The sequence below is a fragment of the Musca vetustissima genome, unplaced genomic scaffold (assembly GCF_032173495.1).
Source record: "Musca vetustissima isolate MV318-11 ecotype Yass unplaced genomic scaffold, APGP_CSIRO_Mvet_v1 utg39857, whole genome shotgun sequence".
Lineage (NCBI taxonomy): Eukaryota > Metazoa > Arthropoda > Insecta > Diptera > Muscidae > Musca > Musca vetustissima.
The window spans coordinates 106,302-250,480 of NW_026880846.1; the positions used below are offsets into that span (position 1 = coordinate 106,302).

At 35.1% G+C, this 144,179-nt stretch overlaps 5 protein-coding genes and 1 non-coding gene across 7 annotated transcripts; 3 read left to right on the plus strand and 3 right to left on the minus strand.

The window, feature by feature from the left end:
• The first annotated feature begins 21,242 nt into the window (after positions 1 to 21,242).
• On the plus strand, positions 21,243 to 22,592 carry LOC133326720 (E3 ubiquitin-protein ligase RING1). Its single transcript, XM_061535336.1, has one exon. It carries the CDS (start codon positions 21,252 to 21,254, stop codon positions 22,536 to 22,538), a length of 1,287 nt encoding a protein of 428 aa, XP_061391320.1. The 5' UTR covers positions 21,243 to 21,251; the 3' UTR covers positions 22,539 to 22,592.
• Positions 22,593 to 26,189: 3,597 nt separating this feature from the next.
• LOC133326723 (uncharacterized) lies at positions 26,190 to 30,143 on the minus strand. Its single transcript, XM_061535338.1, has 2 exons — positions 30,120 to 30,143; positions 26,190 to 26,630 (listed from the first exon to the last, which is right to left on the minus strand). The coding sequence occupies exons 1-2, from the start codon at positions 30,132 to 30,134 to the stop codon at positions 26,190 to 26,192; spliced, it is 456 nt and encodes a 151-aa protein (XP_061391322.1). The 5' UTR covers positions 30,135 to 30,143.
• Positions 30,144 to 32,282: 2,139 nt separating this feature from the next.
• LOC133326724 (vacuolar protein sorting-associated protein 72 homolog) lies at positions 32,283 to 35,462 on the plus strand. The gene is made up of 5 exons (XM_061535339.1): positions 32,283 to 32,422; positions 32,483 to 32,615; positions 32,676 to 32,967; positions 34,886 to 35,159; positions 35,225 to 35,462. Exons 1-5 carry the CDS (start codon positions 32,289 to 32,291, stop codon positions 35,424 to 35,426), a joined length of 1,035 nt encoding a protein of 344 aa, XP_061391323.1. The 5' UTR covers positions 32,283 to 32,288; the 3' UTR covers positions 35,427 to 35,462.
• Positions 35,463 to 36,080: 618 nt separating this feature from the next.
• On the minus strand, positions 36,081 to 88,496 carry LOC133326725 (protein unc-80 homolog). Its single transcript, XM_061535340.1, has 32 exons — positions 88,311 to 88,496; positions 87,557 to 87,583; positions 74,647 to 74,667; positions 74,244 to 74,579; positions 73,969 to 74,179; positions 73,233 to 73,324; positions 72,877 to 73,011; positions 72,479 to 72,789; positions 71,321 to 71,514; positions 71,086 to 71,258; positions 69,629 to 69,741; positions 68,917 to 68,934; positions 64,097 to 64,238; positions 63,585 to 64,029; positions 61,810 to 62,007; positions 60,571 to 60,925; positions 58,231 to 58,336; positions 57,539 to 58,156; positions 57,262 to 57,486; positions 56,684 to 57,194; positions 56,060 to 56,197; positions 55,674 to 55,993; positions 46,844 to 47,388; positions 46,562 to 46,785; positions 45,952 to 46,496; positions 45,585 to 45,888; positions 39,186 to 39,916; positions 38,908 to 39,126; positions 37,378 to 38,844; positions 37,148 to 37,316; positions 36,398 to 37,083; positions 36,081 to 36,337 (listed from the first exon to the last, which is right to left on the minus strand). Exons 1-32 carry the CDS (start codon positions 88,494 to 88,496, stop codon positions 36,113 to 36,115), a joined length of 9,990 nt encoding a protein of 3,329 aa, XP_061391324.1. The 3' UTR covers positions 36,081 to 36,112.
• On the plus strand, positions 52,004 to 52,075 carry Trnat-cgu (transfer RNA threonine (anticodon CGU)). Its single transcript has one exon. It is a non-coding gene; the product is annotated as a tRNA-Thr (tRNA).
• Positions 88,497 to 122,895: 34,399 nt separating the features above from the next.
• On the minus strand, positions 122,896 to 130,593 carry LOC133326719 (myosin light chain alkali). 2 transcript variants are annotated; one of them, XM_061535334.1, is made up of 6 exons: positions 130,465 to 130,593; positions 130,173 to 130,200; positions 125,447 to 125,749; positions 125,301 to 125,387; positions 124,873 to 124,919; positions 122,896 to 123,005 (listed from the first exon to the last, which is right to left on the minus strand). In XM_061535334.1, the coding sequence occupies exons 1-5, from the start codon at positions 130,465 to 130,467 to the stop codon at positions 124,876 to 124,878; spliced, it is 465 nt and encodes a 154-aa protein (XP_061391318.1). In that variant the 5' UTR covers positions 130,468 to 130,593; the 3' UTR covers positions 122,896 to 123,005; positions 124,873 to 124,875. The 2 variants fall into 2 exon arrangements, with proteins under 2 accessions (XP_061391318.1, XP_061391319.1); XM_061535335.1 differs by lacking the exon at positions 124,873 to 124,919.
• Positions 130,594 to 144,179: the final 13,586 nt, after the last annotated feature.

A 144,179-nucleotide genomic window follows, 5' to 3' on the forward strand; every position in this document is an offset into this window, starting at 1 on the left:
CAGTAGACTCGGACCAACTGTGGAACTTGAGAACTACAGCTTCGAGGTAGTCAACAATTTTATATACATTGGTACCGCCATAATAAAACACATGACATAAGTTTTGAAATTCGGAGAAGGATAGTGATGGCCAATCGATGCTACTATGGTCTGAGCAAACAACTCAAAAGCAAGGCCACCTCCCGCCAGACCAAACTCTGAAGCATGGCTACTTACGCAAGCAGATGAGGCAGCTCTTGGAGTGTTTGAGAGAAAAATTCTCCGAAAGATCTATGGGCCTATCTGCGTTGACGGTGAATATCGCCGTCGAATGAACCATGAGTTGTACCACCTATTCTCGGACATCGACATTGTTAGACGTATTGAGATGCAGCGACTACGTTGGCTAGGTCATGTTGTGAGAATGGGTGAAGATGTCCCAGCCCAGAAGGAATATAAAAGCTAACCAGCTGATGGTTCACGCAGAAGGGGAAGGCCAAGAATACGTTGGAAAGATCGAGACGAAGACAACATCACCGACGCGCCTGAAAATCTTCTCTAAGCTCTGTTTATGAAAAGAAAGCTCTGTCACAAGCCACCTAAGAAAAATAAAAAAGAAGAAGACTTAGAAAAAATTCTTAAAAAACATCCACGCTTTGGATGGCTTAGAAAAAATATTCTTTAAAAAATCCACACCTTCTATGGCTATTTTTTAAATCCAAGCAATAAATCAAACCATTATTTTCCACTTTCGTCAGTGTAGCTACTTATGTGATTATATCCTTGATCCCCATTCTTCTTCTGTCAGGACAAACGATAATTTGTTGTAAAAGTTGTTGCTATTATCGTCAACGTTACATGTTTTGCTCCATGTGAACTTACTATTTTGTTCTTGGCAAAGGGCGGAACCAGCAAAAAAGTAAAAGTTTTTACAAAACTTAGACAAAAATTCCCCAAAAAAAATAATTGAATGACAGCTTAACAATAGAGTTTATTTATTTTAAGCAGACATGAGGTTATGTCTGCAGGTCGTGTAGATACCGACGAGAGCGGTATGAGATTTTTTCTGGGACAAAAGGACAGGAAATTAGTGGTAATAAAACAGACACTTTCCCAAAAAATGGAGGGACGACGACATTTGTGATTGATGTGTCGAAGGAAGGTGTTTAAAAGGACTCACCGAAAGGATTTCATAGTTGGTCTAGTAGATATGTAATTAAACTAGCACGTGAGCAGTTGTATAAAATTTGAAACTCAGACATTGTTTATTTTTTTCCTTTGTGAATTGTCAGACTAGAATAATTAGTATAATCAAAAATAAATAGAGACAAAATGAGCATGGATTTTAAATATATTTTTAAGGACCAATATATGCCAAGATTTGAAAAAAAAATCATTGAGCAAAGGTGTGGATTTTTTTAAGAATGTATTTTCTAACCCATCCAAAGGCGTGGATTTTTAAAGAACATTTTTTCTGGCCCATCCAAAGGCTGGATTTTTTAAATAATATATGCCAAGATTTGAAAAAAAAAAAATCAATGAGCAAAGGAGTGGATTTTTTAAAGAATGCATTTTCTAACCCATCCAAAGGCGTGGATTTTTTAAATAATATTTTTAAGGCATGTCTAAAGACGTGGATTTTTTAAATAATATTTTTTCTAGGCCTAAACAAGGCGTTGATTTTTTAAAGAATATTTTTTCTAAGGACAACAAAATAGGCGTGGATGTTCAAAGAATATTTTTTCTAAGCGTAGATTTTTTAAAGAATTTTTTCTAAGCGTGGATTTTTTAAAGCATTTTTTTCTAAGCGTGGATTTTTTAAAGAATTTTTTCTAAGCGTGGATTTTTTAAAGAATTTTTTCTAAGCGTGGATTTTTTAAAGAATTTTTTTCTAAGCGTGGATTTTTTAAAGAATTTTTTTTCTAAAGCGTGGATTTTTTAAAGAATATTTTTCAAGGACCAAAAACCTAAGACGTGGATTTTTTAAAAAATATTTTTTAGGCGTGGTTTTTTAAAGAATATTTTCAGGCCTCAACAGAACACCTTAGTCGTGGATTTTTGAAGAATATTTTCAGGCCTCAACAGAACACCTTAGTCGTGGATTTTTGAAGAATATTTTTTTCTAAGCGTGGATTTTTTAAAGAATATTTTTTCTAAGCGTGGATGTTTTAAAGAATATTTATTCTAAGCGTGAATTTTTTAAAGAATTTTTTCTAAGCGTTGATTTTTTTAAGAATTTTTTCTAAGCGTGGATTTTTTAAAGAATTTTTTCTAAGCGTGGATTTTTTAAAGAATATTTTTTCTAAGCCATCGAAGGCGTGGATTTTTTAAAGAATATTTTTTCTAAGCGTGGATTTTTTAAAGAATATTTTTACTAAGCGTGGATTTTTTAAAGAATATTATTTCTAAGCGTGGATTTTTTAAAGAATATTTTTTCTAAGCGTGGATTTTTTAAAGAATATTTTTTCTAAGCGTGGATTTTTTAAAGAATATTTTTTCTAAGCGTGGATTTTTTAAAGAATATTTTTTCTAAGCGTGGATGTTTTAAAGAATATTTTTTCTAAGCGTGGATGTTTTAAAGAATATTTTTTCTAAGCGTGGATGTTTTAAAGAATATTTTTTCTAAGCGTGGATGTTTTAAAGAATATTTTTTCTAAGCGTGGATGTTTTAAAGAATATTTTTTCTAAGCCATCAAAAGCGTGGATTTTTTAAAGAATATTTTTTCTAAGCGTGGATTTTTTAAAAAATATTTTTTCTAAGCGTGAATTTCTTAAAGAATATTTTTTTCTAAGCGTGAATTTTTTAAAGAATATTTTTTCTAAGCTTGGATTTTTTAAAGAATATTTTTTTCTAAGCCGTCAAAAGCGTGGATTTTTTAAAGAATATTTTTTCTAAGCCGTCAAAAGCGTGGAAAAGAATATTTTTTCTAAGCCTATTAAGGGGTAGATTTTTTAAAGAATATTTTTTCTAAGCCTATGCACGGCGAGGATTTTTTAAAGAATATTTTTTCTAAGCCATAAAAGCGTGGATTTTTTAAAGAATATTTTTTCTAAGCCATCAAATATTTTTTCTAAGCTATCTAAGCGTGGATTTTTTAAAGAATATTTTTTCTAAGCGTGGATTTTTTAAAGAATATTTTTTCTAAGCGTGGATTTTTTAAAGAATATTTTTTCTAAGCGTGGATTTTTTAAAGAATATTTTTTCTAAGCGTGGATTTTTTAAAGAATATTTTTTCTAAGCGTGGATTTTTTAAAGAATATTTTTTCTAAGCGTGGATTTTTTAAAGAATATTTTTTCTAAGCGTGGATTTTTTAAAGAATATTTTTTCTAAGCGTGGATTTTTTAAAGAATATTTTTTCTAAGCGTGGATTTTTTAAAGAATATTTTTTCTAAGCGTGGATTTTTTAAAGAATATTTTTTCTAAGCGTGGATTTTTTAAAGAATATTTTTTCTAAGCGTGGATTTTTTAAAGAATATTTTTTCTAAGCGTGGATTTTTTAAAGAATATTTTTTCTAAGCGTGGATTTTTTAAAGAATATTTTTTCTAGGCGTGGATTTTTTAAAGTATTTTTTCTAAGCGTGGATTTTTTAAAGAATTTTTTTCTAAGGGTGGATTTTTTAAAGAATATTTTTTCTAAGCGTGGATTTTTTAAAGAATATTTTTTCTAAGCGTGGATTTTTTAAAGAATATTTTTTCTAAGCGTGGATTTTTTAAAGAATATTTTTTCTAAGCGTGGATTTTTTAAAGAATATTTTTTCTAAGCGTGGATTTTTTAAAGAATATTTTTTCTAAGCGTGGATTTTTTAAAGAATATTTTTTCTAAGCGTGGATTTTTTAAAGAATATTTTTTCTAAGCGTGGATTTTTTAAAGAATATTTTTTCTAAGCGTGGATTTTTTAAAGAATATTTTTTCTAAGCCATCTAAGCGTGGATTTTTTAAAGAATATTTTTTCTAAGCCATCTAAGCGTGGATTTTTTAAAGAATATTTTTTCTAAGCCATCTAAGCGTGGATTTTTTAAAGAATATTTTTTCTAAGCGTGGATTTTTTAAAGAATATTTTTTCTAAGCCATCTAAGCCTGGATTTTTAAAGAATATTTTTTCTAAGCCTGGATTTTTTAAAGAAAGCGTGGATTATTTAAAGAATATTTTTTCTAAGCGTGGATTTTTTAAAGAATATTTTTTCTAAGCGTGGATTTTTTAAAGAATATTTTTTCTAAGCGTGGATTTTTTAAAGAATATTTTTTCTAAGCGTGGATTTTTTAAAGAATATTTTTTCTAAGCGTTGATTTTTTAAAGAAATTAATTAAATTAAAAAAAAATTAAAAATTTTTAAAGAATATTTTTTCTAAGCGTGGAATTTTAAAGATTATTTTTTCTAAGCCATCAAAAGCGTGGATTTTTTAAAGAATATTTTTCTAACACTGATCAATGTGTGGATTTTTTAAATAAAATATTTTTTTCTAACACTGATCAAGGTGTGGATTTTTTAAAAAATATTTTTTTCTAACACTGATCAAGGCTTGGATTTTTATACCCTACACAACTATGTTGTCAGGGTATTATAGCTTTGTGCAGCCCCAAGTGTTTGTAACGCCGCGAAATATTGGTCCTAGACCCACCTTTAATTATAACGATCGTCATATCTCGACTAGCTGAGTCGATCTAGACATGTGTGTCCGTCGGGCTGTCCATTATAATTATTAAACACGATACACGCCACAGTTACGGACCAATCTTCACGAAATTTTGCATGTTGGATGGGTTCTGGCCAATGAAGACCCCTATTGTTTTTGGTAAATATCGGTTAATATTTAGGGGATGAAATGGACCAAAAACTTTATGTTTGTCTGATTTTCTGGTCGGTCCAGAGGCCGCAATTATGGCCCAAACATCGCGAATTTTTACATGGAGATGGGGATCGGGCCAAAGAATAAGCATGCCTGTTTTGATAAAGATCGGTCAATATTTAGACCCTTACTTTTGTGCGAAAATGGCAAAATTTGTATTCTATAGCGTATATATTTACCCCTGAATGACATAGGCCCAAGAAGTTGACAATATATCCAAGAGGCGTGGTTGGCCTTCAAATTGATACCAATTAAATTGTCGTATGTACTCGGATGTGAGAGTTACACTTAAATATTTACAGGTGCTTACGTATTCAAATATTATTTTGTAACTCATTACCACCCTAGAGGGCGAAAATATAGCACTGATCGCTTTGAAATGTTCCATGAGGATCCAGGTATAGTCAAGGACAACGCCTATAATTTTCGCCGATGATTTTCGATCTATAGGCCACAATTGAAACCCGAACATAACAACACAACCCACGGTGATGGTCAAGAGAGCGTAAATATTTCCCAAGATCACACATCCTTAGATCACGTGGATTCTCGTTATAAATCTCCAAAGGCAATTGATAACATCCTTGCGTTTATTGAATTCCATAAAATAAAACTTAAGTTGTATGGTCATCTTTTATCATCTTCTTCTCTTTATAAAATATCCCACAATATATCATTAAAAGTATTTACAAAGATATATTTTGTTAAGAACTCATATTTTATATGAGTAAAACTTTCAAAAATTTCTCCAAGGCAAAGAGCCTAACAAAAAAAAAAACAAGGAAATGCATTCGACTCAGGAAGGCAGCCCAAACATCCTTAAACCAACAATCAATGAACAATGATGATGATGTTGACGAAGCCACAACTTTCCTTTAACCTCCAATCAATGGAAAATGATAATGATGGTGAAGACACAACTTTCCTTGGGCATTAGAAAATTTTTCATTTCAATAGTTTTTTTTTTCTTTCACAAATGATTACAATCATGAAATCACCACCCAAAAATCTTCAATTCTTTGCAAAGAAGATGAAAATTTGTTATTAAAGTTTTCTAACAAACCATAAATCCAAGTGGACAAACAAAAAATCCCTCCAGTCATTTGTAGCCGAACAAGACAAATCAATGGCATTTCTTTCGCTCTGAAACTCAAACAGGAATGAATGGATGGTTTGAAGAATGGGAACCTCAATTGATGGAATAAATGTCATGAGAATTTTCCTCGAAAACAAAATGAGGACGTTTTACCAATTGGGAATAGAGATGAATTGTGTTGGTGGTCATACATGATTGCAACATGATCAAATTTATTTGAAAAAAAAAAATCTTATTTCATGGTTATGTTATTAGATTGAAGGTGTATATGGGTGAGTACATCCATGATTTTTCAAATTATTTAGAAACTCAGTTTTGACATCTAGCCGTTTTCACTACCAGTGTGTCCATTAAAATATACCTTATTGCCAAACTTATGTCAGATAAGGCCAGTTATATTAATATCTAAAAACGAATGAGTTAGAAGAAACATCTCGAAATAGGTCTCCCCATACTTCTAGGACTTGAGTTTATACTCCCTCACATCATTTGGATCATTGGGGGCATAATAAAATTGAGAGTAAGTGTAGGTGAGCATAACTGAGAATTCATCATCAAAAATTACTGAAGAAAGAGGCTATATGTATGCAATATCCCATATTTAAACACTTGCATCGACCAGGAACCAAATGTCTGTGGTCTAAAAACAAACAAAAAATACGCCGCAAGAAAATCACAACTAACCTAAGGTCCTATATGTGCCAGTCAATCGTCGTTGTCTTATATTCCCATTCTCTTCGAAATATCAAAAGTTCATATATAGAGTTCAAATAATAATAATGGTCAAGTGGAGATTCAACAACAACAACAGACATACATTCTGTAAAAATCTACAACCACTTGGACAATGATAATGCCAACATTAGCAAACGATGTAATGTGTTCTGCAAATCAAATTGCACACTTCTAACATTGTAGCCACTTGTCGGTCTTTCTCAAATGGCAGAAATTTCTTCATCGCAAAAAAAGTGATGATTGTGGAAAAATATTGCATTTCATTTCGATTGATTTCCTTATTCTATTTTTAGAAATTCCGTTTGGGGAAGACGACAAAAGAATGCCATTAGAAACAAAATTTAGTAGGGAACTGATAATTAGAATTTAATATCTTAATATGTGGGTATGGTGATATTAAAAAAAAAATAATTTAAGAACCCACATGAACCGACAATAATATGGAAACCATAAAAACATTTTTTTTTATGGACAAGCAATGGAAGAGATATTCGAACTTTAGAAGATTGCAACTATAGAAACCGGTATTACAGATTTCTAACAAAATAGTTGCCCCTAAAACTATCAGCTTTATAAGATGAATTTTTAATGCATATTTTTGGATCCATGCTGCCACAATTAGAATAAGAATATTTTTGGGATCTATATCTCTTATCGAGAGTGTGTTGTTCGGTGGTGGTGGCGAGTTTCTGTGGCACAGAAATTCGTTGATGTTTTGAGTTTTCTATTTTGATTTTATGTTTTGTTCATCGTTATGTTTTTTTTTTCGTATCAACACTTGTTTGATATATTGCATATATCATTTATATCGAAATAATTTGGAAAATACATATGCGAATTTTGTAATGCAGAGGTCGGCAAGAGTTTCTGAAATAAAGAAACAATGGAAGGAATAACTTGTCACAATCGAATTAGTAGCCAGATAAACCGTTGTAAAAATAACAAACACCAAATAATGTTGGTATTACATTAGGAACTTTTTTTTGCGGCAATTGTCAGTTTATGGGCGAGAGAGGTGGTGGGTTGCTATTCCCCTCAACCAACAAACTACAGAAATAAGAAATGCCTAATGAAGGTCATCAACACCAGCATCATCTTCTATGATGTTTAGCATTGGAAATCTAAAATTGCCACTACCCACAATTGATTTGAAGCTTGCTTTTCCTCCAAGTTCCTCTTCCATCACTTTGCTTTGGAGGAGTCATTTTTGCTTTCAGAAGGGAGGGATTACAAAGGCCTCCATAGAAGTTTGTTTGAGTGAGGATTATTTTGTGATGTTTGCAAGGATAGTCACTGTGCGACAAGATTTTCCGTTAGTAGTGGATTTATAATTTCTAGAATTGGAATAATCCGGTGACATTTTCAAATATAAGGAATCACCAAATGTGAAATAGATAATTTGAGGAACTTTTATGCATTTTTTGGCATCTGAATGCTGAACTTCATTGAAGAGAAATAGGAGAAGTTTAAAGTAAATATAATAGAGTAAACAATTCCGTAATCTTATAAATATGTTTTCGTTATTTATTTTTAACTTGACTTAAGTTGTTTCCCCGTTTTTTTTTTCAAATAAATAAATAAATCAGCCTTTATGTCGATGAAGTCATTTCTTTACATTAGATCCTCTCTGCTTTCCTTTGATCATACAATAAAGGTTAGATACCAGAGTGCGTATACGTGTTGACACTAATCATACGCACCACATTATACTTGTAATAATTGTCTCTGTGTCATTTTCTGATTTTATTTAATTATTGGTTATGTAATGTCTCTGGTCCGTATTTACTCCCATAGTGATATAAAGAAACTGTGCTCTGATAAGAACTTTTTTTTCTATAGATTTACCAAGTACTCTTCTGAATTATGACCCTCAGAAAATGATTACTCAAAAATGTTAAAAATGCCAATATTTGTGTTGGTCCCTTTGAATACTTCGCGATTTCCTATAAAAATGAAGGAAAATTTGTTATTATTTCATACCATTACGAAGTTACGAGTCTGTTGTACAGAAATGATGACCCCAAAAGTGGTTATCCAAAAATAGGAAAATTTCTACAATATTATATTTTAAAAAAATCAGCTTTTTAGTTTTTGTGGCACATCAACGATTTTTGGTACACGTATAGAGAAAAATCTTCTGACTCCGAAACCGTTCGCGATCAAATTTTTGGTTGATGCGCTCAAAAGTTATCGAAGTTTTAATTTTGGACATAAGAGAAAATCTTAAAATTGCGCCGTTTATTATATTGACCAAAAACGTTGATATATATCTTCCTCCGTAAAATAAGAATATGAATATATTATAATGATCGCGAAAAAGTTGCTCATCTTCGCGAAATGTGAGAAAAATAATAAAATATTGGAGATTACGTCAATATTTTCATTATATTAATGACATACACACACCTAAAAAATAATTTAAAAATATCTACATAATCTAAACACCATGATGAATCAAATGATATCAAAATCACACAAGTCCGTGTAGCGGTTTGTATATTACACCGACAACAAAACAAGATATTGAGGAAAAATATTTGTTTTTGGTTCGAAGAAATAATGTCATCATATTTATTTTTTTATTTTATACAAGAAATTTCAGAAGAAAATGTTGGGGTTATTCTTCTATTTTACCCGAATTTCGCCGAAAAATTATTACTTATTTTCATATATGGCAGAACCCCGATAAATCTTGGGGTTCTGTAAGTAGAAATAAATCTCAAAATAAAACTATATTATGAAATATACATTTTAAATTGCGTCTAAATCGCGTAATTCTCAAAATCATTTGATGCGCATGCGGTTTCCACGAAGTACTGAAGTTTATCTTCCAATCCATATATATATTTTGCGAAATTTCATTTGACGGCTAAGATGTGCCGCACGTTACATTGAAGTACCAAAAAAATCGTAAAACGCGAATAATTTCCGAAAACTCCATATGCCATTAACGCGCATCCGATTTCGGTGTGCACCCTAAAAAAATACATCGATCTATACCATTTCAATGTGGTCCATTAAGAAACATGGATGTGCCAGCACAATCTATTTTTGAGAAAAATTGCGTACATCTCTCTTTCGGTTGAAGTTTTAAAATTCTCTTTTCGAAAAAGATCAAAATCCGTATGAGGTCATTTATTGAAGCGGAAATGATACACAGAAAACGCAAATAAATCCGCGATATTTTCAAAAACTTTTTTTTGCCAAATTTCGTGTTTTTGGAAGGTCAGTTCCCGCCGTTCTAGTAGATGGATTTTCACGAAGAAGATTTTATATCATTCGAAACGTAAAAAACCTTATTGATCGCGGGTACCCATATCATTCAGTTGACAGATCTAAAAATTTGGCCCAAAAAATAGGTTTTTTAGAAATTTGATCGCACAAAATTCTCAACTTCGGATGAGTATTACTCTGAAGCTGTGCGTACTACATACACAAAATACATGTCAAATTACGCAGATTCACGACTACAATAATCTTATAATCGATTTTTATAAATTCCTCAAAATCGAGCTTCAAAATGTCAGCATCATTTAAAGGTAGATGCAGTTAAAATTTTGAAAAATGATACATAAGGGGCGTAGTCCCCATTTTGTTGGCTTCTAGTTTTATTTTGACACGAAGACCATGCAATGAGTGGCTTAGTCACAAATCGATACAGAACATAAAAAAACTGGTTCGCCTCAACCTGCTTTTACACATTTTTATCCCCTTCACCACACTGTGGTACAGGGTATTATGTCTTTGTGCATATGTTTGTAACAGGCAAAAGGAAACGAGATAGACACATGGTTCCTTTTGAGAATGTGCATAGAATCACTTTTAAGTCGATTTATGCAAGTCCGTCCGTCCGTCTGTCCGTCTGTCTGTCCATGTTAAATTGTAAACAAAGTGCAGGTCGCATTTATGATCCGAATTGGATAAAATTTGGCATAGGTCACTTATTCGGTCCAAGGACGAACCCTATTGAAATTGGGAAAAATTGTTCAGATTTAGATATAGCTCCCATATATATATTTAACCGATTTAATGTAATGTAACGGCCCCTATATATCTTTCGATTTGCACGAAATTTGGTACAGCCTAATCATTTAGGCCTAGAATGATGCCTGCAAAGTTTCGTAAAAATCGGTCCAGATTTAGATATAGCTCCCATATATAGTTTTTTCCGATTTCATGTAAAAGGTGCTCCAAATTCCCTATATATCTTTTGATTTGCACGAAATTTGGCATAACGTACTGAATTAAGCCAAGAGTGATGTCTGCTAAATTTTGAGAAAGTCGGCCTAGATTTAGATATAGCTCCCATATATAGTTTCGTCCGATTTCATGTAAATGGTGTACCAAAGTCCCTAAAATCGGTCCAGATTTAGATATAGCTCCCATATATAGTTTCGTCCGATTTCATGTAAATTGTGCCCAAAGTCCTTATATATCTTTCGATTTACACGAAATTTGGCACAACGTACTGAATTGAGCCTAGAGTGATGTCTGCAAGGTTTCGAGAACATCGGTCCAGATTTCTATATAGCTCCCACATATAGTTTCGTCCGATTTCATGTAAATGGTGCACCAAAGTCCCTATATATCTTTCGATTTGCACGAAATTTGGCAGAACGTACTGAATTGAGCCTAGAGTGATGTCTGCCTTGTTTCGTGAAAATCGGTCCAGATTTAGATATAGCTCCCTTTTATTATAGATTTATAGATATATAGATTTATTTAAGTAATTGACGCACCAAGGAACCAATAGGAACAAAACGTTCTGAAATTAGTATAACCTAACCTGTGACAAGTTTGTTTGAAATCGCTTAATATTTGGATAGAGCTTCCATATATATTTTCGCCCGATTGATGTCAGATTGACATCAAATTTTGCACAACGTACAAAATTGAGCATAGAATTACGTAGTTGCGTTTTCTAGAAGTACAGACATAGCCCAACGGATGACCTATTTATATTAGTTTGAAGTCGATTTACATACTTTATGGATAGATCTAGGTGGATTCACATTTAGATAAATATCACATATTTTATATCATCCAATTTCATATTAATAGCCCTGTTTAATATACCCATAGTGGTGAAGGGTATCATATAGTCGGCCCCGTCCGACTTTACTACTTTCCTTACTGGTTTTACATTAAAGTAGACACAGCTTCCACCAAAAATAAAGTTTGGAGGTCAATATCATGAACAGTTTGCAACGACAGATCAATTAACCCAAAACTATTCACTTATTTTCATATACTTAGAACCTCCGCTTCAGCTATGTTAAAAAATTGGCAATATTGCCCATATATATATATATATATTTTTTTTTTTGGAACCAGTTAGACTCTTAAGTGTAAATCATAGCTGCTTAGAACTTTTGTAGTAGTGGTTGAGGTGTTAAAAACATTTAGAGCGTCTATGTCCAAACACTAAAGCATCAATTTCTCCGCTTAGCTGTGAGATCAATAGTTGGACTCATCAATTTTGTGAAGCCGTGTTAGTTATTTTTATTTTAATTCGTCAATGTACGCAGGATTTCTCTAATGTGGAAGGGATGGGATAATGCTCTGAATTTAAAGGAACCTTAGTTTTTCAGGAAAAGTATGAAAGGAACGATGAAGTTACTATGGTAATATCCGGATAACTCGAGCACCAAACTGTGACTCTGGTATAGTAATCCTCGGTAATTTAAGCGAAGTTGGATTCTTCTATATAGTTCACTATTAGAATACCGCGTGGATCGTTGGGAAGTTGAGAAAACCATATTTCATGATGAGCATCTAAATCGCCAACAAAAATATTGTTATCTCTTTGCAGCAGATGGGTTAAACTTGGATGATAACTGGCCCAATGCTGTTGACGGGGGGATGTAAGGAGTGGAAATTTCAGTATTTTCGAAATGAACAGAAATGCTCTTCAACTCTAGAATGCTAAGGAGTTGGAGGCATTTTGACAGGGTCAGGGTATATCTGACAACCTGCTAGATGATGAAGGCGAGTCTACCAATATAGTATCACCGAATGATGTTATTTCCGGAGGATTTTGTTTTTATGCATAAAGCTTGAGATCTCAATTACCTCACTCCTTTGGTCATTACAATTAAATTGCATGATTAGGAAAGAGGCATTTATATCACTACGCTGAAAACCTGCCTGATACCCTGTAGTCCATATGGGATGTTAGAATTGGTGGACTAGAAGTAGTGCTATTTGGAACACTAGTTTCAATTCTACTAGCATGAACACTAGTAGTACATAATACTTTTGATGGATAACTAATGCTAGCCGTAGTACTGGGAAAACTAGTAGAATAACTATCCGGTCTATCAGAATTCTAGCGGATACTATGGATTATTAACGCAGCCGGAATTCCAATTCTTGTGTGGACGAAGGGTGCTACATCTCATGTGACACCAGCTTGGCAGCCATTGCACTTTAGAGATGTTAAATTCCTCGGGACGATTTCCCCGCAAACTGCAAAGTTCCACTTGGAGTTCGGGCATGTCACTGGGAATGGATGGAATTTCTCGGGGGTGCTGGAGACTATGTGCTGAATTTTTTAGGCTTTAGTAAACCTTAAAAACATAATCTCCCAAGAACACAAACTATCAACTGAAACTATTAAAACAACGACCGGACTAAAACGATAGCTGAGTAAAGGATCCTAATTGCGAACGATTGAACTACTGAACAAGAAGACCGACCTTGTTCACACAAAGGAGCTGAACTAAAACGAGCGAAAAGATAGCTAAAGTGGATAGAACAACTCTAGCACTTCCTCAGGTGACACCATTGTGGCAAACATTGCATAGTACTGAACGGAAATTTGCAGCGATGCGTAGATGACACACAGAGCTTTGCTGGTAGCAGGGACACCTATTTAGGATTCCGAGAAAAATGCGTTCTCGATACGAATTAAGAACATTACTATACCCAGACCATACTTGTGCCAGAATCGAACGGGTTTGCGTAGGAAGAAGCCTCTCACTGTCCGATATTGCAGGAGATTTTTAAGTAGAACTTTGTTGCATTTGTAGACATTTATGGCGTGAGGGCTTTTCTGGCAAGACGGACACCTATTTAGGATTCCGGTGACAGTGCGTTCTCGATACAAATTGAGAATAATTAAGCTGTACTTTTGCCAGAATGGAATGAGTTTGCCGAGGAAGAAGCCTCTCACTGTCTGAAATTGCAGGAGGGTGTTGGAGTAGGACTTTGTTGCATCTGTAGCGATTTTAGGCTTCGGAGGCCACTAGTTGAAGCACGGATTAAATCGCATTCGCTATCGAAAATCTGTTGACGTCTTGGATGCCTTCAAGATAACGCCTGAAGTCCTGAAGGATGTGTCGCGTAGTTGGATTTGCCATCACTGTGTGATTTTTGGAATGACACGGCAGATAGCATTCCAGCGGGTCAACAACACATTATGTTGATTGATTGATCCTGGTCTCCTCATAGAGGTGATCGACGCACGTCATCTGGACACGGCCGGTTGCAATTCGGAGTGCATTATTTTGTGCTGTTTGTAAGGATCTCCATTGTGTGTCGCTAAGGAATGAAGTCTAGAATGAGGCAGCCTAATTAAGGATAGAGCGACCGACCTATGACCTTATATGTCGTTACCAACGTTGTTCCTGTTGCTGGTTCTTCTAATAACTTTATCAGATCCAATTGTTGGCTTCAATCATATGCATTATCATGAAATGTAATGCTTAGATACTTCATCCTGTCCGATATTGCGAATTTAATCATTACCAAATTTAGTGGTCGAAATATACCTTCTGAATGATTTAGGTGAAAATTTATGAGGAAAATGTTTTCCTAAGGTCAAAACTACTATCATGATTTGTTCGCAATGTTAAATGTTACAAAAATGCCAACACCATTTTGTGCTTCAATACAAAATATCACAATTCCGTTGTTGCCACCACCTCTATGCCAATCAATGTATGTATCTAGAAATATCCTGAAATTAAGTGCAACAATTAATTCCTATTCGGAGCTACTTTTCGTGTCAGCATTCTGAAAATGGCATGATAATATTATGGACATAACATGTAAATTCCCACTTTCCAGAATAAACAAACAGGTGTCCATAGCAAGCAATGGATTTTGTTAAAGGCAATCACCACACTCGCAGCATTAGAATCTTAAATGGCCGACAAATGAAGTGTTCCGTCAGTTGCAGATGCAAGACAAACATTTTCTAACCATAAATGAAAGTCAGGCTAATCCAAAAACAAAAAAAAACTCTTTCAAGTATTTAGCACTTTTGCAGATGTTACACCTGAAAACTGTAAATACAAAAAACAGCAACAAAATCAAACCATCAGGGATGGAATGAATGCCCGGATGCATGACACTGCCGCTGCTGCTGTTGCACGGTTAGCCATCACAATTTGACAAAATGTCAACACCTCAATTAGAAGCTGTCAATCACAGCACTGCAATTGGAATCGATTTGTTCGGGATTGAAAAATTGCCAGAACAAACATAACCTCAAATACCCAAAGTCCAATTTGGTTGCGACTACAAAAGTTAAATGCTGAAATGTCAGACATTTCCATCAATGCTGCTGCAATGGACATGCAACAAAGAGTGTTCGAAACAAATTTGGGCCTATTAAAGCAAAATGTTGTCATGGTTGCTGTTGCTGCTGTTATTGTTGCAAATTTTTATGGAGCCTAATAGAATGTAAAACTTCGTTAAATGCCAGCGGATGTGCCGTTGGCTTTTCTCTACGAATGTTCTCGTCACTGTCATGCGGACATGGTTTCATGGTAAAGGATTTAAACAACAACATCGACAATTTATTGTTTGATTCGCTAACTGTAATCAGCGAACAATTGAACGGACAGTGGCTTCTTCTCCACCCACTTTGGTGGCAAAAAACTAGGTTATGTGAAACGATACATAAATACATAGTTATTAGGTTATTGGCCAATTACATGTGGGAATTTTCTCAGCTGGATTATTGGTGGCCCACATATCCATGAAATTGTCTATTTAAAATGTTGAACGATTCCACAATGTATGAACTGTTTATAATTACTATCAATTATTCATGAGTTGGTGGTGGATTCCAATAATTAAGGCAACGTTTCTAAAAAATACCACGGATAGATCTGTGTTCAAGGACCACAGGAGAAGAGCAACCTCTACCTTACCTTCTGAGGCAGGAGTGGACACTATGGAGGCCATAAGGAGGTGACGATCATCTATAATATCATGGAGAACATGCTGCATGGGTCAGATCCAATTGATCTGGACACCTGCGACCATCTAATGCTAGAGTTTGAGTCATCTAAGAACATAGAAGCCGTGAGAAAACTAGTGGCACATATTGGACCAATAAATGGTCTACTTAACAGGACACTGCTGTAAAGAACTGGAAATTCTTCCACAGGGAGGAGAAAGCAGGTGGAACTCTACTTGGTGGGTCCAGCCTAAGGATACGTAGTCGAGGGTTAAAGTCGACTTTTAGACCCAGTGACGAGTATAACAAAACTGAGAGTAAGTGTGGGTGTATGTAACTGAATTGATCATTAAAAACGACGGAAAAAAGAAGAAAAAGTGAATGCGTGCTTAACCATCGAAGCTCAGTTACGGTTGTCCACACTCGGAAAGCCCCTCTTACTATGAAATACCCCTCTTACTATTTAATGCAAAAATCGGAAGGGAAAATATTTTTGGTCCCACCGTCGGAAAAATCAGCCTCCACGAAGAAACATCCGAAAACGGCATGTAGTTGATTGACTTTACGGCAGAAAAACATGGTAGTTAGCAGCACAGATTCAAGCATATTGATATACACAAGGCCACCTGGGTTTCTCCTGATCAAGCAACGAGAAATCAAATTGACCATGTTGTGATAGACGGAAAGCATTCGTCCAGTGTTTAACGATAATGTAGCAGCAAAGATGCGATCTAATGTAATATGGAAACTCGTCGTCGAAAAGCTGCAAACACAACAGGTAGCAGAGACCTATACCGCTCAATTTACCCACCAGCTTGACGAAAGCACTTCTTATCCCGATAATAGTATAGAAGCACAATTGCAAAGAATTGCCCACTCCCTACAAAGTGCAGCAAAAACAACGCTTGGATACCAAAAATCACCATCAAGAAACCCATGTTACGATCAGATGTGTCATAATGCTACTGATGTGAAAAACGCAGCGTATAGGGCAACCCTGCAGAGAGTAGCAACACGTAATGCGATGGAGAATTATCGGGAGAAAAGGGGAGAAGAAAAAGCTAGTTTCAAAAAGAAAAAATAACAGGAAAAACGTGAGCGTGAGCAAATCAAAATTACAGGATTCAAGATTAACGTCCGAAAAGTTTACCCACGAATAAAACACCAAAACTAAGGCTTTGGTGCAGGCACATCCTCCTGTAGAGATGAAGAAGGAAACATGGTGATAGATTTAAATAGGGAAACACATACGAGGATTCATACCTGGCATGTTATGTTGGCTTTGTATGAAAATGTCAATTTATAAAGGAATATCAGAGTCCAACTTGAATTTGGACGCTGTTCACCTTTAGTCTTTTACAACAAAAGAATTCAACTTAACATGCCAATCCTGAAGTCCTCATATGTGTTTCTTCATTTAGATAGCGTGTTGAGAATCTGGAAGATGCATTTTTCAAAGCTTCTGGTATCAAATAGTAGCGGTGAAGAGATAACCCGAAACCAATAAAATATGACGATTATATATTGTATACCACCTAGCCAACATGAGGTCATAGCAATTAATCGGTTGAAGAATAATAAAACAGAAGGTGGCTATGAATTACCAGACAAACTATTCAAGACCGGTGGTCAAAAGCTGATCAGGATCATGCACCGGCTGATTAGTACAATTTGGTTAGTGGAATGCATGCTCAATGATCGGAACCTCAGCATCCTGTGTGTGTGCACAAAAAAGGAGACAAGACGATATGTGGCAACTATAGATGAATTAGTCTCCTTCCCATCGCATATAAAGTGTTATCCAGCGTGCTGTGTGAACGACTGAAGGGTCAATGATATTATCGGACCTTACCAATGCAGCTTCAGACCTGGCAAATGCGCCATTGTCCAGAATTTCACTCTGCGCCAGATCCTGCAAAAGAGCCACGAAAAACACATCGACACATTCCACCTATTCGTCGACTATAAAGCTGCCTTCCACAGACCAATCCGCTCGAAGGTGTTTAAAATCATGTCAGCGTTCGGCATCACTCCAAAATTAAAACGGCTATGCAGGATAACTTTAACTGACACAAGGTCAGCAGTTAAAGTCGGAAAGGAACTCATGGAGCCCTTCAATAGCGAACGAGGATTCAAGCAGGTTCGATGCAGTTTGTCGTGCAACCTTTTTAACATCCTGTTGGAAAAGGTCATACGAGATGCAAAGGTGAACAGAAATGGCACTCTGTACATCGAACAGCACATGTTACTCGCCTACGCCGATGATATCGACATAATGGGTCGAACATTGCGAGCGGTAACAGACACCTTTGAACAAATTGAGAAGGAGTCTGCCAAAGTGGGGCTGAAAGTAAATGGCGAGAAGACCAAGCTGATGGTGTCAATGCGCAAGACGTCCAGTAAACTCGGACCAAATGTGGAGCTTCATTAATAAAACTAATGACATCAGATTTGAAATTCGGAGAAGGAGAGGTGCTACTGAGTAAGCAATTTAGGAACAAGGCCACCTCTCACCAGACCAAACTAGCTGATACTACTACATGTGCAAGCTGATGAGGCAGCTCTTTGAGTATTTGAGAGACAAATTTTCCGAAAGATCTACCGGCAGATATGCGTCTATGGTGAACATCGCCGTCGAATGAACCACGAGTGATACCATCTATACACGAACATCGAAGTATCAAGCTGCAGCGACAGCGGTGGCTAGGTCATGTTGTGCAAATGAATGAGAATCCCCCAGTTCAAAAGTCACCAGCCAACTGACGCGGAAGGGAAAGGCCACGATTTCGATGGAAAGATAACATATCAAAACATGGCGCACAAGGGAAACTGCACACATGACCGACGCGCCTGGAAAATTTTTTAAGATCGGCTTATGGAACAAATGTTCTGTCACAAGCCAGCTATGTAAGTACAATTGAAGGCCTTAAAAACTTAGAAGTCCGGAGATAGCTGGTGGTTAACTTTATCTTCATAAATAAAAATAGTCAAACTTAAGCAGATTATGAAAAGAAACGTTTCTCAACTACAAAATGCAACATTCTTCGTCGAAGGTTGGGACAGCAAGTTTAAGACGCATGCTCGGAACAAAATATAGCTTGGTCTTTCAAGAGGAGGATGTCGAAGAAGATTTGGACAGATCTACATTGGCAAGTCTAGCCAAGACTATGGCGCACTATGTGTCCAACGTTGTCTACTTCAAGATTAGAAAGGCAAGGATTTGAGAGGAAGCAGCAAAAGCCGAAGAGAAGATGACCAACTCCCAAGAAGATAGTTTATTGGAGTGGAATTTATTGAATCCAATGGCTCACACATCGGGTTAATCCAGGAACCGTTGATCGATGATGATGCCAAAAATGTACTGGGATATATAATGGTGCATCATCTAGCAACATAACAACTATCGTAGTACTTCGGGATTTATTTCAATCCTCGTACGGACTAAAGGTTTTCGAAACAGGCATTCTGGAATGCCTGTTTGCAGTATCGAAATTCATGCTTGACATTAATCAGATTGATCCGATAATTCTAAAAATTGAATCTATGTTTTTCTTAAGCTGGCCATCGGCAGCATGTCGTCCCTGAAATGATCCTTGTGTAATTCCGACCCTGACCGGTCCCTTTTCCGTCATTGTATTTCCAACATTTTTTCGGAAGTTATTCTTCTAGGAAAATTTTGCCCCCACTGCATCTTGTAGAATATGCCATATTTCCAGACATAGTCAAAGGCCTTGGCCTTTGTTACAAAGAAAACCTGTTCAAGATGGCTGTTAAATAAAACTTTCAATTCACGAACAGAGTTGATGGCCAAATCAATTAACATATTGTATTTGTTTTTTCTTCTTCGTTGTTGTTGGAAGAGAAGTGCTAATCCATTTCGTCTCCACGACGTTTGCAGATTTACGGACAGTACCATTTTCTGGCTATCACTAGTTGTTATACCTGATTCCTTCGAAAAATTGCACATCAGTAAATTCAATTGTGATTGAAAATTCGCGTGTCGGCAGTTGAAATATTTTCACCAATTAGCGAACCGACAAATGCGAATCTATGCTAAACGTATTTTGATGTTTGTGATGGATGTTAAGATGATGAATTTACGAATGGTACAGATATAATAACCTCCTGGCATATATTTGGAATGTTTATTTAGAATAAATAGATAAATTGAATACCCTATATTATTTTAATTGGTATGTGGAAATTTTGTTTTGTTTGTAAGAATAGAGAATCATGTGAAATACTGCGAAGGAATCGTAGATGAAGATACAATTTGAGTGTTTTGTAGAAGTAATTTTAAGCAGAATGGATATCCAAGACCAACGATTTATGCAATGGTCTTCACAAAATCTCCATCCGAATGAAAATTTTAATACAATTAGCAATTTGTTCGGATCCATTGATCCGAGGCGAAAAGATGAAATTTATTTTGCACGTGTTGTGATAGAAAGAAATCCGGCATAGGTTCTGTAGTGTTTGTCAGAACTGAACCAGCACAACACACAGTGTATCCTTGTCGTCGTTGAATTATGACATAACGCAGTCTCTTCAACAGAAAAAAAAAACTTAAATTTGTCCGATGACTACGACATTTGGTATGTTCCCTTACTGCAAGAATCTAATAATTTTTACTATTTTCTTCGATATCATAAAGGAAAATTTGTTATCGTAGTAAAAAATTGTACATTCTTGCTGGAACAGACCAATTATTGGTATGTTCCCGTACTCCAAGAATCTACTATATTTTACTATTTTCTTCGATATCATAGGAAGAAAAACATACCATATGTGGGAGGATAGTAGGGGACTTAAATTCTTACTCCACCACTCTGTACAGACCCCCAAACATGAACAATGATTTACTTCATGAAATATCCGTATTAAATTCATTATAAATACTGGTTTTATTTCAAAAAGAAAATATATACCAAATGGTTTGTGACCCCGCTAGAATCGACTGTATATTGAACACACCTCCCGTCCACATCTCAATCCTTTGATTTAATAATTAGTATGTTCTTGTAAACCAATGGTAAAACATTAAGACTCTTGCAGATTCTATAACAGAGAAAAATAAACCAGAATCAACTTTAATATTCTAAACCAAAAATTCTTATATATAAAATTTTCTTCACTATGACTGAGCTACACATTTATCCCATCGCCGTTACTATAAACACACACCGCCTTTGCCTTCACTTACTCTAAATAATCGTTTATCGATAAATCAAAAGTCGAGCTGTAGATCCCTTAGCGCAAGCGAGCAATTGTTAATATTTTCTCCATTAAAAAACGAAAATAATAGAAATTTCTAAATATTTAAACAAATTATTCACAAATAAACCAAAATATTGGAGTGAACACTAAATTACGAACACATACAAACAACAACTGAGTGCAATGGCTTCATTGGAACCAGCTCAAAATAAAACCTGGGATTTGTCGTTGTATGAACTACAACGCAAACCTCAGGAAATAATTACAGACAACACTGAAATTGCCGTATCCCCAAGGAGTTTACACAGCGAGCTAATGTGTCCCATCTGTTTAGATATGCTGAAGAAGACAATGACCACCAAAGAGTGTTTACATCGTTTCTGTCAAGATTGTATTATTACTGCATTGCGTTCGGGTAACAAAGAGTGTCCAACATGCCGTAAGAAATTGGTGTCAAAACGTTCTTTGCGGCCAGATCCTAATTTTGATTTGTTGATATCGAAAATCTATCCCAGTCGCGAGGAATATGAGGCTATACAGGAGAAGGTTATGGCTAAATTCAATCAAACTCAATCACAACAGGCATTGGTCAATTCCATTAACGAAGGCATTAAATTACAAAGTCAAAATCGACCACAGCGTTTCCGCACCAAAGGCAGTGGTGGTGGCCGTGGTTCCCAAGCAAATGGCACAAATCACAATTCATCACATGCACACAATGTTTCTAACGAGAGCAATACAAATGGCAACGAAAGCGATAGTAATCGAGAAAATTCCACTGGACCGGCAAATGTTGCAGCACGGGCAGCTACTCCACCACCACCCACACATTCTACAACGCCATCCACAGTCGCCAACAACATTGTGGCAACATCATCAACAGGCATGGCAAATCAAGGGGCCAGCACCTCCACAACACGCATGGATGATGGTGGCTCCAATCCACCCTCAGTACGTTCTACACCCTCCCCAGTTCCCTCGAATTCAAGCAGTTCAAAACCCAAACGGGCAATGTCAGTTTTGACCTCCGAACGTTCTGAAGAATCTGAATCCGATTCACAAATGGATTGTCGTACCGAAGGAGATTCCAATATCGATACCGAAGGTGAGGGTAATGGGGAATTGGGTATAAACGATGAAATAGAATTGGTCTTTAAACCCCATCCCACAGAAATGGCTGCCGATAATCAGCTGATGAAGGCCCTTAAAGAGAATTGTATACGTTACATTAAGACCACAGCAAATGCCACGGTCGATCATTTAAGCAAGTACTTGGCATTACGTATGACCCTCGATTTGGATTCCGAATTACCCGAAGCAAATCGTATGCTTAATTTATGTATTTACATTGCACCACAGCCCTCGCAATTGGTCATATTGAATGGCAATCAAACGCTGCATCAGGTCAATGAGAAATTCTGGAAGGTAAACAAACCCATGGAAATGTTCTATTCATGGAAGAAATCTTAAAAATGGCTGTTACCTTCTGGAAGGCCATTCCAGAAAATGACAACTAATAGACAGTAGCAGCAGTAGGAGAAGCAGAAGGAGAATTGCTTTGCTGCTTACAAACTGATCTGTATAGATGATATATAGTTGTGTGGCCCTCTCCGTTTATTTTAGATATACTTTTAGCCTATTTAATTTTTAGTTTTAATCAAGTAAAAATATAAATGTATTTATGAAACAAAAAGGAAAATATTACGTACTCACACAGAAAGATATATAATATATATAATTGCTTTTAATGTTTATTATCATTACGATCCATCACTTAATAATATATACAGACATATATAAACAAATAAAGTAAAACAGATATTGTAGAATTAAAAAGATGTTGTAATAGATTTTTAATAATTTTGAGGGGTTTCCTAAAAATCCACATTTATATTTGATTGACCTTGAAAAATATTCTTTAACAAATCAACATTTTTAATCTCCAAACAAATAAAAAAGTTCGTTAAGCTCGGCCGTGTCGAACATTTTTACGTGCTCTGGGGCACTTAAATACCAAGTTACAGACAGGTTAAGAGAGAGTTGGTGACTATTTAAAACTAGGACCTATATCGAAAATGTTATTCTAATATGTTTTTCACCCTTCAAGAACCCTGAGTGCTATACTAAAGACATTTCGATAGAAGAATTCGCCTAAAACATTGTGTAAAAATATGGACCCATATCGAAAATGTCCTGTTTTACACTCTGTAAGAAACTGGGATGCCGAATCATAATTACAGACATAGTCCTATATCGAAATCATAATTACAGACATAGTCCTATATCGAAATCATAATTACATAGTCCTATATCGAAAATGTTCGGTAAATATATTTTGTACCCTTCAAAAAAACAGCGGCAAAAATATTGAAAATGGGTCGGGACCTTGTCAAAACATGGACCCATATCGAAAATTTCCAACTTCAAGACCAGACTGCAAAAATATAACAACTTCGATGAGATAATATGGACCTATATCAATTTTTTTACAAAGGTATTTTACGTACCTCAAGAACTCGCGATGAAAAATATTACCCACTTCGATGGCAAAATGAGGCGGAAACCTTCGAAATATAAATACAACACAGGATGCCGAATGTCAGCCGCTTCATGGAAAAATCGCTTCAAATGTGCCGGGACCTTTATGTAAACACATGAACCCATATCGAAATTGTTTTATTTTGTCACCTTCTTCTATGAACCCGGCATACCGACAGTCACATCGGTAGGAAAATGCGACAGAAATCTTTCAAAACCAAAAAAGTTCGGGACATAGTCCTATATCGAAAATATTCTGCAAATATATTTTCAACCTCCAAAAACCACTTCTGAAACCTTCAAATACCTTTAAAACTCCAAGAACCCATAATGAGAAAATATAACCACTTCGATGGGGTAATTCGAAAATACTGAAAATTGGTACTATGTAAAAATAGGGTCCTATGTTGAATTTTTGAAAAGGGTTTTTTGAAAATTGCGGCGGAACCTTTCAAAACCAAAAAAGGTCAGGACTTAAAATGGGGACTACATCAAAACATAGTGCTATATCGAATATATTTTCACCCTCCAAAACCCACTTCTGAAACCTTCAACTTTTCAATAGATGGTTTAAAACTCCAAGAATCCAGAATGCGAAAATATAACCACTTCGATGGGAAAATTCGAAAATACCGAAAATTGGTAGAGGCCTTCATATGAGGCCTATGTCAAAATATGGTCCTATATAGAATGTTTGCAAAGGTGTTTTTTGCACTTCAAGAAATGTTACACACTTCGATGGCAAAATGAGGCGGAAACCTTAAATACAAAAATAAGAACCCGGCATACCAACTCAAAGTCACTTCGGAAAAAAATGCTTCGGGAACCTTTTAAACCCAAAAAGGTTGGGACTTTAAATGGGGTCTACGTCATAAGATAGTCCTATATCGAAAATGTTCTGCAAATATATTTCTGCCCTCCCAAAAACCCAGAATGCCAAAACCTTAAAAATACAAATCGGTGGGACGAAAAAAATGGAATTATATCAAAATTATTTGCAAATACAGCCACCTTGCTGGGAAAATACAGCCACCTTGTTGGGGAAAGGCGGATAAAACCTTAAAATAAACCAAAATAGGCCGGGGTCTTAATATGAGGCCTATGTCTAAACATTAGACGCTTTGAGCATCCAAGAACACAGGATGCCGAATGACAGCCGCAACAATAGGAAATGGCGGATAATCCCTTCAAATCGGTCGGGACCTTTATATGGAGGCTGTGTAAAAATATAGGCCTATATCGACAATTTTTTGAAAATATCCGCAGTGCCATATTGCAGACACTTCGTCGAGAAAACGCGACAAAAATCCACCAAAATACCGAAAATGGTGCGAGACTTTTATATGGAGACTTTGTCGAATATTTTTTGCAAAGTTTTTACCCTCTGATAACGTGGAATGGAAAATTGCAGGCTCTACGATGGTAGAATGCGGCAAAAACCTTCAAAATATCGAATATAGGGCGGAACTCTTTTATATAAAGGATATGTCGAACATTTTGCAAAGAGGTTTTCCACCCTTCTAAGAACTCGGAATGCCAAACAACAGTCATTTCGATGGAAAAAACTCAAAATTCAACCTTCAAAATACAAAAACTGGGGACTAGATCTATATATGGGTGCCAGATCAAAACATGAACCTATATTAAAGATTTTCTGCAATGATTTTTTACCCTCCAAAGAATCCAGAATGCAGCCCTTTTTGTTTGGAGATGGGAGGTATAAAAATGCACGCTTATAACTGTGCTAGTCTGTGAAATTTATTTTGTAAAATGCCACCGCTTTAAGTTCTTGAAATCCTTTTAAAAAATATTTTTTAAAAATCTACTCTTGTAGCTCGAAAAGCTTTTCAAAAAATATTATTTAAATAATCGAGAGGATTTTTGAAAAGTAGTGGAAATGTATAAAATGCACTCTTTGTCTTGAATTTATGTACATCCTTCCGAAAAAATCTACAATATTAATTAATTTTTGGTACACAAATATATATTTTTTTCAATTATTTTATTTATTAAAATTGTTCCTTATATTAAATTGAAAATAAAAATAAACTACTTAACAACTGATAAAGCTAAATAAAAGTACAAAGGGTGTATTATCATATAATCATGTTGTTCTTACCGGAAGAACGTGAAAATAATAATAAAAAGCTGTCTAATTAAGTAACTACAGTTTCAATTTCTAAGGAATTCACAACTCTCCTTGATATGGTCAAATATCAAGAAAGTATTTGTTTTTGTAAATATACAATAAAAAATAATAATGATAATAAATTATGTTATAAACATAATAAAATAAATTTAATTGGAGGGATATATAAAAAGTATAAATATGTATATTTAATAATGAAATGTAAAAAAAGCTCTTTTATGTTTGTGATGGTATTTATCGGTATTTGGTGCATTAATCGCTCACGTAGTTTCGATGGTGAATTGAAAAAAAAACGGGGGCAGTTTTATTTATCCGCATATATAAAAAAATGTTTCATTGTCATTTGGTGTTGAAAGCACTTATGGTAAAAAAACGTCAGTTCCTCCTGAGTAGCACCCAGAATTTGTGAAAATCTCTACTCTTCATTTCACTTTTCATAGTAAATTTAATTTCTCGGCCAAAGCATCTCGATATCCTTTGTATTCTTCACTCTCTTCGATGGCATTTCGTAGTGTCCCCTGTACTCGCAATAGGCATCGTGTTATTTTATGACCATCACCAGTTTTTATTTGTTCTGTTAATTCTTTTTCTAAATCACGCGGCAATCCAAGATCAACTAATTCATCCAATTCATCGAGGGTAATGACGCCAACATGTGGTTTCATATATTCCCCGCACAATTCATAGACTTCAATATATTGTTCGGCCAGTGATTTATCACCACGACGATTTCTTTCTAAGTAACTTTTAAATAATTTCAAAGCTGGTCGATCGATCAACGTTGCCTGGAGGGTGAGATAATATATTCGTTGAACTTCTTCGACGGTCATATCTTGACAGCCACAAAAGCATTTTAATAGACGCACTGCTGTACCCTGGAAAAAAATTAATAGAAAAAATATTAGAAGAAAATTTTAAATTTACAAGGAGGTGTTACTTTTCTAGTTTTAACTCATTGTCATATTGCCCATTAATGGGGATTGATTCCTTAGAATTTTGGGATATTGGTGGGTCACTACTGAAACATGAATTATACCGGCAGTGGTGTTACTTAAATTTATAAATAAAGGTAGTTTGGGTCCGGCAATGACCTGCCATACAACTTTACACAAATGTTCCGAAAATGTTTTCATATCGGAGACCCTATAAAGTATAAAATGCCGATTTATGCATATCCATCCGTCTGACTGTTGACATCACGATAGAGCTCCCACTACATAAGATATAGGTTTGAAATTTTGCACATACATTGCTATTATTCCTATTAATATTCGGTATTTTTGGCACGTTTTTATGCCGAAATGGCTGTAACTTGGTTTTTTGGGTTATCTGTGAATAAAACATCATCCTACCAACATCAATATTGGTTCACAACTTACCATAGCCCCCATATAGCAATACCTCCGCATTTTGGGGAGTAAAGTCATGTTTTCCTACCGAATTAACTGTTAATTGGTACGTTAGATTCTCTGCTTGAAAAACGCTATAATTATTATTTAGATTGTATTAGTTTTTATTTGAAAGTTATTCACAGAAAACTCGACACCTGTATCTTCTTCCATTTTTGAACCGTATGTTTATATTGACTGCCGCCAAGAGGAGGAAGCTCACTCGCAAAGGACTCTCTGCTTGGAATTGTTATTTTAAATTCCTCAATATTAAGTTATGGGGACATATAGACACTTGAATTTCTAATGTCAGTTCATAATCTCCTGTCAAGTTTAGGGCATTTGCGTGTCCATAGTGAGAAGTTCGCCATATCCCTATGTCATTCATCCTAAATGTGGTTGTGGTTGCCGAGTTATAAATCAAGTGGCTGAATATTTATTATCGCATTCAAAGCAGTATAAGGATTGCTGCCGATCTTTGCACACTACTAATTCTTAGTGCCTTCCACTACACAAGACATCCATAAGTAAGAATGTGAAGGAAAACTGCATCGTAAATCCAGTGTACGCTGAGCGATGACAGTCCCCAGCTCTTCCCTATTGAGCTAATGCAAGAGTACATTGCTATTAAACCCTTTTTTGTACGCTCCTCTACCTACCTTTTCCATGATAAACGGTGGTCTAGGATGGTGCCGATGTATTTCATATTGGTCAAAGTTTACAAGAATCTCGTTTATCACAAGAAGGTAAAGCAAGGGTGATAGCACCCTGTCTTGTGGAGTGTCTCTGTTGACAAACCTACTTATGGAACTATCTCCAATATTTGCATTGATTATTCTGCTTTGGAGCATAACATTAATCCCATCCAACATGGTAGAGGATATTCCCGTTGTAATGAGAACTGAGTGGATAGATGGCCCCCACTACTTTATGTAAAGCAACAGTCTACAGACTTGCCTTTGATGAATGCGTGCTGATATTTGCTGATTTTATTTAGGTCCGGTGCTTTCCTGATCTCCAGGTCTAATAAATTTTCCATTGTTTTCATGAGAAAAGAAGAAGGGCTATTTGGTTTGTAGTATTTCGGTAAAGTGGGACTAGGTTTCAACGCTTTGGGAATTGAGGTAAACTTCTCTCCATGAATGATAACCTTAGACAGACCCTGAAAATCTCCCTCAGTGTTATTAGAGTCCTCTCATATAACAGTATCTCCAATATTTGGGGATATTAGGCATGCATATTTTTCGGCTATCAAATCTTCTAATTAAAAATTATCGATATTGGTCCAAGAAATTGGACACATTTTTTTTGGTTCTCATTGAGTAGAAAATTTCACTTACAAAAATTTACCAACGTTTCAGTGTAAATTATTACGCTAATTCCGTAAATTGGGAATGTGTATCAAACGAATTGTCTATGATTTAATAGTTAGGGATCTCAGTGGGCTACCTTCAAAGCCCACCTTTAACATTAAATCCCCAATATTGTTTTTTTTTTAAGAAATTGGACACGGTGACAAAAACTTCTTAAACAGTTAACAATATTGGTCTACGTTTTGGTGTAGCTTCCATATAACGCCACTCCCAATTTTCGGTAGTTTGAGGGCTGAGGTTGATTAAGTGTCAAAATCTGTTATTATTCATTCTTATAAATCTACAGGAATATGTTCTTATTCAAAAAGTATCATTAATGATAGAATACTATTTATTCAACATTTTCATTCAAGAAGTATATCGTAACTCCCAAGAGACATATTCCGCATGAATATGGAATGGAATATCTGACCTATATCTAGATGCCAAAAAACGTGGATTTATATTTCTATATAGCAATGTTCGTACCATTACCAACATTTTGCAAATATTGCAAAAGTATAGTACAATTACCGCAATATTTTGCGCAGACTCGTCTTCAAGTAGGCCAAATATTATTGTTTAACATTACGATGACGCAATTACTTAGGGGTTCAAAATTATCTTGTGAGAGAAGCATACAGCATCTTCCAAAACGAACGAATTCATATGAAGTAATTCCAACCCCCATTTTATGAAAAAACATAAACTTTTTATTGTTTAAAAACAAGTCGGAATCACTGACTGGGGAAGTCAAAATCACTATTTAGTGAACAATTTTTTTTTTATTTTCAACACTCTGAGAGTCTTTGGGGGATTTATGAGGAGAAGTCGCCCTTTAGACCCCATCTTCGTATTAAAAAGATCAGAACGAGTTGTCCGTACACTTCCCATGAAGTTTACAAGCTTCTAAAATGTAAACCTTTGTGGGGTCATATGGATTCAACCTTCGGACTTTAGTTTCGGTAAACATATTACAATGTGGACAACATGAATCAATTCGATTAATCAATTTTCAAAATTTTGGGTGGACGTACAAATAGAGGTGAAACGGTTGATCGCACTCTTTTTAGGTTTGGTAAAATTTTGAATGAACTTGGATGTACCGTTCGATTCTTATATAAGGTATAATTTATGAAAATTTTGAACATTTCTGGGTGGTGTGTTATAAGGAGTGATCCGAAAGGATCAAAATGCCGGGGTTCGATATAATTTCACAATGAATAAAATTTCGTTTTTGTGAATAAACTGAATGGGTATTTCCCGTAAAATTTCAAATCTTAAGAATGAAATGTATTAGAAACTTCTAAAGCTTCCCAATAACAAAACAACCTGTATGCTTAAATTTCTTTCTGCAAATTATAAAAGATAGCAAAAAGAAATTCTTCATTGTAGATATTATACATATTTATAAAGCCAAAAGGCATAAATTCCCTATGGTATGAGGTAAGCAGCAACAGCGGAAGAAAGACCGGTCTAAATAATCTACAGAATCAATAATAGAACTGTGTCTTCTTTTCGTCTTCTGTGTGATATAGTTAACATATGGATCATATTTTTTGATTCATTCATTGATTAACATACACACATACATATATTATGTACACAATAATTCCCTTCTTACCTTGTATGAGCTCATTTTTGTTGTTTGTGTAATTTGGTTGGTTGGTGGTTTGTTATGCCTCGTCGCTTTTCCTTCCTCCTTCCTTACAACCAGAGAATTGTGTGAAAATAGTGTTTAGCAGCCACGGGAAATATCTACGTCTTTGAATATTTATTTTAGCATTTGTCACGTCAACAGATTTTCATTGGAAATCTTATTTGCACAATTTGTTTTACTTTTATCAGTCAACAAACAAAGAAATAAATAATTTATTGCCAAAAATTCAACCGGATATTTTTGTATGCGCCTCTTATTATCATTGTTGTTATCACAAGTGGTTTAATTTGTTGTTATCGACAGCTGCAAGAATTTTTTTCGTTGTATTAATCACACCAATATTGCAAATTTATCAGTTCGTTTATGTTTTCTTTCAATTTTTGTTACAATACGAAGAAATTATTGCCAAAAAATACTGCGATTTGCTAATAAAATTCACATGCCTGTTCTTGTATTGTTTGGGTACACAAGACTATTTGTTAACGTCAGCTGGACTGTCAAATATGATTAGTGTTGCCAATCACAAATATGCCACAGGGTAGTGCCCCCCTATCAGCTGTTTTGTTGTGCTATGTTTATATGTTGTATTTGAATAAGGAATGTTTTTGGAGAAACTTCAAAATTCTAGAAATATCGTGCTTCAAAATAATAGAGCTTATTTGTTTTAGTTCATCTGACCCCGTAAATATTATTTGCAACTATAGGTGTCATCCTTGAACTTCATCCAGAACTTCACCTTTGTCAGTTGGCGTAGAATCGGTCTTAGAGACAGAGCCCTTCACACGTCGATCATGTTTCGGGAGGGAGATTTCCTCCATCTCGAGCTCACAATGAAGAGCGTGCGGGAAAGTTCATTCGAATCTCGTCTTGCCCTTGATGAGATGGACCTCCCTGTCCGAACTTGCGAAGATACGATACGGCACGTTTGTAGTGCTTCGCATCGCATCGTGCCTTTCCGACGTTTGAATCGTTTTCCGTTGCTGGGGTATCGATAGATTTCCCATCGTCTGACAGCGCTTCAGTCACAGTCTGCCTTTGAAGCTTATTGTCGCCATTTGCCGACACAGGACCTGTTGGAGTTAGACTTGAATTCGGTCGGTCAACAGGGTCTACACTTCCTTCGTTAATTCTAAAGCAATCCTCCTGTGTAGACTTGACCGGAATCACCGTAGTTTCGGAAGCATCGTAGCAGATACAGGTGTAGGTGCCACACCTAGAACAGCCAGATCACAATCACTTAATCTCGACGACACGTGGCTTGTGGTCTTACCAACGATTGCGGGGTTGTTAGCTACCTGCACCGTAGCTTTATTTCTTCTACTCTTTTGATTATTTTAAGGGCACTACCCCGATCCATTTTGGTCCACGGGGGATCCGAAGATCCCCAAGGTTTCCTCGAAGTGCAGATCCGGCCTAGTTTGACCCAGGTCAACTCCATCCTGTACAGGATATTGCAACTCCCCTAGGTTAGGTTAGGATATTGGTAGGATATTGGCAACTCCCCTAGGTTAGGTTACAGTATGCGCGCCTGTAAAAAAGCAACCGCTCCACTCGGAGAAGTATCGTCCATTGTGACCATCCTAAAAATCGTAGTCGCATAGACTGTAATAATGACATATAAGTTTGACATGACAATAAGTTTAAGCTCTTCCTTCCACATTGACAAGAATGGTGAAAATCTACGTCGTTAAATGTCTAGTCAGGGCGATTTTTAGGTTCTACTTCTCAAATCATATAATACTTTTATTCTCGTAGCAGATCTTCCGGATTTTGCCAATATAACAGCCATTGGATTTTCTAACAATCATGCTGTCACAATAATTATGTTCATTGAGCTGAATTTACCTTAAAAAAATTAAATCCCCTCAATATCTTGATTTTGTCGAAATTTTTATAAACACGCTTTTTTTGTCCAAATTACTGTAAGAAAAGTTGCATAATGTCAATCAAACTCTTTCTTGTCAAGTTGAACAAACGAACGAACGTATTTTCTACTAGTTCACACAATTCCATTCAGTGAATAGTTCAATTGCACAAATTTGGCCCCAAACAACACAAATCGAGTTGAAAAAACTTATTTTGCAAACAAAATAGTAATATATAAAATATATTTAAACAATTAAATTGTAAATAATGGCTGCAACGCGTTCACGAAGATCCAATGCCGGTAATAGAATAGCAAAACTGTTGAATGAAGAAGAAGAGGATGAATTCTATAAGACATCATATGGTGGTTTCCAAGAGGAGGAAGAGGACAAGGAATATGTGTAAGTTGGATTACTGAGGAAAGGAGAAGTCGAATGTAATCACCAAGTATTCCATTTCAGGCAAAAAGATGAAGAGGAAGATGTCGTTGATTCCGATTTTAGTATTGATGAAAACGATGAACCCGTTTCCGATCACGACGAGGAAGAGGGAAAGAAACGTAAACGTACCGGTATTAACACTAAAGCTTATAAGGTATGTCCTTATGATACACACTCTGAATTGTATTATTGAAGTGGTTTTTATTTGTTCCAGGAACCTGCCAAACCCACAAAGAAAGAGGAGAAATCAGCAGCTGTAAAGAAGAAACTCACAAAAGTTGTTAAACGTAAAACCCGCGCCAAATTCACAGTTCTTGACTCGGGCAGAAAATCCATACGTATGTCAACGGCCATAAAAACACAGGCCACCAAAATACGTCTAAAGGAAATGGATGATGCCCGTAAGAAAAAGAAGAAGGTTGTACGTGTGGAGGAGTATATGCCTACGCAGGAGGAGTTGTTAGAGGAGGCTAAAATAACCGAAGAAGAAAATCTCAAATCGTTGGGTAAGTGTAATTCGAGGACAATATGAGGGTTTGGTTGTCAATAAGTTTGAGTTTTTTACAACAGATAGTCTAAGGGCTTCATTACAACGATGTATTTTAAATTTTTACTTGTGGAAATCCATACTTCAAAGATTTAGGTCTCAAAATTTTCGCTGGGACCCTTGCATTTCTCTAATGCAATATGGGTATCAATTTAAAAAAAATTCTTATAAATTGATAGACCATAAATGTAAAACCAGTCTTTACATTGTTTAATGCTAATAACTCTGTTTATCCACAAAAAGTATACAATAATTGATCTAAGCAACGCTTATAATTCTGAATGAGAAAATACTCGCATCCTTGATGATGCGATGATCCTTGAAAAAATATTCTTTAAGGGGACCCCCCAATTCTCGGTGTCAAAGATTTTTTGATTTACTTCGAATCTACACTAATTCAAGAATGTACCTACAAAATTTCAAGTGAAAATCTGAAGAACTCTTGAAGATATAGCAGATTTATTGTGTCAGCATAAAGTGACGGCTAAAGGGCTTTCAAACTTTAAACGCGTTTTTGTCCAAACATTGGTTTTACGATTGGCGGGCACGATAACTCAAAAACTAATAACCCAATCAATTCCTAATTTTTACACGTTTCTCTGTGAATGTATAGCTATCGTATGAACTAAGATAAAACCATTCGTTGAAGATCTTCCTTATTTTTATACCCTTCACCATACTGTGGTACAGGGTATTATGTCTTTGTGCATATGTTTGTAACAGGCAAAAGGAAACGAGATAGACATATGGTTCCTTTTAAGAATATGCATAGAATCACTTTTTAAGTCGATTTATGCATGTCCGTCTGTCCGTCCGTCCATGTATTTTTGTTAACAAATTACAGGTCGCATTTGTGATCCGATTTGGATGAAATTTGGCACAGTTCACTTATTTGGCCCAAGGACGAACCCTATTGAAATTGGGAAAAATCGGTTCAGATTTAGATATAGCTCCCATATATATTTTCGTCCGATTTTAGTTAACTAGTGCACTAAAGTCCCTATATATCCTTCGATTTGCACGAAATTTTTCTTTAAAAAATCCACGCTTATAATTTTGATGATCCTTGAAAAAATATTTTTTAAAAAAATCCACGCTTATAATTTTGATGATCCTTGAAAAAATATTCTTTAAAAAATCCACGCTTATAATTTTGATGATCCTTGAAAAAATATTTTTTAAAAAAATCCACGCTTACTGTTCTAAACATTTTTCAATAGTCTTGAAAAATATTCTTTAAAAAATCCACGCTTATAATTTTGATGATCCTTGAAAAAATATTTTTTAAAAAAATCCACGCTTATAATTTTGATGATCCTTGAAAAAATATTTTTTAAAAAAATCCACGCTTATAATTTTGATGATCCTTGAGAAAATGTTCGCTTTTTATTCTGATGATCCTTGAAAAAATATTCTTTAAAAAATCCACGCTTATAATTCTGATGATCCTTGAAAAAATATTCTTAAAAAAATCCACGCTTATAATTTTGATGATCCTTGAAAAAATATTCTTAAAAAAATCCACGCTTATAATTTTGATGATCCTTGAAAAAATATTCTTTAAAAAATCCACGCTTATAATTCTGATGATCCTTTGAAAAATATTCTTTAAAAAATCCACGCCTATAACTCTGATGATCCTTGAAAAAATATTCTTTAAAAAATCCACGCCTATAATTCTGATGATCCTTGAAAAAATATTCTTTAAAAAATCCACGCCTATAATTTTGATGATCCTTGAAAAAATATTATTTAAAAAATCCACTACAAGCTCAAATGATCTTTATCGTATCATTTCTCTGACAATATTTGAGAGCCCTTCAATCAAAATATTCTTCACCATGACATTAAATTTTGTATTTTCCTATTATTTACAGAAAAATTCCATAAAATGGAACTGGAGAAAAAGAAGACACGTCCCACCAAACGCATTTTTACTGGACCTATGATCCGTTATCATTCTGTAACAATGCCGGTTGTGCGAAAACAAACTCGTGGCTCCGTTGCGCCACACGACCCAAATGATCCAAAAAGTAAATGTGAGAGAACTTTTATATCCCTAGAAAATGACTTGGACGAGAAAGTTTTCCACACTATATTCAAGAGTAAAAAATTACAAAGAAATACACCATATTTGTGTCCAATAACAAAGTATGTACAGCAAATTAATATCATATACTTTATTTAATAAATTTTTTTTTATAATTTTCCTTCAGATTACCTGCACGTTACTTTGATCCAGTTACCCAACAACCTTATTATAGTATACAAGCATTTAAGATACTGCGAGAAGCCTATTATATGCAATTGGAGGAAAGAGGCAATACAGACAATCCCGAAATGCAAAAATGGTTAGAGTGGCGTAAAATGGTCAAGGAAAATCGCCTTAAAGCTCTCGCCAGTAAAATTAATTCTTAATCGTAACCTTACATATCCTTCTTTTACTATTTAATTAGAACAAATTAAGTTAGTTTTTTAAATATTTTTTTATTTGGAATTACTTTATTATAGACATGTTTCTATATCACTGATTTCCTAGTGTTGGAACAACATTTAACATTGATTTCTTTTACGAACTATACAAAAAATATTTCTAAAAAAATATTAAATCAAATATTTTAATTTGACACTTTTCGATTATATTTTTTGGCCACTTAGTCATTAGAAATATGTATTTCAATTGATAACATACATATATAAAACTTTATTATTTGGTTGTATAGTAAAAATTTAATTTTGAGTAAAAAGATATTTTTGCAACATTAAATGCCAATGTATTTTAAATTGAATACTTGAATTTTGTCCATATCTCTTATGGATTTTATGTATTTTAAATTTTAATGTTTGATATTTTATATTTAATATGGATAGACATTTATTTTATGCAGAAGACTTTATTTCAGATTATCTGTGTGTGTAAAAAATCTCTTTTGTCCTGAAAAAACGTACAGGACTTAGAGCCACGGGATATTATTATCCAAATACAAAACCAATCAATTTTTGTTCTCAATAAATATGCTACGCTAAAACAATCTCATCCAACAATAACAACTCTAAACATTATGACGCCCCTCAGCTCCATCCGTACCATCAAACTGTGATTGTTATATAAGTGTATCCTCATCTTGTCCCTCATAGACCATTAAAAGGGAATGCTGTGATGGAGAGCGTCCCAATGTCAAGCCACCCAATGAGCCGTCGGGTGAAAGCAAACCCGTTTGTAAACTATTCGTATCACGATAACCAGATGTGGAAGAGGTCTGTGACACCGAATCCCAAGATATTTCTCCAATTGGTTTGGGATGTTCTTCTTGCGATAAAGCAGTAACCTAGTATAGAAATCCATTAGCTTGATTTATTTATTACGATTGGTGTGTGTTTTTACTTACAATACTCGGTGGTTCCATGGGTGTTAGGCGGCTACGTTTTAAACGAAAAGTTTTACGACTAGCTGCCTTTGTTCTTTGCAATCTTGAACGTGTATGATCTCCCGAACTATCTTCAGCTGGACTTTCCGGTGACAAAGGTGTGGTTGAGGTTTCACCCGAAGAATGACGAAATTCCACAGATGATACAAAACGTAATTTCGGTGGTTGGGCCTTAAACGGTGCCTGTTGTAGGCTTTGTGAATGAGACAGCTGTGAGGTGACACCCGATGGCAGAGCTGTGGCAATTGTGGCCGAACTTGTGCCTTGACTAGATGCAGCTCCTGAACCGGATGCACCACCGCCAGCACCAATTAGTGTTGGGGCTGAACCAACTGCTGGATCAGCACCGCCACCACTATGACTTTCGCTGGTTGTGTGATGTTCTTTGCCCGTTGAACTGCTCGATAATGATTCTCGTGGTGGATGCAGAGTTTGTTGCGACAACGTATCACTGGGTGTACAAATGCCACCCGAACCGCTGCGAGAATCGATTGGTGCTGCCGAGACATGTGAGTGTGTTGCTTGCCCTGTAGTGGTACCAGTGAAAATTGAAATTAAAGAAGGTCGTTGTTGGGATTTATTATGTGCATCTGTACCGCTTGTGGCTGCTGGGGTATCGCTCTTCTTTTGATCGGAACTCTCACGATCTGTAATTCGAAATTAAAATTTATATAAAAAAGGGATACATTGTGGAGAAATCTGACTTCTTACCATAACGTTTATCTTCCAATTCATCTCTTAGCTCCCGCATATCTCTGGCCAATTCTAAGAGTAAGGCCCCCTTTGATTTTATGCCACCCTGGGGAGGTGTGCCTCTTAATCTTTCTCGTATAATAAACTGCATATGTCGTTCATGGTCACCAATTGGAGGCTGGGAAATCTGTAACCACGAAGATCATCATAAAAATAATACTCCTTGTTTTGAAATCTATCGAACTCACCTTATGCAAAATAAACGGCAACAGGACAATATAAAGTGGTGTCCGATGGGTAACAACAAATTCCAAAAAACTCCATAAATCTGGAGCAGCCTCATTTCGCCGACCCAAATCCCGCATAACTCTGACAATCCTTGGCCATTCCGTGGACAAACGACTCTCAAAGCAAATACAAACAATTCTCAGGGCCAAAAATGCTGCCTGATACAAAGAACCGGCAATTCTTGCCGGCCTTTTGGCATCCCGACTGCCAGTAAATGTTAAAGATCCCGTTCTCAAATCGCCTCCCACTCGATTGATTTGTGACACCGCCTGGCCAGTGCGGCCCGCTGGTGGACTCATGGCATTGAGCACGGCAGTTAACAGATAACTAACATCGGTCATTTTCAACTCGCCCACATCGGAAACCCCCCGTCCGGAACAGACTTTCAAGCACAGGGGCATTATCAAATGCATTAGATATCCTTCGGCCTTCTCCTGGGTGGCAAATTCTGCACTACCGCCACATATTTGCACAAGCGAAAAACAATCGACAGGACTTACCACCTGTAGGGCCACCAAACGTACTACTGTCGAGCAGAACAAGGCCGGTGGATTCTGAGACATAAGAGCTGCCCCGGCACTTGATACACCTTCCGGAGCCGAGGAACCGGGTTCATTAACAATGAGATTTTGTACGGTGCTTATTAAGGTTTTCATTTGTTGCCAATGCAGGACATATGGATGGCGTACAATGGTCTCGTGTATGCCCTTGAGTAGACCAGCGGCAGCCTCCCAATCGGTATTGCGTCGGATCGAAGGTTTCTTGGAGATTTTCAAAAATATCTTATCAATTCTCCTTAGGATTGTCACCAAAGCATTACGCAGTGTATCATTGGACCATTCTGCCCGTGGCAGTACAGCTTGCATATAACGTTGCAACCCGCGACAGGCCATCGATTCGGGATCATAGGGTGATACCTTGAGCAATGAATGAGCAATGTCGGCTAAACGTATATGGCACTTGGCGTCCAACACTTCACTGGATTTATTATCATCCTTGGGCATTTTCTTGGAGAGTTCCTGCAGGCGTGTTGTGGCCTTACTAAGGAAATCACCCACCACTGAGAGCAGGACATCCCTGGGTCGCCGATATTCGGTTCTTATCATTTCCGAATCTTCTCCAGAATCGATTATGTTTTTGGTTCGAGGATCATTAATGTATTTCGAATGTGATTCTTCTTCAAAATCAAGGCCTGGCGAGCAGGGTGGACCTCGGCTGCAGTTACGTTGTGAAGAGCCTTTGTGTTCAGGGCTATTACGATATGGGCCATTATAGCTCTTGGCCAATCCTTCACAGTTATGGACCATGGTTCGAATGGCCACTGCCAATTGTAGAATGATGTCACGTTCGGATTTTCCCTGCAGCGGAATATAACTGGGCGATTGGATTTGTTGCAGATAACAGGGTAAAATGGCTTCCAGAATTATCTGTAGAGAAGAAATTATGGGATAATAAAAGCAGATTTAACGTAATTTGCTGGAAATACTTACCAACATCTGATATCCCCGGGTGCTTTCTGCAGAATAGGAAACCACCATTACACACAATGTAATACAATCCAACACGGTAACATCACCATCTTCATCGTGATAACAAAAATCAATGGCTTTCAAAGGTTTAGGTTCCTTAACCAATTCGGCAATATTCAAGGGATCTGGGGAGGGATCCTCCAAACTTAATAATAGGTTAAACAAACAACTGGATTGAACCTATAAAATAAAAAACTCATTCTATTATTCTGTTAGGATTTAGATGAGCCCATTCTTACCTTATGAGCATCCCCGTAGGAACCATCCTCGTCAGTATCCAAAATAGCCGACACAGAACCAAACATTTGCAATATGAATGGTTTACGATTCAGCAAATAAAACTGTTTGACAGCATATTCAATCGTTGTGGTAATAAGTTTATTTGTCTGATGCAGCGAATAGATCTGCAGCAATGTCGGCATTATCATAAAATAACCATTTGTCGAAAAGATGTTCTTGAAATTAAAGGCCGCATTGATATACGTTGCCATAACATAACGCATAATACACGAATCCTCAGCATGTAGGAATGCTGCGCCCGACAGCACATTCAAAAATAATTGAATATCCGCTGAATAGGCAAAATTACCAGCCATAGCCTCAAACATACGAGCAATCAGTCGTACCCACATAAACTTATGAAGGACATCTAAACCCAGCAGCACTTTGCCATATTCACCACTTTGATGTAAATCCAAATCAACTTCGAGAGCTTTACGTGGGAAGGAGGGCAACTTCATAAGTTCTTCGTGTAGGAAGACGACCCGCTGAACGACCATATCGACATTTTTCAAAATTGCCCAGGTTAAATGGACTTTACCAATTTCTACAAATTTCTTGGTCAGTTCTTGTTTTTGCAGTGCCAAAAATGATTCATCGGGTTTCAGTAAGACTAGACGAACTTCTGGATATTGGGAGCGCTTGAAGAAGTATAAATCACGTATATACCAATTTGGATTGAGTATTTTATCTGGAAAAGGTGAGAGTGAGAGAAAATTTGAAATATTATTACCATATAAAGAAATTATATAGGGAAATTGTAGCCTACAGTTTTGGATGGTTATAACGTTGTTAAAAAGAATCGCACTGGAAGTGGTGGAGTGGCCCTACTTAATACAGACATATCATCCTTAAACTAGACTCATGTCATCTATATATGAAATTTATAGATGTAGCAGTTATGTGTGTATAAATAGATAAAAATAACTAGGGAACTTGAATTCTTGTTACAGCATGTTGTCGAGTACAGACCTATCCAGCTTGAACTAGGTTATAATGACCCATACATACATCGAATGTGTAGGGGTAGCTGTCAAATGTGGAACTACCGAGTTAGACGTGCTACATCTTTATATACCACCAATGAACAGCTGTATTCCGCATTATTTACCGGATATCAGTCCGCGTTTAGACTTTAATAACCACCTAGGGTATTTCAATGTCCACCATGAGTGGCATTCCGTCTTAGATAAAGACCAGAAGGGTACAGCGCTGGCTGAGCAAATTTATATCTCAACATTTTGGTCCCATGGGGATAAGAGGAGATTACACCGGTTCGCCAGACATCGCCATAGTGGCATCGGGTCTGATAAATGACGTAACCTGTCAATTAATCGCCTCCGTCAATAGATCATTCGACTTTATTACCTCTGAACGCCGAAAGCTGATTGGCCTGGCCAGAGAGCTGTACAATATCTCAGATCCTCGGGTAACTGAGAGATGTTTCCGTAGAATCATCACTACTGCTGCCGCTCACTTCAGTAGAGACGACTGTACTGGCCAATGAACGTGATGAGCCCCGTTGTGCGATCCCTGAACATACCCTTGATGCCAACCTCTAGTATGTGAGTACAAAAAGAAAAATTTGGTCGAATAACCGAACTTTCCAGTAGAGGCGACGGTACTGGCCAATGAACGTGATGAGCTCCGTCGTACGACTCCTGAACTTATCTTTGAAGCCTAGTATGCGAGCTCAAAAGGAAAATGTGGCAAAACCATCTAAACTAATGCAACATTGTCATCGGGACAAGTAAATTGTGGGCAACGGTTAAGTCTCTTTCGAATTCTGGAAGAAGGGATCACAGAATGCTGCCACATTTAATAACGTAACTTTGGTAGACCCGAAAGGGTGCGGGTGTTATTTATACTGGCAGTTCATTGAGCACCCGCGAGTGAAAGGGCGAAAAGGAGTGTACTACGTACTATGCATAAGGGCACTGCGAGTCGATGAGGTACGACCACAATTTACAATGAAGGACGTTCGAGAGCCGAGTCATCCAAAGTGTTGGAATCCAGACGGAACATCCATGGTATTGCTTAAGCAGCTGGATCAACCCGGAGTTAAGTATTTAAGATCAACCCTCAACTTATCGTTAACCACACACATACATAATTCATGAAGTCTTTGAAAATGGGCAGGCGAGGATGCCAGCAAAGTTTAATCATACTTTCGCGGCATTGATACTCCCTGGCATTCGTGAATGCTTCTCAGTTGCTGATCATCAACACGGATTCCGGAAGCAGCACCACAACAACTTTCCACGCCATTTCCACACATGCAACAGGCGCTGGACCTATTAAAGGCATTTGATATCGTCAGTCACGGACGTCGAACGAACAACCCTTCAGCTATGTTTGACACGTTGGATATCGTAAATTATTTGGTTGGGCGCCAGTCGTACGTGAAATTCAAAAATAGGAACAGAGAGTTCTCCAAGGAGGGGAGATATCTCCGGAACTAACATCAACCTTTCTCCAAACCTACCGCATTTATTTACGATCATGCTGATGATTGTACGATCATGGCGTTAAGACAGAAAATTGATGACATTTACGAGAGGCTGAACGGCTATCTAGGATATAGCTAAGCCAGGAATATGGAAGTATCCGCCACTAAGTAAACGGTCACACTGTTTACCACATGGACAGCGAATATGCGGGTATCTTTGAATGTGCAGGTCGACGGGTTCACAATTCCGACCACCAATTACTTTAAGCTTCTAGGGGTCACATTTGATAGCCTTTATAAGTCGTACGCACATGCCATAGCAATTTGCGAAAACATCAGAAGCAGGAACAATATTCTCAAGTCGATAGTCGGTCTGGAGCCGGAACAAGATTCTCAAGTCGATAGTCGGCAGCACTTGGGAAGCTGACAAAGAAACCTTCTTAAAATATACACAGCATTAGGCCGGTCTGTGATAAACTATGCGGCTCCAGTGGAGTTAGTGGAGAGTTAATGGAGAAGTCTGCAATCCTGCCAGAATGCCGCTCTGAGGACTGCAGAAGGTTGTCTCCTCATGACTCCAATAAACCAACGACATGAGGTGACGAAGATCCATCATGTGAGTTAACACAACCAGATGTTGTCGATCCAATATCTACATGTTACCTATACCATGCAGATATTGGATCAACAACCCACCACTTACACATCTCAGGGAGGATCTTCATGCTCTGGAGAGGGAGGTCTAAAGGTACGAAAGGGAACCTATCACGCAGGATTCAATTGTAATCAGACGGGTGCAGTTAGAATGGTCTTGGCAGAACTACGATCTGGATGGTGTAGTCACCTCAATTCATACTGGGCAGGAATTGATGGTACGGTGCCTTGCCACTTGTCTAACCCCATCAACCAGTGAAAAAACCTTAAGTTCGGTCGGGCCGAACTCACACTATACAAGACGCTGATACTACCCGTGCTGTTATATGGATCTGAAGCATTGGAATGGAGAAGGAAACGTGGTGCAGATATCGATAGTGGGTTGAGGATCTCGAAGGAACATTTTGCAAAGCTTCTGGTATCAAATAGTGACGGTGAAGAAAATACCCCAGAACCAATAACCATGATGAGGTCAGAATAGCAGAATAATAAAACAGCTGGTGCAGATGGCTTACCAGCCGAACTATTCAAGACCGGTGGTCAGATGCTGATCAGGAGCATGCACCAGCTGATTAGTACACTTTGGCTACAGGAATGCATGCTCAATAATTGGAACCTCAGGATGGTATAAACGCGCAAAACGTCCAGTAGGCTCGGACCTTTCTAACTTGAAAACTAAAGCTTTAGGTAGAGATTTCAGCTACCTCAGTACAGCCATAAATAAAAGAAATGACGTCTATTTTAGGTGGCTATGGCAATGTTGTGCAAATGGATGAGGATGCCCCAGCTCAAAAGGTATATAAACGTAAGCCTACTGTTAGTTCAAGATTGAGGGGAAGGTTACGAGAAGGAGTCTGCCAAAGTGGGTCTGGTAGTAAATGGCGAGGAGGGTATCAACGCGCAAGACGTCCAGTAGACTCGGACCAATTATGGAACTTGAAAACTACAGCTTTGAGGTAGTCAGGGATTTCATCTACACCGGTACAGCTATAAATAAAACAAATTACATCAGTTTGGAGATTCAGATTATATATGGGTCAGAAGCAGATGAGGCAGCTCTTGAAGTGTTTGACCGACAAATTCTTTGAAAGATCTACGGAGCGATCTGCGAAGACGCTGAATATCGAAGGAATACCATCTATACACGGACATTGACGTACCGAGCTGCAGCGACTACGGTGGCTAGGCCAGGCTAGGTTTCGAGCCAGCTAAGTAAGTAGGTCCACGTTTTAGTTTATTCTCCATCTAGCTGTATTTTTATACCCTTCACCACACTGTGGTACAGGGTATTATGTCTTTGTGCATATGTTTGTAACAGGAAAAAGGAAACGAGATAGACACATGGTTCCTTTCGGGAATATGCATAGTGTCACTTTCTAAGTCGATTTATGCATGTCCGTCCGTCCGTCCGTCTGTCCATGTATTTTTGTGAGCAAAGTACAGGTCGCATTTATGATCCGAATTGGATGAAATTTGGCACAACTCATTTGTTTGGCCCTAGGACGAACCCTATTGAAATTGGGAAAAATCGGTTCAGATTTAGATATAGCTCCCATATATATATTTAACCGATTTAATGTAAACGGTCCCTATATATCTTTCGATTTGCACGAAATTTGGTACAGCCTAATCATTTAGGACTAGAGTGATGTCTGCCAAGTTTCAAGAATATCGGTCCAGATTTAGATATAGCTCCCATATATAGTTTCGCCCGATTTCATGTAAATGGTGCACCAAAATCCCTTATATATCTTTCGATTTGCACGAAATTCGGCATAACGTACTGACTTGAGCCTAGATTGATGTCTGCCAAGTTTCGAGAAAATCGGTCCAGATTTAGATATAGGTCCCATATATAGTTTCGTCCGATTTTATGTAAATGGTGCACCAAAGTCCCTATATATCCATAGATTTGCAGTAAATTTGGCATAACGTACTGAATTGAGCCTAGAGTGATGTCTGCCAAGTTTCCAGAAAATCGGTCCTGATTTAGATATAGCTCCCATATATAGTTTCGTCCGATTTTATGTAAATGGTGCACCAACGTCCCTATACATCCTTCGATTTTCAGGAAATTTGGCATTACGTACTGAATTCAGCCTAGAGTGATGTCTGCCAAGTTTTGAGAAAATCGGTCCTGATTAGATAAAGCTCCCATATATAGTTTCGTTCGATTTTATGTAAATGGTGCACCAAAGTCCCTATATATCCTTCGATTTGCAGGAAATTTGGCATAACGTACTGAATTCAGCCTAGAGTGATGTCTGCCAAGTTTTGAGAAAATCGGTCCTGATTTAGATAAAGCTCCCATATATAGTTTCGTCCGATTTCATGTAAATGGTGCACCAAAGTCCCTATATATCCTTCGATTTGCACGAAATTTGGCATAACATACTGAATTGAGCCTAGAGTGATGTCTGCCTTGTTTCGTGAAAATCGGCCTATATTTAGATATAGCTCCCTTTTATTATAGATTGATTTTAAGTAATTGACGCACCAAGGAACCAATAGGAACAAAACGTTCTGAAATTAGTATAACCTAACCTGTGACAAGTTTGTTTGAAATCGCTTAATATTTGTATAAAGCTCACATATATATTTTCGTCCGATTTCAAGTAAATTGGGCATCAAACTGCTCATGTTAGTCAGATTGACATCAAATTATGCACAACTTACAAAATTGAGCATAGAATTGCGTAGTTGCGTTTTCTAGAAGTACAGATATAGCCCAACGGATGACCTATTTATATTTGTTTGAAGTCGATTTACATACTTTTGTCCCATTGTAACAAACGAATGACATGTTTATGGATAGATCTAGGTAGACTCAATTCCTGATTCAATAGTCCTGTTTAATATACCCATAGTGGTAAAGGGTATCATATAGTCGGCCCCGTCCGACCTTACTACTTTCCTTACTGGTTAATATTGGGAATTTAGCATTTTATTTTTATACCAAATGTCTTGGTATATGCCCTATATTAGATTAACCGTAATATACGGTATTTCGAGGATTTCAAACATCTTTTTCAATCGCCACCCATCATTTTCGATATATTCTAGAAAGTCCGGATCGAGGTTAGTTATTTTGAATGGCCACCTCATGGTGGAGGATGTAAAAAGTTCGACCCGGTCGAACTTACCTACGTTTTTAGATGTTTTTGAAGGTTTTAGCCATAGTTTGCAATCCGATGGTTCTACAACTTGGCATTCTAGGTCCATAGAGGGTAAATAATATTTCCGAAATAATACTTACTACTCTTATAGTCCACTAAACAATAATTGTTCAAATTCTTTTCATCCACTGTATAATAGTCCAAAGCTTCTTTTAGCAATTGACAGAAGAGTGTATCCTCCTGCACGGGGAACTGGGAGGGTATATTGCAATCATCATCCGTTGGGCCGTGGACAACGATTTTCTTAGCAGCCGGTACATTGGCAGTTAAGAGAATCGATGCATCACATTGTTCCTTACGGAGAATCTGTTTCAAATCCTTGAACATAATGCCGTGGACACTGTGGACAACCATCCATAAAATGGATAAAGCCGAACCAACAAGCTGGAAGAAAGGAACAACTTCTAAATTATCTTTACATTAATTATGGTTCTCTGGGAAACCTACCTCTTGTTTGAGATCATTGGATGACCTAACATAGAACATAATGTAACCAATAATGGAGTTATATAAAGCAAATGCAGCCTGCTGAGGAAGACGTGGTACAAAACGTATCAGGTGTCTCAGTAGTTTAAACATTTGATCCTGACGATCACGTGTTAGACGCTCAAATACATAACGCAAAAAGAGCGCCGATTCTTCAACCAAGCATACCCATATAACCTGATAGGCTACTTCATAGACGGCATTACCATCGGAACCAATTGCAGCATCATCTAAGCAGCCAACAATTTGCATTACAGACGAACAGAGAACCGATGGAAACAGCGAATGGGAATGATGTAAATGTGAAGACATTCGGGTGCCATCGATTTCCTCTTCACCTTCGTGATCTTCATGTTCCATACCCGGTTCATGGGATGCTTGTTGGCTAACGGGTATGGTGGTAATTAAAAAGCTGTGGCGTTCGGCCCGTTGTTTATCACGCTGCTGACGCAAGGCGTTGCGTATGGCTTCGGTTTGTTGCATTTTGCGACTTTTCGTGGCGGTCACTGGAGAGGAGGTAAGTTAAGGAAATTATTGAAGAAGCCTGTATGTGTAAATATATCATTTCTACCTTTATATCCCACATGTCTATCCTGATTCAGAGTCACATCCATATCTTTGGTTTGTTGTACCGGCATCCATGGAGGATCCACCACCGGTAAACTTTCAATACCAATTTTCGGTGAAGGTAATGTAAACTCGATGCCACCGGGAGGTACCTTAAAGGTAACATCATGGGCATTTTCCTCCATGCGAGGCCACACATGGAAACGATTCTTCCACAAAATTAAATATCTGAAAATAATTAATAACAGATCAAAATCACATAACCTCTCTCTCCCATTCTACCCACCTCTGTATGGCACCAATTCTTATATCCGGATCCTTGTTCTTCAGCGCCCTCTGCATAATGTCAAAGGCATAGTTTTGAGCCTTAACCGAACCCATTAGGAAAACTGCAGCACTTGCCGATGCGGTATCTTGATTTGTCTCCAGCAGCAGTTCCCATGCTGCAGGCATTGCTTCAATTACCATTTCTTCGGTTAAGACAACTGCACCTTTGAGCATCGTGGCAAAGGGATAATGGAACAGACTTCGTATATGGAAGCGTATAAATTTCAATATCGGTGGTTCTTCTTGTTCTTTTTTCTCGCGTTCTTGCCGGAAAGCTTTAGCTAGCTTTTCAGCCATTTCTAAATCAGGATCATCACTAATACGATCTTTACGCGATAGACTATCTTTACGTTTCGACGGTGAGGTTTGTGTTGAACTTTGTTCGGATACTTTACGTGCTGATCGGGGACGTTGCGGCTGGTGTACTTTTGATGATGAAATAACGGTGGGTTCCAAGTTGGGATGATCCGAATCGAATGTAAAACCAAATTCTTCACCATAAACCTGTAAAAAAAAATTGAAAAAAGGATAGTGGCATTTTAGCGTATTTTAAAATATATTTTTAGCGGATTAATTGGGGTAAAATTATATACTTTATGCCAACATTTCCAGAACATATTAAATGGACAACAGTTCCATTTAATATGTTCTGGACACTTTCCTTTCCTAAAGAAAATACGTCGAAACCTTTACATTAAGTTATGTCAAAACGTGGAGAAGGTATGTCCATGTCCTGCCAAGAAGAGTGTTTCTATATTACTCTGAGAAAACGAAATTTATAGACCCATAAATTGGAAAATTCCAAGTTACCCAAAATTTCGGCCATGCCAAAAAAATAGACCTATATTGAAAATTTTCTGCGAAGAATTGTTTTCTACAGAATGCTAAATTACAGCCATTGTGGTTCGAGATTGCACCCAGCATCATCAAAATACCTAAAATGGCAGGATATACATATAGAAGTTTGATCAAAACATGGACCTATATTTCAAAATATATATTTTTATAAGGTTAGAACTAAGTAAAAATCAGGTGAATTTGTTTCAGTTAAACCCAGCTATCAGTTGGCGTTGGAATGATACTGATAGCGATTGTAGGATGGGAACATCGAAAGGGACTCGACCCTTGAGGAAGTCTGGTTTCAAAGAAAAAATATATCCCAACACATTCAAACAATCATGTTTTTTGATGAGCTTTTGACCTCCAGTTTGAGGTGCAAAATGTTGAGTGATCCAGTAAAAAATGCTGTGCATGTGTTGGGCATCGAGTCTATTTAGAATTTGAAGCAGTTGCACATTCCTGATATTAGCAGAGTTAAGATTACTCGTATTGGTCTGGGTATTGTTCTATTGTCTGGGCGACTGAATCTATATGAATACTATTCAGGCCTTACTGATCCTCTACATCTAATTTTTAGATACTTTTTCATGGGACTGACCGAATGAAGTATATTACAAGCCAGGAGAGAGGACAATGAAGACTGGCGCAGATCATGTAGGGAAGATAAACAATTTGTAAAAGGTCATTTTTTAAAGGTATCTAGACCATTGCCTCTAGTCTTTTGGGCCCTCAAAAAACCAACAGTTCTTCTTCATAAGACTGGGGTGTAATTGAGATCTTTAATATTGTTGATAGGGTCCATCAGTCACAGAAATCTGCCACTGGACGTGCTAAAGAAAATTTATTTGATGGTTGAAATAAATGGACTTTCGGTCCATCAACAAAAAATCTCCTTGAAAAGGGCTGCCTTTGGAGAGAAGACAAATGTCGAACACTGATAAATTAGAATTTGATTCGCAGATAACTGCACCATATGACCTTTTAGAGCCACATAGTCCAATATGCCTGATGGTGGGTAGGTTTTATGTCTGTCTGTATGTAAGGGCTATATCGAAATATGAATCTTAATAGAAAACATTCTGCCAGAGACCTCGAAGGATGTACCGAAAATGGCGAAGATTGTTCTTATTCTTCGAAAACACGAAAATATAGAAAACATGAACATGTCAAAACATGGACTTATACTGAATTTTTTTGTCTGTAACTTCTGAGTACTTTCATAGGCTAATAATGACCCATTGGTCGGAAAATGTTGACAATTTCCTGTCGGAGATATTTCATCGTCGGAGACCTGCTAATTTGAGACAATTAAAATCACTTCGGAGTGAGCGGTAGTATAGTTGGAATTGGCCGACCATATAATACCCTACACAAATTTCACGAAAATCTAACTTTCTGTGGTACTACATTCTGAGCTTGTACAATATTTCGCAATATTTGCACCCTCTTAAGGTCATCAAATATTACCAATATTCTGTACAGCTCTTCCAATTACTTGTCCAGATTCCCTTCACCGTTGGTTGTTGTGATGTTCGGCTTTCAATTGTGGCCTATAGATCGGATCGAAAAAACACAAACAATTAAGATTTCGGTCCACTTCATCCCAATATTATTATCTGATCATCACCGAAAATTATAGGCGTTGTCCTTGCCCATACATGGAAAATGGAAAATTTCAAAGCGATCAGCTCTATATTTCCGTCCTCTTGTGTGGTAATGAGTTACTAAATAATATATGAATATGTAAGAACCTGTAAATATTTAAGTGTATCTTCCACATCCGAGTGCATACGACAATAAAATTGGTATCAACTTAAAGCTCAACCACTCCTCTTGGATATATTATCAACTTCTCGGGTCTATGTCCTTCAGGTGTACGATTTCCGCAATGTTTGGACCATAATTGCTGCCTCTGGAGCGACCAGAAAAACCAACAAAAATTAAAAATTTGGTGCATTTCAACCCCTAAATATTAACCGATTTTACTAAAAACAATAGGGATCTTCATTGGACAGAACCCATTCTACATGCAATTTCGTGAAGATTGATCCATAACTGTGGTCTGTATCGAGTTTACAAATTATAATGGACTGACAGACAGACGGACGGACACACATGTCTAGATGAGTCTAGGACCAATATTTCGAGGCGTTAAAAACTCTTGGGGCTGCACAAAGCTATAATACCCTGACAACATAGTTGTGTAGGGTATAAAAATTAGCTAGGACCTGTAAAATAGCTAAAAGGAAGCGGGACCGATATATGGGTGCTATGTCGAGACATTGGATTTTCAACCAGAATGCTTTTTATCCTCTAAAAACCGAGACGCACAATTCACGCTACTTTTGATCGATAATGAGCATATCACCATCAAAATACCTAATATACTTCGGACCATAACAAGTAAAAACGTCGTTAACTTTTATACCATCCACCATGAGGTGGATATTCAAAATATTTAAAATCGATCAAGGCTTTAAAGAGAAAACGAAATAACCACCTCTCTATCATTCAGGTTGGGCCAGGATCCGGCATATATCACTCATCGGGTTGGCAGTTGAAAAATATGTGCGAAATCCACAAAATACTGAAAAGTGAGATTATACCAAAATTGAGAATCCAAAATATAAAATTACATTAATTTTTGATTGAATCACATGTCCTATGTACCCAAAATACAGAAATTCGGGTGGTATCGTTATAGCTAAATTACAGCCAATTCGGCTGAAAACATACCCAATATCCCTAAAATACTGAATAAAAAGTGGAACAATATTTATAATTTTTAATAGGAACATTGGGCTGAAAAATGTCCCCAAAAGCATCAAAATACCGAATGGTGCGGGGTATCGTTACATGGTTGCTACCACAAAATGTAGATCAATGTTAATTTTTATGATTTTTAGTAGGAACTTTGAAAGCTTCATAATACCGTGTAATGGGGTACCGTTATATGGGGGTTGCGCGAAACATGGGTCAATATTGGTAATTTTTGGTAAGGGATTTTCCCTCAATGAGAATCTAAATATCCAATTATAGCCAATTAGATTGGTAAACATTACCAAAACTCAATATTGTAGTGTATGGGTCACCATAAAAAAGGACCGATATACCCCCATTTGTAATACCGAAAATTTTTACAAAATTTCAAACCTCTATCTTAAATATTGCGATCTCTATCGAGATTTCAACAGGCAGGCCGATAGACATCGCGATATCGATATAGAATTGTATTCTGATCAATTCAATAGGGTCTACGACGAATCTTTCGAGGTTTTGCAAACGGAATGAAATGTACAATCTACCTCATGATGGAGGATATAAATAACAATGGGCAGGCATTTGTATGAGGGTAGGATTTTTTTACCTATTTATTTTTTTAACAGTCACTCTATTTTTATAAATACCGTGTGATATTTTGTGTTGAAGCAGCCACCCGGACCTTGTTTGTAATCCACCTTGAAAACATCAGATTTTAGGTATATTGAAATATTTGGCTACGTTTACTTAACGGAACGTGTATGTTTTGATATTTCCGGATATTTAAATAATTTTGAAGAACCAAATGTCATTTACAGTAGATATCGGATATAAGAAACTGAAAAAGCCGGAAATTTCTTTCTTATATGCGTTTTTTCTTATATGGAATTATCGGATATAAGAAAGTATAAGCTCGGTGTTTTTAATAATCTTGCGATTTTTTCTTATATGAGATGTGCTTATATCCGATATCAACTGTACAAGAATATAGGCACTAAATGACTCTTGTAGTTGTAAATAGTTTTTATGGCCATCTAAAAATACCTTTCGGTACAGGAATTCCGGAATTTTTGGTATAATCTACATATTTGTATACTCGCAAACAAATATCAGATTCGTTACACTCTAATGAAGGGAGAAACCCCCAACAAAATAAAATTTTGCATAGTCTAGTAATAGTGGCTGACTATTATGACGATAACAAAAAACTAAACACTTCCCCACCGGTATCACTAGATCAGCAGCAACAACAACACTAGTCATAACAATGTTATCAGTGGCATTGTTGTTGTTATTGCCGCTAGTATTTGAGTCATCGTCATCATTTTGCCATTTCTTGTAACAATAAAACAAAACGATCGCTCTATGTGCCCTTAACCAAAAATATCAAAAGAAACGAAAATTAATTTGAAGTTCGTAGAAAACAAAACACTTTGAAGTATAACTTTTCGCTAATGTGACGTGACTAACACCTACACGATTTACTTTTCTAACCTTTTACGCGACAGCTTGCCATTCCGCCTCTTTAGCTCAGTGGTAGAGCACTGGTCTCGTAAACCAGGGGTCGTGAGTTCAATCCTCACAGGAGGCAGAACTTGAACAAATGTTTTTATGGAATTTTTATTTGTTTAATTAAGAATCAGGGAAATATAATAATACTCGATACTCGTATTCTTTAGAACTTGAATACTACTGGTGTTTTTAGGGCATAGTGGATTTATAATGGCATCAGGGAAATATAATAATAACACTGTGCGACACGAAAATTTTTCAGGGGTTCTAATGTACCAATTCTGTTTAGTTGAAGTCCCTGGACCACGAAAATACCTTTGGTTTTTCTGGGTCACTTCGAAAATTAATTTTATAACGGTAAATATAGAGAAAAATGCGGTTTCATGGATTTTCCATTTGAAACTTAAATAACTTATTTACTTTATAACGGATTTATACTATTCTTTTTTTCTATCGAAGAGTACAATTTTTCCTTTCAAACAAGATATATATTTGGTAAATCGGTTGAGGATTGGCTGAGTTACAGCGGTTGAAATGTGAAAAAATACGCATAAAGTGACAAAATTTATTTTTCTTCGGACTGTACGATGAAATTATGATATCAAGCCATATAGGTTTTATTATATTACGGGGAAGAAAATTAAATTAGCTTTCGAAAATGATAAAAATCAAAAAAATCGGTTAAAAAATGAATGACTTATACACATTTTTGTATTGATTCTATGCATATTCTCTAAAGGAAATATGGGTCTGTATCGTTTCCTGTTACAAACCGTTATGTTTGCAACAGGCAAAGGGAAACGAGATAGACCCATATTTCCTTTAGAGAATATGCATAGAATCAATACAAAAATGTGTATAAGTCATCCATTTTTTAACAGATTTTTTTGATTTTTAACATTTTCGAAAGCTAATTTAATTTTCTTCCCGTAATATAATAAAACTTATATGACTTGATATCATAATTTCATCGTACAGTCCGAAGAAAAATAAATTTTGTCATTTTATGCGTATTTTTCCACATTTCAACCGCTGTAACTCAGCCAATCCTCAACCGATTTACCAAATATATATCTTGTTTAAAAGGAAATATTGTAGTATTCGAAAGAAAAAAAGAATAATATAAATCCGTTATAAAGTAAATAAGTTATTCAATTTTCAAATGGAAAATCCATGAAACTACGTTTTTCTCCATATTTACCGTTATAAAATTAATTTTCGAAGTGACCCAGAAAAACCAAAGGTATTTTCGTGATCCAGTGACTCCAACTAAACTGAATTGGTACAATAGAACCCCTGAAAAAATTTTTTTTGTTATTTTGTAGCACAGTGTAATCTATACTCGTATTCTTAAGAACTTGAATACTACTGGTGTTTTTAGGGCATAGTGGTTTTATAATGGCATGTTTAAGGGGCTTTCCTAAGTCTTGTCTTTTTTCTATTAATTAAAGAAAATCAATCCAAGTTTACCACAGATTGGAGTAGTTAAAGTTGGGGGATCGTGTGGAAACGATATTTTTAGCTCATTCTAAAAAAACAGTAAGGAAAGTTGTTAAGTCGGACTGGGCCGACTATATGATACCCTTCACCAATTTGGGTATATTTTACATATGTATCCTAACAGACGACGCGTTTTGTTATAAATCTATATTACGAAGCTTAGCAATATCATTCTACACTTAATTCAGTATCCTATACAAAAATTCGTGCAAATCGAAAGATATATAGGGTCTTTGGTGCACCAATTACCTTAAATCGGATGAAAATACATATGGGAGCTGTATCTAAATCTGAACCGATTTTCACGAAATTTGGCAAACATCATTCTCGATCATATTCATAACTCTGTGCCAAATTTCGTGCACATCAAAATATTTCCAGGGACTTTAGTGGACTATTTACCTAAAATCGGTCACGAAACTGCACGCATCATTCTATACTTAATTTAGTACGCTGTGCCAAATTTCGTGCAAATCGAACGATATATAGGGACTTTGGTACACAATTAACTTTAAATCGGACGAAGATATATATGGGAGCTATATCTAAATCTGAACCGATTTTAACGAAACTTGGCAAACATCATTCTAGACCTTATTCATTTCTCTGTGCCAAATTTCGTGGAAGTCATAAGATTTCCAAGGACTTTAGTGGACTATTTACCTAAAATCGGGTGAAGCTATATATGGGAGCTATATCTAAATCTGAACCGATTTTCTCAAAACTTTTCACACATCATTCTAGACTTAATTCAGTACACTCTTCCAAAATTCGTGCAAATCAAAAGATTTCCAGAGACTTTAGTGGACTATTTACCTAAAATCGGGCGAAGCTATATATGGGGGCTATATCTAAATCTGAGCCGATTTTCACAGAACTTTGAACATATCATTCTAGACTTAATTTAGTACGTTTTGCCAAATTTCGTTCAAATCGAAAGATATATAGAGACTTTGGTGCACCATTTACCATCATTCGTGACCTTATTCATTACGCTGTGCCAAATTTCGTGGAAATCGAAAGATATATAGGGACTTTGGTGCACCATTTACCTTAAATTGGACGAAAATATATACAGGAGCTATATCTAAATCTGAACCGATTTTTCCCAATTTCAATAGGGTTCGTCCTTGGGCCAAACTAATGAGCTGTGCCAAATTTCATCCGATTCGGATCATAAATGCGACCTGTACTTTTTTTTACAATTTAACATGGACAGACAGACAGACGGACGGACATGAATAAATCGACTTAGAAAGTGATTCTATGCATATTCTCAAAAGGAACCATGTGTCTATCTCGTTTCCTTTTGCCTGTTACACACATATGCACAAAGACATAATACCCTGTACCACAGTCTGGTGAAGGAACTTGAAATTTCAATTTACTGATAAGTCGGTGGGGAAATGTGGGTACAACTTTTAAAATATTGAAAATGGGGCCAGACCATTATATATGGGACGGAATGTGTTGTTTTCAAGATACTGAAAACGAATCGGATATATAATGGACCGGGCTGATTTTTTTACAGTATGTGAAACCATGATCAATATCAAAAACATCCTGCAACTGTGGTTCTTACCCTCCAAGAGACCGTATTGCCTAATTACAAGCATTTCGGTGGTGCACTTCCCCACCACCGCTATAACCTTCAAATTACAAACATTTCGGATGAATATTAGAAGAAGAAACTTCAAAATATTTGGAACTTTCTTTTAATTTGACATCTATGCGGAGGTTCACACCTATAGTTATCCTAAATGTAGGGTTAATATTAAGGTCTATCATGCCACACATGACTCAATATTCGCTTTAAATTATGTTTTAATCAAAGAGTTGGTCATCAGTTGCTAGGTACCACCTTTGGGTTTTATGTAGGTCTGCGTACTCAATAGACCAAATGGCATATGCAATTTACAACTTTTCAAAATTATGACTCTTTGGGGCACTACAAGGATTACACACATTTTCGGACTTGATCAATGTTTGGTACAAATAAAGTGATGTGCATGCTTCGGATTAAATCGCTAATTCCCTTCGGTAGACAGACGGACATTTCTAAATCGGCTACCAATTGTCTGAAATGATTATGGTCCAAGAAACGATATTTCGATGAGGCATATTTTTGTCGGTATACAAATATATTTTCTTTTAAAAACTAAAATCTTTAAACTTACCTTCCTTGTTGCCTTGACCAATCGCGTACAGGCCCTCATGTGCCGCTTATAACAATACGGATGACAATAGCCCTTGTGTTGACAATAGAAATTATAGCTACTAATCAAATCGATGACAGCCTTTAGCCATGGCATATTCTTCGCTGTTTCATCTGTCTCATTTGAATCGGTTGGTGATTCCGGCTGCTGATCATCACTTAAAATGCCCGGTGAACCATGGTCATCCTCTCCGCCGCTGGCAATACCCTGTTCCGAGGTATCACTGCGATCAGATAGTGAGGATACTTTACGTTTGGCCTGAATCGAATCGACACGCTTGACTGTACGAACGAAAAATGTATTTTTATAAAATTTGGTTCTCTGTGATGTCAAGTGGTCATACGTACAATCTGTTTCCATATCTTTGCCATCCTTGGTGTTGCGTCGTAGTTTTAGTGAGCGCCGTTTAAATGATCCACCAGTTGTGGTGGCGGTACCACGCCGTAACAGGAAGGGTCTCACTGCAGAGGCTGGTGGGCGTCGAGCTGGAAAATATGCGAAAGTAGATATAGACGGGATTTTTTTTTATATTTTAATAGGGTTCGGACTTCAAGGTCTAATATAGGCGTGGATTTTTTAAAGAATATTTTTTCAAGTGCCAAAATAGGCTGGATGTTTAAACAATATTTTTTAAGGTCCAAAATAGGCGTAGATATTTAAAATATTTTTTAAGGGCCAAAAAAGGCGTAGATTTTTAAAATATTTTTTAATGACCTATAGAGGCGTAGATTTTTAAAATATTTTTTAAGGACCTATAGAGGCGTAGATTTTTAAAATATTTTTTAAGGACCTATAGAGGCGTAGATTTTTAAAATATTTTTTAAGGACCTATAGAGGCGTAGATTTTTAAAATATTTTCTTAAGGGCCTGTAGAGGCGTGGATTTTTTAGAGGAGGACCTTTAAACGCATGTTTTTTTAATGAGTAAAGATGAATTTTAAAATCCTTTTAGCTCTGTTTTTTAATCCTCACCTTCCTCTCCCTCCTTGGTCAACGTTGTATTACTGCTATTCTCCGATTCATTGTCCGGTTCATGGAGTACAAATGATATTTTCCTTTCAGTCTGGCCACCCGCTGCATCATTGCCGGCCGCAATCGATTGTAGACTCTGTGCCGATGTCTGCGAATGACCCATAGAACTTAAAGCCATTGACCAACGACGATTTGCTTCACGGTATACCTTTTCCCAGGGTGCTGGTTTATCTTTGTGCAGCAATTTCGATGCCTTCGGCAGCGTAACATAAATATCCCGCAAAAAGGCGGTGATTTCAAAGAGCAGTACACAGGCGATCAACTTCAAGGCGTGTGGACAATCATTGCCGTGGGGATTGACGGAAGCCTCATCTAGGAAATCCTCTTCTTCGTCTTGTTGCAAAAGTTCTCGCTGTTTTTCGGGATCTGTAAGGCTGGCATTGACATTCTCATACTGCAGGCGTTCGGTGAAGAGTATTTCCTCCAGACGGGCGCCCAACATTTCAGCCCACTAAAGAAATTTTGTGAAAAAAGAGATTTGAAGAATCTGTTTCGGGACTTATAATTGTAGAACCTACCTGATGGAACATTTTGCCAGCAGCTCTCTGCAGAATATGGGTACGCCGAGAACTTGTGGTACCCATTTGTTGTTTTATTTGACTGGCATTGATGTTGGCTCCTGAGGGTCTATATCCAGCCACATTTTGTTTCATCCAGGTGGGCCATTGACCCTTGTTGCACAAATGCACAAAATGAGCACATTCCAATAGGAAGGTGGCTCGGGTAACCAAGGGAGCTTGGGGCTAAAAAGACAGCAATTAGAAAATGCTCCTAGGAGATTTATTTACACCCTACCAAATCCAAAACCGCCGCCACCAATTGAGGATCCGGAAATGATCCGGGAGCACAGGTCTCCAGCAGAAAAGACAGGCGTAACATACCAATCCTAACCGGTTCCAATGGTATTAGCTTACGTTCCTTCAGTACCACCACTTCTGATTCTCTGGGACCATCACACATATCCGATGAGCTACGTCTACTATAATCTGCCGTCTCTTCAATGCCACCCTGTTTCTTTTTACCCTTAACAATGCCACCGAAACGATTTAGCCGACGTTCAACTCTTCTCTTGGCTCTCTGTATGGAACGGCCAATGCCATCACTAGACCTCCCCCTTTGGATTTTCAATGAGGGATGTCTAACAAATGTCGTTGACATTTCAGGATTCAGGGAACCGATTTCTAAATCAATGGATGAAGCTTCTTTTGGGGTACCCTTGAACCAACGTACCAAACCACTCAAGCGTCCAAGAGAATTTCTCTCCGAACTTGAGGTTGAGTCTGAGAGTAGTTGTCGTTCACTGTGGCGTGGCGTCAGGGTGGGTCGTATGCCAGTTGTGCGTCGTCGGAAGTTGCTCAACGGCGATTGACTGGTTTTGTAGTGTTCGTCACAGGGTTCGGTTTCGAGAAGGCTCTGTCGAGGTAAGGAGAGGGAGAATGAATATAATTGAAATGTTCTTTCAAGACATTTCTAAGAGGGAGACTTACCACGGCACAAGCGGATGATGTGCTTCTCTTTTTCAGTAAGAGACGCCTCTGAGAGCGGTTGTCATCATTTTGGACACTTTGAGCAACCTCTGCCTGGGGTATGTGCCTGGAATAAAGTAGGGATTGGTGTAAGATAATGGATTCGCAAAAGGAAATGTTACCCGGATAAGTTATTCGGATAAGGTTTCCGTATAGGAAATATTATGGGGTTTCCGTACAGGAAAGGGTATCCGTATAAGAAATGTTATCCGGATAAGATTTCCGTATAGGAAATGTTATCCAGATAGAGTTTCCTTATAGGAAATGTTATCCGGATAAGGTTTCCATATAGAAAAATGTTGTCCGGATAAGGTTTCCGTATAGGAAATGTTATCCGGATAAGGTTTCCGTATAGGAAATGTTATCCGGATAAGGTTTCCGTATAGGAAATGTTATCCGGATAAGGTTTCCGTATAGGAAATGTTATCCGGATAAGGTTTCCGTATAGGAAATGTTATCCGGATAAGGTTTCCGTATAGGAAATGTTATCCGGATAAGGTTTCCGTATAGGAAATGTTATCCGGGTAAGGTTTCCGTATAGGAAATGTTATCCGGATAGGGTTTCCGTATAGGAAATGTTATCCGGATAGGGTTTCCGTATAGGAAATGTTATCCGGATAGGGTTTCCGTATAGGAAATGCTATCCGGATAGGGTTTCCGTATAGGAAATGTTATCCGGATAGGGTTTCCGTATAGGAAATGTTATCCGGATAGGGTTTCCGTATAGGAAATGTTATCCGGATAAGGTTTCCGTATAGGAAATGTTATCCGGATAAGGTTTCCGTATAGGAAATGTTATCCGGATAAGGTTTCCGTATAGGAAATGTTATCCGGATAAGGTTTCCGTATAGGAAATGTTATCCGGATAAGGTTTCCGTATAGGAAATGTTATCCGGATAAGGTTTCCGTATAGGAAATGTTATCCGGATAAGGTTTCCGTATAGGAAATGTTATCCGGATAAGGTTTCCGTATAGGAAATGTTATCCGGATAAGGTTTCCGTATAGGAAATGTTATCCGGATAAGGTTTCCGTATAGGAAATGTTATCCGGATAAGGTTTCCGTATAGGAAATGTTATCCGGATAAGGTTTCCCTATAGGAAATGTTATCCGGATAAGGTTTCCCTATAGGAAATGTTATCCGGATAAGGTTTCCCTATAGGAAATGTTATCCGGATAAGGTTTCCCTATAGGAAATGTTATCCGGATAAGGTTTCCCTATAGGAAATGTTATCCGGATAAGGTATCCCTATAGGAAATGTTATCCGGATAAGGTTTCCCTATAGGAAATATTATCCGGATAAGGTTTCCCTATAGGAAATGTTATCCGAATAGGGTTTCCGTGTAGGAAATGTTATCCGGATAAGGTTTCCGTGTAGGAAATGTTATCCGGATAAGGTTTCCGTATAGGAAATGTTATCCAGATAAGGTTTCCGTATAGGAAATGTTATCCGGATAAGGTTTCCGTATAGGAAATGTTATCCGGATAAGGTTTCCGTATAGGAAATGTTATCCGGATAAGGTTTCCGTATAGGAAATGTTATCCGGATAAGGTTTCCGTATAGGAAATGTTATCCGGATAAGGTTTCCGTATAGGAAATGTTATCCGGATAAGGTTTCCGTATAGGAAATGTTATCCGGATAAGGTTTCCGTATAGGAAATGTTATCCGGATAAGGTTTCCGTATAGGAAATGTTATCCGGATAAGGTTTCCGTATAGGAAATGTTATCCGGATAAGGTTTCCGTATAGGAAATGTTACCCGGATAAGGTTTCCGTATAGAAAATGTTATCCGGATAAGGTTTCCGTATAGGAAATGTTATCCAGATAAGGTTTCCGTATAGGAAATGTTATCCAGATAAGGTTTCCGTATAGGAAATGTTATCCAGATAAGGTTTCCGTATAGGAAATGTTATCCAGATAAGGTTTCCGTATAGAAAATGTTATCCGGATAAGGTTTCCGTATAGGAAATGTTATCCGGTTAAGGTTTCCGTATAGGAAATGTTATCCGGATAAGGTTTCCGTATAGGAAATGTTATCCGGATAAGGTTTCCGTATAGGAAATGTTATCCGAATAGAGTTTTCTTATGGGAAATGTTATCCGGGTAGGGTTTCCGTATGGAAAGTGTTATCCTGATTGGGTTTCTCTTTAGGAAATGTTATCCCGATATGGTTTCCGTATAGAAAATGTTATCCTGATGGTGTTCGCATAGAAAATTTGACCTGATTCCGGTTTCCGTATAGGAAATCTTATCAGGATAACGGTTTCTTCATGAAAATGTTTATCCGAATTGAACTCACCTTATAACTCGGGTAGTCTGTGATGCTGGCCCCTTCTTGTGTGGCCTTGGCGTTACCGCCAATATACCACTAAGAGCCACCAAACGGAATGGTCCACCATGGGCTCCCTTGACATAGGTTATAAACTGGCGAACATCACTATAGAGACTGGTATTTTCCACCGACTTCAACTCCTTCGAGGCATTCACAAATCGTGTTACCAATGGTTTAAACACCGCAGCAATAACTTGAGCCTCCGGGCCACCACTTAGGCCGCCACTGAAATTTGTCGAATATCCGCCTTGACCGCCTGATGAGGATACACCATTGCCAAGATCGGTGTTAAGATTTTTAAAGGCACTCGTGCGTTTATGAGCTATTTTGGTGTGTTCGATATTCGATATTTTTGTTGTTGTTGGTGTTTTGATGTTATTTTGTACAGTAATGTGTGTGGGTGTGTGTGAGTGTTTTTTAGTTACAGACAGTTGTTGCATAGCGTTATATTGAAAGAAATATAAGATATATAGAAGAAAGAGACAGATAGACAGAAATAAAGAGAGAAAGAAAGAAAGTGTGTGTTTGTGTGGGTGTTATCAAAACAAACAAACAAATAGATGCGTTATCGGACGGTGTTGTTGTAAGAGATAGAGAGCGAGAGACAAGGATGGATGGGAGATTTTTAAAGGGGGGAACAAAACGATTAACGAAATTAATTTTAAGGCATTTTTTTTTATTAAAAGCTATAATATGCTACAAGTAAAAGAAGCCAATAATCTGAGGAAAACATGCAATCAACAATTTTTGTAACCGTTATCCGGATAAGACTTTCAGTAGAAAATTAATCCAATATTTTTTCTTTCACAAAATTTTGATTTACTCGTAGCAAAATAAGATTTAAATTCCATGCATAATATTTAATTATTTGACTATGTTTAATTTAATTTCGAAAATTTATCCAAAAAAGCATTTTCCAAGCAACTGAAAGCTCAATTAAAGCAATTTTATCAAAACATGCAATAATTTTTATTTTTTGAAAATATTTTTTTGTAACAGTTTTGCTAGTGTAATGTATGAAAGTTAAGAGATTATTGGCTAGGGCAGAAACTACATACGTATTTATTTTTTTGTTTTTGTTGCCCATTGTAATTACGCGCAGTCGAATGTATGTATGCAACTAATCTCAATGAATCACATTTGAAATTAATTCATTACTAATATCTAACGGGTTTCTTTCCGATCTAACGATTATATCGAACTTACTTAGCGGTGATAATAGGGAACTTGGATCCACACAAAACGCACAGAAAGCATGGAAAAAGTCAACCAACTCTTGTAGGCCGGAATTTTTTACCATTTCCTGTAGATATTTTTTGGTTCGTTGGCTTGCATGGCGCAGCAGACGTGAGAGGATCTTTTGACACTGACTGCGCAGAAAATCGGCAGGAGGTCCACGAACACCTGAAAGGAAAGAAAATACATCATTATTTATAATATTTCCCAAAGAGATTTCGATGCGAAAAACATTATCCGGATAACATTTCCTATACGGAAACCATATCCAGAAAACATTTTCTATAAGCAAATCGTATCCGGATAACATTCCCCATACGGAAACCCTATCCGAATAACATTTTTATATATAGAACTATACGGATATCATTTCCTATACGGAAACCCTATCCGGATAACATTTCCTATACGGAAACCATATCCGGATAACATTTCCTATATGGAAACCCTATCCGGATAACATTTCCTATACGGAAACCCTATCCGGATAATATTTCCTATACGGAAACCCTATCCGGATAATATTTCCTATACGGAAACCCTACCCGGATAATATTTCCTATACGGAAACCCTATCCGGATAATATTTCCTATACGGAAACCCTACCCGGATAACATTTCCTATACGGAAACCCTATCCGGATAACATTTCCTATACGGAAACCGTATCCGGATAACATTTCCTATACGGAAACCTTATCCGGATAACATTTCCTATACGGAAACACTATCCGGATAATATTTTCTATACTGAAACCCTATCCGGATAACATATCCTATACGGAAACCCTATCCGGATAACATTTCCTATACGGAAACCCTATCCGGATAACATTTCCTATACGGAAACCCTATCCGGATAACATTTCCTATACGGAAACCCTATCCGGATAGCATTTCCTATACGGAAACCCTATCCGGATAACATTTCCTATACGGAAACCCTATCCGGATAACATTTCCTATACGGAAACCCTATCCGGATAACATTTCCTATACGGAAACCCTATCCGGATAACATTTCCTATACGGAAACCCTATTCGGATAACATTTCCTATACGGAAACCCTATCCGGATAACATTTCCTATACGGAAACCCTATCCGGATAACATTTCCTATACGGAAACCCTATCCGGATAACATTTCCTATACGGAAACCCTATCCGGATAACATTTCCTATACGGAAACCCTATCCGGATAACATTTCCTATACGGAAACCCTATCCGGATAACATTTCCTATACGGAAACCCTATCCGGATAACATTTCCTATACGGAAACCCTATCCGGATAACATTTCCTATACGGAAACCCTATCCGGATAACATTTCCTATACGGAAACCCTATCCGGATAACATTTCCTATACGGAAACCCTATCCGGATAACATTTCCTATACGGAAACCCTATCCGGATAACATTTCCTATACGGAAACCCTATCCGGATAACATTTCCTATCCGGATAACATTTCCTATACGGAAACCCTATCCGGATAACATTTCCTATACGGAAACCCTATCCGGATAACATTTCCTATACGGAAACCCTATCCGGATAACATTTCCTATACGGAAACCCTATCCGGATAACATTTCCTATACGGAAACCCTATCCGGATAACATTTCCTATACGGAAACCCCATCCGGATAACATTTCCTATACGGAAACCTTATCCGGACAACATTTCCCATACAAAAACCTCCGTTATCCCAATAATATTTTCTCTTTGATCCACTTACCATCATTACAACCATTTGGACAACCCAGAACTTGCAAGGCTCTCCTTATGATTCCCATAGATATTTCATGGGCATGTTCGCCCAACTTGAGGACACCCATTTCCAATAGAAGTTCACATATATTAAGACCTGATTCCAGCACCCTCAACGATACTACAGTCAAATCGCGCTTAAAGACATTCAATACGGCCAGTAATACAATTTCATAATCTATGCCTCCATCACGGGTAATATAGAACGAAGATCCGGGTGCCTCCGATTCATCCACTCCAGTATAATCAATATGAGAATCGGTATTCGATCGCAACATATGGCCACGAAAACGAGAGCCCACATTGCTGGTAGACAATCCAGCCATGCTGCCATTGTAGCCATTGGCACCCTGCATACCGCCACCAATGCTACCACCACTGCTCATGGCATCCAATTGGGAGTCAATGGAGCCCTGCAGGAAGATAAATGGTGTTACATATTTGGGGTATAAACTTTTTCTGATGAGGTTGCCTTCCTACCTGTCTCTTCATATAATCCGGAGATGGTGTTGGTGTATGTTCCGTCACCGTGATAATGGGATTTCGTGGATAAAATGTCGTCCTCTGGCTCGATGATTGTGATGATCTCATAACCTTGGGCGGTTCAACATATCTGTAAAATCTTCAATATTTCAATATTCCATTGTGGGGGGAATATATGAATCGACAAAAAAACAAACCGAACATTAGTTAACAAAGATGACATGATGGTGCAGGATGAGTTTTCAATATTATTGTTGTAAATACTGTAAGAAAAAAGCTCATATATACAAAATATAATTTTTTGTTTAATTTTAAGTAACGCAGCAACAAAGCTCTACTTGGAACGAAACTCGTTAAACAATTACTTGGATTCGGGGTGGGTGTTTTGGGGGAGTTATAAAGGGGGTATTTTTAGTCATAAAGTGGTGCAACAAACATGAGAAGCAAGAAATATGCATAAAACACAATTTGAACTCAATAACAGTTTAATAGAATAATGTAGTTGTTGGTGTTTTTTCAAATTTTAATAGAAAGGGACAAAAGCGGTTGGCGTTTCTCTAACTCGAAAGTAATTTTTTTAATTACCAGCAAGTGGCAAATTAATAAGGCCAAGAACTGCGAGAGTAGTTTATTATTGGATGACCATTTGGTAGACAATAGAGTTGGTAAATCTCATTCCTAAAGCGGATTGATCCTTTTCGATTCCCTCCACAACATGAACTAGGTTCCATAGCTTTTAGTTAATTTTAGTTCAATCTTTCTTTGGCAACGGTAAGATCTAGATGAACGATTGGAGCACAAAGAACTAGGTGAACGAGAGCAAATAGGAACGACTAGATTAAAATGAACTAGCTGAACGAAAGTCTGCAACTAGTACCGATCGTTCCTTTCGCAGAATAGTTTCTTTGAACTAGTTTCGGTCGGAACGATCCAACTGTAGCAGACAGTGTGGGCGAAAATTCGTGGCAGATATTTTCACATCCCTCGAGTGGACGTTCAACTAATCCTATACAAAACAAAACTTCTGATCTTCCAATCATCAGCACACGTAATGATTTTCTCGATGAATGGAGGAAGAGCTCCGGGGTTTAAGCTTTATATTTCGTAACTCCACTTATCACTAAACCCACATATAATTGCTTATTCTACGTTTAAATCTTGCACAGAAGAAATGGTTCTAGCAGTCCCCAAATGGTGTGTCACGAATGCCAGGATCAAAGATTTTTCATAGGTCAAATCCAACCTCATAGATTGTTTGGCTTTGTCTTCGACTTAAGATGAAACCACTGGATAGTTATCCCAGATACTAGGAAGGAATATTGCCTCAAGAGTAGAGTTGTGTAGTCGAGTTCTTTTCTAGAAAGGAACTAGTTCCATAATATAGTTCCTTCGATCCATATAGTTCCGACTCCTAGATAGTGCATTCAAATAACTTTCTTTCTCCCTCCCTTCCATCGTTCTTTTCGTTTTGCCCTTCACATAGTTCCATATAGTTTGAAATGTTTTCGAAAAATGATGTGTCATGATATAAAAAAACCACTACCGTTCTATAGCTTGTTCATGTTTTCATATCCACGGGGCGAATTTCTTTTCCAGAAATGAACTAAATCCTTCTCGACATGTAATTCCGACTCCTAGATAGTTTATTGAATCTCTCTTTCTCTCTTTGTTTTTCTTTCTAATTCCGGGTTGATTCGTTGGACGGTGAAAAATGTTTTAGGAATGAAAGTTGTTTCAATAGTGGCGTTGGGTTTACGGAGCGATGTGATCTTTCTTGTTCTTTTTATATAAATGATGTTTGTCACTTCCTTTCTAGAAAGGAATTAGTTTCATATTAAAAATCCTTCCCTCCATATAGCTCCGACTACAAGATAGTCCATTCGAATCTCTCTCCTTCATCGTTCTTTTCGTTCACATTGTTCCATATAAATTGAAGTGTTTTCGAAGACGATGATAACATCAAAGACTTTTAATAGGACAAATCGAACAAACCGTTACCGTTCTATAGCTTGTTCTGATTTTCCGCTTATTCACGGATCCGAACAATAAGTTATTTTTCAAAAAGGAACTAGTTCCATAACTTCATATAGTTCTATTAAATAGTTCATTTTAATTTCTCTCTGTTTGTTTTTAATTTTTCACATAGTTCCGGGTTGATTCGTTGGTCGTTGAAAAAGGTTTTTGAAAGGAATGTTGACTCAATAGTAGAGTTTGGTTTATGGAGCGGATTTATCTTTCTTGTTCCTTTTCTAGGAATGATTTTTCTCGTTTCCTTTCCAGAAAGGATCTAGTTCCATAATAAAAATCCTTCCCTCCATATAATTCCTTCTTTCGTCGTTCTGTTCGCTTTTTTGTTCACATTGGTCCATATTACTTCATTTCATTAGTTGAACTATCTAGGTTCAATTAAATTTCTCTCTTTTTTACTCTAGTAGTTCCGGGTCGTTGGCTTGTAAAAAGGTTTTTGGAAGGATTGTTGACTCAATAGTAGAGTTGAGTTTATAGAGCGGATTGATCTTTCTCGTTCCTTTTCTAGAAAGGAACTAGTTTCTTATTCCATTTACTTCGAACTCCTAAATAGTTACATAGCATTTTATCCTTGGCTGAAGATGAGTTGGACAATCTAGTTCACAGAGTTGGAAAATCTAGTTCACGGAGAAATTTTTTTTCTCTATTTATTCCTATAAAGGAAATAAATGCTTCCCTACATATATTTCAGACTTCTAGATAGTTCTTTTGTTTTGTCGTTCACATAGTTCCACTTTGAAAAAAATTCATGGAGCGGACCGACATTGCTTGCTCCTTTTCTAGAAAGGAACTACTATATTTTTCCATTCACTTCGAACTTCTAGATAGTTTTATAACATTTTATTCTTGACTGACAACATTAAAAAATTTTAATAGGTCTAACCCAACTAACGCCTACCGTTCTACAGCTTGTTTTGATTTTCCGCTTATTCACGGAGCGGAGTCCTAGATAATTCATTTGAATCTCTCGTTTATCGCTCATTTTGCATTATCGTTAGATCTGTGTTGCTTCGTTGGTGGATAAAAAAGATAGATTGTAAAATGCATTGACGAGCGTACGTTTTGCATGGAAGAGAAAGTTCGAAGAATACAGGAATGAGATCAGAAAAAGGAACGAAATCAGATGAAATAATAATGCCAAATAAAGAAACGAGATAAACAAATGGAACTACATGAACGAGAGAGTCGCAACTAGTTCCGATTATTCCTCTCTCGGATTAGTTTCAATGAACTACTTCGCTACGGAACAACCCTAGAACACTGGTGCACAAAATAGTACGATAGGTTTGATGGTTAAATACTTATTCTCTCTACTCCCGGTTACGCTCTAATTTAGTTCTGTTCTCAATTTCTGTTCAACACCGCCTTAGAGTCTTCCGTGAAAGTACCTTCTGGACGGAACAGATTTTGTTCGACATGTCATCTTTTTGCATAATCTCTCTCGAGATGTTCGGCAATCTTTATTTCAATTGACGGGCGTAGCGTCCTGACAGACGCTACCGTAACTGTCAGATTCGACACAATAGAAAGAGAAGGTTGCAGATACAATCATCCATGGTCCTTTGGAGAATTCGTGTGACATGCTTAAGGGTAAACTTATTAGTAGTTTCACGGATTCAGATGCGAATCGTATCGAAAAGCTATTGACGAACTTTGAGCTAGTGGACATCTCTGTCTACCAGAGGTAAGTATTTTTTGCCCTAATTATGAGGATATATTTTTTTTCGTGGACGTACCCGGTTACCCTTTTATTTGACCCGAATGTTCGGATACGGGTACCCGGAAGGGGTTATCTCAACACCCAACAAAGGTTACGCGACCGAATTTCCTTGTTTTTGTGGGGTTCTGAGGCCATATATTTTCATTCACAACAGATATCATTTAAGTCAGGTGAGGGATTATGATTGGGGTCCAAACCCCAGTTTTGTGACTCTACTTTCCAAACGGTTTGAGATAACCTCAATGGAAAGGTATTTTCATAAGCATTCAATTGAAACCCGGATGTTGATTTCCATTTTAATTCCCTTGTTGTGATATCAGTCGAGTAGAACGCTGGTTTCTGCGGATTCTGACCTATGACCTATGTTCTTTCTTCGGGTATTCACTAACAAGAATATATCTGGGGCTGTACTAACGTCTCGTAATTTACTTTATGCTACCCGAACGCCAGAAGGGATGGATAAATCTCAGAACTTTCTGAATTCTTATTAATTGAGTTTCTTATATTTGAGTCGTTTTTTGGAAGTGGTTTAAGTCCATATTTTGAAATATTTAAATTTTTGTGGATTTGTGCCCTTAAACATGTCTAGAAACCCATGATGTGTAACAGAACCTAAAATGGACTTAAACCGCTTTCAAAATAAACGACTCATTTAAGGGAAGTGTGGCGATTAGAAGTGACGAATGACAATTATAAGGTGATGGTCTGAGGCATGAGGAGCCTCGGTATTTCTATACCTTCATGCGTTGTGTTGTTCTCTCAGTCGATGTATATAGAGGAGATACTAGTATTTAATAAAACACTAACCATTGCAAAGCCTAATAGAAACTTGGATTTATTTACTTTTCGTTTTCGAGTTAGAGAAACCTTTTTATTTTCAAAAATTTTCCGTTCTTGTCCCAACATCTTGTTTTTGTTGCCAATTAAGTGAAATCGTATCGAATGAAATGATGTTATGGTGCTGATGTTTTTATAATAATATATATTTTTGCTTTGCAACAAAATAAAAGTGTGTGTGTTTTTCTTTATTTCGAACATGATTTTCATTTTGGTAAACAGCACAACTCACCCGCTATCGAGAAGACAGCTGGTTTTTTATTGTAATGAAATAATCGGATAGGATACAAATAAAAGAAAAATGTGAAAGAAATGGAAAGCTTAGCTTTAGCAAAGGAAAGCATTTGATTTGTTTTGAGTTTTTAGAGAAATAAATTAGTGCAAGATTTTGTGCAGATAGTGAGGTTGGATTTTAATGTGGTGTGGATTCATCATGTTTTTTCTTAGAATTTTTGTAAAAGTATGACCTCCTAATTAAAATGTTATGTAGCCCTATGTTCCTTGTTTTATTTTCTATAGAAATAAATTAGCTGACCCTTGGGTCCAAGTTTTTTCTAAAGAAAAAAATTCACAGACCCCTCGGTCTAAGTTTTTTTATTCACCAAAGAATTTACAGACCCTAGGGTCTATGTTTTTCTGCGGCTTGTTTCAAAGTTTTTGTTGATAAAAACCAATTCACAGACCCTTGGCTCTTAGTTTTTTCTATAGAACAAAATTCACAGACCCTTGGGTCCAATTTTTTTCTATAGAAAAAATTCACAGACCCTTGGGTTTGAGTAGAATTTTAGGTTTCAAATTAAAAGAAATTCTGCCCGCCCCCAATTGACATCTGTTCTTACGTGTTATTTGTTTTGAAAAAGTTTTTTTTAATAGGTGTTCCAAGTTCTAAGTGTACCACATCAATTCTGGGGAAATTGTTGTTCTATAATTTTAGTAATTCTTACCTTAAACTAGGCATTGATTTGCCCTTGATCAAATTACTAGCCGGTTCTCTGGAAATCATTGATGCCGAACGTGACAGCTTCTTTTCACCAGTATCCAAACTCCGGTGGTATTCCTTGGAAAAAAAATAGAAGATGCTATGAATATGGCGAACAACTGGGGAAAATACATTTAACATTGAAAAGGGAACACTGAACAAGAAACATATGCAACGTGGGTGAAATGCAAGTAAAATAGGTTATATATTCTGGAACAATTTTGCGTTATATAAATATTTCGAATGGGTGTAGGAAACAACATTTAAGGGGATTGTGGTGGTACGGACTTAAATGCAATGCAGGGCTCAGAGGTTGTATATATTTTCTATAGAAATATGTTTTCAACACCCAAGGACCCAAGGTTCTGGAATTTAAAAAAAAAATAATGGATCCAAGAATCTATAGAAAAAAAACTTTGGCCCAAGGTTCTGCGAATTTTTTTCCATACAAAAAAAGTTAGACCCAAGGGTCTGCGATTTTTTCCATACAAAAAAAAAATTAGACCCAAGGATCTGCGAATTTTTTCTATAGAAAAAAAAGTAGGGCCCAAGGGTATGGGAATTTATTTTTATATAAAAAAATCAGACCCAAGGGTCTGTGGATTTTTTATAGAAAAATCATGGACCCAGTGGTCTGTGATTTTTTTCTACGCCAAAAACTTGGACCAAAGGATCTGTTTATTGTTTTCTATATAAAAACCACTACCCAAGGGTCTACGAATATTTGCCGTATAGAAAAATTTGAACCCCAATGGGCTGCGAACTTTTTCAATAGAAATGACTTGAACACAAAGGTCTGCGAATTTTTTCTATAGAAAAAACTTAGATCCAAGTGTCTGTGAATTTTTTTTCTATACAAAAACTTACATCCCAGGTTCTGAGAATTTTCTTCTATAGAAAAAACTTGGACCAAAGGTTCTGCAAATTTTTTTCTGTAGAAAAAACTTGGACCAAAGGTTCTGCGAATTTTTTTCTATAGAAGAAACTTGGACCAAAGTTCTGCGAATTTTTTTCTATAGAAAAAAATTGGAGCTAAGGTTCTGCAATTTTTTTTTCTATAGAAAAAAATTGGACCCAAAAGTCTGCCAATTTTTTTCTATAAAAAATGTACCCAACGGTCTATGAATTTTTTTTCTATAGACTCTGAGAATTTTTGCTGTGAGTACGACTCCGGAACACAGCCTATGAATGCATTAAGCCAGTACCAAAATGAGGGAAGTGGGATTGTGATGGATGGTAATATGAAGTAGTAGGTGTAGCTTTAAAGGTCTCATGCCACACAAAACAGACACAGTTAAATGGGGGAATACAAGTAAATGCAGGATTGATTAGCCATCGGGTTTGAAAGGGGTTCGTGGTTTTAAACACACAAATATTTAAACGCTTTGTTGTTGTTGCTGTTGTAATAAATATTTATCTTACTGCATGTTGCAGTGGTCTCTTGCCATTGGCTGAACCTGTATCAAGGCCTACTTTTTCCAAATTCTTTTCCGATTTTGAAAACATTTTCGTTTCGACAAATGCTCGCAGATCGGACATTTTGACACGTTTCTTTTTTTCGCTGCCACGTCGTTCCGCAGTGGGTGAGGCTTCTTCTGTAAGGAAAGAGAATGGTGTTAGGAATAATTTTTAATTGGAAGTTTTAATCAGAACTCACCCGCTAAACATGCTGTGATGGATGGTTCGGGTATTTCAATATAATCTTTATTTACGGAACTTCCAGGGCTATCACGATTATTACTATTCGGTCCCTGATAGAGGGAAATTTCGATGTGTGGTATGGGCAAGGAATTGGAACGTTTTCGTGGTTGATTTATGGAAATGGCAGCTTCTTCACCAATTTCACTTAGTCTGGATAAATAAATAAATAATTAATTAACTAATAATTAAAGTCTTTTGGAACCAAGGACTAAGGATTTTTTATAGAAAAATACTTGGACCCAAGGGTCTGTTAATTTTTTTCTATGGACAAAACAATGGACCCAAGGGTCTGTGAATTTGTTCTATAGAAAATACTTAGACCCAAGGGGCTGTAAATGTTTTCTATAGAAAAAGATTAGACCCAAGTGTCCGCGAATATTTTTTCTATAGAAAAACATTAGATCCAAGGTTCGGTGAATTGTTTTCCATAGAAAAACATTCGACCCAAGGGTCTGTGAATTTTTTTCTATAGAAAAACATTTGACCCAAGGGTCTGTGAATTTTTTTCTAAAGAAAAACATTTGACCCAAGGGTCTGTGAATTTTTTTCTATAGAAAAACATTCGACCCAAGGGTCTGTGAATTTTTTTCTATAGAAAAACATTCGACCCAAGGGTCTGTGAATTTTTTTCTATAGAAAAACATTAGATCCAAGGGCCTGTGAAATTTTCTATAGAAAAACATTAGACCCAAGGGTCTGTGATTTTTTTTCTATAGAAAAACATTAGTCCCAAGGGTCTGTGAATTTTTTTCTATAAAAAAAATAAGACCCTGTGGTCTGTGAATTATTTTCTATAGAAAAAAAGTTCGCAGAGGTCGGAATTTTTTCCTATAGAAAAAATAAGACCCTGTGGTCTGTGAATTTTTTTCTATAGAAAAAAAACTAAGACCCTGTGATCTGTGAATTTTTTTCTATAGAAAAACATTGGAACCAATGGTCTGTGATTTTTTTATATAGAAAAATACTGTATCCAAGGGACTGTGAATTTTATTCTATAGAAAAACATTGTACCCAAGGGTATGTGAATTTTTTTCTATCGAAAAACATTGGATCCAAGTCTCTATGATTCTTTTACTGTAAAAACATTTCCACCTTAAAGGGTTCTCACACTCACCTATTATACAAATACTGAAGACTCCAAAAGATACCCTCCTCCTGCCAATGTGATATGAACAGGCAACGCATAACACCCACATCCAAAAATGTGGCCGCTGAGACATCAGCATTTACACTTTCCGATTTATCTGATTCCGTCTCCCTCTCCACAGAGGCACTACGTTTCTCCTTCATGGAAGCTCCACGCATCAACTCCTGCTGATCGAATTCAAATTTCGTCGACGGCTTATCCTTATCCCTTGAATGTATGGACTGGCGACTGCCGCGACGACTTTGTGGTTGTTGTTGGGTCAGCAGGCTAGCATCGGCCTATCGATCGGTGTCATGTAAAACAAAAAATATTGAAAATTAGAAAACCAATTCGGATCGTAAACGATAAAGCATTTCAACAATTACAGTAAAAAACGAATTGTCCATTAAATGGGAAGCAGAAGGTAAACGAAAAATAACAACACGTTCATCTTCAACACTGGATGCTTCTTCGGGTATGGTTTCGGGGAAAAATTCCTTGGGCGATGACACCCAAGAGCTCTAAAAACATTTAATATTCCAAACATAATATATGTATGTATGTGGGTGGTTATCAAAAGAAAGAAAACGAAAACGAAAAAAAAATACAAACATTCATATTGAAAAATTACACACATATATAGAAAAAGATATTTTTTGTTTTTGTTGTTGTTTTGTTTTGCATAGAACAAAGCTGTTGAGGCTTTAGCTATGGCGGAAAATGTTATTTATGCGGTACATACCTCCTCATCCTGACGCGTTGTGTGATCGGATCCCACACTTTGTGGTGAGTCGACTTTGGGGGACATGGCATCTACGCTGAGGGATTGTTTTCCTGAAAGGATATATTTTTTTAATTTTTATATTCAGATCGGAACCAGGAAATTCTGATGATTTTTTATAGAAAAATATTTTGTAAAGACACAAGGGTCTCTGATTTTCCAATAGGAGGGACTCTATAGAAAAAAATTGGACCAAGGGTTTGTACATTTTTTTCTATAGAAAAAACTAAGACTCGTGGGTTTGTGAATTTTTTCTATAGAAACAACTTGTGCCCAAGGGACTGTGATTTTTTTTCTATAGAAAAAACTAAGACACAAGGGCTTGTGATTTTTTTCTATAGAAAAAATCAAGACCCAAGGAGACCCAAGGGTCTGCGAATTTTTTGATATAGAAAAAAAACTAAAACCCAAGGGTCTGTGAATTTTTTCTATAGAAAAAACTAGGAACCAAGGTTCTGTGAATTTTTCTTGTAAGGCCCATGGGTCTCCGAGTTTTTTTCTATAGAAAAAAGCTAAGACCAAAGGCCTTTGAATTTTTTCATTGGAAAAAAAGATCCAAGGGTCTGAACATTTTTTTAGAAAAGGCTAACCCCTATGGGTCTGCGAATTTTTTCTATAGAAAAAACTAGGACCCAAGGGTATGCGATTTTTTTTCTTTAGAAAAAATTTTGATCCAACTTGGAATTTTCATACTTACGTCCTGTAAAAACATCTGTTGATCCTTTTGGTGTGGGAGCACACAATAGATTACGTGCCTTAGGCTTTACAGGAGCTGTAAAACAGGGAGCTCCCGGGGCACGATTATCCCACATGCCCTGCCATAACTTAATGCCATTTTCTAAACGACAATTTTGGAAATCGGATTCCTTTAAATGATGGATAATGGGAGCAAATAAATAGACAAAGAGCTGCAAAGGAAATCAACCGAAAATTAAAAATTTCCTTCAATAATTTAACCTGCAAAAATCTTACCGTAATTGTGGGCACCGAAAATAAATATTGTTCCATTGATTTTCCCTTCGTGTCACCATCCGTGACCATACCACCACCTCCTAGACCACCTTCGTCTCCAGCACATTCCTCCGCCGCATAGAGTAATATCCACTGCATTGCATACAACAATGTTGTTTCAATTTGTCCTATTGCCTGCATATCCTTGACGCGATTGTGCAGCAAAGCCGATACACAATGCATAACATGGGGCAGGGCGGCTTGCAGCAGACGCCATCGTGGTATGGCAGCCAGGCCATCCGTCAGAGAAGGTGATAAACCAAATTGTATATTCAGAACCACGACCTTTTCAAAGGACTAAGGAATTGAAAAATGAATATATATTTAGAAAATATTCAATATTTTGAAGAAAATAAAAACTCACCTTACACGCTCCCTTCGATTCCTATTGGTTCCAAATATTTTCAGCAAAATAATTAATAATTTTTATTAATATTAGTATTGTTATTATTTATATATAATTGCAATGTATGTGAGGGGGGAGTTTCGAGTAACTTTTTTTTTGTAACACAAATATAAGAGAACATTTAAACATCAAACATAAAATGGTATGAAAAAAGATTTAACTTTACACAAGAACATAGAAGAAAGTACGTGTAAAACATAATAAAAGATATATACAAAAGTTCAAGTTGTTCGGAGATAAGCTGTGTGACATATAATGTAACATAAATATTAAAAATTGTATTGACAAAATATCAACGAATGATTTCGGTTCCATTCATCATTCCAGGTGTTGCGTATAATTCGAGAAACCCATATGCCAAAAATACTGAAACGTAGGTAAATGTAAAATACTGCAAAGTCCTTAAAATACATAAAATGTGATTAACATTTTCCACCATGAGATGTTTTAACTGTTGAGAACTCTCAATGTCAAATTGCTGTCACTTCGTATCGGAAAGACGTAAAAGATCCTTATAATACATAAAATGAAGCGGGCATTGTTTTGAACATTTTTCGCTTATGGTATTTTACCTAAGAAAATCTGAAATGGTTATTTTGGACTAGGACTTTTAAACCAGTTAGGAAAGTAGTAAAGTAGGACGGGGCCGACTATATGATACCCTTCACCACTATGGGTATATTAAAGACCATAATTAACATGAAATTGGATGAAATAAAATTTGTGATATTTATCTAAATGTGAATCGGACTAGATTTATCCATAAACATGTCATTCGTTTGGGACAAAAGTATGAAAATCGACTTCAAACAAATCGACTTCTAGAAAACGCAACTACGTAATTCTATGCTCAATTTTGTACGGTGTGCAAAATTTGATGTCAATCTGACAAACATGAGGAGTTTGATGTACAATTTACTTAAAATCGGACGAAAATATATATGGAAGCTATATCCAAATATGAAACGATTTCAACGAAACTTGTCACAGGTTAAGTTATACTAATTTCGGTACGTTTAGTTCCTATCAGCCATATATTGGTTTCTTGGTGCGTCAATTACTTCATATCAGCTATATCTAAATCTCAACCGATTTTTACGAAACTTGGCACACAAAATTCTGGACTAAATTCAGTACGTTATGCAACATAAGAACTTTGGCACATTATTTAAATTAAAACGGACGAAAAAATATATATCTAGATCTGAACCGATTTTCACGAAACTTGGCAGACATCGCTCTAGGCTCAATTCAATACGTCATGCCAAATTTCGTGCAAATGGGAAGATATATAGGGACTTTGGTAAACCATTTACCTTAAATCGGACGAAACTATATATGGGAGCTATATGTAAATCTGAACTGATTTTCTCGAAACTTGGCACACAACATTCTGGACCTAATTCAGTACTCTGTTCCACATTTCATGCAAATCGAAAGATACAGAGGGACTTTGGTGCCCCATTTACCTTAAATCGGACGAAAGTATATATGGGAGCTATATCTAAATCTGAACCGATTTTCTCGAAACTTGACACACATCATTCTGGACACAATTCAGTACGCTATGCCAAAATTCGTGCAAATCGAAAGATTTTCAGGGTCTTTGGTGAACCATTTACCAAAAATCGGACAAAAATATATATGGGAGCTATATCTAAATCTGAACCGACGTTTTTTCCCAATTTCAATAGGGTTCGTCCTTGGGCCAAATAAATGAGCTGCACCAAATTTCAGCCAAATCGGATTAAAAATGCAACCTGTACTTTGTTTACAATTTAACATCAACAGACAGACGGTCGGACGGACATGCATAAATCGACTTAGAAAGTGATTCTATGCATATTCTCAAAAGGAACCATGTGTCTATATCGTTTATTTTTGCCTGTTACAAACATATGCACAAAGACATAATACCCTGTACCACAGTGTGGTGAAGGGTATAAATATATAAAATGAGGAGGGACCTGCGTTAGAGCATATGTCAAAACATGGACGTTTAGTAAAATTGGGTGGGTTTCTGTCCTCGTAGAATCCGGATTATCAGGCTAGAAATAAAATGGATATATACGAGGAAAGGTTTGCGTATTAAAGTGTGTGCTTATAATTTTGGCTATGTGGGTATATATCCATTATCAAAGTAAATCCGTAAATATCCGCCTTTTCGTCTGTTGTAATCACGCTAGCCTCTAGACAAAAATTTGCATGGAGTTGCAAATACGATCCATGTTTAGGCATATTCATATAATGATTTCCACAATTTTTGGTATTTTTTGATTTTGATCATGTTAGATATTTATATTGTAGATATTTTTTTCTTTTGAATTCAAACTATTAGCATCCGAAAAGTTCTAAAATGTACTAAATTTTTTACAATTTCGTAGCATGTAAACGGATAGAGCTAAAAAATTTAAATTTGGGATGCGAATCAAGATTGAGAGGTAAGGTCGATATGAGGAGGTGGTTTTGAAAGTGTGTACTCATGTGTACGAAATGCATTATATGGTACTATATTTAGTACAATTTCAATTTAGAGGTACGGATGGAGCTTGTAACGTGACCGCTACATTTCACACCACCTTATTATATACCCCTCGTTAATATAATAATAGGATACCTACATTTAAGCAACTCACTTCAACATCAATGAACAATCATGAAACTATTGTCGAGGTATAGGAAAGTAATTCTCATTCACTTTGTGTTGTCGTACAGATAAGAGCAAGGTAGATATATAAGGTAGCCGAATTGGGAATATGATATGTCAAAATTGTTATCAAGGCGAATAAAAACGTATTCGCCTTATATTTTTCCACCAATCAGAACAAAGCATTTTTGAAGTTTTATAAAATATTTTTTTTTTAATTTGTGTGCTTTTTTGCAAATATTAAATTTATGAATTAAAAATAGCATAAACGATAAAAATGATTCGGCGATCTTAAGGAATTGATGACAAGGAATACATTTTTGGAGATACGAAGACGTGGAACCATTTTGTTTTCTGCGGTAGTAACACCTCAGCATACCAAACACAACATAAGTGAAAATCTAGATGCTAAATTACAACCAAATGAATGAAATCGGGACGTATCATTATATGGAAGCGAATAAAGAGAGTTTTGCAATAAGAATCCAAAATGGGAAATTAATCCAACTGAATTCTAGCAATATTCAGTACAAAAACTCCAGACTGGTTTCCTGGTTCAGTATTCTTATCATATGTAAAAGTTTGCAAAATTGTCTATTCTGAAGGTCTCATTCGAAGATGAATCATTTTCCTTTCGATTATTGGTATTGTTTAACGTGAAAAACGGCACCAAATAGTTATAGAAAGTCACAAGACTTCTTCCTATAGAAGTTTTGTGAAGGCATCCTGGACATGGCCGATATTTATTTGGTTCTTTGCTTCTTCAGAAATTTGCTTTTTCATTATTATTTATTTTTTTCATTATATTTTATTTTCACTGCGATGTCAAGAACAACAAATTTACATATAATGTTACCTTCAGCTGGCTTGATACGGTTACATTATGAATATACCTTGGATAAGTGTTCCAGTTTTCATTGGCAGAGATGGTCGAGAGCTGGAGTTAGACCAAGTACGAGAGAAACCGACTTGTGGCAGTGTCCGCAGTCGCAGGACCTTGTACCGAACATAGCCGAAGCCTTCGACCTGCGATTCGTTCGCTACCGCCACTCGTTCGCTTCCTGCGACTCGTACACTTCCGCGAATTGTTCGCTTCCGCGACTCGTACGCTTCCGCGAATTGTTCGTTTCCGCGAGTTGTTCGCTTCTATATAACTCTTCTCGTTTCAGAAGGAGTTTGAACGAAGGGCCCCACCGATTACTACTACCCGAGCCGACTACTACAAGCCGAGTCGACTACACAATCCGAGCCGACTACTTCAACCCGAGCCGAATACTTCAACCCGAGCCGACTACTTCAACTCGAGCCGACTACTTCAAGCCGAGCCGACTACTTCAACCCGAGCCGACTACCTAAACCTATACAACCGAGGCCGACTATACAAATACAGCTGAGTGCCACAATCGGCAGTCAACCCATCAGCCCGACGGAACGAGTCCCAACACACCGAAACGACAACCAACGAATTAATAACTCCATCGTATTGAAGATCCCGCATGTTATTCTCTATCTAAACACAGAAGTATTTTTTAACTTTAACTTTTAATAATTTAACTTTTACCACTCGTGTTTTCTAATTTAAGGTTTGTGGGTCCTTGAGTTGACCCTGGCTGCGATTAAGCTTACTTCAGCCTTATACAAAACCACTCGTTATAAGCTGGAACTGTGAAATTTGAAATAAACATTACCGTCGGAGTGTAAGAATAGGAAATGCAAGTAGTTTTGGAAATTTTTTACTTATGTGTACGAAGAGTACAAAATCGTTCAATAATTGATACAATTTGGATTTGGGTGAATTATGGGTACTCAATGATATTATACTTGGCACAATTTGAATTTTGGGTTAACCGATAGAGCTGAAATCCTAAAATTTGGAGTTAGGATCACTGTTGGTGTGTAGGATTGGGGTATGTTGGAAGTTTTGGAAATTCTTACTAATGTGCACTAAATTTGGTACAATTTGAATTTTAGGTGAACCGATAGAACAGGAATATTAAAATTTGGAGTTCGGATCACTGTTGGAGTGTTGGATTGGGTTATGGATGTAGGTTAGGAAATTTGGACTTACGGGTACTAAATGGTACTACATTTGGTACACTATGAATATTGGATGAACCGATATGTTAAGATAATCAAATGGTTTGAAAATTCAAACTGTAAGTATATAAAAAGTGATTTAATGGGTATCGAGGTTTGTGTAGAGTTATGGTTACGCGTTGGTTTTAGCACTTTTATTATAAATGATATTGGGAAACTAATGTATTTATGGCCGCATTTATTTATAAAGCTTTAAGTCCCAATATTCCACACAAGCAACAACATTTTTAGTGGTTCATATCCGCTCACTGAAAATGTGTATATATTTGATATACACTGGTGGCCAAAACTAAATCAACTAGAACTACAAGGTTAAAAAATGCCGCATATCTTTTTAAAAAATAAAGATTTCGTATTAAGTTTTTCAATTTTAAATCTGGTTCTTTATTCACTTAAAAAAATTTGTAATGTAAATCTCATTTATCTCAATTTTTGCTTTGACAAAACCAAAGCAACTCTACAGTACAAATATATTAGCTCTAAAAGTTAAGTTATTTTTACCTTAATAACTGGATGGATTTTAAATGAATTTTATTACAATAACATGTGCCTGGTTATAAATTGTGACGTACTACCAAATATATATGGGCAATATTGTCAATTTTGTAATATTCCATTTTCAAAAAATCAGCATTTTTGTTTTTGTGGCACATCTATGATTTTTGGTACACATATAGAGAAAAATGTTCTGACTCCGAAGCCGTTCGCGATCAAAATTTTGGTTGATGCGCGCAAAAGTTATCGAGGTTTTAATTTTGGGCATAAGAAAAAAATCTTAAAATTACGCCGTTTATTATATTGACCAAAAACGTTGATATAAATATGAGAAAAATAAAAAATATATAGCAGATTACATCAATATTTTCATTATATTAATGACATACACACACCTAAAAATTAATTTAAAAATATCTACACAATCTAAACATGGTGAATCAAATGATATCAAAATCACACAAGTCCGTGTAGCGGTTTCTAAATCAAAGCGACATCAAAACAAGATATTGAGGAAAAATATTTGTTTTTGGTTCGAAAAAACAATGTCATCATATTTATTTTTTTAATTGTATACAAGAAATTTCGGAAAAAAATGTTGGGGTTATTCTGATATTTTACCAGAATTTCGCCGAAAAATTGACATATATAATAATAATCACTTTTTGTGTATAAGTATACGCCTTGCGGATTATATCAAGACCCTTCCGATAAATCTTAGAGTTCTATAAATAGAAATAAATCTTAAAAAAATAATATTATGAAATATACATTTTAAATTGCGTGTAAATCGCGCAATTCTCAAAATCATTTGATGCGCATGCGGTTTCCAGGAAGTACTAAAGTTTATCTTCCAATCCATACATATTTTGCGAAATTTCATTTGACGGCTAAGATGTGCCACACGTTACATTAAAGTACCCAAAAAATCGTAAAACGCGAATAATTTCCGAAAACTCCATATGCCATTAACGCGCATCCGATTTCGGTGTGCACCCTAAAAAAATACATCGATCTATACCGATTTCAATGTGGTCCATTAAGAACCATGGATGTGCCAGCTCACACTATTTTTGAGATAAATTGCGTACATCTCTCCTTCGGCTGAAGTTTTTAAAGTTCCGTTCTCGAAAAAGATCAAAATCCGTATGAGGTCATTTATTGAAGCGGAAATTATCCACAAAAAACGCAAATAAATCCGCGATATTTTCAAAAACATTTTTTGCCAAATTTCGGGTTTTTGGAAGGCCAGTTCCCGCCGTTCTAGTAGATGGATTTTCACGAAGACGATTTTATATCATTCGAAACGTAAAAACCTTATTGATCGCGGGCACCCATATCATTCAGTTGACAGATCTAAAAATTTGGCCCGAAAAATAGGTTTTTTAGAAATTTGATCGCACAAAATTCGCACCTGCGGATGAGTATTACTCTGAAGCTGTGCATACTACATACACAAAATACATATCAAATTACGCAGATTCGCGACTACAATAATCTTATAATCGATTTTTAAAAATTCCTGTTTGCGTATTAAAGCTAGAAGTAAAATTAAAAAAGCACTCAAAATCAAGCTTCAAAATGTCAGCATTATTTAAAGGTAGATGCAGTTAAAATTTTGAAAAATGATACATAAGTGGCGTAGTCCCCATTTTGTTGGCTTCTAGTTTTCTTTTGACACGAAGACCGTGCAATGAGTGGCTTAGTCACAAATCGATAGAGAACATAAAAAAACTGGTTCGCCTCAACCTGTTTTTACACATTTTTTTACATTAACACTAGATTGCCGAAGGCAGTCATTTTGACCGTTTTTCAATTTCAAGTACAGAAACAATTGTGTATATTATGACACAGCTTTTTAAAATTTGGTGACTTTTTGTACCACATAGAACTACGTTTATTAATCATAGTAGCTGTTTCCTCCCCTCTTTCATTCCCCGTATTCACATGTGCTATACCTATATTGCCTGAAAGCGGTCATTTTGACCTTTTGTGAAATATTATATATCAAACTACTTTTATTATTGTATAAAGTAAATTTCTTATATGACCAGATCAGTACAACAACATCGAAACCCGTTTGCTACTCTAGAAACACAATCGAACATACAAATCGGGAAAAATAAATTTTATATTTCCAGTCGATTTCACTCTTCGAGTAAAGACTTCCTCTTTTTCGAACATTTTGCCCGCGCTCTTATTTTTTAAAAGGGGAAACTCGAGAGCCCTACCACCGAAAACAAATAATAACAACGTTTTGTATGATTGTAAATAATGTAAAAAATATTAAAAAATTAGTTAAAAAAATTTTCTTTACACAATAAAAATTCTTTCAGAATGAGGTCATTTTGACCGATTTTAGGCAATATAGGTATATACAAAATTCCCGTCTTTCTAGTGTTAAAGTAGACACAGCTTCCACCAAAATTGGCCATTGGCCAGAACCCATCCTACATGCACAATTTCGTGAAGATTGGTCCATAACTGTGGCTTGTATCGTGGTATAATGGATAGACGGACGGACACACATGTCTAGATCGACTCAGCTAGTCGAGATATGACGATCGGTATACTTAAAGGTGGGTCTAGGACCAATATTTCGCGGCGTTACAAACTCTTGGGGCTGCACAAAGCTATAATACCCTGACAACATAGTTGTGTAGGGTATAAAAATGGCTAGGACAAAATACAGTACAGATACAGTACAACTTCGGAAAACTGAATGGTGCGCCGCCTTTGGTGACGGATGAGTGTACCCCAGATATATGGCGCCTGTTTGTTCGAGAGATTAAATCGAAAACCAGGTATTTAGTAGATACAGGAGCAGATTTAACGGTATATCCTGTGTCACAATCCATGCGCAATCATCCTCCCAGTCAGCTTGTTCTGTATGCCGCAAACCAAACTCCGATTAGGACATATGGCACAAAAACTCTATTGCAAGTGTAAAGGATTCTGCTATTAAATGTATTTCAAGATTATCTGAATATACGCCATTGCTTCGAGAATTTAACGACTTAACAAAGATTAATTTCAAATCTAAAGCAAAACATTCAGTTAAGCAACATATCAAAACTACGCAGTTCCACATATTCATGATTTTGGTGCATTGCTGGATGGTAAGACTATTTTCAGCAAAATTGATTTGGTTAAAGCTTACCACCATATACCAGTGGAAGAAGATATTAAAAAGACAGTGGTAGCAACACCGATTGGAAATTTTGAATTTACTAGGATGGCATTTGGATTGTGCAACGCTGCACAAACATTCCAGCGATTTATGCACGAGGTATGTAGAGACTTAAAATTCGTTTACGTTTATATAGACGACATTCTCGTTGCATCAGTAAGTGCGGAAGAACATCAAAATCATCTTAGAAGATTATTCGAAAAACTGCGCCAATATGGTTTAACTATCAACATCGATAAAAGTGTTTTTGGAGTTGCGGAATTGTAATTTCTTGGGTATCTCGTAACAAAAGAGGGGTTAAAACCTCTTCCTAGCAGAGTTCAGGTAATACAAGCATATAAGAGACCCAGCACTGTCAAAGATCTTCGTCGTTTTCTGGGTATGATAAACTTCTACATACTATTTCTACCAGGTGTTGCAAAGTCACAAGCAATTTTACATAGCATTTACAACGGCAATGTGAAGGACGATAACAGCGATATAAGAGTTTCACAAACAAACAGCATCTTCCCACAGTTTCAGGATGCAAGGAATAGTATACCCAAGGATCAAATTGAGCATTTTATTGATTCGAAGCCTCGTAGGTGTGCTGCCGTAATAAAAAAATTGTACATTACTAGCAAAATTAGCTTTATAAGAAAAACTCAACAAGTTGCTTTAGTTTTGACCAATCAAAAATTGGTTCAATTTAGTTTTCAATAAGCCGACCATATGATACCCTACACAACTACCAATGAACTAACTAACTTTTTGCGGATCTGTATTCCGAGCCTGAGCAAAATTTTGAGATATTTGCTTATAATAGTGACCCCTAGAAAGCCTTGAAAACCAGATAATAATAATGTTTTCGTCCATTTCATTCCGCAAAATATCATCTGATCATTTATTATAGGCATTGTCCTTGACCATTTCCGGAACTCCGTGCATAGTTACGTGCATAAAAGAACATATTGTTGCTATCAATTTGACCGCTGGCCAGACCCGTTTCTCCGTACAAACGCCCGATAAAACGAAAGTTTTTGGTTCATTTGATCCCCAAAATATTAACCGATAATACCAATATCGAACGAAATTCAGTACAATGTATACTTACTATTACAACATACTTTTGGTTACAAATGCGTCGGATGACAAGAACCAATATATCCTTTTCAGTGACAAACTTCATTGAATTAGTAGGAAAGTATGTGTAAAAGTTATCCCACAAATATTGTGAGCTTTATTGTGAAAGTCAACAGTATTATACCCTATATGTTTATAACATACATACACAAAATATGTGCACCTTTGAAATTTATAAAGAAATCAGTGAGCAGTATAATCGGACGGACCCTACACAACTTGCACGAAAATTTAACTTTCTGTGGTTCTATATTCTGATATTGGGCAATATTTCGCGATATTTGCACTCTCTTGACCGTCTAGAAGTCAACAAATATTACTAAAATTCAGTACAGCCCTTCTAATTACTTGTCCAGATTCCCTTCACCGTGGGTTGTGTTGTGATGTTCAGCTTTCAACAAAACACAAAAATTAAGTTTTCGGTCCACTTCATCCCAATATTATTGTCTGATCATCACTGAAAATTATAACTGGAACCTCATGGAACATTTTAAAGCGATCAGCGCTATATTTCCGCCATCTAGTGTGGTAATGGTTTACTAAATAAATAAATACGTAAGCGCCTGTATATATTTACGTATAACTCCCACATCCGAGTAGATACGACAATATAATTGATATCAATTTAAGGGCCAACCACTCCTCATGGATACACTATCAACTTCTCGGCTCTATATTTTTCAGGAGTAAATATATAAGCTATAGAATACACATTTTGTCATTTTTCACACAAAAGTCAGGGTTCATTTGATCCGAAAAATACAGACATGCTTATTCTTTGACCCGATCCCTTTCTCCATGTAAAAATTCGCTATGTTTGGGCCATAACCTAACATATTAACCGATCTTTACCAAAAACAATAGGGGTATTCATTGGGCCGAACCCATCCTACATGCAACATTTCGTGAAGATTGGTCGATAAATGTGGCCTGTATCGTGTTTACAAATTATAATGGAAAGACGGACGGACGGACACACATGTTTAGGTCGACTCAGCTAGTCGAGATATGACGATCGGTATACTTAAAGGTGGTGTTTCGGTTTGTATAATGGAATATGTTTTGCAAAACTTTTCTAGAAAACCAAATCAGAACCTAAAATGGACTTAAACCACTTTCCTATGATGGACCCATTGGCCCACTCCTTCTGGTACATCCATCAGAAAGTACCAAAATTTTGAAAATGTTCAAATACAATATCAAGCGAACAGAATATTCATAATAGTTTTACCAGTCCTAAATAAAATCAAATACCAATGTGGGAACCATCGGTCCTCTCCTTTTCCTACTTCCTCGATATGGGTCAATATGTTAAAACTTTAAAAATATTATAGAGCGAATAGAGCATTCAATTAGGATAAGAGATCAGGAATCAGAAAATTATTTCAAACCAGTAAGGAAAGTAGTAAAGTCGGACGGGGCCGACTATATGATACCCTTCACCACTTTGGGTATATTCAACAGATGGAATTCTAGCAGACGTCGAATTTTTGAAGGACCATTAACATGAAATGAAGGATATATAGGGAAGGATATATAGGGACTTTGTTGCAACATTTACATAAAATCGATCCAAACTATATATGGGAGCTATATCTAAATCTGAACCGATTTTCACGAAATTTAACACACATCGTTCTAGACATAATTCAGTACGCTATCCCAAATTTCGTGCAAATCGAAGGATATATAGGGACTTTGGCGCACCATTTACATAAACTTGAAGGAAAATATATGTGGGGGCTATATCTAAATCTGAACCGATTTTCATGAAATTTAACACACATAGTTCTAGACTTAATTCAGTACGCTATGCCAAGTTTCGTGCAAATCGAAGGATATATAGGGACTTTGGTGCACTATTTATCAAAAATAAGACAAAAATATATATGGGAGCTATATCTAAATCTGAACCGATTTACACGAAACTTTGCACACATCATTGTAACTTAATTCAGTATGCTATGCCAAATTTCGTACAAATCGAAGGATATATAGGGACTTTGGTGCACTATTTACCTAAAATCAGACGAAAATATATATGGTAGCTATATATAAATCTGAACCGATTTTCACGAAATTTTACCCACATCGTTTTAGACTTAATTCAGTACGCTATGCCAAATTTCATGCGAATCAAAGGATATATAGGGACTTTGGGGCACTATTTACCTAAAATCGGACGAAAATATATATGGTAGCTATATATAAATCTGAACCGATTTTCATGAAATTTTAGACAGATCGTTCTAGACTTAATTCAGAATGCTATGCCAAATTTCGTGCAAATCGAAGGATATATAGGGACTATGGTGCACAATTTACATAAAATCGGACGGAAATATATTTGGGAGCTATATCTAAATCTGAACCGATTTTTCCCAATTTCAATAGGGTTCGTCCTTGGGCCAAGTAAGTGAACTGTGCCAAATTTCATCCAAATGGGATCACAAATGCGATTCTATGCATATTCTCAAAAGGAACCATGTGTCTATCTCGTTTCCTTTTGTCTGTTACAAAGATATGCACAAGGACATAATACCACAGTGTGGTGAAGGGTATAAAAATGTACACGAATGAATCGCTGATCATCCATAAATAATCATGGAAACTTTGGTACACGGCAAAAATCATCTCTAAGAAATCTTAATAGTAATTTGTGGCAGAGTTTAAGTCCATAATTTAGATATTTTCCTAAAATTGGAAATGTTTAAGGCCACATGAATATTTCCGTTTACGACCTACTGCGGATAGAAACTTTTAATACACGTTCTTTCAGACTAATCATGCATGCAAATCACTTACATCAAATCGAACTGAATTATATATGTGGCCTGGCTGTGTAATGGGTTTAGGTTAGGATATGTATTTGAAAATGCATTAGTTTGCTATAAAATCGTTATTTTATATTTTAATAAATCCTATAAGAGATGTTCTTGAGTATCTGATAGATTTCAAGTACAAATGCTAAGTATTTTCGAATATATAACCGATGTTCTGTTATTTTCCTTTAAAATTCTTGAAATCCACAAGTATTGTTTTAACCTCCACACTAAATAATTCGATATCGTAGAAACTCAAAACATCTAATATTATTTATTAATAATAATTATCTGAAGTTATTGCAAGAAAAAAGATTTCTACCGATATTCGGAACTAAAAAAATAACGAATTTAAAGTATGGGAAATATAACCAACTACAAACGAAATAAAATTTAAATAAAACAAAAAGTAATTTCGGTGATGGATTTGTGTACGGTTGACTGTTTCGGGTAACTGTTTTATTATTTTGAATTACCGCTCAAATGGCAACTTACATGGTGTCCCGGTGCATGTTGACAAAACTACATCAAATATTATATAAGACAGACAACAAGAAATATTAAATTGATTTATTTTTTGTTTTTTTTTTGTTGTTTTAGTATTTTTATTTTATTAAACAAAAGAATGGTGTTAGTAATAAAATATTCTAATTTTATATTTATTTTGAAGGATAATTTCATTTAGTTTTCATTTTTTAATATTAAAGCAACAAAAAAGTGGTTAAGTAACAATTGTTGACATAAAAAAACAGAACATTGAAAATATGTAGATTATTAAGCCACAATTAATGAGTATAAGACAATTGTATAATATGGGATATAATTTCAACACCAAAAAATTAAAAAAAAAACACACTTCAATATCAGTGATATTCGACGAGGCAATATGAATTTAAAATTCAAATTTCTTACTGTGATAGTTCCACAGTAAATATACAAATTCACTAAGTTGAAAATCCATTTCAGAGTTCACTTTGTAATTAGTCACACATACAATTGTCTTATACTTATATAATAATTGAAAACAACGTAAAAGTTTTAATTTTTTTTGATATTTTATTATTAAACATAAACAGCCGTATTTACAGCACATTTTTTTTTTAATCAAATTGTGTGGTTCCTGTTAAAGTCAATATTTTATGTATGTACAATAACAATTAGCTTAAATCACAATTCATTTTCTTTTTTCGATTTTTTCATTCATTTGTTGACAACAAAAAATAATTAAAAATGTAAAAAATATACTCACCATACAACTGGCTTCGTGTAACTTTCCTAGTTTTGGCCTTATAAACGGGGCAATTTGTTGCCATAGGAAAGTTTGCACCGATACCGGTAATCCCAAATCCTGTAAACCATCATCCTGATCGATATCGAATTCGTCATTGTTGTTTGAATGATTGTTGTTATTCGTTGTTGATGTATTGGTGACCATTTTCGTGTAGTTGTTTAGATAATTTCTTTAGAAATTCTTATTCCTTTTTTAATTTTGTTTAATATTTGTCATATTACATGATTTTAATTAAAGATCTGTAAAGAGAATATTTCTTTCGTTGATATATTTATTTTCACTATAGGCTGCAAGACTGAAAATTGTCGTTTCTAATTTGCTTTTATTCTACAAATGTGTACATACAAGTTCTGATTAAAACAATGTAATTTAATTTTTTAATCATTTTGTTTTTAGCGGTTGTTTACGTGCTCGTCCTTCTCTTAACCGGAACACAATTGAACTTGTGTTCTGCTCAAAGTTGGCTCGCCAAATGATGCAGTCAACATTTCAAATAGCCTATCGCATTTAATTTTGTACACATTTTAATTTAATACACTGTCTTATATCAATTTTTTTTCAAATAGAAAAAATTTAAAACACATCAAAATACGACTAAGAGCACATTTACATACAACAGAAAATTCGGGATTTAGGGCTGATGCGTCATTTATTTCCTAAAACCGGCACGATTTAGCATCATTTACCATAAAAAAATAACGATGCCAATGATTTCAGCGTCATTTGTTTTAAACAACGCACGAAAACACCATACCATGCTATACAATCGCGCTTTTGTGCCAAAAAGTTGCAACTGTTCTCATTAAATGAGTCGCTCTGTGCATATAGATTAATTTACTTTTTGAAAAATATTAAATTTAAGTATCAAAGTTCTTGGTATAGTCACAACTTTTTGTACTTATAATAACTTTTCTGACATCAGTAGTGTTGGTGGTTTTATTCTGACTTCAGTAGGGTTGGCGGTTTATTTTCTCATATTATTAAAGGAATTAAAGTTCGGCCGGGCCGAACTTTGGATACCCTCCACCATAGGTATACTGACAGGTATTTGAAATGAAAATATAGGGAACATACCAAAACATGGACCTTTATGTAAACCACAATGTACACTAAGTACATTTTGGTGTAAGCTGCTGTTTCAATATGAAAATTGGTATTGCAGAAAAAAGTGTATGAGTACGTCGCACTATGTCGCGAGTTCATATAAACAGCGGCCAAAAAAAGAAGGAGTTATCGTAAGTTAATGAAATTTGGTACACGTGCTTATTATTGGCCTAAAAAGCAACTGTCAAAAAATTGGATAGGTCGGACCAAGATTTGGTATACCTCCCATATAAAGGGTCTTGAGAATGACACCCTTTTTGGCCTATAAAATCTTCAATATTCAAACAAATTCAATGAAAATTTGCAATTTACATTTACTTATGCCTATAAAGCAACTGACCAAAAACTGGGTAGATCGGACCAAGATTTGATATACCTCCCATACCAAGGGTCTTGAAAATTTTACTATTTTGGGCTATAAAATCTTTAATATTCAACCAAATTCAATGAAAATTGGCAATTTACATTTACTTATGCCTATAAAGCAACGGACCAAAAACTGGGTAGACCGGACCAAGATTTGATATACCTCTCATACAAAGGGTCTTGAAAAATCCGATTTTTGGACCTATAAATTGTTTATATTCATTCAAATTCCACGAAAATGTTCATATCTTCGTCTAAATTACATCAAATTTGGGCGAAGACAGTAATAGTTGTTGTAATTTAGTTGTTGGCCCATATTTCAGGTACCTACCATACCAATAGTCCCCAAAAATTTAACTTTCTGTACTATAAAATCGTTATATGCAGCTAAATTAAGTATAGTAGTTTTATTTTTGTTATTTTTATTATAATATAAAAGATATTTGATATCGTTTAATAACTAATAAATAATTTGTTTATCATTCACAACATTTTCAAAACACACATCAGATATATATAGTCTTACCAAATGTACGATGTAGTATCATCCACATTATAATCTCGGGCCTTTACTTTATGCCTGTTTAAGGATATTACAAGGTCAGATTGTAATATAAAATACTAAATAAAATCCTTATTTTACTCGGCTTTAACTACTAATTTTTTGTTGGCATGACTTGTTAGCACCTTGTGAAAGTCGCTCAAAAGGTATTGTACTGCACTTTGCGTATCCCATGCCATGAACTAATATTTTTCTGTATGAACTTTCCACAAAGGTAATTCATGTGCGGCCTCTAAATTAAGATTATAAGATTACGTCTCAAATGATCTGATAAATAAGTGTAATATTCAAACTGACTGAAAATTTATTTAAAAGCTATATTTTAAAACCAAATCTCCCATATCTACCCTTCGAATAACGTTTTTACCACTTAAGTGCATATTTTATGTAAAATATTGTATTATTACTATGTTCTAAATCCATCTTCTCCTTCCTATTTGACCCTCAATAACTTATTTAATTGTATACATAACATATTTGACCATCCGCTTCTAACCATTTCGTGAATATGCCATATTTTTTCAAAAGGTGATCACCAAAAAAGTTAAATAACTCTTAGGACCGCAGGACTCCGCAGCTAATTTTTTTTATTCCTTAAATAACACACTTTCCACCACTCAAATAAAAAAAATTAGAGCTAACCTTTTTTAAACTTTTTTTCTGCTCCACTAATTTCAAAATTTGTTTTACAAATTTGATGAACTAAGTACTATAAGTGTGGACGACTGTATACACCATATTATATCTATATAGATACAAACTAAAGCGAATCCCAGTTTTTACATCCACAGCAACCAAAATAAACACTTTTATAATAACCGTTAATTTGAATATTCAAATATTTGAGCATCAGGAAAACACACCCATTTTTCGAAAATATGGTAAAAAATCAGTTTATAAAAAATTATCAGATTTGAACCTTTGTAGAGACAAAACTACTCGACATATCGATGTAAAATTTCATATTTGTTCTAATTGGAGTATTTTCTATCAATCCTCATCAAAACATTTGTTCTCCGTGGTACTTGGTTTTGACCATTTTTGGCCGCGGTCGTGACACTGTGCGTCGCTGGAGGCTATACCATAAATATTAAAAATACAGAAAATCTGTAAGTATCGTTATGGGGGCTCTATTTAGAACAAAAATGTTTGCGTCATAATACATTTCTATACGCTAAATATTAAAAATAACGAACATCGGTAGATATCATTATACGGAGGCTAGGCTTAAATGCGGGCTAAAGTTTATATAAAGTTCATTATCGAACATTAAGTTCTAGTTTTTTTTGTCTCGTTATCCTCCACAGGTGAAATGATTACAACAGAATCTTAGAACAAAACCCAAAACGCGGAACAAATCAGATATAAATAATAATATAAACAAGTGGAAAAGCATTAAGTTCGGCCGGTCCGAACTTTGGATACCCTCCACCATAGATATACTGACAGGTACTTGAAATGAAAATATAGGGAACATTCCAAATAGTGGCCATATACCGATAATTCTACAAACCGTAAACCATTATTTACACCAAATACAAACTTCAAAAAATTTTAATTGGAATGTTTCCCAAAATCTGTAAGATCCAAAAAGTGGACTGATACTGATAACGCATGGTAGAGTAGAAAATCCTCAAACTACTGTAATTTAGATTATATAGTTATATGAGGGAATGCCTAAAGGGGGACCAATATTGATTACATAGTATAGGAAATAGTGAATATTTGGGGATATCATTGTATGAGGGCTATGCCTAATTAGTGACCGGTATATGCCAATTTTGAACCCAATATTTTAACTGTTTATCTCAATTCTTTCATTCAGGAAGTATCACTATATTGAGGAGATAACTAAATGTCTGCCGATAAAACCCCCCAAAATACTGAAAATTAGGAGGTACCGTTATATGGGGGCTACCAGAAAAATTGGACCTAAATTTATAATACTTTGTAGAGACATTTACTACCCAATAAGAACTCAATGTACCAAATTTTAGCGTATTCGGTTGAAAAACGCCATCAAGAACCCCAAAATACCGAAAATTGGGAGGTTATATGGGAGCTATGCCTTAACGTGGACCGATATATCCCATCTTCGAACTTGACTGCCTGCAGACAACAGACAAACGTATGCAAAATTTCAGCACCCTATCTCAATTCCTTCAGAAGATAGCGTGATTACAACAGATGGACGGACATGGCTAGATCGTCTCAGGATTTTGCCCTGATCAAGAATATGTATACTTTATAGGGTCGGAAATGAATATTTCGATGAGTTACAAACGGAATGACAAAATTAATATACCCTCCATACTATGGTTATCTGACCTAGCCCTTGTGTGGGGGTTCCAGAAGGAGTGGACCGATATCCCCCATTCTTTTAAAATTCCATAAAAATTTTTTTGAACATTTTTTTTGCGAGCACATTTATGATTTTTGGTGCGTAGGTTAAGAAAAATATGCTGATTTGAAATCTGTTCGCGTTCACAAATTCGGATGCTGCGCACAAAAGTTATAGCGGTTTTAATCTTCTATTTCAAATATAAATTAAATGAATTTCTATTTGTTGTAATTCGGATAGCCCCCATATAAGGGTACTCCCAATTTTCGGTATTTTGGGGTTCTTGAGCGCGTATTTATATATTATATTAAATAGTTATCTGTTCCGCGTTTTAAGTTTGGTTCTAAGACTCTGCTGTAATCATTCATCTGAGGAGGATAGGGAGATAAAAAATTAGAACGTAAGGTTCGATAATGAACTATATCTGCATTTAGACCTAGCCCTTGTGTGGAGGTTCCAGAAGGAGTGGACCGATATTCCCCATCATCGAATTTGTACTAAGTTTGGAAGAAATAATAAGATGGGCAAAGTTTGGTCCAAAGAAAAATGGGGTCTAGAACCAACATTACGATGAAGCACATTTTCACCGTTTTATAATTATCCTTAAAAATTTTCTGAAGGTCTGTTAGGATTAATCTGATGAATACACCCAAAGTCGTGGAGGGTATTATATAGTCGGCCCGTCCGACTTTACTACTTTCCTTACTGGGTTATATTAAAATGACTAAACTGATTTGTTCCGGGTTTTGGGGTTACCTCCATATACCCGTATTCCACCATAGTAATACGCACCGTTTTTTTTCGTACCGTTAAAGTTCATATTTCCAAAACCCACGCATACACACCAACAACAACCTATACTCATAATTTCAACCTTCTAGCTTCTCTCACTCACTTATCACTAAGCTCATTTATATATTAAGATTTTATACGGCATTTTCGATTTAATTAATTACGATGTGGGAAAAATGCACTTAATCCGGGGTCAATGACCCTTAATCCGGATTAAGCCTTAATCCGGGTTCAATGACCCTTAATCCGGGATAAATTACCCTTAATCCGGATTAAGACCTAACCCGGGATAAATTACCCTTAATCCGGATTAAGCCTTAATCCGGGCTACATGACTGTTAATCCGGATTAAACCTTAATCAGGGGTCAATGACCCTTAATCCATATTAAGCCTTAATCAGGGTTCAATGACCATTAGTCCAGGGTCAATGGCCCTTAATCCGGAATAAACCTTAATCCGGGGTCAATGATCCTTAATTCGGGGTCAATGACAATTACATCGAATTAAGCCTGAATTTCCCTACCAAAAATTATTAAAATTCACCCCCTTTTAGGGATATTACCCATATAACCCCCTTTTTAAACCTTCCACCATAGTATGGAGGGTCCACTTTTTCTGGTAGCCCCCATATAAGGGTACCCCCCATTTTTAGTTTTAGTTTCGGGGTCAATGGCCCTTAATCCGGATTAAGCCTTATTCCGGGGTCAATGATCCTTAATCCGGATTAAACCTTAATCTGGGGTCAATGACCCTTAATCCAATTAAGCCTTAATCAGGGTTCAATGACCCTTAATCCGGGGTCGATGCCCCTTTATCCGGGTCAATGGCCCTTAATCCGGATTAAACCTTAATCCGGGATCAATGACCCTTAGACCTAGCCCCTGTGTGGAGGTTCCAGAAGGAGTGGACCGATTTTCCCCATCTTCGAATTTGAACTAAGTTTGGAAGAAATAATAAGATGGACAATGTTTGGTCCACAGATTTAAGATTTTATACGGCATTCTCGATTTAATTTATTACGATGTGGGAAAAATGGATTTCACTCCAGCAATGTTCGCTGAGAATCACATCGAACCGTTCCGATTCGCAGTTGAAGCATTTAGGAGTAGTGTGTAAATTATTTAGGTCCTTAATCCGGGGTCAATGACCATTAATCCGGATTAAGGCTTAATCCGGGGTCAATGACCCTTAATCCTGATTAAGCCTTAATCCGGGTTCAATGACCCTTAATCCGGATTAAGCCTTAATCCGGGTTCAATGACCCTTAATCCGGATTAAGCCTTAATCCGGGATAAATGACTCTTAATCCGGGATAAATGACTCTTCATCCGGGATAAATGACTCTTAATCCAGATTAAACCTTAATCCGGGGTTAATGACCCTTAATCCGGATTAAGCCTTAATCCGGGATAAATGACCCTTAATAAACCTTAATCCGGGGTCAATGACCCTTAATCCATATTAAGCCTTAATCAGGGTTCAAAGACCCTTAGTCCAGGGTCAATGGGTCTTAATCCGGACGAAACCTTACTCCGGGGTCAGTGACCATTAATCCGGATTAAGCCTTGATCCGGGGTCAATGACCCTTAATCCGGATTAAGCCTTAATCCGGGATAAATGACTCTGAATCCGGATTAAACCTTAATCCGGGGTAAATGACCCTTAATTCGGTGTCAATGACACCCCATATAAGGGTACCCCCATTTTTAGTTTCGTGGTCAATGACCCTTAATCCGGATTAAGCCTTATTCCGGGTTCAATGACCCTTAATCCGGATTAAGCCTTAATCAGGATTAAGCCTTAATCCGGTATAAATGACCCTTAATCCGGGTCAATGGCCCTTAATCCATATTAATCCTTAATTATGGTCCTTAATCCGGGTTCAATGGAATCCGGGGTCAGTGACTCTTGATCCGGGTTCAATGACCATTAATCCGGATTAAGGCTTAATCAGGGGTCAATGACCGTTAATCCGGGATAAATGACTCTTAATCCGGATTAAACCTTAATCCGGGGTTATTGACCCTTAATCCATATTAAGCCTTAATTAGGATTCAATGAACCTTAATCCGGATTTGACAAGAACACTTCATCTTATAAAAATGAATTTAAATTATATGTAATATGTTCATATTTCGAGTTATAACCTTGCAAACCTCAGCTTCAAGGAATTTAAAAGATTTTTGTAATTTCCCATATGTTTGTCACAGGCAAAAGCAAACGAGATAGACACATGGTTCCTTTTGAGAATATGCATAGAATCACTTTCTAAGTCGTCCGTCCGTCTGTCTGTCTATGTTAAATTGTAAACAAAGTACAGGTCGCATTTATGATCCGAATTGAATGGTACACCAAAGTCACAACGTTAGTCCGATTGACAGAACACTTTGCACAACATACTGAAGTTAATATAACCCAGCATGTGGAAAGTTTTGTTGAAATTGGTTCAAATTTGGATAGAGCTATATATATATTTTTCCCGACTTTAAGTAAATGATGCACCAAGAACTCGAAATGTGGCCGATATGCACAAAACATACTGAAATTAGTATAACCTAAGGTGTGACAAGTTTTGATTAAATCGGGTTATATTTCAATATAGCTTTTATATATATTTTCGTCGGATTTTAAGTAAATGGTGCACCAAACTTCTCATGTTTATCAGATATTTATCCAAATAATCAACGGGTGTCCGATGGATATTTGCTTTAAATTGATTTACAATGTTAGGATTCATCTGTTGAATATACCCAAAGTGGTGAAGAGTATCATATAGTCGACTATACTACTTTCCTTACTGGTTTATTATCAAATTCGTGGTAACAATGAACAAATACCAGCTGACAGTCATTTGAAATGATCTCAAAGCTAGCGTAAATAAGCTTAATTTATTTTCAGGATTTCGTAAATCCACTTTGCTCACAAAAATACATGTACGGAAGGACATGAATAAATCGACTCAGAAAGTGATTATATGCATATTCTCAAAAGGAACCATGGGTCTATATCGATTCCTTTTGCCTGTTACAAACATATGTACAAAGACATAATACCCTGAACCACTGTGTGGTGAATGGTATAAAAACAAGTGAAAAAATTATAAAAATCGGCCGGGCCCAACATTAGATACTTTCCACATTAGGAATACTGACAGTAAATTGAAATGAAAATATGGGAAACATATCTAATTTAAGCAATATGTGTATAAAAATCCCCAAAATACTGCAATTTAGTATACCGATCTTATATTTCGACTAGCTGAGTCGATATAGACATGTGTGTGCGTCCGTACGTCCGTCTGTCCATTATAAATTGTAAACACGATGCAGGCCACAGTTATGGACCAATCTTCACGAAATTTTGCATGTAGAATGGGTTCTGGCCAATGAAGACCCCTATTGTTTTTGGAAAAGATCTGTTAATATTTAGGGGATGAAATGGACCAAAAACTTTATTTTTGTCGGTTTTTCTGGTCGCTCCTGAGGCCGCAATTATGGCCCAAACACCGCGAATTTTTGCATAGAGAAGGGGATCGGGCCAAAGAATAAGTATGACTGATTTGATAAAGATCGGTCAATATTTAGCGGGTCAAATGAACCCTGACTTTTGTGTGAAAAATGACAAAATTTGTATTCTATGGCGTATATATTTGCCCCTGAAGGACCAAGGCCCGAGAAGTTTATAGTGTGTTCAAGAGGAGTGGTTGACCTTTAAATTGATACAAATTATATGGTCGTATGTACTCACATGTGGGAGTTACACTTAAATATTTACAGGTGCTTACGTATTCAGACATTATTTAGTAACCCAATACCACACTAGAGGGCTGAAATATAGCGCTGATCGCTTTAAAATGTTCAATGAGGATCCAGGTATGGTCAGGGATATCGGGTATAATTTTTGGTGATGATCAAATCAAAATTTTGGGATGAAGTGGACCGAAAACTTAATTTTTTATTTTTTTCGAGACGATCTATAGGCCACAATTATAATCCGAACATCACAACACAAGGGAATCTGGACAAGTAATTGAAGGGTTGTACTCAATATTGGGAATATGTCAGTGTAAGGAATATGTCATTGTAAGGAAGAGGTGCTGTCGATCTTTAATCGGGCAAGAGGGTGCAAATATCACGAAATATTGCCCACGCTCAGAATAAACGTCGGCAGAAAGTTAGAGTTCCGTGGTAGTTGTGTAGGGCATCGTATGGTCGGCCCCGTCCGACTATACTGCTCCGCTCACTGGTTTAAAATGTTTAGCATTTTCGAAACAAAATATAATATTTTTTTCTCAATCATGTTTTGACAACACTGGGGCTATAAACAGGCTATACGGGGATAACCAAAACACACGGAACAAATCAGTTAAAAAGGACTAATGTTAATAATTTTTGGTAGGGATATTTTTTACTAAATACAAAAACAAAATAAGAACACAAAGTGCCAACTTACAGCGAATTCGGTTGAAAACGCACTCAAAAACCCCAAAATACGGAAGCATTACGGGAATTCTTTATATTGGGGCTGCATAAAAAAATGGACCCATATTGATCATTTTTAGTGGAGAGATTTGGTACCCAATAAGAATGTAATTTACCAAATTACATGATTTGGAGGCTATGCCTTAACGTGCCCATATTCGAATTTGACTGCCAGCAGACTACTCTATGCAAAGTTCATTTACAGGCTGGAGTGATTACAACAAACAGAGGGACAGTAGACATTAATAATCTTAGTAACATTATCCGGTCATATTTTCCTTACTGATTTATTTGTCCTATTGAGTAACATATGCTATAGAGAAAAATTTTACAGAAAATAAGGTTGAAAATGTGGCTTGGACGTTCAAAATCTCGAAAATGGGTCAAGTTCTTTAATTGAGGTATGAATAAAAACATCAACCTACTTTTAAGATGGTTTTTCAGGCAACAGAAAATTGGGAGATTTCTTTATATGGGCTATATGGCTATACATATAGCGATGATCAAACCGATATAGCCATCATTAAATGTTACCAGCCTGCAATAACAAGGCGCCTCTGTACACAATGTTTGTTTACAACAGACAGAAAGACATGTCTATATTGATATAGATTTTTACGTTCCTCGTGAATATATGTATTAACTTTATAGGGTCGCAAAAGATGACTACGTCGATAAGTAACATGCGAAATAATAAATTTATATTATCACCAAAACTGGCATATTTCAGAACCTCTTCTAAGTTTTCAAAATGTAGACTGTTTGATATAAATATACCAGTTAATGTGAGTGAGATATAATCCATTTTGAAGATAGATTTCGTAAAGAAATATTACGCTTATTTTATTTCTTTCTATTCCCTCACCTTCCAACCTCAAGAATCCCACCAATGGTAACTGCCATGTAAGCATGTCCTTATCATTACCTTTTGATAAATGACTAGCAATAAAATTCCATTTGTGTAAAATGTCTTCACAAATTAAGCGATGCCAGGATATTTGTTTTGTTCGTGCCTGACAAAATGCCATTAAACGCAAAGTGATTTGTCCGACTAATCGTGAAGGCTAACAAAAATGTTATAGCAATTTAAAAGAAAAGTTAAACGCAAACAGAAAAAAAAAAAACGGTGGAAACCTATCCCAACAATTTCGCTAAGGAATTTATGTATGTGGGTAGCTCTGGGGCAAGCATTCAAACATTAATTGAAATGGTAGATGTCAGGATCAACAAGTGTTCGCGTGTGCTCCAATATAAATTTAAAATTATAAGGGGTGGTTGTGGAAATAGTATGAAATAGAGTAATAAATAGAGGGTGGCTTTGAAAACCGGAAGTGATGAATGAAACCATGTGATTTCGAAGTAGTATAACAGTTACTGGCATTTAGAAAATGTATGTCAAACAGATGTTGAGATAATTAGTTGTAGAGATGTGAAATAAAATCTTGCTCATTATCTGTAACCTTGTTGGTTCTCATTATCTCATCTGAGATAAATTATAGAGAGGAAAATTCTCAATTCTCTCATCATCCGGAAACAGCATCATAACATGCGCAGATATAAGAAGTCAGCATCACAATCATTGTCAACTGTTTGCCGAATGTTTGTAAACAATTCGAGGATATTACTACAGGGTATATTAATACAAACATGGGAAAAGGAGGAGCTACATATTAGAATAAATATAATAAATATGACCTTAATGAAATAAATGCACAATTTTAAAAACATTATGGCTTAACTTAAACATAAAATTGTTTATTAAACGAGGTCAGATAAAAAAGGTCTAAGGTCTAATTGTTTGTTCAACATCAATATCTTGCCTCCTTTAAAGTATTCCCCCCTCAGATATAAAATACTTATGTCGTCGTTTTTCCAATTCTGATACAAGCTTCATGTTATAGCCAACAGTTCCTGGTTCGATTTTTTATACCCTCCACCATAGTACGGAGGATATATTCATTTTGTTTTTCCGAAATCATTTCCGATTCTTGATCAGCGTAAAATTCTATGACGATATAGCCATGTCCGTCTGCACGTCTGTCTGTCCATCTGTCTGTTGTAATCACTCTAACGTCTAAACGAATTGAGATAGATCGCCAAAATTTTGCATAGAGTCGTTTTTTTGTCTGCAAGCATTTCAAATTCGAAGATGTGCTTTATCAGTCCATGTTTAGGCATAGCTCCCATATAAGGGTGCCCCCCAATTTTCGGTATTTTGGGGTTCTTGAACGCTTTTTTCAACCGAATTTGCTGAAATTTACTACATTGGGTTCTTATTGGGCACTAAATGTCTCCACAAAAATTATAAATTTAGGTCCACTTTTTCTGGAATATAATGGTACCTCCTATTTTTCAGTATTTTGGGGGATTTTGATCATATTTTTCAGCCGAAATTATGAATATAGGTCAATTTTTTCGGATAACCCCCATATAAGGGTACCCCCAATTTTCGGTATTTTGGGGTTCATGAGCGCGTTTTCAACCGAATTTGCTGCAATTTGGTATTTTGTAGCCGAATATGGTAACAAATCTCCCTACCAAAAATTATTAATATTCGTCCCATTTTTGGGGTCCTTTTTGGTCCCCATATAACCCCATTTTTATACCCTTCATCACACTGTGGTACAGGGTATTATGTCTTTGTGCATATGTTTGTAACAGGCAAAAGGAAACGAGACAGACACATGGTTCCTTTTAAGAATATGCATAGAATCACTTTCTGAGTCGATATACGCATGTCCTGTCCGTCCATGTATTTTTGTGAACAATGTACAGGTCGCAATTATGATCCGATTTGGATGAAATTCGGCATAGGTCACTTATTTGGCCCAAGGACGAACCCTATTGAAATTGGGATAAATCGGTTCAGATTTAAATATAGCTTCCATATATATTTTCGTTCGATTTAATGTAAATGGTGCACCAAAGTCCCTATATATCTCCCGATTTGCACAAAATTTGGCAAAGCGTAATGAATTAGGTCTAGAATGATTTGTGTTAAGTTTCCTGAAAATCGGTTCAGAATTAGATATATCTACCATATATATTTTCGTCCAATTTAATGTAAATGGTCCACCAAAGTCCATATATATCTTTTGATTTGCACGAAATTTGGCACAGTGTAATGAATTAGGTCTAGAATGATGTGTGTTAAGTTTCGTGAAAATCGGTTCAGATTTAGATATAGCTCCCATATATATTTTCGTCCGATTTAATGTAAATGGTCCACCAAAGTCCATATATATCTTTCGATTTGCACGAAATTTGGCACAGCGTATTGAATTAGATCTAAAATGATGTGTGTAAATTTTCCTGAAATCGGTTCGGATTTAGATATAGCTTCTATGTCTGACCATATGAAAAATTTAGTATCGGTAGCAGAATGACATGTTAATGGATTCAATTTCATTTTACTGGTTCTTTAAAAATGCGACGTCTGTTAGGATTCATCTGTTGAATATGCCCAAAGTGGTGAAGGGTATCATATAGTCGGCCCGGTCCGACTTTACTCCTTTCCTTTACTTTGTTCAGCGTTTTGAGTTTTGTTCTAAGACTCTGTTGTAATCATTTCACCTGCGGAGGATAGCGAGATAAAAAATTAGAACGTAAGGTTCGATAATGAACTATAGCCGCTTTTAGACCTAGCCCCTATGTGGAGGTTCCAGAATGAATGGACCGATATTCCCCATCTTCCCCATCATCTAAGTTTGTAAGAAATAATAAGGTTGGTAAAGTTTGGATGAAATCTAAATTTTCTTAAACGGATTTGGTCCAAAGAAGCATGGGGTCTAGAATCAATATTTCGAGGAGACACATTTTCACAGTGTTAAAGTGTATATACCCTCATTAGCCATAAGGCTGAGGGTATAATTATTAATTAAAAATTTCTGAAATTTGTATTATGGTTTACATAATCCGTTTTTAGGTCCACTTGTTGGTATGTTCCCTATATTTGCATTTCTAGTACCTGCCAGTATATCTATGGTGGAGGGTATCCAAAGTCAGTATATCTATGGTGTAGGGTATTCAAAGTTCGGCCCGGTCGAACTTAACTTTTTTCACTTGTTTATCCCTAAACCCATATTTCTGAATATGTTCTGTTTTCCTACAGGACATAAAATCATAAAACGTACAAATAATTAATTAATTTCTCGGATTAGCCATGAATGGTGGGCTGTTTTTAACATGTTATAAATACTGGTAGGCACAAATCAGTACACTTTTCATTTTTAGGCTAAAGGTGACTGCCCATTATCAGTTTCAAAACATATAGTTTATATTTATATATTGAATTTCAAGTAAACACTAAAAAATATTCTTTAAAATATTGCCAATTTATCGCTTCTGAAAACTTTTACGACTGACGGTTACGACAACTCAAAAATTAATAATCCAATCGGCTCCAGATTACTATAAACGTAAATATCTCTCGAATGAATTAGGATAAATTGGGTCCACCCTTTTAAAAGCTTTTAATTTTGAATATTTTGAAAACAGAAAACAAATTTTGAAAAAACAAAAGTTCAATATTGAAGAATATTTTATACCCTTAACCATTTTTTTGTTGACACATTTTTAACAAGAGTTGCTAAAATATATACGATTGAAATATTGTTTATTTTGTAGAACAGGCATATAATCATTAGATGACCATTGAAATGGAATGGGGCGAAACTAAATGTGTGATCTACATAAATATTTGAACCAATTAAAAAACCCATGCACATACCATTCTGAAATCTATGAAGAATTGTATGTCAATCGGATTCTTCTGTGTACCATTTGTATGAAATCGAGGAAAAAAATGTATATTTAAATCTGGACTTAATTGAGCAACCGTGGCGTATACTGTTTGGTATGCTGCAACACAGAGTACTGTCCACAATTTTATCTCGTTTATATGGAACAGACCACTTTGGACACATCCAGCAACAGATGCTAATATATACTGTATAGGATATTGTCGAATACATAGATATGGAACAATACGCTGTGCATATAATCATTGGGAGTTTGATGCACCATTTAAATAAAATAGGAAGAAACTATATGTGTGAAGCTATATAAATATTTGAACCAATTAAAAAACCCATGCACATACCATTCTGAAATCTATGAAAAAATGTATGTCATTCGGATTATTTTGTGAACCATTTGTATGGAATCGAGGAAAATAATGTATGTGGAGCTATATTTAAATCTGGACTTATTTGAGCAGCCGTGGTTTATACCGTTCGGTATGCTGTAGCACAGAGTGCTGTACGCACTTTTATCTCGTATATATGGAACAGACGTAGGCTTCTCGGTGCACCATTTACCAACAATCGGACGAAACTATATATGGGAGCTATATCTAAATCTGAACCGATTTCCACAAAACTTCGCATACATTGAACTGAACTTAATATAGTACGTTGTGCAAAATTTTGTCACACTCTAAAAAATATTGGAAGTTTGGGGCACCATTTACCTAAAATCGGACGAGACTATATATGGGAGCTATTTCTAAATCTGAACCGATTTTCTTCAATTCAATAGGGTTCATCCTTGGGCTAAATAAGTGACCTGTGCCAAATTTCATCCAAATCGGATCATAACTGCGACCTGTGCGTTGCTCACAATAATACATGGACGGGCGGACGGACATGCATAAATCGACTCAGAAAGTGATTCTATGCATATTCTCAAAGGAACCATGGGTATATATCGATTCCTTTTGCCTGTTACAAACATATGAACAAAGACATAATACCCTGTACCACAGAGTGGTGAAGGGTATAAAAAATCAAAAGATGACAGTCTTTTGATCTTTTGATTTTGTTCATTCTAGTGCGAAGCTAATAATCCCAGCCTAAGCAGACATGTAATTTTTTTAATTTCGCTGAATCGGAAATCCTGTCCGAAATCGAATGGTCTGTTCCAGTACTTTTTTAATAGTAAAGCTAGTAAAAGGGAAACATTTCAAAATCGCTCTCAGAGTACAAAATAATTTGAAAAGTTCGGGAACGCAAATCTAGTAAATAAGCCAAAATTAGATGGCAATACTTTAAAATCAACATAACAGCCAATCAGAAGTTGGCATTCCTGTTTACCATTTTTTACTCGGTCAAATTTCTCAAGTAAAAAGTTTACAAAGAGAACGGCATTTTGCTTTGTGCTATATTAAATTTGATTCGATGTTTTAAAATTAGTAGATTCTTTTAGGTTCTGGAACGGAACTGAAATTATTTTAATTTATTTTCTTAAGTGTTAGGCCTTCATGTACATACAAAGTTGGCAGCCGGTTGAAAACATTTGAAATGAAGAATGGAGTGCCCACTTAAAGTTCGAACTCTAACTATGTTTGGAAGAATTAATAAGGTGGCTAAGGGTATAATTATACATTAAAAATTTCTGAAATTTGTATCATGGTTTACATAATCGGTATGAGTCCGCTTTTTGGTATTTTCCCTATATTTTCATTTCAAGTACCTGTCAGTATATTTTTGGTGGAGGTTATCCAAAGTTCGGCCCGGTCGTTCTTTTTCACTTGTTCTTTTTATGGAGTTCAATATATCTACGAAATTTATAAAGAGAGGAATCGGATTGTTTATACAAATGAGTTGGAAAACGCTATGGTTACCTTCGCTAAAGAAAATATATTGTTTGTAAGTATGGGTGCTTCAGCTTGACAATAACCTCCAAACATACACCAAAACATGACAATGGTTGGTTGCGGGAGTCAAAAATCAGGGTTTTATAATGGCCAACACAATTAACAAATCCTCCAAAGATTTGATGGCAAATGGCAAAATCAAAAGAGTTTCAGAATCAAGCAGACATTGCATGTTCCAAGGATCAAATTGAGCGTCTTATAGATTCAATACGTAATGCAATGAGTGTGCTGCTTATTTATAAGAAAAAATCAAAAAGTTGTTTTTGTTTTGACCAAGCAAAAATTGGGTCAAATTAGTTTTCCATATACTATTTTTTATTTCAGAATAAATTTTGCGGATGGGCGGACATGCAAAAATTGACTCAGAAAGTGATTCTAGAACCAAGTAATATCCAAAGTTAGGCCGATTTCGTGAAAATCGGTTTAAATTTAGATATAGCTTCCATATACAGTTTCGTACGATTTCATGTTAATGGAGCACCAAAGCCTCTACACTTCTTTCGATTGGCACAAAATTTGGCATAGCGTAATGAATTAAGTTTGGTGAAAATAGGTTCTGATTTAAATATAGCTCCCATATATATTTTCGTCCAATTTTATGTAAATAATGTACCAAAACCCCCATATCTATTAGATTTGCACGAAATTTGGCATAGAGTACTGAATTGAGTCTAGAATAATGGTTGTTAAGTTTCGTGAAAATTGGTTTAGATTTAGATATAGCTCCCATACATTTTTTCGTCCGATTTAATGTAAATGGTGTACCAAAGTCCCATATATCTTTGGATGTACGAAATTTTGCATATCATACTGAATTAAGTCTAGAACGATGTGTGATAGGTTTCGTGAAAATCGGTTCAGATTTAGATATAGCTCCCACATATATTTTCGTCCGATTTCATGTAAACGATGCACCGAAGTCCCTATTACCTTTCAATTTGCACGAAATTTGGCAGAGCGTAATGAATTAGGTATAGAATGATGTGTGTTGAGTTTCCTGAAAATCAGTTCAGATTTAGATAATGTAAATAGTCCACCAAAGTCCATATATATCTTTCGATTTGCACGAAATTTGGCACAGCGTAATGAATTAGGTCTAGAATGATGTGTGCTAAGTTTTCTGAAAATCGGTTCAGATTTAGATATAGCTCCCATATATATTTTCTTCCGATTTAAATGGTGCACAGCGTAATGAATTAAGTCTAGAGTGATGTGTGAAATCTGATTATCTGATTAGTTTCGTTTGTTGCGATTGTCTGCGTAGAGGCGTATTCCACCATAGTATAGGGGATAGTCTTTACTCGAAATAATCAGTTTTAACCTACAAATTATGGAATTCTAAGACGATTTAGCCATCGGTTGTAATCAATCCGCTGTCTAAGGATATATATATGATGAAAAGCTAGAACCTTACGATAATGAAATATATCGGCCAGCATTTTGGCAACCCGAAATGTTCTCCAATTCTTAGCTATGTAATCAATATTGATCCCCCTTTAGGCATAGCCTCATATTGCTTTGAAATGTAAATTACAGTAGTTTGAGGTTTGCATAAATCGGTTTGTAGAATTATTGGTATAGTCTCACTTTTTGATATGTTCCCTATATTTTTTTTGCAGGTGTTTGTCAGTATACCCATGTGGAGGGTATCCAAAGTTCGGCTAAGCCGAATTTAACGCTTTTTTCACTTGTTTATATAAAAATAGTAAACTGATTTCTTAACGTTTTTGGGTAGTCTCCGTATAGACGCATTCCATCATAGTGTTGGGGATATTCTGTTGTCGAAATTGTCAGATTATACCCTACAAAGTATGGAATTTCAAGATGATTTTGTCGATTTAGTAATCTGTTGTAATCATTTTACCTTTGGAGAATATCGAGATAAAAAATTAAACGTCAAGTTCGATAATAAATTATATCGGCCTGCATTTAGTCCTAGACCCTATATACTGATTTATTATTAAGGGAGAAGAATGGTATTGAGAAATGTTAGATTCGAAATTGAGATACACCTAAGTCTGTTTTTACACGGTCTTTTTGTACACGGTTTCGATATAACACGGTTTGAAAATTGAATATTTTTAATTTTTTTGATTTTATTCCATTTAGCACGATTTGAAATTTTATGTACTTAATTTTTTTTGTCAAATTTAATTTTTGCGAAGTATGTTCATATCACAAAAAAATATTTATGAAAGAAAAAAGATTTAAGTGAATTCCCCTTTAGCGCGTACAAACAATTTTTACTGGTCAAAGCAAATGTGAATAGCACACAGCCCCTCATATAATGATAACTCCAAATGTTCCTACAAGATGTAATCAATATTGATCACCCTTAGGCATGGCCCACATATAACTTGCAGTACTTTGAGGATTTTGTACACCCTACCATGCGTTATCAATATCGGACCACAATCTGGGATTTTTGAGATTTAAGGAAAACTCCCATTTAAAATTGAAAATTTTGTATTTTATGTTATAACAATCGCTTGGTACAATTATCATATATACCACATTATTCCTTACATCAGAAGTCTCGGCAGTATAACATAGTTCTTTGTGGGTAGAGATACGTCACTGCTAATGTCAATACTCTATTGCGAAAGTATTAGGAATTTAATATTAATATTTTTTACAGCAATTTCCGGTCGTCAGTATTTTACAATATATTAGTTTGGGGGAAAAAGAAATCCATTATTTTTTCGGCAGATGGCTGTACCGATAGATTTCTCGTAAAGTACCAATCAAACAATTTCAGATTTATGCTCTTTTGTGGTTTTTTGTTTGGTGCATTCAGTTGTGAGTTACAGGGTGTTAAAAATCGAAGTGAACAAAGAGAAAATTCGGTACATTTTACAGTTTTTCTTTGACAAAGGCGAAAATGCAAGGCAAGCGGCTAAAATTGTGAATGGTGTTTATAATTCCGATACTGTAACAGCCCATTATGGGCAAATTTTTGTTTCGTAGATTCCGCTCAGGAATTTTCGTTGTTAAAGATGCACCTCGCATAGTTAGGACGGTCGTCGAAAATGTTGATAAAATCTGAGAAATGATCGATAAATGCCTTTAAAATCATACAACAAAATGGTGCATATCTTTGATCCAAATCGGACATTCCGAAGCATGTTAAATAAAGTCCTATAGTTCATATAAAAATAATGGATTTCTTTTTCCCAAACCTAATATTATTTTGCGGAAGTTCACTTATTTGTAATATGCCCTATATAAAAATATCCCACCCATTTTTGTATACACCAGAAGTATTTACCACACTTTCCAAGGTCATTCAAAATAGAATAGTTCCATATGGGGTTGAAACTGCAATTTCAAGTAACTGTCAATATATAGTTCTTGATTTATATTTTTCTCCTATTCTATAAATATTTTTGATATATTTTCACATTTTAAAGTCCTGTTTTCAAATATATGACTTCATATTTTTATTCCCTTTACTATCGTAACCTGATGTTCATAAAGAATTATAACATCCATATGTTCAAAATAAATTACATATCCTCTCTTTCAGAATCCTTAACGAGTAAAGTAACGTTCTCTGGTATAGAAATTCAATCATAATCAGTTGTTTCGAAATGTTTGTAAACAATCAGCCGGAATTGACATGAGTTTTACATCTATTACTGCAATAATCAAGCTATTCAAATATTTTAGATAATTTTGAAAAAGAGAAAAATGTTATCTTTCTCTCAGCATCCTTAGAGAGCAGTATCCCATGCGCATATCCCATACATCACAATCAGCTGTTTTGTAATGTTTGTAAACAAACTAGTCGGTATTACTACAGCATTTGTTTTGATTTCGGTTTGGAGACAGCTGTTGGCCCAAATATTTTGTTATCTATTCGAAAGTGGGAGGAGATGCAGGAGGCGATGGTGGTGTTGGTGGAATGTCACTTTTTGTGTGTCATCTATCCGTTTGATAAACGCAGACTCCAAATCTTGTGATACCAGTATAGAGACCTAGAAATTTTTTCACCAACTCTATAGATGTCGCTTTGGTTTCATGGCAAAAATTTTCACTTGCTTACATAATCACTTTGAAATTTCTGAAATTTTTTTCTTTTCAATATTTTCTTTAATTTTTCATAAATTTTATAAAGATTTTTCCATATACACAACACTTTAGCACAATTCTTTGCATTTGCATAACCGTTACCGCACCCACGTTTATTATTCGACCATTAATTGCTGATGGTTAGCACTCCATAAGGATTTGAGAATTGAATGGCAAATATGGGTTTGGTTTTTATTATTTGTTATTCAATTCGATTCTTTGCAATTATTTTGGATTTTAATTGTGTTAACGATATTTAAACGATCATTTTCTATAGGTTCCTTATTTTTTCTTTGTTCAGCAGGACAAAGGAAAACTTACATTTGTATAAATATTTTTTGTATCTAGGTTTTGCGTTTTCTTGTTTAGTATCAGTGTAAAAATACTTTTGAACGGTTCGAAGCTTCGGATGTAACTGACATATAAAAGGGAAAAACTGTATCTGCCAAGGAGTGTAACGACAAATAACGAGTATCTTTGCCTTTCGTTGAATACACAGCAGGCACGAACACACACAGACGCACACTCACTCATAGTGACAAACTCACATAAAAGAGAAGATATACACAGGAATTCATCTGTACGGCCAACAGTGCGTATGGGGGATGTCCTGGTGTTTTACAAGCGTTATGTGTATACAGGGTGATGAGAAATTAAATGGATGTTTATATCAACATTAATAGAAGAGTAAAGTGATTGACTGGCTGGCCGACAGACTGAATGACTTATGATTTATCAACGTCCAGATGAAACGGCTGAAGTTACAATCTTGACATTTTGGATCACTCCTAGTCCGAAGTTGTCAGAAATTCGGAAATTCGAACTATAAATATCTGAAAGTGCTAAAATGTACTAAATTCGTAGCATGTGATCGGATAGAGCTAAAATCTTGAAATTTGGAATGCGAATTAAAGGTTGAGATATAGGGTCAATATAAGGAGGTGATTGTGGAATGTGTACTTATGTATACGAAAGTACTATATGGTACTATATTTGGTAAAATTTCAATTTGGAGGTACGGATGGAGCTGAAACCCTGAAATTTGAAATTAACATTACCGTTTTGTGTGCGAAATTTACTAAAGTGTACAATTTGGATTTGGGTGAACCGATAGAGCTGGAACACTGGAATTTGAAAAGAAGATTTCTGTTGAAGTGTTGGATTAGGGTATGTATGTAGTTTTATAAATGCATACTTATCGGTACTAAATGGTGCTAAATTTGGTACAATTTGAATTTTGGAAGAACCGATAGAGCTGGCATCCTGAAATTTGAAATTAAGAAGTTTTGGAAATTCGTACTAATGTATTCTAAATGGTACTAAATTTGGTACATTATATTTGCGTGAAGCTATCGGGCTGGAATCTTGAAATTGGAAAATAATATTTCTATTGGATTTAGAGCTCGAATCATGAAATTTGGATTTAGTTTTGGAAATAAGTACTACAAGAGTACGAAAAGTAATAAATGGTACCAAAAATAGTTTAGACTAAATTTCCGTTGTGGTCAGAATTGGTGTGTTGTGTTGGGATTTGGCGGTAGTTTTGAAAATACGTACTATAAGAGAACAAAGGAACTAAATGGTACTAAAATTTTAATTATGGTCAATATTGGCGTACAGGTTGCTTAGCTCGTACCGGGAACTCTGTAGCTCTCCATGGACAAGAATTTGCTTCAGAATATTCCTCAATGATGTGGACATTCAATATATTTAAATCTATCGGGCCTTCAGGGGAAAACAAAGTACCAAACTATAGCCATTCAGGTTTAGTCAGGATCTGCAATATACGGAAAATGATGTGTGACGACGGAAAAAAGTCTGAATACCTCAAAATACCGAGTAGTGGGGTTATCGTTATATGGAGGCTACACCAAGATGATGTCCGATATTGATACTTTTTGAGAATCTAATAAAGTCGTTAAGTTCGGCCGGACCGGACTTTTTATACACTTTTTATATCAGGGACTTTTATATGGGGACTATGTGTTTGTATTGTGAAATATAATGTTCTAAAAGAGAATGTTCGAAATTTTCCAACCACAGTATTCCACTGAGGTAGGAACAGGCCATCCATACATGGAATAATTTTTTGAGAAAACTGTTTTTATTCACCAGGAATCCCATATGCCACATTATAACCACTTCTATATGAGGCGGTAACTTTATATTGGTACAATAATTAAACATGGACCTATATAGACAGTTTTCTGCATCGATTTGTTTTACCCTCCAAGTGCAAAATTACAGCCAATATATTAGAAAAAATAATGCTAAATCCTTCAAAATTCTTATATAGGAGCTACGCCAAAAGATGGACATATTTCTGATTATTTTCTGTATATATGCACGTCAGCCGTCAAGAATTGGTAATTTTTGGGAAAAAGGCTTGAAACTCATGTGAACCTGAAAAATATTTTAGAGCCAATTTGGTTGAAAAAATACCGAATACTCGTAGTAGGGATACCATAATATGGGCGCTATTCGGTGTTTTGGGCTAATATTCATAATTTATAGTAGGGGGGATTGAGAATCCCTAATATGAAATTTGAACCAATTCTGTTAAAAAATGTACACAGAAGTCTAAAAATACCGAATATTTGAATATTGCAGTTATATGGGGGCTACCCTAAAAAGTTTAAAAAGATTCAACCAGTTTAGAAAGTTTTTGATAGGCAGATTTGTTACCCAAGTAGACACTACAAAATTAAAGTCAAAACTCCCAAATATACCAAGTAATGGATGCCATCATCAAAATTCGTTTTCCTAACATCGTCAATATGCCTCTAAATGGTTTCTCCATCTCCAATCCTTGTCCTTCCCAATCTTGAAATAGACAGCGTTGGACACGTATTCTGCATTATCCTTAATCTTGGCCAGTCTTGCCATTGAAGACCTTTCCAGGCCTACCACAAGGAGAGCAGCCTCTTCCTTTTCCTTCGTCACATTGCGGGTGCATACCAATGACTTCGGGGCTGTGTTCTGTCGTGAACTCACTGTACTGTCCTCGAACAAGGACTATTGCCTTTTGTAATTGATAAATATCTACATTCCTCACCAGCTTGAGTTCAATTGTCTCTCTTAAGGGAGCAATACTTACAACAGATGCTCTTAGGGCTTCTATGTTCTTTGGTGACTCAAATTCCAGCAATAGAGAGTCCCCATTTGAATTCACAGCTATACCTTAGCCTCTGGCGTCCTCTTGCATGTAGCAGGTGCTCCTTATATCAACCTTGGCGTAATATAGCGGATTCTTTCCAATTTGTAACTTTTTCCTCTTTCGTAAAGTCCGTTTAAGACAGATTCCGGTCTTAATGAAAAATTCGATTCATCAATCGATGGATTATGGAAACAGGACCCTTAAATTTTGGGTTTGCTGAGCTTTCACTTTATATCAGCCATTGGGAAACTCTTTTTTTTGTTTTTGTCGCCGAGAAGCTCTTTTACTTGTCCGCAGACACTCGTCTGTTCTTCTTGAGGCCTAATCCTCTCGCCGCTTCAGAGGAAGTAGGCGGAAAGGTTCTTAGCATCAATTTGCAGTTCACATTTGTTCATTCGGTTCTTCAAGGGAAGTTTTCGCCTTTGAACCCTCAGATAATTGCGTCTCAGACATTCTAAGATGATTATGTTAGTCTTACACTTGTGCTCAAACTCGGAATTTGAGTTAGAGTCCCCGCCTATCTCGGAAGTCTCTGTAGCGATACCCTCGACTACAGGTCACGTCTTAAGGGTGAAAAATAGCTTTGAGGAAAATTCTCAATATAGCACCATGTTTTATAAAGCTCCCATAAAAAGAACCATCCCAATATTTTAGGCAATTTAAAGATTTCAGCAGTATTGTCCACAGGAATGGCTTGTAATGTTGCTTTCCGGATTTTGACCTACAATTTTCGTTGTGAATATGCGTAGAAATATCAAACATCTTTTAGAAATAAATTAAAAACAATGAGCGCAGCAGTATAGTCGTACGGGGTCTACATAAGTACCACTAAAATTTTACTTTCTGTGGATCCGAGATGAAGCTCACCATCCATTATTAATATTTTTGTTTTTTGTGTAAATGGTGTAAACAGTTATCGCCGATTTTTAGCTCCTGGGCGATGTTACGACTGCTAACATGCCGGTCAATTTCGACCATTTCCCCGATTTTTATCTATATTTTCGACGAATTCACAAATTCCTGAACGGAAGCTATGAAACCAAAATTGCACATAATTGGCTGTTACAGTATTGGGACCATAAACACCATTCACAATTTTAGCCGCTTGGCTTGCATTTTCGCCTTTGTCAAGGAAAAAATGTAAAATGTGCCGAATTTTCCATTTATTCACTTTCATTTTTACACCCTGTAACTCACAACTGAATGCACCAAACAAAAAAAAAAAAAAAAAAAAAAAAAAAAAAGAAAAATATTTTTTACTGCGAAATTACACCCTTCCAACGAGCATAAATCTGAAATTGTTTGATTGATTCTTTACAAGAAATTTATCACTACAGCCATCTGTCACAAAAAAAAAGAAAATATTTTTCCCCAACCTAATATATACTCTATGGAATGCAAATTTTGCCACTATTTATACAAATGTCTGGGTCCGTTTGACCCGTTAAATATTGATCGATCTTTATCAAAACAGACACGCTTCTTCTTTGGTCTGATCCCCTTCGCCATGTAAAATTTCTTTATTTTCGGATCATAATTGCGTCCTCTGTAGTGATTAGAAAAACGAACAAAAATGAAGTATTTGGCCAGAATCGATCCCAAATGCAAAAAATTCGTGAAAAAAAAACTGTGGCCTATATTGTGTTTACAAATTATAATGGATAGACGGACGTAATGGCAGACATGTCTAGATCGACTCAACTAGTCGAGATATGACGATCGGTATACAAAAAGGTGGGTCTGGGACCAATATTTCGCGGCGGTACAAACTCTGTCAACATAGTTGTATGCAATCAATCAACCAGGATTTCGGAATGGTCACCAGCAAGATATAGCGATAATGGTGACGCAATTAAATCTAGAGTCAAAAAAGTGGTGACTCATATCTTACAAAGGAGCTGGAATACTCTAATAAGGTATTGTAATCGGAGTCAGAGTCTATAAATCAGAGTTTGAGGTGTCTGACTCCGGAACAAAATAAACAAATATGTAGGATATACGAATATAATATATCAATAACAAGTAAAACGTATCAGTCGCTCTTATCAACAGATATATGCCCTTAGCCTATGCTTTATCCTGACTTATGTATAATATGTTATCCTACGGAAATCTACGGAATCACTGTCTACGGTCGATGTGTATCAGTTTTTTATTAAATTTAATTTTATTGTCTTTTCTCATTAAGCCACCAATATATGTCTTATTTTTCCCATTTTATATTTGCGTATGAGTTATGGGAGTTTTTGTTAATTTTATTAATCATACGCTTAATATAAATGTCATACTATTGCGAATAATTAACGCAAGTAATTTTTCATAAAGAATTATTATTTTCATTCCACCCTGTATTTGCAACAAAAGCTTTTCTCTTTATCAATGATAACAAATTGAACCATTTGTTCGCGATGCCGTATGTGTGCCATAAAGTGTATACTTAGTTGTGTGTCTGTGTGACTTTCTTCGTGTGTGTTTTTGTGTGTGTCTCTCCACATTCACAAGATAAAATGCCAACGCTCAGCTCACATTCGTCTGTTGGTTATGTAGCTCTGCTAGCTATTTGGCAAATAATTTATTTTATGCGAGGGTTGCAACCTGATAACTTGACATTCTTTACAAATACAATACAATTCGTTTAGTTGTAGTGGGGAGAGAAAATAATAACAAAAAGCAGGGGCGTTATGGCGAGGGGGGAAATGTGAGGGATTAAAAAAATAATCGGAAGTGTATAATCAAGTAAACAAGGTTTTCCTAAGAATTATTAGGCCTACAGACGTGAATTTATAAAGAATATTTTCTCAATCATTTTTTTGGCCCAGAGGTATTGGAGGATTTAAAAAAAAAAACTATATAATAATTCGAAAAAAAAATATTCAACAAAAATATTATATAAAAGCGTGGATTTTTTAAAAGAAATAATTCTGCGGCCCAGAGGAAAACTTTTTTTTGGCCCAGATGCTTGGATTTTATAAAGAATATTAGGGTCAGAGGCGAGGATTTTTCAAGAATTATTTGGTACAAGACGGGAGGCGTGGATTTTTTAAAGAATATTTTTTTCAATAATTATTTGGTACAGGTCCGGAGGCGTGGATTTTTTTAAAGAATATTTTTTTCAATAATTATTTGGTACAGGTCCGGAGGCGTGGATTTTTTTAAAGAATATTTTTTCAAGAATTATTTGGTCTAGAGGTGTGATTTTTTTTAAATATCGGTCCACTGCTTCTGGTACATCCCCCACAAAATGGTCAAAATTGTTTCTAAAAATTAATTTTATAATAACATGCAAACAGACTATCCGATTTTGTACAGCCTATTATCTTTACTAAGCCTAGATCTAGTGAGAAGATGGTACCTCTTTCTGGTACCTCCCCCACAGAGGGACAAAATTTTCAATATTTATAATACCAAACTTTGCACATCCATTACTTTTACCAAGCCTAGACCAAGTTTGAAGATTGGAGATTTGGAACGGACTATCCGATGTTAATGAAACTTTATACAACCTATTATTTTTACCAAGAATAGATCAAGTTTGAAGATGGGACCCATTTGTCCACACCTTCTGGTACATGCCCCACCAAATGGTAAACATTTTCAATATTTGTAAATCCAATATCAGGCGAATGGAATACCCGATTTGAACCAAACCTTGCACAACCTATTATCTTTACCAACTCTAGATCAAGTCCGAAGAAGGGAACCATTGTCCACTCCTTCTGGTACCTTCCCCACAAATGGTAAAAATTTTCAATATTTTTAAATCCTATATCAGACGAATGGAATATCCTATATGAACCAAACTTTGCACAACCCATTATCTTTACGAAGTCTAGATTAAGTCCAAAGATGGGACCCAGTAGTCCACTCCTTCCGGTGCCTTCCTCACAAATGGTCCATATTTTATAAAATTGTATCAACATTAAATCCGAAACCTCTTTGATAAAAACATGTTTCTTATATAAAACTAATAATAAAATCTGTGTCTAATTCCGAAGACCTCCGCAAACCATATGCTGAGGGTATATATCTGTCGGGGTTGCCTCCATATACCTGTATACCACAATAGTAATGGGGTTATCCTGTACTCGACATTGCCCGTTTATACCATTTATCCATCTGTTGTAATAAATCTTCCATTGGAGGATATCGAGATAAAAAACTAGAAGGTGAGGGTCTAGAATGACTATATCGGCCCGAATTTAGGCCTAGCCCCTTTAGCGTGAAGGAAGGTATTGAGATACAAAACTAAACCAATAAGTGAAGTCGGATGCGGTCGACTATATAATACCCTTCGCCACTAGGGGTATATTAAACAGAAGCATCCTAACAGAGATGGCATTTTTGAAGGACCATTAACATGAAATTGGGTGAAGTGAAATATGTTATCTTTATCTAAATGTGAACCGACTTAGATCAATCCATTTTAAGCAATCGGACATCCGTTGAGCTATGTCTGTATATATACAAAACGCAACTACGTCATTCTATGTTGTTTCACTTGTTATTTTTTAAATATCATTTTCAAAATTTTCTTAAGTATCATTATTTTTTCTCATGTTGATTAAAATACTGCATCCTCCCCAAAAACATCTTCCCCAATACACCTCTGTTCATGGCGATAAAACTACATACACTTGAGAATGTCAAACACACCCCACAATTTTTATGGTAGGGGTATCATTTATAATCCGACTCAAAAGGCTGCGGATCGACAAAGGGGTGGGTTTTCGTATTCAATCAATTACGCTAAATTCCGCTAAATACATTGAGTCGTCGGAAAATAAATAAAAACGAATAGATGGAGGTGGACGAACAAACGAACTCATTAGTTGAGGGATTTATCGCTGGAATTATTTAAGCGAACCGCATAAATTTTGTGTAATAAATACACCTTTGATGGGTGTCATAAAAAATTGGAAATGGGAAATTGATTGAATTCGATATAGAGATAAAATTATTAGTTTATGGAAAAGATTTTCGTATTCAGTATTTCGGTAAAGAGAAATGGCGCCCAACATTTTGAGATTGAGAAATTGTATGTCAACACAAAACAGCTGTTGTTAGGAGATAAATGTTTGTGAGCAATGTAATATTTTTTTGTAGATAATGAGAAAAGAGAGATTTACTCCAGAACGTGATTCTTATTAACATAGTATCAGCTGTGCATGAATTTATCTCAAGATGTATGAATGAATCTGCAGCTGTGACTGTGGAGGCTGCGTAGTGATGTTAAAAATGCATCTGAAGCAACAGGTGGTAGTCCTTGAAAAAACTCTCAATGAAACATATGTTTTCATTGAGAGGATTTAATGAATGAATTTTACTACAAATATTTTTTTACATGTGATAAATTTGTTTATCTAAAATTTATCTAATGTCGAAGAATACTAACGAGGAAAATGACCGTGAATTTGAAGTAATATTAACCCCCATACTATCACAGCTATAAGCATGATTTTTTAAACAATATTTTCCGTTTGAAACATCGGAGAACACATAAATGTCTACTATTGATCAGAATAAAATCCTATGGAGTTTTAATAATGTCCGTCTGCTGAAATCGATGACAGAAATCGCAATATATAAAATATATTTTGCACAGACATTGTTACAATTCCAAGGATATTTGTTATTGCAAATTGTGTATATCGGCCTTCGATTGGGTATAGTATCCATATAAAGGTACAGTCCCTTTTTGGCAAATTTTCAAGTTTTTTTTTTCAAGTAATTTGGCATTCAGAGTTCTTGAAGGGCAAGACACATCTTTGCAGATTTTTTTTTAATATAGGTCCATGTTTTAGCATTTAAAGGTCGGGCCTATTTTTAGTATATGAAGATTTTTTAAATCGAAATGGCTACAATTGGCATTGACGTTCTAGAAGAGCGAGGAAAATATTTGCTGAAAATAATTAATACAGGTCCATATTTTGACATCATTTTCGGTATTATCAAGGTTTCATCCGCGTTTTCCAACCGATGTGGCTGTATTTTAGCATTCAGATTTCGTGAAGATTGGATATAGGCCTAAGCCGCAAAGATTGGTACTACCTCATTTTTTTAGCCGCATTTCTCTAGTAAAGTGGTTGTAATTATGCCTCCGTATGTTGATAAACAGACAATTTTTAATATAAGACCATGTTTGGACTAATTAAATAAAAGGCATTAGATTGGTCATACAGAGGTTAAGGCAACATAACTATGACAGCATAAATAGTGAGGAAACAATTTCAAAGCGAAAGAGGTCCGAAGCTAAATTTATAGTATTCTGGAGCAACTTACACGTCAAGAGGAAAGAATGCAACAGGTCGGTAGAATAAACAACGTTTCAAAATCAAATAGTTTCTATGTTAGGATAGTCTTTATTCCCAATCCCGGCATTTCTATTTAAAAATATGTAAAAGATATTTGATATCCGTCATCGATTTCGGGTGTATTTCTAATAAATGTCCATGAATAATAGGATAAAATTGAAATATTCGGTATTTTGGGGATTTTTGGCACCTTTGAATTGGCTCTTATTTGGTATTTTGAGTTTTCTTTGGAAATCAAATATCCATACCAAAAATTGTAGGATGTGCCGGTACTCCTTTATTTTGTATTTTGGAGAGTTTATGCACGCTTTTCAAACAAATTGGCTTTATCTTAGTATTTAGAATACTCATCGCAAATTTCACTATCAACAGGTAAAAAGGTGTTAGTGAGTGTTACCGACAGATATGTACCCTCAGCATATGGTTTGCTAAATAAGGCATGTTTTTTTATACTTTACACAACTATATTGTCAGGATATTATAGATTTGTGTGACCCCAGAAGTTTATAACCTTTTAGTATACCGATTGTCATATCTCGACTACTTGGGTCGATCTGTGTCCGTCTGTCCATTATAATTTTGTAAATACGATACAGGCCACAGTTATGGATCAATCGTCAAGAAATTTTGCATGTAGGACGGGTTCTTGCAAAAAAGATCCCCTTTGTTTTTGTTAATGATCCAGGAATATTTTTGTAAAAAAATTATTTTTGTCTGTGTTCTGGTCGTTCTAGATGCCGTTCCAGATGACCAAATTTTACTAAGAGAAAGGTGTCTGGCCATAAAATAAGCATTACTGTTTTTAAAAAGATCAGTCAATATTTAGCTGTTCAAATTGACCAGAGTTTTTTGTGAAAAATGACAAAATTTGCATTCTATGGTGTATATATTTAATCCTGAAGGACATAGATCCAAAAAGTTAAAATTGATACCATTTATATTATTGTAGTGTGTACTCGGATGTGGGAGTTATAATTAAACATTTATAGTTGTCTTCGTATTCAGATATTATTTAGTAAACCATTACCACACTAGATGGTAGAAATTTAGCACCAATCACTATGGAATTTCACATGAAGTTCCGGTAGGGGTCAAGGACGACACCTATTGTTTTCGGTATTGATCAGATGATATATATGGGAGGACATAGACCGAAAAATTTATTTTATAAAGATTTCTATTCTATTTAATTTTATGATTTAGTGACCCAGTAAGGAAAGTTCAAAAGTCGGACGGGGCCGACTATATGACACCCTTCACCACTTTGGGTACATACAAGAGATGGTAATATGTACATTATCCTGTAGATAGAACAGACATAACATCTTTGGAGGAATCGGGCTAAATTAAATGGGTGATCTACATAGATATCTGAACCAAAAACAAAACCATACACATACCATTCTGATATCTATGAAAAATTGCATGTCAATCGGTTAGAGTTGGGTTTTTTAATGTACCATTTGTATGAAATCGAGCTAAATTAAGTATGGGATGAATATGCAAATCAGGACCTAATTGAGAAACCGTAATATGCTGCAGCACAGTGCGCTGCTCATAATTTCTTGTCGGTAGGATAAACTTGTATTATTTGGTGCGCAAATCTCATGAAATCTGACGAAAATATAGAGGGGTTATATTTACATCTGAATATATATTACGAAATTCAATACGCTCCAATTTTGTACGTTGTGCAAAAATTCGTCCCAATCGGAAAAAGTTTAGTTATTTGGAAACAATTTAGAAATAAATATGGAAGCTTTATCTAAACCTGATCTGATTTCAAGAAATTTCAGTCTAATACTCTCTGCAATAAGCACCTCGGTGCACCATATGCATTAAATTGGACGAAAATATTTATGGGAGCTACATCTAAGTCTCAATGCGGACAAAAGTATATCAAAATTTGAACAGATTTCAATAAAACTTCACAGGCATCAAACTGGACTTAATTCAGTGTACTGTGCAAAATGTTGTCTCAATCGGACAAATATTCGGAATGTGGTGTACCATTTATATGAAATCTATATATGGGAGCTTTATCTTAATCTGATCCGATTTCAACATACGTCTATCTGGACCTTATTCAGTGCGCTACGCAATATTTTGGCTCAATCGGTAATATATATGGGAGCTATATCTATATCTGATTTCAATGAAATTTAACACACTCTATCCTAGCTTCATACGTTATGCCGAATTTTTGGTCTGTTCCACTACTTCTTTAATAGTAAAGCTAGTAAAAGGGAAATATTTCAAAATCACTCTTAGAGTACAAAATAATTTGAAAATTTCGGGAACGCAAATTTAGTAAATATGCCAAAATTAGATGGCAATACTTCAAAATCGACCTAACAGCCAATCAGAAGTTGGCATTCCTGTTCACTATTTTTACTCAGACAAATTTTTCGTGTAAAAAATTTACAAAGAGAATGCCATTTTGTTTTGCGTTCTCTTGAATTTGGTTAAATGTTTTACCATTTTTGTTGGTTCAGGAATGGGTTTCGAGTAAAATGTTTCAAAACCTTTAGGTTATCGAACCGAACTTTTGTCTCAATCAAACACAAATTGGAAGTTTGGTGCACCGTTTACATAAATCGGATGAAGGTATATATGACAGCTATATCTAACTCTAAACCGATTTAAACAAAATTTCACAGACAAGAAACTGGACTTAATTCAAAATGCTGTGCAAAATTGTGTCTCAATCGGACAAACCTTGGGAGATTTGTGCATCTTTTATCTAATATATATATATATATATATATAAATCTGAGTCGATATAAACAAAACTTTATAGACATTAAACTGCACCTAATTCAGAACCCTTTGCTAAATTTTGTCTCGATCGGAAAAATACTGCGTGTTTGTCTTTCTCGTTTACTTTGCCTGTTACAAACATATGTACAAAGACATAATACCCTGTACCACCTAGTGGTGAAGGGTATAAAAATGTAAAGGCTCTGAATATAGATCCGCAGAAAGTTAGAATGGTGAAGGGTATCATATGGTCGGCACCGTCCGATTTTACTGCTCCGCTCACTGGTTTTAAGTTGATCATCTTTGGAGAGGTACTAGAAGACGTTGCTTTGCAGGCCCCATCTTCGGATTTATTGGGGGCTAGGTAAAATATTACGAATATCAAATTAGTTATTCAAAACATATTGAATGAAATTTACATTTTTTTAATGGTTACCATATAATGTTCAATCGAATCCGAAAATGGGACCCGTAGGTTCGATAACTTAGAACTTGAATTAAGTTTAGAAGAAATATGACAATGTGCAAAGTTTGAATGAAGTCGGTTACTCGCTTTGATTGTTATCGTTCACATCAGTCAGCCAGACAGACAAATACTTTGATGAGGTATATTTTTGCCTCTGTATTCTAGACCCTCATTAGACATAAGGCTGAGGATATAGAAGTTATGGGTATCGGTCCACTTTTGAGGATAATCTCCATATAACTGTACCTTCCATAATCGGTATCGGTTCGGCCCGGCCGACGTTTTTACTTGTTTCAATTATATTATCTCAACTTGTTGTCCTCTCTTGAGTTCTAGCTTTCCTCCCTTAAGACTAATTATCATTGCTTTCACTTCACTTCATCAAATCCTCTTCCATCTCATCATCATCGTTAAAAAATTAAATAATTCACATTTGTTTTTTGTTCAGAAATTTATTAGAAATTAGAAAATCTAAGTTTAGTTTTGAAATAAAAGCTAAATCCATCCATTGAAGAAAAACCCAGTCCGAAACTTTTTCTCAAATAAAAAAAAGTTATGACAAAATATTGACCAACTAAACGAAGCTACAGCAAAAATTGAGTTAAAGTGTTTCGATTAGCCAGAAATATTTTGCAGATTTTAAATAGTAAACTTTTTTCTCTTCCAAACATTATTTTTCAAAATGGCCGTTTATGTTTTTGTTATTTTGAGTATTTTCTTATGAGTTGAGTTGAATTTTCGGCTGAGATTTTTCTTAGATGGAATTTCAAATTTCGGTTTGAGTTATAACTTTTGGCTGTGATTGGAGCATGGGGGGTAGTGATTGCTTGATTGATGGATGGTTGGTTGGAGGATAGTGTTCGTTGCGAGTGTTGCGGTAGTTGTTGTTGCCAACGTTTTTCCTTAGAAGGAAGCCTTAAATGGTCGTTTTTATTTTTCTAAACCAAACAACATGAGATTATTTTTTCTCCTTTGCCTACACCTTTTGTTATTGTTGGTTTGCTTTGTTTGTTTTTCTTTTCACTTTATCAGTTTCTTTTTATTTTCTATATGTATATATAAATGTATTTTAAATTTAATTATATATCTTTCGCTTTGAGTGTTTTCTTTAAAAAAAAATGAACAACAGAATAAGTTTTTAAATTTTTTCTTCTTTTTTTTGAGTTTTTTTTATCAGTTTTGTTTTATAAGTTATTATTTTTATAATAAAATATGGTTTTCTTAAGATTTTTTTTGGTTTATTTTTCTTAAAAAAATTATATTAGATTAGAAAAAAATAATGAAAACTAGCCAGCCATGGGATGACGATGTTCTTGTTGCTGGTGGCTATTATTTTCACGATGTTGATGTTGGTGTTGTTGTTGCAGTTTTTCATTGCATTTTAATTAATTTAATTAAATTATTTATTTTTTTCTTTGCTTTATTAAATTATTACGAGAGAGAGTAGTGTTGGTTTTTTGTTTGTTTCTATATTTGTTTGTTTCGAATAACATCTATTGGAGAATGGTGGTAGCTACAGATTTTTAACAGATGGTCAATAAAAATTTATAGCATATCGGGTCTATCGCACATTCTGGCAAGAAATGCTGTAAAGAGATGGAAAGAGAGGGGGAGAAAAAGGAAAAAATATTGATTAGATAAAATTGTCAAATGGAAAAATAAATAAATATTGCAAAAAGCAGATAAATCATAAATTCCAAAATTATTCCTAAAGTAAAGGTCTTCTCAGGGACCCTGCCCTTGAAATCAAGAAACTTATAAGAAATAATCAATCCTTGGTAAAATAAATACTTTTTTGATGCTTTTTGTACTTCAAAAATATAAAACCCCCTTCAGAACTCCATACCTAGGAAATTCTGTCCAAAGACCATTTTAGATTTTAAGGATTTTGCTCTCCTAAAAAATCCTCTCTCAACTGGTTGTAAAGACTCTCGCTCCTATTTAAGAAGTCTCCGTCTCGGCTGTGAAGACTTCCTTCGGATTTTTATGAAACGGCTGTCTTTTCCTCGTCTATATAATAAAGCTTCCCATTTCAAAAAATGTTGTTATGCTCTCAGATATAAAGACACCCTGTCTAGAGCCCATCTATGAAGTAGCGAAGTCGATAAAAAGGTTCGCCAGAGCTTGTCATCTATAAAGACTCTACTCCATTCGTCTATATGGACCCATATCAGCTCATCTATAGTCGGACTAAAAATATTTTCTTCAGATATGGTAAATTTCCCAGCCTGCTTTAACGACACCCTGTCTGGAGCTTATCTATTAAATTGCCCTAAAACTCGTCTAAATTCTTCCTGCCCCTAAGCACGGTTTTCAACTCATATATATAGACTCTGCTCAGATCGTTTAAAAAGGTTCCCCTACCATCAAAATTCTCCCTTGAGCTTGGCTATGTAGAAGTTCCCTCAGCTCGTCTAAAAATAATTATTCAGTTCGTCTTTCAAGACTCCCTTAATCGTATCTATAAAGTCTACCATCGGGCCTTTTTTAGATTTTTTTCTCTGAGACTCCACTAAGCTCCCAAAAAATACACCCTACATGGTTGAATGGCTCCTCACTTCAATTCATCTTCAAAAGTTCCCTGATTCTTTCTGTGAAAAACCTACAGATACATCGTTCAGCTGGTCTAAAAAGATCGCCTTCACTGCTCTATAAAGACACCCTGCCCCTTTAACTAGTTCGAAAATATTACTCTATTAGCTCGCGTATACAAGATCGTCTATATAATATTATCTTCGGGTTAGTTATACAAAACTCCCTTCAGATCGACTATATCAGAGTCCTTTCAGCTCTTCTATAAAACCTCTCTTTAATTCGTCTATAAAGTTTCCCTTCAGAACGTTATTCGGCTCTGCTGAAAAGACTCTATTCAGAGTATCCATAAAAACTCACCGTCCTATATAAGGACTCTCTCAGCTCACATATAAATATTCTCTTCAGGTCACATATATAGGCGTGAGACTTCCTTCAACTCGTCTATTGAATGTCGCCAGCTCTACTCTAAAACCTCTCTTTAATTCGTAAAAATGGTCACCTAAATTCTCTCAGTTCATTTATAAATACTCCCTTCAACTAACAAATAACGCCTCCTTCTTTTGCTCACTTATAGCTACTCTTTTTAGCTAACATATAACCGATCTCTTCAACTTTGTCTGTAACTAATCTCTTCGGATTTCATTCTATGATCTGAATTTATTCTCTATTACTCAGAGCTTATTTTTGCTCTTAAAAAATTCTCTCGAAAATACAAATATAACACATGAAGAACACCAGGATACTTCTTGGACATACACTAAACAAATTTAAATTATAATTTATGGAACAATAGGAAACACTTCGTACTTTATACCTCATAGCAGATCGAAGGACCAACATTTTTTATATTTAATTTTCATCTCAAAATGCCAGCAATTATTACCACAAAAATCCATTCATGGTAAATAGACAACTTACCGTTTAGTCGAAGACAACGGGATCGCTCATCAATCTTTGGACGAATTCTGTGGTTGTAAGGTAGACAACAGGGTAGGTGTGCACAAGACATTGGTTGGGGGATACACATCAGGAATGGTTTTTTGGGGGTGTGATTTGGTTTTGTTTTTTTTTTTGTGATTGTTTTGGAACAGGAACATAAACAAAGAAGTGCACATATATTCGTGATTTGAATACAAATATAAAAATAAAAAATACAAGTGCCAGGTGGAATACAATAAAAACATGGTGATGGTGCCAGGTCACAAACAAGAGTTCACATGAAATTACAAATAAGAAAATACAAATTTATAGGAAAACAATACATAAATATATATCCTTTTTAAGGATATGTGGAAAGAGATAGAACGAGAGAGAGAAAGAAATCGATTCATTGGTATAAAACTTACGGGAGTATGGGATCATGCCATCATCATCTTCAGGGTCCAAACAGTCAGCGAAGAGGGTCTCGACTTGTTCATCTTCCAAGTTTTCACCTAAAAAGAAATATATTTATTAGATTTTTCTTTTTAAAAAATTATTTTTGTTTGCTTACCCAAAGAAAGGAGGGCATGTTGCAATTCAGCCAAGAGCATGGTGCCGTTTTCTTGTTTGTCGTACAATTTCAAACATTCAATGAAATCTTCGTAGCAGCCTTGCTCCTTTTCCTTCTTGACTTGAGAGTAGATGGGGAGGAATTCATCGAACTTGATCATTTTCAATTTGCGTTGCTTGGTACCGCCCATCTTTTCAATCAAAGCCAAGGTGGGGTTCAAGTTGAGGGCACGAAGGGCATCACCCAAGTCGTAGGCATCGATACCATCGGCACTACCCATAACTTCGAATACGAATTCGATATCTAATAAAAAAGAGGGTAAAGATTTATTAATAAATGTTTTTATTTAAAAAAAGGGAAAGGGGGGACATACAATATTTTCGGTTTTGAAAATAGCATTACCCAGTGTTTTTGAAAGTAACTTCGGAGCGCATTAAATTAAATTTTAAATTAAATGTTAGCTGCAAGTTGTAATTAAGTAGATTACTTTGAAAGGGGTTTATGTCCATTTTTTCTTATTTTACATACAATATTTTCGGTTTTGAAAATAGCATTACCCAGTGTTTTTGAAAGTAACTTCGGAGCGCATTAAATTAAATTTTAAATTAAATGTTAGCTGCAAGTTGTAATTAAGTAGATTACTTTGAAAGGGGTTTATGTCCATTTTTTCTTATTTTGAGATATTTAAAGGGTTTGTGGTAAGAGGTATTAATTTCGTTTGTGGTTTTTTGCCCTTAAACATGATAGTATATATATAGATAGAAATATGTTTTGTAAACTTTTCTAGAAAATCAAGATTTGTATTAGAACCTAAAATAGACTTATACCACTTTCAAAATAATCGAAAAACTGGATAAATTGTAGCGTATATGTCGACGCTTTGATGGACCTTCAAAATACAAAATATCGGTTGTGGTGACCTAGTAACAAATGTAATATTTTTTAAAGACCCCAACAACTTTATTTTTTTTTATTCGGAAGTTCTATGTTACATATTTAAAAAAATTATTTTTAGGATTTTTAAAAAAATTATACTTTGACACATGGTCATATTTTATTAAAATTGATATTTAGAATTCTGAGTGGATGGAATGCCTTTCTAATATCATTATGATTAAAAAATACGTTAGGAAAATTTCAAATTTTTGAGAGATTATCATTGAAATATTTTTTAAGTACTATGGTTTATATGAGTATCAGATTTTTATAGGGTTCTAAGGTCGTCAGAAATGTTATTAAAATTATTTTACATTTTTTTTTTGGAAAAGGAAAGGTATGGAATTGTTTGTAAATGCCTTGTTAACCTCGAAGTGAGGCACCAGCGAAATTCTCATGCAGTTTATGTCGTTGGTCAGCTGAGTACTTCGCTTTGTTACAAGAGACATTTGGGTTTGAAAGGTTTTTTGTATGGAAGCAATAGCTTCTGGGGAGAAGCAAAAAACTAAGGGAACTGATGAGGATCAGTGGCGTGATCCGAAACTATAGTCTTCCCTGCCTTACCCCTCGGCAAACAATGCCATACATTCCCCACTAATAAATAGTTGTTTTTTATAAAAACAACAAACTGGGATTCAGCCTGACTATTTTGCAAAAACAAAATACAAATGGTATCCCTAACAAACCGCCAACACTACTGAAATTATTTTTAATATTAAAGACAAAACTTAAAATTTGTGAAGAAGGATATCAAGAGGAAATTATTATTCAATATTCCAACAAAATCTGAACACTCATTGAGCCAATATATTATCTATAGAAAAACTTTATAATTTTTTTTTAATTTTTTTTGTAATAAAAAAAAACTTTTGAAAAAGTCTGTTTAGATGACCTTTAAATTTGTTATTTATTATTTCTGTTGCATTTCTAATAAATTGGTCTATATTCCATATACATATACATGTCATCAAAATCTATTACAAAATTATTCAAAATTTCTTGTAATGAAATAAAAATTACTCAATTCACATTCTTGTTAAATGACAGTGAAAAAAATTATTTGAATATTTAATTGGCAACCTCCCACATCTAGCTATGAATCTCCTTATATTATGAATATTCATTTTGGCTATTATGTCATATATAAATATGTACATATAGCTACTTATATATGTATATGTTAAAATATGCATGTGTGGGGAACGTATACAATCAAAAGTAATTCGACACCCAAAAAAATATTTTAATTGTTTTACGGTTTCTACAAACGCATATAAACTTATATGTATTTTGGTGTGTGTATAAGTGTGTGTGTGTAAGAATGCTTGTCTGTCCTTTAACCATAAACATAGATGACCAAAGAAAATACATTTCTCACAGCATAGAATATATATTCACACACACACACACACACACACGCATTGTTTGTTTATTTGTATATGTGTTTCCCCAAAAATAGATTTGCGTCTGGTGTTTTTTCGGGTAAAACCCACACAATCGTACATGTACGAACGAAATGATCTTTCAGAATCGTATTTTCTTCAACGACAAGTGTTCTATATTTTTGATCAGGCTCTATTGGGTGTATTCGTGTGTGTATGTATTTATTCGACATTTCCTATGGCATTGAGTATACAATTTAGCGTGAGAGAATTCTCTCTGAAAACAATTCGGTCATTTGCTCTCATTTTCAAGTTTCTTTAATTATTCTTCGTTTTTTTTTTCATTTCAAAAAGTGTAGTTGAACTATTTCGTAAATTTTGAAACAACAACAAGAAAAACTATTTCTTTTTTTTTGTTTTAAAAATAGAAAGCCCAGCATTCGTTTCTCGTAATGAATGGTTCTCTACTCTATGTGAAACGATAAAATAATAAAAAATATTCAAACGTATATTTTTATTTTGTAATAAATATTGATTTGTATTTTTTTAAAAATGTTGTTGGCGTTTATTTAATTATCGAAAATTTGGAAATAATTTAATATTTCTTATAAAATATTAGCACGTCTTGAAATCAATTTTTCCAATTTATTTTATTTTGCCCTATATATGTAATGAAGTTTTAGACGTTATCGAAATCATCGAAATAGTTTGAGGGATTTTTCATTTTTTGTTTTGATTTGGTAATCTATATTTTCTTCTTTACTTATTAATTAAAATCAGAATCGATAACTGTTTATCGTTTGAATAAATACCCTATTTTGTTCTTGACCTAATTTAATTAAATGTTTCGCCTATGACCTTGACAGTTGTCGATGTTATCGAAAATAAAAATGTATGGCTAAATAACATAAATTTAAAAATATAATTATAATTTTTAAACATTTTTCTAAAATTATATTATTACAATAATTATTATTATAATTCTTTAAAAAAATAAAATTTCGATTAAATTCGATAAATTACCATTTTTCTCGGATTTTCTAACTTCTTAATTTGTTTATTTATTTTTTATCGAGGAAATTTAATTTATTAATTTTATTGGAAATTTATCGTGACATTAAAATGCAATTCATTAAACATTCAAATCCAACAGCGTGCTTTTAAGTTTTTTAAAAACACAATTTCGATAAGTTTCAATATATTGTTATTTTTAATGGATTTTTTTAATATTTAATATTTATAATACCTGAACAATAAATTTATCGATAAATGTAATTTTTAGCTTTTTTAGATACCAATATATTTTTATTGTATCTATTATTAAGAGGTTTATATATATATATATATATATATATAATTAAATAAAGTATGTTTGGTATATAGTATTTTTTTTTAATTTCGAATTATTATTATCGATTTTTAGTTTGTAAAAAAAATGTTTAATTAATATTGACTGCATTTGCCCTATAATGTTGCCTAAAAATTAGGAATCATTTCAAGGTTTAAAAAATCAGATCTAAAAAATGTTGTCTTTTTATAATTATTTCAAGTGGGTGTGTGTGGTATCTCATACTAAATCGGTGAGGTCTCATATCGAGGTATGCTACAGGTTTGTATTGTAATTTGATAATCAAAAATTGAGTTGATCTGTTTACTTGCTTCGGAATATGCGAATTTCTGTCATATGAGGAAAGCTAAAATATATATAGTATATTCTTTAATGACCTAGGGTACTCGTATCTGGCATATGCAAATATTATTTTATGTTAAGTATATATTGTATACTAGGTAGCGTTACATATCTTTATTAATATTGATTTTTTCCTGTACTCACAATAAACCTTTCATAATGACAAAATCGAAAACAATTTCGATTACTAAACATTTCTGGAACGAAGTATATATTCCAAAATAAAAAAGAAATCAAAACTATTTGCATAAATTTCAATTATCTATGTACATATGTTCACGATTATCTCCCACACATTTTCTTTATATAAATATACCGAACCATATTAGGTAGTTGAAGTATTGATTTGTATATATGTATGTACGCATGTATGTATGTATGTATGTAGTATTATTCATAGGTTATTATATTTATTCCATAGTTATATCACACAGTTCTGCATTTTTTTCGATTTCTTCTTTTGCATGGTACTCTATCGTATGTGTTTTGAATTTTCAAATTTATTTTTAGATCGCCTTTCTCTCACTTTTACACAGTTTTTTCGAAAATTGTTTTCTTTTTGTAGCAATTCATTAAGGTATAAAAATAAATTTTCAAAATGTTTTTGAGGTTAGAATTCAATGACTGCGTAATGCTATTATCAAAGATTTTTTATTGTATATCCCCTGGATTTTTTTTTTTCAAAATATTTTCTTTTATGTGAAGAAAAAAGACTTACTTTCTTGTTCACGTTTTGGTACATCGGCCTGCAGGTGTAGAAATCATGTTGGTAGATTGACAATGATGAAGAAGAAGAGAAAAACAGTTATAAGTAAATTGAACATTTTTTTTAATTTTTTAAATTATTTTTTCTTAATTTTTTTACACAGTTTTTTAATATATTTTTTAATTATTTTTTTAATTTTCATCATTTTTATTTTATATTTGTTCCTGTGGTATATTTTCCATCTTTTTTTCTATTTGATTTTTTTTTGAAAAATTTAACACTTTTCACACAACCAGACACTCACCATTTTGACTGTTTGTTTGAGAAAAAGCAACTAACTCGCGGATGAGCTCGGTCTCGACTGAACACTTTTCGTCGCCAACAATTTGTAAAGGTAATTCTAAGGTGGATTCTTGGCAACCCATACCATCACAGACCGTATTAATGTGAGTAACACATACATACAAACAGTTAGACAGGCGCACAACCAAAGGCATTAACTCTGTGGAAAATATACAACAACAGCATTTCAATTCTTCAGATCATTTCCCCAAGTATACACACACAGACATACACTCAAACATGTATACGATGATTACGATGATAAATTTTCCTTAGTATATAACATGACGAAATCTCTTTCTCTCAAACACGCAATACGATGCATATGGGGCCATCGTATGGTGTAGATCTCTCCGATCGTTTACTGTGAACACGTAATCGTGTCTATATGTATGACACGATTCGGTGAGAGCCACAGAGAGATTTTACTCATACGTATAATACCCGGCCGATACATGGACATGAACGGCATCCCAAAAATACCACAATCAACATGTTGGCCATTCTGTATGTAGAGAAAAACATTTTCAGATTTGTTTGTTTCCTTCATTCTATTCTCAGAAGTCTAGGAAAATGGAAAGCAACGCAATCATAGCAACAAGTACAAGGAAAAGCAACCGCCTGTTGTTCATTTGCCAGAGAAACCATGCAGTGGAAAATCGGTTCTCACTCCACATTCAACGGTGGGGGTGTGGGGCATGATCATAAAATACTGGCTGGTTGGCACATAAACAGACACACACACATATGTGTATGTATGTTTAATGGCAACACATGTATGTATGTGGATATTTTGGGCCATCTATTCATGCCACCACCTCCACCTTGTATGAGTAGTCGTTGTCTTCGTATGTCTGTCTGTCAGTCAGTCATTCAGTATTCCATTGTTGTTATTGTTGGATTTTTCTTCGTTTCTCATTTTTGCCTAGTCTACTATTTGATCTATTTTTATAGTATTCACCTCTTCATGATTATCTCAGTGTTATTATTTTTGCATTTGTTGTTGTTACTTTTGCTACGTAAAAATATAATTTTTTTGGTTATATTTTCTCCCAAGTTTTCTTCGTTTTCTTTTTTTTTTTGTATTTTTGTTTTGTTAGTTTAGACCCAAACAGTGTTGAATATCATTTCATTTTTATTTTCAACATTGATTTTGCAATACATATTTTCTCGTTTTTCAGCATCTTTCCGCCATATTGTTTATTTGTTAAAATGTTCACAATTTTAAATTTTTTCAAAAAATTTTCATGACCCTGTCTTCATAGCCGTACATTTCGAAAAGTTGAGGTATACTCTTTTGGTTGTTTGTGCAAATTTTTTTATGTGTTTGCCAAATTTTCAAAATAAAAAAAAAAATCAAAATAAGAAAAAATATCTTCTTCTCTTTCTAGTTAGCTAAAGAAAATGGAAATATAGAACATAGTAGTTGAATATATGTTAAAAATTAATTAAATTATTATTTTATACGTTATGTTAGAAATATAATCTTAAACCAGTAAGGAAAGTAGTAAAGTCGGACTGGGCTGACTATATAATACCCTTCACCACTTTGGGTATATCAATCCCTACACATGCCAATCTGCAACCTATGCTAAATTTTGTAAATCGATTTAAAGCAAACTGGACACACGCTATTCGGTATGCTGAACTGTTTAACTGAACTGATTTTCACGAAACTTTGCACACATTATTCAAGACTTAATTTAGTACGCTTTGCCAAAATTCGTGCAAATCAAAAGATTTGCAGGGACTTTGGCGCACCATTTACCTAAAATCGGGTGAATCTACATAAGGGAGTTATATCTACATCTGAACCGATTTTAACGAAACTTAGTACACGTCCTTCTAGACTTATTTGAATAAGCTAGCCCGAAATTCGTGCAAATCGAAAGATTTTCTGGGACTTTGGTCCACCATTTACTTAAAATCGGACGAAACTATATACGTTATCTAAATCTGAACCGATTTTCACGAAACCTAGCACACGTCGTTATAGACTTAATTAAATACGCTATGCCAAAATTCGTGCAAATCTAATGATATTTAGGGACTTTGGTGCACCATCGGACGAAACTATATATGGGAGCTATATCTAAATCTGAACCGATTTTCTCGAAACTTAACACACATAATTCTAGACTTAATTCAGTACGCTATACCAAAATCCGTGCAAATCAAAAGATTTGCAAGGACTTTGGCACACCATTTACCTTAAATCGCACACCACCACACCATTTACCTTAAATCTGAACCGATTTTTCCCAATTTCAATAGGGTTCGTCCTTGGGCCGAATTAGTGACCTGTGTCAAATTTCATCCAATTCCGATCATAAATGCGACCTGTACTTTGTTTACAATTTAACATGGACAGACAGACGGACGTACATGCATAAATCGACTTAGAAAGTGATTCTATACATATTCTCAAAAGGAACCATGGGTCTATCTCGATTATTTTTGCCTGTTACAAACATATGCACAAAGACATAATACCCTGTACCACAGTGTGGTGAAGGGTATAAAAAAACTGTAAGGAAAATAGTAAATTCGGACGGGGCCGACTATATGATACCCTTCACCACTATGGGTATATGAAACGAATGCATCCAAACAGAAGTGCCATTAACATGAAATTTGATGAACTAAAATATGTGGCCATTTAGATAAAGGCCACATATTTTAGTTCATCCAACCGACATAGATCAATCCATAAACATATCATTCGTTTGATACAATGGGTCAAAATTATGTAAATCGATTTAAACCAAATATCAAAAATATCAAAATGCTCATGTCAATATTTCCAACATGAGGAGTTTGGTCCACCATTTATTTAAAATCGGATGAAAATAGATATGGAATATGAACCGATTTCAACCAAACTTGTCACAGGTTGGTTTATACTAATTTCAGCAGGTTTTGTTCCTAATGGCCATATTTTGGGTTCTACTTAAAATCGGACGAAACTATATATGGGAGCTTTATCTAAATCTGAACGGATTCCATCGAAACTTCAGACGTTTGGCTATACTATCTTCAGTACGTTATGCAAAATTTTGTGTCAATCAGCCTAACTTTGGGTCTTTGGTGCACCATTTATTTAAACGCAGACGAATATATATATATGAGAACTTTCTAGACTCAATTCAGTACGCTACGCCACATTTCGTGGAAATCGAAAGATATATAGGGAGATTCATAAACCATTTACATTAAATCGGTCGATAATATATATGGGAGCTATATCTAAAAGCTGAATCTATTTTCGGGAAACATTACACAAATCTTTCTATACACATTTCAGTACGCTATGAAAAATTTCGTGGAAATCGAAAATTATATAGGGACTTTGGTATACCATTTACATTATATTGGGCGAACATATATATGGGAGCTATATCTAAATCTGAACCGATTTTCAAAAAATTGTACACACATCATACTAGACTTAATTCAGAGCGCTATGCCAAATTTCGTGTAAATCGAAAGATATATAGGGACTTTAGTATACCATTTACATTATATTGGGCGAACATATATATGGGAGCTATATCCAAATCCGAAACGATTTTCAAAAAATTGTATACGTCATTCTAGACTTAATTCAGTACGCTATGCCAAAATTCGTGTAAATCGAAAGATTTTCAGGGACTTTGGTGCACAATTTACCTAAAATCGGGCGATACTATATATGGAGCTACATCTAAATCTGAACCGATTTTCAAGAAATCAATACAGTACGCTATGCCAAAGCAAATCGAAGTATATATAGGGACTTTGGTACACAATTTACATTAAATCGGACGAAAATATATATCTAAATCTGAACCGATTTTCCTCAATTTCAATAGGGTTCGTCCTAGGGACAAATAGATTAGCTGTGCTAAATTTCATACAATTCGGATCATAAATGTGACCTGTACATTGTTTACAATTAAACATGGACAGACGGACATGCATAAATCGACTTAGAAACAGATTCTATGCATATTCTCAAAAGGAACCATGTCTCTATCTCGTTTCCTTTTGCCTGTTACAAAAGCACAAAGACATAATACCCTGTACCACAATGTGGTTAAGGGTATACAAATGTAAAAATTATGGCGTTTGACTTTGTTTCAGTATTTTATCTTACCCTGTATATGTTTGTCCGACTTAATATATTGAATGATGCATCAAAGACACAAAGTTTGTCCGATTGACACACAATTTCCCACATTGTCAATACTTCGGTAGATTGTGTACCGAAATATTCATTATGTTTCATTGAAATCGGTTCAAAATATAGATATAACTCCTGTATACATTTGATCCACATGGTGCGATTAATTCAAAAAATGAACTTTAACGTTAACAGTTTTTGGTACTGGGCGAAAGAAGATAAAATTCTACATCACTAATTGCCAAAATAAAAGTTCTTAGCTGTTTACTTTATTTGCAGTGTGTCTTCAAAGTTCAGTAATTATTATTATTTTTGCGCGCATTGGTTAAAAGTGAAAATTTGCATATTTCCAGTGATAATTTTTTTAATTAAGACTTCTAAAAAGTAAAAATTTTATTATGGAGCCGTCTACTTTAGGTGTTTGAGCATATGAAAAATATTTGTTTGTTTAGATAAATGTTTTGGAAATATTGAAAAAACATAAATAAGGAAATTGGTCCAAAAATTAGGTATTTTTGATGTTTGTATTGGATTTTAACTGAATTATTGTTGAAACTTAGTAAAACTGCTTATATTTTCTTAAAATATGAAGTTTAAGCTTATAAATTCCAGAAAAACTTTTTGCCGTTTTGGTGCATTTTTTGACTTATTACAGAATTTGTAAAATAACTCAGCTAAATGAAGAATCTCAGGAAGCCAGAAATAAGGACTTCAAAAACTATTGGGAGCACTTTTCCAGTAAATTCAGTCGGGAAAATACAATAGAAGACGTCTTTAGTAGATTTCTTTAAAGTTCAGATCCATTTATTTCGAGCAAGAGGAAGAGTTGTAAAAATAAAATACAGCAAATGTCTCAGACTACTTTGGACTTTCTTATCCTTACCCAAATGGAAAATGTAGTAAGTAATATTATTATGTGAATTAATTCTATAATGGTTGTGAAGTAAATGATGATTATTAAATTTATAATAATGTTAAAATTAATAGAATCAAGTAAATAAAAAACCGTACAATTATATTTTTTTTAATTATTTTTTCCTGTAATGGTTGTTTGTTTTATTTTTATACTATGTTTTTTGTTTATGAATATTGATCAATAAGATAGAATAATATTTTCTAATGTAACTTTTTTTAAATATGTGGAATTATGGAATTTGAGGAAAAAATCGGATTTTAATTTAAAATTTTGGGTATATAAATATAGATTAAATATTTATTAATTTTTATTTTTTTAAGAACAATTTTTTTTTCTAAAAGCACATTATGTATGCTCTAATTTTCAATTGCATTTCCTAATTTATCGTTTTTCTTTGAAAAGTTATGGCGAAAATTGTGATATAAGACCACTTTTTCCAAAATACAAAAAAGGTCATAAAATATTAAAAGAACAAATTTTAATTTTTTTTTTTTTGTTTTTCTAATTATGTTTTTTTTTATGTATTTATGAATATCCATCAATAAAAAATAACAATATTTTAAAATTAAGGCTTTCCTGAATTAATCGCCACTTTGCACCGCTCAACCCACTGTGCGTCGCAAACTGAGCCATATAGAGGAAACAAAAACACGTTTTCTCAATTTGGTACGATCGTTTCAAATTATGAAGCCAACATACGACTACTATTTGCAGCATCTATATCTGGATAAAAAATATATTAAATTCGTCATTCCGTTTGCAAACGTCGAAATATTCAAAATATTCTTGTTCATCCTGTTGAAATCACGATAGAGCTCGCAATATAGCAGATATAGCTTTGAAATATTGCACATTCATTGCTATTAAACCTAGGGTAGCCCCTATATACAGGTTTGACACATTTTTTAACCGAATTGGTTGGTTTTCAAACTGAATGATTTTCTAGGTTCAGATCGGCATACGATTTGGAATAGTTTCCATATAACGGAACCGACCCTAATTCGATTAGAAAAAGGATGAAAACATTTTTCTAAACATGTTAACTTGTATAGAAAGACAAATTTTTTAATGACTGAAATGTATATGTTATGGCGAATAAATCGTACGCATATGCATGAATTTAGGTACGGGCCTAAAGGCTGAAATACAAATATACAGATTATCCCTATTGAAGTGGCTATAATTTGGTAATTCTGGATATTTTTGCGAAAAATGTCTATATATTAGCTTGGGGAAAAATAAATCCATTATTATTATATGAACTATAGAACTTTATTTAATATGTTTCGGAATGTCCGATTTGGACCGAATATGCACCGTTTTGTTGTATGAGTTGTCGCCATTTTAAAGGTTACTACATACTGCCTCTCTCATAGAAGTCCTGCTCTCTATTTGCAAAAAAAAAACTCTAGTAGCCTATTTTCACAATCCTCCCTAGATACCAATTTTTTATCATTTTTTTTTTTGCAATGCAAGGAAAAGATGATAATCACTTGGTGCAAAGTCCGGACTGTATGGCGGATGCATTAAAACTTCCCAAACAAGCTGCCGAATTCATTTAGATAATCCTTTGAATTTTAGAGAACTTATCTCCCTTGTCACATGTAAGGCTCATAGAGCATTAGGATTTATTAAGCGATTGTGCAAGGAATTTGCTGATCCCTTAGTTACAAAGCAATTATATATATATATATATATATATTGTCCGCTATATTTTAGAATATGCATCAATTATATGGGATCCGGCTTATATAGTTCATTCAAATTCAAATGAATTTGTATAAAAGCAATTTCTTTTATTTTATCTGTATTGCAGAACAACTGCAATACATTTCCCACTGCTATGTGTCACCACTTTGCGACGAATGCACATAACGTTGTTGTTGGTATTGCTAGTTAAAGCAATTAACCAAACAGTTTAACCGTGCCTGCGTCTACAACTTCAGTAGTGTTGGCGGGTTTTTTGGGATACCATTTGTATTTTGTGTTTGTAAAATAGTCAGGCCTAATCCCAGTTTGTTGTTTTTATAAAAAACAACTATTTATTAGTGGCGAATGTATGGCATGGTTCGCCGAGGTGTAAGACAGGATCTCGCCACTGATCCTCATCAGTTCCCTTTGTATTTTGTTGAGATATTCTCCTCAGAAGATCTTTATTGCTTCTTTACAAAAAACATTTCATACCCAAATGTCTCTTGTAACAAATCGAAGTACTTACGTTACCAGCGATACGATCTTAATGTGAAGTTCGTTTGCGCCTCACTTCGTGATTAACAAGACATTTACGGAACAACTGCAATACATACATTCCCCACTAATAAATAGTTGTGTTTTATAAAAACAACAAACTGGAATTCAGCCTGACTATTTTGCAAAAACATAATATTTTTTTAATAAAATGCTGTAATATTCAATGATGGGCAGTTGCTCAACCCAAACAATTAAACTTTGACTCTAGAAATATACAATATACTTTTTACTGACGTAAACCAGAACGCTTCAAATGTTTTACTTTTCACATATAAACTTTAAATTATTCCAGTTCTTGATATTCCCCCAAAATTTAGTTTTTATTACTTTTTGATCGGTATTATTTTTAGAAATAGGTACGAGATGAAAAGAACATAACATTTCCGTTAAACCGGAAAGTAACTATCTCACAATATTTTCAAAGGTCCTTGGAAATTTGACACAATATGGAATGGAATATTATATTAACTTTTTACAAAATAAATATTCAAATTTTTAAATATTTATTTATAATGACAATGAGCTGTTATACATTGTGAACGATCACATATATTTATTTAAAATATATATATTTTTTTCGTTTTGAAATTTCAAATTGTTTCGTATGATTTTGTTGATGTTTTATGTGTTCTTCAGCAACAATATTCGACAGTATATGTGTATGTATGTAGGTTCGAATATATACAAATCTCTATATAATCCATGTGCGTATATGAAATATTTTTTATCTGGCAATGCTCTCTAGCATCATCAGCATTAGACTAAAAAAAACGTACGACGTATTCATCTCTGTGGTATTTCGGCCAAAATAGATTCGAGTTATATACAAACAAAAAGTGTATACATCAGGCTAAACACAAGCATTTTGAATTGAATGCACACATTTTTTTAAATATATCTACATATGTTGTTATAATAACTACAAACAAACAACCATACATATGTATATAAATTTACATACACACACATATATATACGAATCATCACTTTGTATTTCAATAATCATTATCTGGTCTAAAAGAAAATTCAAAATTTTCACTGTACTTGACCATTCATTTTGTTATGTTTGGTATTTTGAAATTTTCTTTAGATCGAATTTTATATTTTTGGCAAATGTAAATTCAAATTATAAATCATTTACCGTCTTATTGTTACACATAGCGGTATTCAGGCAAGACGTCATAACGGAAGCAGAAATTTATTTTTGGCCTAAATTATTAAAGAAACAACAAATAAATAATATCATCAAAACAGACATGAGTTATTTTTGTAAAATAACAAAATTTAAATCATAACAAAAAGTGGAGAAATTTATAAAAATGTATATCACACCTTGCAACTAGATTTTTATTTTCGATTTAAGGCTAATATGATAGTATAAATTAATAAAAAAGAACGACCAAATCATCATACCTTAGAGTTATGAATTGTTGCTATGGTGTTCCATATAAAAGCTATACAGTGACAAAAATAATAGGAACATTTCATAATATTTTTCCAAGTGCTGTGAGGTGGTGGTATTTTTGTATCAACTCCTGGAGGTCTATGATTTGTTTATTTCGACCAAAATACCTAAAATCGATCGAGACTTTTAAACAGGCAAAATTATGTTAAATTGCTACCAGAAGGAAACGGAATACCATACACTCAGGTTGAGAAATTAGGCTAGGATCTTGCATATACCGAAAATGATGCTTGACATGAGAGCTATCGATAACTTTTCGTATATTCGTTTCGTATATCCCCCGAAAAGGTGGAGCATAATGATAAGTTGGTAGGAAGATTTGGTATCAAATGAGAACCCAAGATAATAAATTACACTCAATTCTAAAACATAAATAAAATGATGTATTGTTCTAAAATAAGTTCTAAATATTCCATCGTTTCGGTACGTATCGTCGAAATCGCCTACAAGCCAAGGGACCTTCAAATTATAACGTTCGTCCGAATTATTTATTAAAATCATATATAGTTAGGCCAAATAAGACCAAAAATAATTTCGAGGAAAAAGAACCGGGTTGCTAAATTTTTTAACCTGATATTTGGATAATAAAACCAATAACAGCCCTGTTCAATAAATTTAGCATTTTTCTTTATTAGCTTTCTAATGGTATTAAAACAAAATGTTAGAAAACTGGTTATTTCTTTCCCGAAATTAGGTTTTATGGCTTTTTAACCTAAGTATATATGTTTGGCTTATAGCGAAATTAACCTTCTTGGGTTTTCATATACTAATGGCGAGTATATTAGGAATCAAGAAGAACAAATTCGCCATTGGCCAATATTTTGAGTTATGGCGTGATAATTATTGTGTTGATAAAAACCCTTATATCTTTGTATGCGGCTATTTCAGGTTATTATTGAGATGCCATGTATTGGGTCAAATCGAATAAGGATTTCTTTTGTAAAAGATATCGTCCTTCTATCTGAAGTTTTTGTGCGAATTTTTGGTCTTAATTTTCTTGAACGAATATTTTTGACATATTTTCCTTCTTAACCGAATGTTCGGCGGGGCCGAACGTTGGATACCCTCCACCATAGGTATACTGACAGATACTTGCAATACAAATATAGGGAACATACCAAAAAGTGGACCTATAATTCTACAAACCGATTTATGTAAATTATTATTTACACCAAATATAAATTTCAAAAAATTTTAATGGCTATTTTTCCTAAAATCTGAAAATCCCAAATAGTGGACTGATACTGATAACGCACGATAGAGTATAAAATCCTACTGCAATCTACTGCAATTGAAGTAGTGAAGTCGGACTGGGCCGATTATATGATACCATTCACCATTTTTGAATATATTCTACATTTGATGGGTCACATTCGTCACCCATGAGCATGGCCTGGTAATTATCGTTCCTACCAGTATAACTGGAAATCAGATCCTCTAAAGGTTGTATTTTGTTTTAATTTGCGACTCGATTTTGACATCCCAAGGCCACACACAACATCAGAAATAATTTTTTTCTAACGCATTTTCGTTTGGAGAAACTGATTTGGTCTTATATACGTAATTTCGAATCAAATTAAAGGATTATTTTTAAAGACAAAGACAAAAATTTTAAGGAAATAATATAGCACTATCTGTATATGGCCGAATGTGCCCCATTTTAAAATGTCGAATGTACTCCGAAGGTATTTTTTTATAGTTTTTTTTCTATCAATCTTCTAAAAACATTATATAAAGTTATGGGCTTTTCAATATAGAGAAGAGGGTAAATTTGTGTACAGTACTAATTTGTGTATACAGTCCAAAATATTTAAATCGCTTCGTATTCAAATTGTACGTATTCTTGTAAAAATGAATATAGAGAATAATTTAAAATTATAAAATAAAAATTGAAAAAATACAAAAATCCGTGCATCTAAATAAGCTTATTATCTAGAGATTTCAACCTCTGCTACAGTTATTTATTTTGATATTCGATACCTATGGGTCAAAGCTAGTGATGTGCAATGACAGCCATGGCCGAATGTGTCCCGATGCCAATGGTTCCCAACCTCCCCTATCCACTTACATGAAATCGTAACTATTTACTGAAGCTATAGCAATATTTAAACCGATTTGTACTATTCTTGCCATATATAATTCTCAATGCAGTACATTAGTCTAAATTTCGTTTTAATAGGAAAACTTTTCAGTGGAATCGGGTAAAACTTTATACGGAAGCTATATCTAAGTCTAATTCGATGTTCAACAATTCCAATAAAGTTCATCCTTGGTCCATATAAATGAGAAGTGCAAAATGTATTTCATACGGATGTGACCTATACATTGTTTGCAATAATACATCAACAGACGAAGTGATTCTATGCATATTTCCTTGTCCGTCTCCTGTTGCATGTTACAAACATATGCACAAAGACATAATAACCTGTACAAATGTGTGGTGTAGGGTATAAATAGCAAACAACAACAAATTAATTGTATTCTTTGTGCCAAAAACATTAGAGAAAAATGTTATCGGTGTAAAAATTTTGGAAATTCTAATAAACACTTTAGAAACCACAGCTGTGTATAAAGTCCAATAAGTGTGTATATAGAACACAGGGGTTTATATAATCGAATAGGTCTACATAGAGACCAGAGGCCTTTATAAAGTACAATTGGTATGTAAACCCACCAATTGGATGTCTATGGATACCACAGGTCTGCTGAGAGATCATAGGTCTGTATAAATACCAATTAATTTGTATAAAGATGTATAAATCTTTATACAATTGATCTTTATAAAGACCTGTGGTCTCTATACTGAGCAATTGTACCTTATAAACACAAAATATACCAATTGGTCTATACAGATCAATTCGACTTGTTTTCCAACTGGTCTGTATATACACCTGTTTCTATACATACCTGTGGTCTCTGTACACTTTCAATCGGCCTCATTTGAAAATGCATGGTCTAAAATAAAAAGGCGGTTAAGAAATAAACCAAAAAAAAAAAAAAAAAACTTGAGGGAAAATCAGCGAAATATGGAATTTTATTAAGCCAAATGAGTACAAACTATTAATAAATTAGAAGCATAATAGAATAAATGTCATAATTAATGAAAAATGTGATGTAAGTATAGTCTAAATTAAGATTATTAATATCGAACGAGCCTTTAATGGTCAAAAATAAAAATATTTATTTTTAAGTATCTCAATCCCTCAGCTTAATGGCTAATGAGGGTATATACACTTTGATATGGTGAAATATTGGTCCATGTTTCTTTGGATTAAATCCGTTTCAGACAATTTGATTTGATTTAATTTGATTTCGATTTACACATGTCCGTCCGTCCGATGTCCGTATGTCTGTCTGACTAGCTGGTGCCCACGATAACTCTCGAAGCGAGTAATCGATTTCATCCAAACTTAGCACATCTTAATATTTCTTCCAAACTTAGTTTAAGTTCGAAGATGGGGAATATCGGTTCACTCCTTCTGGTACATGCAAACGGACTATCCGATCTTAAAGAAACTTTGTACAATCTATAATTTTTACTCCTTCTGGTACCTCCCCCACAGAGGGTCAACATTTTCAATATTTATAAATCCTATATGTAGGAACTCAAAATGATATATACATTAAAATAATATATATTTAAATCCATCAGTCTAATGGAATGTCCGATTTGAACCAAGCTTTGCACAACCTATTACCTTTACCAAGCTTAGATCAAGTTTGAAAATGGAAATCATTGGTCGAATCCTTCTGGTACCCCTCCCACAAAATAAGGCGAATGGCCTTCTACTGTCCGTCTACCCTCTCCTCTGGTACATCAATTTAGCCTTTTAATGTGTGAGTTAGAGAGATTTAAAAGCTACATTTTAATATTTTAAATGGGTTTCCTATCCCATTTAAAATATAAAAATGTAGTGATTAGGATAGTATGTATAATCTAAAAATCAAATTTAGGGTATATTCTTTGCCGTTTTAAACTAATGAAGTATCGGAATATACCTGTTAGTTCTAAACTATACAAAGTGTTGTAAAATCTATTTGTACCATTCTATGCATATAAATTTATATGTAGGTATTTCCATTCGTCTGTACTATTACAGGTAATAAAATTATTATTATGAAATGCTCTTTATCAAATTTTAAAAATTCCAATGATCCAAAGATAACATGTTCCTTCAATATGTGGTATTTGGGACGAAATTTTCTTTAGAGTATTTGAACGACATTCTTTGTCCTAAATATGTCAGATCCAAATTATTAAATTTATCATTTTCATATAAAAATCTAGGGAAAAATCATTCATTTCACTGATTACGTCAACTTGCATGTCCAGCCTTACATAATCTTATTTTCCATAGAAAATATCCAACCAGTCTACAAAAATGAATATTCATCTGCTTGCATACAAATCGCCTACCTCCCACCCAGTCAGAATAACACGATGAACTTTGTTATTGTTCCTGAGTTGTTTTTTTACTATATAAGTATACACACGCACACATTTTGTTTGATGCTTTCACTAAACAAAAAATAAAACGAATAAATTGATCTATTTTTAAAATATTTTTCCTAAAAACGAAATACCAACTACTACGTATTATAACAACAACAGCAGCAGCAACAACAATGACAAAAGATCGAAATAGATTTGTTCGAAATGTTTAAAGTAGGCAAAATATAAAAAATCGATAAAATTTGGCCGATTTAGAAACACCTTTCGACCCTGTGCAGCAGCCAGCGTGCCAACGAGTTGAAAGTAAATGCCTTGATGTTTACACTGCCCCCCACCTACAGCAGCATCCCAGTATGAGGAAGAGCATATCAACGAGATCAATGTTTATAAGGTTTGTATAACAAACAAAAATAAATAAATAGGCAGTTCGA

Bases quoted from the DNA above. Each gene is read 5' to 3' on its own strand.
- LOC133326720 (XM_061535336.1), top strand. From the start codon at position 21,252: ATGGCTTCATTGGAACCAGCTCAAAATAAAACCTGGGATTTGTCGTTG.
- LOC133326724 (XM_061535339.1), top strand. From the start codon at position 32,289: ATGGCTGCAACGCGTTCACGAAGATCCAATGCCGGTAATAGAATAGCA. The intron at 32,616-32,675 runs GTATGTCCTTAT...TATTTGTTCCAG, and splicing joins TTAACACTAAAGCTTATAAG to GAACCTGCCAAACCCACAAA. The intron at 35,160-35,224 runs GTATGTACAGCA...ATTTTCCTTCAG, and splicing joins TATTTGTGTCCAATAACAAA to ATTACCTGCACGTTACTTTG.
- LOC133326725 (XM_061535340.1), bottom strand. From the start codon at position 88,496: ATGGTCACCAATACATCAACAACGAATAACAACAATCATTCAAACAAC. The intron at 74,580-74,646 runs GTGAGTTTTTAT...TCAATTCCTTAG, and splicing joins AATCGAAGGGAGCGTGTAAG to TCCTTTGAAAAGGTCGTGGT. The intron at 56,198-56,683 runs GTGAGGATTAAA...CATATTTTCCAG, and splicing joins GACCAAGGAGGGAGAGGAAG to CTCGACGCCCACCAGCCTCT.
- LOC133326719 (XM_061535334.1), bottom strand. The intron at 125,388-125,446 runs GTAAGCAAACAA...ATTTCTTTTTAG, and splicing joins ACATGCCCTCCTTTCTTTGG to GTGAAAACTTGGAAGATGAA. The intron at 124,920-125,300 runs GTAAGTTTTATA...TTACAACCACAG, and splicing joins TGGCATGATCCCATACTCCC to AATTCGTCCAAAGATTGATG.